Genomic DNA, 122,387 nt, shown 5'->3' with positions numbered 1-122,387 from the left:
TCCCTTTCGCCTCCTTCCCTTCCACTCACTCACTCACCCCCCCCCTCGTCTCGCTCGTGTTTTTCCTCCTCGACGACCAGAAGCCTCCCCACTCCCAACTCTTATTTTTCCCACATCCCTCCTCTTCCCTTCTACTTGGAAATGGAACCTCCCCTCCACCCTCAGCCACTACGTCTGTCCACACGCGCCCCCCGCCGCCCCCCCCTTTTTTCCCCCTCTCGTCACGGGGATAAAACGCGCAAGCCTCCCCTCCGCACCGGCCCAAGGTCGGCCCGCTCGCCACAGAGAGGCGGCGCGAGCTCCAAACTCTCTCTCTCACAACTCCTCGGATACACTCCGACGTCTGTTCCTTCCGGTCTCTCGAGCCAAGCCAGCTGAAACTTTTCGCCATTAGAAATATTACCCATCGCGGACGAGAACATTTCAGACTCCCCCCGGGGGATTTTTCTTTTGCAGCCGCACGCCTCGGAATAGCACCGGCGTGCGCAAATAGCCGCAGGCTGACGGCGAAGCCACGGAGACCGGGAAAATAAATAGCGTTGACGCGGACGTGGATGTTTTGCATACGGCGCAGCGGCGCTGGCACTTTTGTTTAATTGCGGCTGTGGCACTCGAAGGAAAACAACGGCGGGGGGGGGGGGTTAAAAAGGGAAAAAAAAATGGGACGCGGGTTATGTGGAAAATGCGGCATTTAGTACATTCAAAGGCTTCAAGGGAGATGCGGCGCGGCCACGCGCAGCTTGACACAAATGGTTATGCAGAAGGGAAACAAACAGCGAGGGGGAGAAAAAAAAGCTTTCTCCGCTGCATCTGGGGAAATCAGAAATAAGATCGAGTCCGTCATCGCAGAATGCCACACCGAGGCTTTCGAGCCTTATGATGCATTTGATTTGAGAAAAAGAAGGGAAAAAAGGGGGAGAAAAAAAACAAAAAACACCCATAGGCCAACACGTCTGTCTGGTGCAGCAGGTCGCAAACCGACCACATTATAATGTAAATTTTTTTCACTCCAGCTGCACTGGTGCACTTGGCGGAGGCATTTCTGGAGAGCAGAGACGAGAGCAACGCAGACTGGGAGCAAAGGTTCAAAATAATATTAACGAAATATTATTACTACGATAACATGATGAATGCGAAAGTATAATTTTAAAAAAAAAAGTAAACTCTCAGAGCACTCATGAGCATGAGATACTAATGCATCCAAGTGACAAATTAATCATTTTTGTGAGTAAAAGAAATAATTATTGAAGCAGAATTTAGGTAAAAATTTCATATGAATTTTTTTTTTTAAATAAATAATAACTATGAAAGTGTTTTAATCAATGAAAAACACAGATAAAACGATGCGCAAAAAATAACACAAGCTAACATAAGCATAAGCACAAAAAAATTGAACATTTAATGCGCACCCAGACCTAATCAGCCTCCTGTTGACCAAACGCAAAACATGCACGGAGGCAGCTGACATTTCTCAAATGTGTCATTAGTCGTCATCCATCGCTCACATCTCTGACCTGCAGCTCTCTGATGCAGCCTGTGATTCTTTTAAAACAGAGACTAAAGCCTTCGCTTTCCACTTTGCTTCAACTGAGATAAGATTTAACCTTTTGATTGGAGAAGCTTTTTGCAGCCTAACAAGCCTCGCCTGTTTAAAACAGCCTCCTGCTTTCTGCTTGTATCCACGTCTTTTCAACTTTCCACGAGAACCCGAACTGACTTTGTGGCTTTCCGCGTCTCCTCGTCAATTTGAATCGCGATGCGCACGCTGTTATGAATGCAAAAATGCTTCGGTTCAACATTGCTGCCCCACTACTGTCCTATTTAACCATGTGTCTTAGCAGAAACTGGACAGTACACGCAGAGGTAATATTTATAGAAGTATTTAAAACATGATAAACGCACAAAAAAAGAAGATGCAATGCGATAAATACCACAAAGAAATAACCGCTGCAGTGTTGGCACAGCTGGATACATCCACCGCAAACCGACCGCTGTGACAAGGTACAATAAAAAAGTGGGCGGAGAGAGAGAGAGAGAGAAAAAAAAATCTCTGGCATCATTTAATCGGTTCCTAGGGCCAATTTTCAACAAGAGGTGACAATAGGTGGCCAACAATCGCAATTCCCACTGGTTAAAAAAAAAAAAAAAAAGCACAACTGACCTATCAATCCATGTAGCCGTAGCGACTCAGCGTGCCCGTCTTTGTTCATTCACCACTGCATGGCTGCTGACATCTGACCCAACCACCACCACCACAGCAGCATCCAGAAAAATCCCCTCCAACACAACGCAAATCTGTCTAAGAGCCAATTTACGTACGCGAGGTTGAGGGGGCGCTGTCTATGTAACGGACGTAACAATGAGCGAGGGGAAGGTGAGGGCTGCCCTTTGTCCGCCTGTTTATAAAAGAAGAAAATAGACCGGGCCGGACCCACAAATTGACTCAAACGAGGCTTTAACGACTTGTAGCAACAACAATAACAACGTGTGTTTAGTTGTAGTTTTAGAGGGGACACACACACAAAGCACACAACCCAAAACACGGAGGTGGTGGTGGTGGACACTGGCAGCAGCCGGAAGAAGATACGGAAAAACACGTCGTCGTCGTCCCCCCGCTTCCGACATGTTGGGGCGACCTGCTCTCGTCCATCGGAGGGCCAAAGTGTGAAACTAACCGTGTCACAGCCACACGACATGTCGTCCCCCTCTTTTCTGTTATTAACAGAGGAGGAGAAGAGGTGGTGGTGGGATGACGAGGGAGGGGAAACTGGACGCATGTGACCCAAAGAAAGAGGAAATTTGGCGTGTGGGGTCCCACCTCCCCTCCCCACCTACCACCATCAAAACCCACTCGCCCCCCCCTTTTCTCCGTAACGACAAAAAAAAACAACATATCCTTCCGCTTCAAAACACCCGAATGGCACAAAGTAGTTATTTTTGTTTTTGTTTAAGGAAATGCGTGGTCGACGTCTGCTTACTTGGTGGACGAAAACATCCAGCGGAGGGTCTACGGGGCTTCCCTCGCTGCTGGTCATAGAGATAAATCCGAAGCCCATTCGGACGTTGAACCACTTGCAGTAGCCCGATCCCGACAGGACCTGGGGCCGAGTCCGCTCCTCCTGTTCGGCGGACCTGGCGGGGTCCTCGCCACCTTTAGACGGCCCTCCTTGGGAGGGAGAAACAGAAGGGGGTGGTGGAGGGAGAAAGGAATAAGTGAGGGAGGGGGCATGAGTGTAAAGTTAAGACATTTGTACGGAGTCGTTGGTTAGTGGTACTTTATAGTAGGGTGTGTGTGGGTGCGCAAAGCGACGAGAAGTAGTTCGGGGAAGCCGCCCCTTAACACTCATAACACGGGCTGTGTAAAGTTCAAGGCCGGTCGAAAATTTTCCCTATCGCAACCACAACAACAACTAGTACTACTACTGCTACTACTACTACTACTACTACAGCTACGGGCATCAACAAACAACACTCTGGAGAAAAGGTGGAGGGCGGGTGGTGGTGGGAAAGTTGCGGGTTGATTTGACTCGGTTGACAGATGTCCGCCTCCCGGCTCGAGCACCGCCCGGGCGGGCGGGCGGGCATGCTCAGTGTGGCTCAACTTGTGGAAGAAGGAGGAGAAAAAAAGGGGAGGGGGTCTCCCTCTTTTCTTTTTTTTTTTCTCTCGTTTTTTTCATCGAGCGTCTAAGCGCGGCTGAAAGAAGGAGTTTGTGGGGGTCCGCGTGCACGCGCGTGCGCAAGGCAAAGCAGGTGTAGCACGCAAAAAAAAAAAAAAAAAAAAAAAAACGACAAGGAACGCACAACACGCGTGAGGATCCGACCAACGCATCGCGACGAGAAAGCGGGAAGGAGAAAAACGTGGTGTGGGTTTTTCTCTCTCTCTCTATTTTTTTGCATGCGGGGGTCGCCTTGCGGTGCGGTGCGGTGCGGGTACGTTTGTTTGCGTTAATTGCTACGATTGAAACCTATCAAGACTGGGATTTCAACGATCGCGTTGCACCTTGCCCCCCACACCACCACCGCTACTACTGCCGACCATCCTCCCTCCTCCTCCTCCTCCTCGCTCCTTCCACTGAGAGGAAGAATGAAGAGGAGAAGAAGAAGAAGAAAACAGAGGTGTGTGGGGGAGAGAGAGAGAGTCCGGAGTGGTGGTGGTGAAGGAAGCAGTGGTTGAATAATGATAATAATTGCAGAATAACCTTCGGCCATGTTTCCCCGCGGACCCTCCTGTGCCCAAGTTGCGGTAGAGAAGCTTCCTCTCTGCGAAGGCGGGCTCTGCGGCCGTCACCATTAATCCCACATCCTCGATCCCGCCGCTCAGCAGCAGCAGCACCGCGGCTCGCACGGCACGGCGTGCTCTCCGCCCCGCGCCGCCTCGCTCATGTCCGTCTTTTCTTCTTCTTTTTCTTCTTCTCCTCGCTGCTGCCGCCGCTTCCCCTCTGTCTCTTCTCTTCTCGCTCCCTTTTCCTCACTCTCTCCACCGCCGCCGCCACCACCTCTGTACTGCCGCTCTCTCTCTCTCTCTCCCCCTCCCCCCTCCAACCCTCCCTCCTTCGCTCTCATTCGCTCCCGAGCTGGCTGTGCCCGTTCCCGTAGTGGGAACACGTGACTCCGTCAATTACATGCTCCCTTGCTGCTAATTTCCGCCCACCACCCTCCCTCTCTCCCGTTACTCTTGAGGAGTCGCACTCGCAACCCACAGTTACCGGGTACCGTGGATTAGAGCGGAGATATTTTTTTTTAAAGGACCCGTGCGTCACGTGACTGAGGTATCGGTTTGACGGCTCGAGGTGGAACCTTTCGTTGACGAACCCGCGGCTGAATCTGAACTTTCCACCAATCAAACAAGAAGGTTGAAGCTAATGTTGAATTGCTAAAGGTTGTAGACTTGTGTGGATAAATATAACCCTCTTCACCAATGAATTTGTTCGACTTTTATTGCACTCTCTTAATAATTACACTGAAAGGACTTGAGCTATTCAATTTATCTTTCATAGTTTACCCTTTCTCAGTAATAGAAAATGTATCGTGGCTGTTCCTGTCAAACACTAAACAAAATCTAAAACCCTGGTTTACCTTAAGTGGGAAGGTAAAATATATTACACAGCGAGTGAAGAAAGAGAGAGGACAGAAGGGTTTTATTATTATTATTTTAATTTTACAATTACCTTCATTTCCATGCCCTTAAATGCCTTTCACTATCATTTTTATCTTGCACTATTTTAAACTATCAAGGTTTTTGAAACAAAATTATTGTAAGACTATTGGAACTTTGGGCTCTGATATGATGTTTATTAATTTCTCGATGTATTTTTGCTTTTGCTGCTTGTCTTATTGTTTGTGTAAAGCAATTCTTGTATGAAAGGTGCCATATAAAAAAGTCTTTCTTATTTACTGACTTACTTACATACTTACTTACTTACTTACTTGATTGGTAAGATTTAGAAGATGTATCGATGTAAAAATAATTTTTTAAAGATTTTTTTTTGTGTGTGTGTGTGTGTCAAATTTAGCTTGTAACCAGAATTTCTATTTTTCATAAAGTGTGCAGATGGTTAGATTGCCTATAGGCCGCAACCTGCTCATGGGTTCAGTGGCAGAACAAGTGTGACATCAGGAAGCAAAGTATTAACATTCTTGCCAACATGATTTATTACAATCAAATCTTTCAAAGCTGCCCTTCAAAATAAAATAAAATAAACACATGTAAGCAGTGTGTCGCTTTCACGTTGTTGTGCAGCATATTTGTTTTAAATTTTCCTGATCTCTGCGACTGTATCATTAGCGGCTGGCTACACAAAGCCATTTATACTGTCGGATGAGATTAGACGGGATTCGATTAAACTTTAATGGCTCCTTTGTGGCTAATTGGTGTAGCCATAGTAGCGGGAAAGAGACAACACGGGAAACAAACAAAGAGACAAATAATAGCACAACAACAAAGTTCAGCATCATCAGGTGTGTGCTAGTTTTAGCCTTTTAGCCTAAGTCTTGATTTTATTCCTCCTCCCAATCAAACATTTGCATTTTCTTGTTTGTTTTGTTTCAGTAAGGCCTGAAATGTATGCAACAAAAATGTGTTTGTTTAAGTAAAAACATATGTTGGAGTCAGGCCTGAATATATTTATCATTTCATAGACGTGTCAGAAGAACAGGCAGCATGTTTTCCAATTAAAGAAGTCTTTGTAAAAGTGATGTGTGGAAACAAAAAAAATATTAAACTCCAACTATCATTAAACGTCTGTTTTATTAAAGTACAGACCAAGTTTAAACTAATCAGGGTCGAGTTTAGTTTTTTCTCAAACAACCTACAATTGAAAATCCAGCATGTTAGCAGTGTCATATTTTTTTTCTGTACACTGTGCAAAGGCACATGTTGTTTTTGAGCTCATGTTTCGAGCGTGTACGACCAGTTTGCTCCCAGCATCATAGTGGGCACCGGAGGAGAGCTGGCTGAACTCACAGCTTTGGAATGCGGCCGCAAAAAAGAAAGGCAGAAAAACAACCTGGGAAGTTGATGCGGTCCGTCAGCGTGATGTGCAGATGTCAGGGGGTGGACGAGAGCGACAGCCAGAAAAGTGCTTTGTTTTTAAGGGACAGAAAAAGACGCTAATAACACGGTAGCTCTGACGTTGGGGTGGGTTGGGCTGCTTTTTTGTCTTCTTGTTGCAAGATGGGGAGAAAAGACACAGGAAGAAAAAGTTTGAAGACCTTTTTGAATCTCCTCTCTGGATGAGTGAGCAAACAAAAGAAACATGTCCTTTTTCAGTTAAAAATTCAAAATAGAAAAAATCCAGACTTCAAATGATTATGTGAGCGATGACAACACGGTGGCTCTCATGTCATAGTGGCCTCAGTTTGAGCTAGTTTTCTCTCATCTTTATAGAGACAAACAATCTTAAAACAGCTTTAACAATCTTCAAAAATCTTAAACCATACTAAATCTTGTGAAATCTACTCTTTGTAATCGATAGAGGGGCGAAAAAATAAAAGGATTACACGATAACTGGTTAATGTACTTGATAATTAAAGTTACCCAACAGTTTGTTTCATCTATTCTTTAAAAAGTCATAAACACCAGCTTTACGATGGATTTAAATAATAAAAGGGACACTGTTGGGGAAAACCTGTAGAAAACATTTTTTCAACAGTGCAAAAAAAATAAAATAAAAAGTGTGTCATGGAGAAACACGTCAAAGCAGAAATAGGTTCTGAAAGGGGGGCAGACCAGCAGCCAGAAGCTTCAGCATCTCAGACAAACAATCCTTAAACGTCTTCAACAATCTTCAACAATCTTAAACCGCCTTTAACCTGGTCAAACATATACTTTGTAAAAGATAGATGGCCAAAAAAATTAAAGGATACCCCGATAACTGGTTAATATACTTATACTTATGTTAGTTAAAGTTCCCCTACAATTTGTTTTTGATGTATTTTTGTCTATGATAAGTGCTAAACACATTTGAATAAGGTAAGGAAACTGTTGGTGAAACCTTGCAGAAGAAAACATTTTTTCGAATGTTTCAACATTGCAAAAAAATAAAAAATAAAAAGTGTGTCATAGACAAACAAGTCAAAGCAGACATTGGTTCTGAACAGGGGGGCAGACCAGCAGTGAGAAGCTTCAGTATCTGAGACAAACAATCTTCAACAATCCTAGACCATCTTAAATCTGGTCAAATCTACTCTTTGTAAAAAGATAGATGGGCGAAAAAATAAAAGGATAACGCAATAACTGGTAAATATACTTGTTGGTTAAAGTTACCCTACAGTTTGTTTAAGTTATTTTGAAGTATTTCTGTCTTTAAAAAGTCATAAACACCTGCTTTAAAATGGAATTAAATAATGAGAAAAAAGACACTTTAGGTCAAACCTTGCAGAAGAAAACATTTTTTTAAAGTTTAAACAGTGCAAAAAGTAAAAATAAAATGAAAAGTGTGTCATAGAGAAACAAGTCAAAGCAGACGTTGAAAGGGGGGTGGGGAGGGTGGGGCAGACCAGCAGCCAGAAGCTCCTGTATCTGCTCTCGAACACACGGAACATTTCTCAAGGGGGTTATTCCCGGCTACAGGGGGAAAGGGGGGAAAAACACGTTGGAGGAATGAAACAACAAGCCCCATCTCCACCCACCGGGGCTAGAAGAGCCCACCCTCCGGAATTCATGAGCTTTGCCCCTACCCCCAAGCCGTGCATCCCAGCCCCCCACGCAGGCAGGCAACAAAAAAAAGAGAAGAAGAAGAAGAAGGAGGGGGGTGGCAGGGTTGAAAAAGAAGGCCGTGTTTTTGAGGATGCTTGTAGTGGAGGAGGTGGAGGAGGAGGAGGAGGAGGAAGGAGGCCTCCGCGGCGGCCGCAGAATTACCGTCGGGGTCACAGGGTTGGGTGGCGGTGTCAGATGTTGTATCCTGACAGGACCTTTCTGATTGGGACGGACCCTGGTGGAAACCAACGTTAGAGCGCGACACGTGAGAGCGGCGGCTCCGAGGGTCCAGCGTGCGTGGCTGCTCACAGGAGGCCAACGAGGAACGAGAATCAGAGATCAGCGGGGATTTTAAAGTTGGAGAGAGAGTTGAAGTCAGCCAAGTGGCCATGAAAGACTGGAATAAAATATTCAACACATGTTAGTGTGCGATCAAGCTGACTTGGTGTGCAGGATAAGAATCATTATTAGTTGTTAACGTTTGATTAAATGTGAACTTCTTTAGATTTTTTTTTTTTTTACCATAAACTCGCAGTAAATATCAATTGTTTTTGTCTCTTTTTTTTGCATTTTAAAATTCTTTCAAACTTTTAAAAACTTTTGTCCAATCTTTTCGCCCTTTGCATGTTCAGGAAAGCATGCCAGCAATAAATACTTATTTTTCAATGTTTGCAAAAAGTAAAAGTTGTGATCTTTCTTTCTTTCTTTCTTACTTTTATTCTTTCTTTCTTTCCTTCTTTCTTACTTTTGTTCTTTCTTTCCTTCCTTCTTTCTTACGTTCTTTATTTTATATTCACAAACTAAAAACAAATCTTAAAATTCAACTTTTGTTTGTCCTACATTTTTTGTAGTTTTGCTTTAATGTTTCCCTTTTCTTCTGTGTTTATAACTTTAGCCTATTATTTTAGCTTCTGCAATTAAAAAAAAAACTTCAGGAATCAGGAAATAATGAACATCTTGCATAAAGAGATACTTTACTTTAGCAATTTTTTTAAATACAAAGAAATAAGAAGAGCGTTTTCAAAGTTGCTTTATGACTTTGTTTGTCTTTCCTTTAAACTTTTGTTCACTCTTCAAATTTGCTAACAAATAATTTAAAAAAAACATTTTTTCCTGCAAAAATAACAACTTCCTACATTTTTTCTTTTTATTAACTGAAAAAATACACACTCTATAAAAAAAGTCAATTTTTTTTATTCTTTTGCTGCCGCAGTAAGATTGTGTTGTTTTCTGAAAAAGTCAAAGAAAACAAAAGCCAATTGTTTGATTGAAAAATGAGCAAACTTAAATATGAAAAAGAATACATTTATGATTTGCACAACTTCAAACTCGTGACTTTAAGGCTGTGATGTGATGAACATAGCAACATGATGGCACATTCCTGTGTGAAATTCAACTTTGTTTTGCCATATAAATTGTGGCATGTTACATGAAACAACTTAGAATTTTTAACTGCATATTTTAGCTTTGTGCTCCACTCTTTCTGTTTAAAAAGGTTTTGACAAGGCCAGAAAATGAAAAAATAATGATAGTCTTTTTCAACTCTGTTTTAGCCACTTTGCTCAATTGAGAAACCAACTGGCAAACTTTACGTTATACTAAAACCTTCAACACCAAAACATCTCAAAAGACAAGATGTTATTTCCTTTAAAAACATATTTCAGCTGGTAAGAGCCACTAGCATGAAGTTAACTCTTGCAGCATATTAGTGTCACTAAAGGGTTTGTTACAAAACTGGACTCTGATCATATATATTTTTTTTACTCCATAAATTGCCCACTCAAAAACACATTACAATAATCCTTTAAAGTTGACGGGCAGAGGAAGTGCATTCTTGAGCTGTTTGAATAGCAAACTTTTTCTGAGCAGACTTTGCACTCCCTCACCCCAGCTAACCTCACCCAACCCCCACACCTCAGCCCCGCACACTCCCGCAGGAAATTTGCCTTTACCCCGTCAATGCGGTTCAAAGGGTTCAGTGGGTTCGTCTCTCCTCTTTCCTCCCCTCTCTCTCTCTCTTTTTTAAGTCAAAGGGCCCCGAATATTTGTCGTTTGCTTCATGCATTCCAGACACCAGGAGCCTGCGATCTCCCCATCCTCTGGAGGGCGGTGCGAGCAGGGGGGCATCGCAGGCCATCCCGTGCACGCCACACTCTCTTCTTATCAAGGTGTGAACAACGGCAAAACAGCCAAAAACCTTTCAAACGCAAACGTCACGCATGTCTTCTTTGGTTATGAATCTCAATACATTTAAATCAAAAACGAAACTCGTCTTTTCGCGCCACTTTCTCCACACCCATGGAGATTATGAAGCACAGATTAAAAAAAAAAAAAAAAAAAAAAAAAGGAGGTTAGCAATTCATTTGTCTTCTCTTCCTCAAAGACTCGCAAATTTCGTTTGGCACTATTTTTAAAAAACGAAAAAAGGGCAACACAGCTCATTCGTTTACTTTTTTAAAATCTCAGCTAAAACATTCTCCCCCTCTGAAGCAAATCCCAAACTTTTCTACTTCCTTCTTGCAGCTTCTTACTTCACCATCTCGGGGGGAATGGCACGTTTAAAATGACGTTGAATAGCTGAATGGGTGTGATCGATATTTTCGAGACAACTTCAGTCAATGGCAATTTTCTTTTGCTATTTGTCCCCCTTCAACACTTTCCCTCCAAGCAAAAAAACAAACAAACAACAAAAACGCTTGGCCTTTTGGTACTTAGGATGGCGACGGCACCAGGTAGTCTTATAGTGAGTTTTACCTTCTCAAAAATGCCAGAAAATATCGACTCGAGAGCAACAACAGCCTCCTCCGACGTGTAAACAAGGACAAAATATCTGAATAAAATAGTCGGTGACGTCACAGGGAAGGAAGCCGCCGAAGAAGAAAAAGAAGTAGTAGTAGAAGAAGAAGCGGCTGAAAAATGCACTCGATAGATCAAAACATCGACTTTCACATCCGGAAATTCGGCGTTATTTGTGTCTTTTAATTTTCTCCCTCTTTCCCTCCCCCCTTTCGCTGAATTCGAGGTTTGAACATTTTAAACCATGACATGCAGACAAAACTCACCCCGAGAAAACACTTTCTTTAACGCTAAACCTACTCCGGGTCTCTGGTGTCGGTTCAGACCTTTGAAATGTCGTTTTTCCCGCACTTTCCTGTTCAAGTTACGTCCCTGAATGCACCCACAAGCCTAAAAAAAATATATCAAACCAAAAGTAAATGCGCTTGTAATTTATCTTTTTTTTTATATATACTTTTTTTCTTTCCACCTTCATTTCGGACAAAATAATGTGCTATAGTTAATGTAGCTGTAGTCCGTATACCTGCGCTCAGCTTTAAATGTATAACACAAATTGCGCCGATCCATCCGTCTGACGCCAGCACCGACCACGCACCGGTCATTTCAGGTCAGCTCCAGCAGGTCCTCAGCGTGGGGGAGAACCCCAGCGCCTCTTCACGGACGCTAAATTTGCGCGTAATTTTCAGCGATCACTCGCCAGAACTCACCAGTCGGAGAGGGAGAAGACATCCTTCCGTGCTGCTGCTGTTGGTGTTGGTTTTATGTTGTTTCTTTTAACCTCCAAAACTCCCAAAAGTGAGCGGCTCCGAGCCGGAGTCCTTCCTCCCTCCCTGCGCCGCTGTGTTGTGATGATGACAGAGAGTTTGAGTGGCGCAGCTCAAGTCCGCCGACGCTCCAGTTTGAGTTACATGACTTCAACCCTGGCGCGCGTGAAGACGAGTCACCCCCGGCTGGAATCAAAGAGATTTTTCCATGGATGAATATTTTATAGTGGCACTGTAACAGAAGCTGGCAGCATGGCGTGATGAGGGAGGGGGAGGCGGGCAGATTTCTTCAGTTTCTTTTTGAACTGGCGAGCCAACAGATTGCACTTAAAGGGAATGGAGGAGGAAAAGGAGGAGAAAGAATATCCGTGTGTGTGTGTGTGTGTGTGTGTGTGTGTGTGTGTGTGTGGGGGGGGGGGGGTCAGTCATTGTTTCTCCATTATTGCTGCTCAGGAGTTTTCAGGTTGCTCTTCAACATTTCATTTAATCTTTTTTCCTTTTTTTTTTTTTTTTTTTAGGGTAGAGAAGAAGAAGTTGGATCCTGCCAGAGTTCCTCTCTCTCTCTCCCCCACCCAACATTCCAGACAATAAGCCAATCCTCCACATGCCTTGGAGCTTCATCAATGGCTCTTCAAACCATGTGGCACCCACGGCCTCCCCCACCTCCTCTTCTCCCCGCGGCTGATAAAGATCCCTGGTGCTCACATCCCCCCACAGCCGGCGTTGTTTACAGCCACAAATCAACTCCCGCCACACGGTGGGCTCTCCATTTGACCACCTATAACTTTTTTTTTTTTTTACGAGCAGTGCTGCTTTGACTTGTGATTTTTATGTCGAAAAAAACAAAAAAACAAACATTTTCTAAGATCAATTCACTGGTAAGTTGGTTTCATTTCATTCAAAGTCTGAAACACCCCCCCTCCCAATTTTTTTCCTACCACTCAACACAAATGCGATGCTGCATTGCATTTTGAATGATATAGGTAGAACTTTATTTGAATTATGGATTCATTTGATGATTCATGTCATTAGATATTAATCTTTTGTTTTTCCACTTTCACAGGGTGATCATGGCCCGGCTGTGGTGTCAGAGGCCGGCGGTCTCGTCTGTGGACCCTTTGGATTTTAAAGTCCAACAACAGTTAAAGTAGCTCAGCGAGATGAACCCTAAAAAGTGATCCAACCTGGGTGGTGGTGTGGGGATGTTCATGACAGTTTGAACATGTGACCAGGAACTGTCACTTTGGTGCAGCCGGATGAAAAGGAAGATAAATATAGATACAGATAAATGTTCAAGTGAAAAATTAAACGAGTAGTTAAACACGTTATTGATAATAAATGCACTAAAAAAAAAAAAAAAAAACAATCAAAAACACATAAATATATATGACTGTTTTCATTATGAATGCAATTGATTTATTTAAAAGTCAATTATAAAAAAGGTTTACTGCTGTTCAATTATTTCCTGGTCCTCTTTAAACATTAGTAGTGTGGCTTTTACAATGCTTGTGGTAAAAGGCTTGCACTGAGCATTCTTTCTTGCTTCTTAAAATAATTAAACAATAAATCATTCTTGGAAAAATAAAATTAGGTTATGAGCCAATTTAAGTATTTAATCAATTCCGGTAAATGAGGAGAGAACCTAATGGAAAATTCTATAAAATCCCATTGGAATGTGATGATTCAATTTATCAGCGAGTCTACTCATCCTCAGTCCAGAAGGGGGCGGTAATGCGCCTTCAAGTTGTGTGCCAGCCGCCAATTAAAATAAAATCAAGGAGAAATAGGTCTGAAATAGCTTAATGACGTCATAGATCGATATTTTAACATAGGCCGTCCGCACAAACTTTCATTATGTGGCTGTTGAATTGTCAAAAAAATGTGGTTTTCCAGCCCATTTGGGTTTTTTTTTTCCCAGGATAACCACAACTTTCAGTATCTGGCAGTTATTGAACCTTGTGTGTTTGTGACCTGTAAAAAATAGTTAAGATATTTTCCTGTTGAATTGTCTTTGATTTAGTTGCTTCTTTCCCAATTGGTTTTATTTTAACACGCATTTAAAGAGGCATTCCGTGTGTTTGTTTTTCCACCACTAGAGGGCGCAGTTTGTCACAGCATGTAGGCCAAAACAAAGTGGCTTTGCAGAGTGTACACGTGAACGAGCTGGACATACTAACCTTAGCTGAAATGATGTCTGATATAACGCTAAACCTGGATGGTCAGCTTCTGTTTCTCGCTAATAATAATAATAATTAAAAAAAAAAAAGAAGCTTGCTGTGAACAGACAGAGAGGGTGTGTGATGTGACCTTCTACCGTAAATAACAATACACTTCCTCACCTGCAACTGTTGTTTACTTTGAGTCACAGTCCCTCTCGCTCCCAGGTCAAGTTAGCTAACTCTTCTTCTTCTCTTTACGTCGAGGGGGGGGGGGGGGGAATTAACCACCAACCTCCTACAAAACAGACGGGCTTCCATCGCAAGCGATCATAAACGACGACTCGACAAACCGGGTATAATATAGAGAAATGATGTTGTGTACTGGAGACATGACCCTAACCTAGTGTGCGTACAGACTTATTCGGAATGTCAGACCTAAATGAAAAATCGCACACAAGGAAATCTTGTCTTGTACCATTGTGCATAGAACAGATTCAGGTGAGACAGTTTAAATTGTTTATACAAAAAGGAAAAAAAAAAAAAAAAAACATCCTGGTGCATCAGGACTTTTGATTTCCACCCTCAGAGTGTCACTGAAGTATTTGTTCGAAATCTTAAACCATTAGCCCTTGTACAAGAAAATCGATGTACATACTCAATGTCACAATGTGTGCTCGAATAAGCAGTTGGGTAAAACACATTACATGCCGACAAACACAGTGCCGTACAAAATTACAGCAGTATAATAATAAAAGTACAGCGAGACTAAAAAATAGTTTGTTTTCTCCCCCCCGGAATTCCCCCCCATTTAGAAAACACCCTAATAAAACACACACTAAATAAAAAGCTACCAAAAATGGCGACATCCAAGTTCGTGAGTGTGAATTTTTTTTAGCTGCGTGGGCATTTTAAATTCTGTACACATTATTTTTTTTTCCCCCCATAAATAATAAAAAATAAATACAAAAACAGTACATAGCACTTCAATGCAAACACATTACTCTTTCACATTAAAATCTGTTTTAGCTCCCAGTTTGAAACTAAGATACAGCATATAGGCACAGTAATTGAATTTGTCCACCATGTCTTCCGCCTCCAATGCAGTCGAGGTCTGTGTGAAAATACACTCCCGTGCACCTTGTTTTGCACCGTGAGTGTTATAGGTGCCAAGAGCGGCCGAATGCTAACGATGTAGCCGCCAGCTACAAAAAGACGATCCAATTTGACTTGCCGTGTCTTTTCCCTTTCTTTCTCATCGCCAAACATCATTAAAGATTGTTTCCCGGATTTCAGTCACAAATGGTTCATACAAATACCTGACACGTCCAAACTGACTGGACACATAAATATATGTATATATTTTTTTTTGTAACCATAACTTTTTGCTCGGAATTGCGTTTCCCATCAATCTTATGAACTCAACGCACAATTCCAACGCCATTCAAAGTTTATCTTAATGAACTATGTACAGACCACAGACAAGAGAATCTTATTGAAAAATCATTTGAAAATGTTCAAACGTTGTTTCATAGATTTATCGTTTGAAAGAATTGGAGGTATTTCAATATTTGGGTTCAATAACCGTATCGAGTGAGTACTTCCGTAGTTTATTTTTCCAGCCTGACGGACTGATTGGGTTGGAGCTGATGAAGTTGAACTGACCGACATTCTTTATCCGAGGGACTTTTTTTTTCAGCCTACATCTCTTGTCACGCTGTGCTGGACTTTATACTTCCAATACGTTTTCCTCCATTCAATGGGTGCACCAAGTTACAGGAGGAGTTTGCTCACTGTTATTTTGTTGAGAGCAATCTGGCTTCCGTGCCGAGCCATTCGGCAACCATCAAGTCGAAGGGGCCAGAGATGATTGTAGCACACACTTTCATGTTTCAGGTACGGATTAACTTTGTCAATACCAAATACACAAAGCAGGTGTACTGGGCACCGGTAATGTCAGCCAAGCTCTCTTTTTTTCAGATATCTAAGTGAGCCCATTAAAAAACAAAAAAAACAAAAAACATTTCTGCAACAAAGATTCAAGCTAATCCTGTATAAGAAAAACACATTTTAGCCAAAAAGAAAGTATAAAAACCACTCGCAGCATGAAATGTAAACCTTTATATCTGACTTGGGCTTTTTTATGTTGTTTTTTTTTTTTTTTTTTACCCTACTGAGAACAATTGAATGAATAGGAAACTAAAAAAAAAAGAAAGAAAGACTGATGGCTAAATTCCCTTTAGCTGCTTTAGTTTGAACCTCTTGATCGACCAAATTCATTGATCAGGCCATGATAGTGGCGTTTCCTCGACTTCAGCCGGTTACTTTGAAACTTTGACGGCGCTCCATTTGTCGTATCGTATTTTGCCGCTCCAGCCTATTTCAAAGAAAAGTGAAATAAAAAACACACCAAAGACGAATTCAAGGTTTCGCTGTGAGAAGAAATGTGCTTGTTTAGACATCAAGGCAGATTTTCTTCTACAGAAAATGTTTTCCGAGTTGCTGCACGGTGCGTTCGGAAATTCAAAAACACTTTCATTTTGTTGTCAGCACACGGCACCTCTGCATAACAAATATTCGGGGGGGTCAAGACTTCTCAGCCCTCGCTGTCAGGTGATCGAGGGTCAATGTCAAGTTAGCACCATCATCGTAGCAAAAAGGCATTCGACTCGTGGATTCTCGTGACGGTTCCACTCGCTGCTGGAAGAAGACGACTCCGTGGTGTCATTTGGCTTTTTTTTTTTTTTTTTTTGTAGTAGTAGTAAACGTCCGCAGGCCAAACGGGGCCGTTCGGCTCCGCCCCCCTCACCCCGGGAGAAAAATAAATAAATAAAAGTCTGAGGACGGCGACGAAGGCCAAGGCGCTATTTCTTCAAACACTGGTACATCAGCGCGCGCGGCGTCAGCATGTAGCGCTCCGAGTTGAGCAGCTTGGTGAGGTACTGTGGCACCGGGTGGCGAGGAGCCATGTAGGAAACGCCGGGGCTGACGGCCATCACCTCGGCGATCTTCTGCTTCATCTCCCGGATCTCCCGGTCCTGCTTCATCACCTTATCTGAGGAGCACGGAGCCAACCCAAGGAGAACTCTCTTACGGAACATCCCAAAAACATCCACAAGTGGAAAGAGAAGTTGCTTTTGCCTACTTTTCAACAGTGTTTTTAAGAACATCTTCTGTCTAAAACCTTTTAAAACATTTTTTTTTTTTAATATTTAAAAGTCTAATATTGGCATCAATTGGCTTTATTTTATTCGTATACAGTATATTTCTATATATGTCATTGAATGTACTGTTTTCCTCTATACACTACTGTGAACCACAGATAGCCTACTCAGATTGCTTACTTGGATTTCCTCAAATGCCCTTGTTGCGGTGGTCTCCTGACAGGTGAAGTGAGTCACTAGCTGCGTTTCCATTACGGATTTTCGCAAAATGAAAGTGATATTTCTAAAAATTTTGACAAGGCACAATTGCGATTTGCAGGCGTTTCCATCAAATGGAATGTGAAGCGCATAAGCGTTTTGTGCAATTCTAGAGGTAATGGAAACGCAGCTAGTGAGATTAAAGGGCCAGTGTCTAAAACTTTATTTTGTTTTCCACTGATAGAATTTTTTCCATCTTCTCTTAGTACTGTATATGCAGCTGTAATTGTGCACATTACTCCACTGTAGGATAAATAAAGGCATTATATTCTATTTTAATCTATTCTATTCTATTCTATTTGTGATACATCGGCTATGGCAGTTGAACTGTGATGCACAGAGGCTAGCCCAGGCTTGGGCAAACTACGGCCCAGGGGCCATACGCGGCCTGTTAAGCTTTTGAAAACGGCCCACACGAAATTAAATTAATCGTAAGTGAGTCAAAAAAAAATCGCTGAATTTCATCCATTCAGTGTTTCAAGAGTCATTTCAGCAAAGAACCAAAGACCACGCGGCTCCAAAAGACACTGATTTTGTTATAACTTTGCTTTTGTTCATTTTCAATTGACATTGCAGTCACGTGACATGTTTTCTACCTATCCCTCATATTTACAGGCTCCTCCGTCAAATCTTAAAACTCACTGTGGCACACCAGTCGAAAAGCCTGCTGACCCCTGGGCTTAGCCGCTAGCCAGCAACGTGCGGCTAACGTCGGGTCTGACCGGTTTCGCTCCGGCACAAAGAAATAAAGTGAGTCCCGAGGAGCGAGAGTGAGCTACCTTGAGCGATCTCCAGCTGCCTGCGCGTGTCCCCCAGGGCGGAGAAGAGGTCCAGCTTGATGCGCGTCTCGGCGCTCAGGTTGCACTCCAGGTGCTGGGCCTTCTCCTGCATGGCGGACAGAGTGGACAGCAGCAGGTCCGTGTCCTTCTCCACGCAGCGGTACTTCCCCAGAGCCTTGCAGAGAGAGTCCGGAGAACATGCGGGATAACGTGAACAAATAATCGTGAGAAAAAAAAGAAAGAAAAGGAAAACGTCGACGTTGAGGAGGCGGGGAATAAAAAAGCGCAGTGGTTCCCCGAGCGTTTCTGCGTCGTCCGATTCTCTGTTTTCTTTATGTGTGGATGGACGCATTTGTGTTTGTTTGCTCGGGGAACCAATGCACCTCAAGAGTAAACAAAAAACAAAAACAAACAGTCACCACGCACTGATGATGAATCTGGCTGGCCACACGAAAAACACAGTGAAAAAATGTGCAACATTTTATGAAATTACTCCATTTACTTGTCTCTCTCTCTCCCCCCCCCTCCCCCTCTTAAAAGCGGCAGAGTGATTATGAAAAGACCTTAATGTGGCTTCAGCATGCTTGACGGAGAGTCTGCTATTAAAATAAACAGCACAGTACACAACAACATGCGCAGGCCAAAACATCAAAAAACAACACAAACAGCCGTTGCTGTATTACCAACACGACATCAGAGTGAATTATGTGAACTTGCAGGCCAACACTTTGACAAACACACCGGTGAAGCCATTCGAGAAGCTGTGTCACGAGGCGGCAAGAACTTAAAAATAAATTTAAAAAAATAAATAAAATGAAAAGGCGACATGATTTCTTACGCGGATAATTTTATTTTGTTCATGTGCTTGGACTGTTGAATATCTAATTTTAGATGTTTTGTTTTTTTGTTTTTTTTTCTATTGCTGTTCTTTAAAATATAAAAATATACAAATGCAAAGGTGTATACATAGGTTCAAAGATCGCTTTTACTGTTTGCACACAGATGTATGTGGATACCTCTGTTATTCATTCTTGTATGCACATCAATAAAAATATTAAACAGAAAAGGCGACATGAGCAAACTGAAGACACGGCACCACTGGAGACTCACAGCACACTGAGCAAAACAATCACAGGCTCATTCCCAAATAACGTGGAAGGGGTAAAAAAAAAAAAAAAAAAAAAACATCTTAAAAATAAATAAAAAAAATAATACCTCGACATCACCCTCTAGCTCTAGCACGCGACCCTCTTTCACTTGACACTCCAGCTGCAGCTGCTTGCACTCTGTCTCTAGCTCTTTAGCCCGTTTCCTCAACATTTGGGTTTCACAGTGTTCCTGCCTGCTGTGGGCGAGACGGGGAGACAGCGACTGTGAGAGGGAGGGAGGGGAGTCGCTGGAGGGGGTGAGACCACATGACACAGCAAAGGAAACACTTGAGCGCCCCGGCCCCTCACCTCCCCCCCGACGCCGATCATGTATCAGCGTGGTCCCGGCGTATGTAATTATGTTAATGTGACACAAGGCAAGTGCTGGTATTAAATCTGAAAGGGCATTTTATTTTGACTGTTCCAAAACAATTCTTGAAGACACACACATGATGTACAGACACTGCTGCTCAAGAACCAACACACACCGACGGTACTCTCTTGTGTATATATATATATATATATATATATATATATATATATATATATATATATATATATATTATTGTATATACAATATATAATAAGTATTTATGGGCAGTATGTTAAGGTCTTACCAATATACAAAGCACAAATCAAGCTAAATATCACACTGGACCTTTAAATGACTTCCTTCCTCAGCAAACAAGCTCCGCCAGAAATGTTGGAAGCAGATCCGCAGAACAGCCCCAATCCTGCTGAATCCCTCTCGGCAATCTAACAGAAGCTCTCAGGCAGTTTCAGACATGAGTCACCAGCTGAACAGCTCTCCGTTTCTGCCGGTCTGGTCAGAAGGAGAGCAATAAATATCTGCGTTGCTCTGAAACTGGCGCGATATCAAAAACGCTCAGTTGGCAGCGTGCCAGACTTCATGACGCTGCCCGAGGAAATCTTAGCGACCGGGGTGTGGGGGGGCACCTTCATGCATCCGGCTGCTGGGAGGTGAAGGGGATGGGGGGGGGGGATTTGATGGCGCTTACCTGGTCGTCAGGCTCCGAGCGGCGCTCGCCGCCTCCTCCAGTTTCTGGGCCTGAAGCTCGGCCAGGTGCTTCTCCACAGACAGTCTGGCCTCCGTCTCAGCTCTGGTCTTCTTCTCCAGCATGGCGCTGCTCTGCTTGTCCTTCTGCTTGGTTTTCGTCAGACAAAGAATCCTGAGGAGGAGCCATCAAACGCTCATCATAGGAAATGATTTAGGGAGGGAGACTTATCAAAACAATAAATAGATTCACGAGACAAAAAAATTGCAGGTTGGGTTGAAAAGGGATATTCGTTGTAACAGAGAGTGGAGCTCAGACCAAAATTCTTCACGAATCCATGAGACTCTGGATCAACCATTTAAATAGCACATTTAAAATGATCAATCATCTGATAAAATAACAAATAACAAAATGTAAATAATAATAATAACATTAGAAATTGTTGTATTGTAAATTTGGTGCCATCTGGCACAATAATTGTGTTTGGGATAAATAAAGTGCTATCTCATCGAATCAAATGAGCGCCTTTATAATTTGAATGGATAATATCAGCTGATGTATTTACTGAATTCAGTCAGTCTTATATTAAGCAAATTTGTATGTGTAGTTGTTGGCCAAAAACAACCGTTTAATCAGAAAATAAAAGACAAAGCGTTTGGTTGTAACGCTTTTGTTCCTAAGAGGTGGGTCACCAAAACACTCCATCCATCTGCTCCTGCTCCGGCCCCTCTGTCAAACCTCACGAGTCAAAAGGTTTGCCCACCACTGGGCCAGACGGTTCCGCTGAGGTGTTATTCCACAGGGGGGCGCCAAAGACGGGCTTTTCGGGAAACTCACTTGCTCTGGAGCAGCATGTTGGACTGCCTGAGCAGCGAGACCTCGGGCCTCAGGCTCCTCTCGCTGTTGGTCAGGTTGCAGACGTGGCTGCGCAGCTCCTGCTCGCTCTGCCGGCTGCCCTGCAGCTCGGCCTTCAGCCTCCTCAGCTCCTGCTCCAGCCTGCGTGGGGGCGACAGAGGGGGTAAGCGAAAAGAAATGGAATGAAACCTTGAGGCTGGAGGAGCCGAGCCGAGCCGAGCCGAGCCGAGCCGAGCCGAGCCGAGCCGAGCCGAGCCGCACCTGGTCTGCTCGGCGTGGTGGCTGTGAGCGGCCGCGGCGCTCCTGTCCGTCCCGTCCCAGCTGGGGCTGGGCGCCTTAGAGGCCGCTCTCTGCTTTTTCTCCGCCCTGCCTGCGGGGGGCGACGGAGTGTTCGTGCTGCCTCGGCGGGCCTTGGGCGAGGGGTTTTTGGCGGCCCGGGGGGCTTTGCTGGCCGGCTCATCTTGAGGTAGGTGTTCCGGAGCGGCAGGCGGCTCCGGTCGGCCCGTCGCGGCGCAGTGCGGCGAGTCTCTGGACTCGGCGGTTTTGGGCGGCGACGGCCGTCGGTTCGGCTCGGCCGCCTTAACTTCCTGCGGCCCCTTGTCCGCCACTTTCTCAACGGTGCGGATCTGGAGGCAGTCCACCATGTGGCCCTCGTCGTGAGCCACCAGAGAGCCGTTCTGGCACTGGTACTGAGTCGAGTCGGGCTTTATTTTCCACTTTGAACCTGCAGGAACAGACGGGGGAAAACTAGGTTAAGTCCTCTTATAGATTCTTTTGTCCTGGCTGGGCGATTTTGGACATTTAAAATAAAATCACAATTTTTTTTTTCTCTTAGATTTTTTTGGTAAAACTACAGAAGACAATGGAATAAATGATTTCAAATATTTTATTATTAAAGAAAAATAACAAACAAATTTCCCTATTGGTTATGAAGTGCAACGATACAGTACAAAGATCAATCCCTTGGGATTAATGAAGTGAGAATCTCACTCTCAACAAACGTCAAACATGAAAATGAAAAGGGTTCTTCATAAGCGGAGATGAAGTTCCCTTATTTGGGAATAAAGTGAAAACTTAAGAACCAAACACAAATGAATCCCCCTTTGGAGAAAGTGACAACCTGAGCTGTCTGTCATCATCATCACCTTGAACAATGACGAATGAATAAAGTGCAACACTTTCACACTTTGGCGCACAGCCCGGAAGCATGCGAGAGGAAAATCAATTTTAAGATTTTCTTTTAACATCGACTTGACCACTGTTGGCGAGTAATCTATTACTAAGTAATCCACTACTGTAATTAAACTACTTTTTAAATATTGGAGTAATGTAACATTACTCTGTGTGTGTGTGTGTGTGTGTGTGTGTGTGTGTTACTTTTTAAAGGTCTACTCCGTAATCAGTACTTGGATTACTTTTATGGAGTAATCCCAACAACACTGGTCTTGACTAATAAATCCGATTTCAATTTAAAATGGATCAATGGCACAGCCCTACCCGGATGTACTGCATAAAAATTAACTATGCAGGATGTGTGACTCATCCCTGTCCAGTAGGTACCAAAAAAAAGAGACTGGAAAAAAAAAAAAAAAAAAAACTTCAAATACGATAAAAAAAATACTTACAGCCGCTGCCATCTGAGCCGCTCTTGGGGTAAACCTGCAACACGGGAGGCAGCGAGTTCTGCAGCAGGTGCATGTGGAAGTCGTTGTCGTTCTGCACGGCTTTCTGGATGCGCAGCTTGAAGATGTTGGTGAAATAGCAGGTGGCATAGAAGCCCAGGTAGACCACCGGGTATCCGATGCTGGTGGGGGGGTACGAAGAAGGAGGAAAGAGTGTGAAAAGTCGCATACCTGTTGTGCAAATACAACTTTAATTGATTCCTGCTACAATTCAAATCTCAGAAATATTTTGGGCGTGGTAATTTGGTTCCCACTTTCACTGCGTACTTGGAGCGTCACCCAGTTGGGCGCGCTAAATTGACGGCGATTGATAATAACACACAGCGGGCTGGGGAAGGATTTTGTCCATAACTTTGAATTAGTTTCACGAGCCGCCGGGCAGCATCCAATTTTACGAATGAACAGTCGTATTAGTGCTTTTTTTAATTTGACTAATCTCTTATTGAAGTTTTGAAATTTGAAATTGTGAATTGTCAGAACAGCCAAAGATTTGTTTCTCTATCAATGCAGAGTATAAAAAAAAAAAAAAAAAAAAAAAAAAAAAATCCTAAATCTGCCCAGTGAGATATCAATTCTTGCCCATTTTAAATCGGGAAAGTGCCACAACTCTGTCGAGCCGTGCATGACATCAACACACCAGTGTGCGGCAAAGAGGTGAGACAGGTTGGCGTGAGAGGTCTTCAGGTCTTTGAGGCGAAGCGAAGCCTCCGTGTAGACCAGCAGAATCCACAGGGACGCCGTCGATATGCAGATGCCTTTCTCTGCTCGGACAAAGAGAGCGCAAAGCGTGAGGAAATCTTTGATCGTCGTCGCTTGACAACATTGCTGAACAGTCAACGCTGCAGCCACTCACCTGTGTGCCATATGTAGTTGAATAAGACGTAGGTGCTGGCCACAAAGAAAAGCCAGTGCAGGGGGACGAAAATCAAACAGAAGATGTCGAGGGTGAACGCAGCGCAGACGAAAACAACACAGATGACCTGCAGATACACAGAAGACTTGTGTTGTTATTACAAAACAACAAAACTACAAAAAAAAAAACACAAACGCATATTAATGCGGCGCTGCGTTCAATTCCCTCACCAGCCCGTGGCAGTGGAACGTGGTGTAGACGCTGCCAAAGAAGAGCCAGCACGGCCACAGATACTCCAGTCTGAATTCCAGGATGAAGTCGGCCAGCAGCACCAGCGTCCACATCATCATAAACTTCAGGACGGTGTACGCGCTGAGGGGGAGACAAAAGGATCAGCGAGACGGCTGCCAACGCCCGCGGCTTTATCGCTCTCGCGCAAACACAAGAAACAGTTTTTGTCTTGGCCGGCGCCGGTTCTTCAGTAGCGCTCTGAAGCCCTTCAAAAATAGACTTTTAAGCCAAAGCATCAAACACACACACACACTCACACACACATGTACGGGTGACGAAAATAACCACTGAAAAATAAAATAATAATAATTTAATTAAAAAACCCCAACAACAAATAAACACATTTGCGTGGTTGAATAATATAATTTGTTCATCTTAAACGGGCGGTCCGTCCTCTTGGGCAGAGGAGCAGCGGAACAATGACTGTTCCTCCGCTACATCTTGCTGGGCAGCTAGCAGCTAAACAGAGGTTGTGCGTTACCCCTTTGTTCTGCTCATCCATAGGCTGCCATCACATCAGTCCCTTCTTTGTTTGGTAACCATGGCAATATTTCATCTGGAGGAGAGCGAGCGAGCGAGCGAGGGAGGGAGGGAGGGAGGGATGGAGCGCCACAGCATCCTTTGCCTCCTGTGCACACTTGTGAATTTCCTCTCTTTATTTGGACAAAGGTCCTCAGAATTTGTCCCACTTTTTTGCTCAGAAACGCTACTAATCTTTTTTAAATAAAATAATATGAATGAAATCAAAAATTCAAGACGGCAAAAAGCATTAAAAAAAAAAAAAAAAAACGAGCTTTGCTCAAGTGTAGCTGCGCAGAAATTAAAACAACGTTGAAATACATCATGCTAATTATAGTATTGTATTTAAAACAACAAAATGAGGCCAACAACTAGCGACAAAAGCAATAAACAATCTCAATTAAGGAGGATAAGCAGATACTGGCAGTTCCCAATGTTTGAAGCACGTTTCAGCGTCTGCCTGGAAACACAACCTATATATTTTACGTATTACGTAAGACACCCCCCCCCCCCGCCCCATTCAACATTCAAGTCAACCAAACTTGATAAAAGTGGGGTTTTTAATGAGCGAATCTTTTCCCGTCTGGACTGTCTAGACACTCTGCCGTGACGCCGAAAAGCGGCAAATTGGCGTTTCACTCCTTTTTCCGCCGCGCGACTTCCAACACATTATTCCCGAGAAAAATAAAATAAAAGGAGGACACGTGCGAGTCTAACGCGGACGATATTAAAAAAAAAAAAAAAAAAAAACACGGAGAGCGGTGACACAGCAGACGTAACGCTGCGAGCAGCAGGCCGACGTCAACTTGCACCGCCGCGGATTTCTGCCTTTCTGTAAACAAACGGTGCGGCCGAAGTAGAACTCGCACGGTGAACCCGGCGCCTCCCGTCCGTCCCGGCGTTTCGGCCCAGCCGAAGACCCGCTGTTAAAAAAGAAAGACAGAAAGAAAGAAAGAAAGGAAAAAGGGCCGGGCAACGCTTCGGGAGGACGGCAGACAGGTGACGACGGCTACAATTTCACACAAAGACGGCCACCACAACAAAAGCAGCCTCCCCGTCAGGCTCCGCTCGCGCGCTAGTAAGCTACCTCTCGGACAGCCTCTCCGTGATTTTCAGCTTCTTCATCTTCCGCAGTCGGTTGGCGTCCACATAGCGTTTCTTCATTTTATGGCTGCCGCTTCTCCCCCCCACCCACCTTCTGTTATCCCCTGTGCACCGCGGCGGCGATGGGAGAAACAGCCCCGCGGAAAATACAGCAGACTCTCCCCCCCTCCCCGCCGCGTCTTGTGTAGAGAAGGATGCTCCAGCGCTGCTGCTCAACCTGTGATGATGATGATGATGTCTAGGAACAAATACAGGCGAGCCGCGCTACTGCGCATGCCCGGTGGATGCTGCGCCTACAAGTGTGAATCGCGGGAGGGAAGCAGCGCGCTGCGGACGGGAAACACCTGAACTATGTCGTTTGGGGAAACTGAACGACTATTTCACATGTAAATACATACATACATACATACATACATACATACATGTGGTAGGACTTGATTTTGAATTAATTAAGGTAATTTATCATATTTTAGTCAGATATCAATATTTGAGTTGGCGACAGAGGTGCGAAGTAACCAAGTACAAATACTTTGTCGATGTACTTAAGTAGATTTTTCAGGTATCTGAAAGCTTTCTTCGAGTGTCTCCTTTTTTTGGCGACTTTTTACTTTTGCTCCCTCCAGTTGTGCAAAAAATATCTGAACTGTTTACTTCTTGTGTTGGGAAAAAACATGTTGGTCACATTCGTGTTTAAAAGCCGTAGTCGGCTCCTCTGGCCGATTTTTGGTGAGAAATACTTTACATTATGGGGTTAAAACTGTCTTGAAATGCAAAATAGCAGAACTTTACACATGCAATTCAAACCGCGATTAATCGCAGTTAACTAGGAAGCTTCTGCGATTAATCGCGGTTTAAAAATTAATTGTTTGACAGCCCTCATATATATACATATATATATATATATATATATATATATATATATATATATATATATATATATATATATATACAGTATATATATATATAGATGTGTGTTTGTGTATTGTGTAAGAAATTATGTTTGCAGCCAAAGAAATACCATAAACAGACACATTGTTGTACCAACAAATGCGCTTAAAAAGAAAGTTTTCACATAGGCTCTATGTCAGGTATTTTGTGACATCACAGAGGGCCCATTTCCTAAACGGTGGCTTTTTGCATGTAGGTCCTATGCCTTACACCCTTTTTATTACTTCACTAGAGCGCTAGACTAGCATGCACATCATGTTCCTAACACCCTTTTTTATGATTTCTGGCATAGACTTCCTAGCGCGCTAGACACTCATTTCAGAGGACATTGGTGAAGTGGATTAGCGTAGTGACTGCTGAAAAGGTGTTGAAGGAGCTTGTGTGGCGGCTGACGGCTGTTTGTGTGCAATTCAATCTGACAGTTTGCGAGGCATTTGGCTGTCTTGAGGTGTCAAGTTTGCGCCTGGTTTGATAATCTATGAAGCAATGAGCATCCTTTGAGTGGGTGCGGTGGGAGTTCACTTACAGCATGATCTTGTAAAACATCTTGTTCTCGCCAACCTTTTGCAGAAGTTCAATATTGCCATATCTCTTTTATAAGGCAGCTGTGATGAAAACATAAATGATCTTTCAAGATTCACTTGAGAAGAGTTAACATAAGTAAAAATCCAGAGTAAAAAAAACAAACATGCAACTACTTGTCCAGTTATGTCTTGAGGTAAGTTATGTTATTTTAGTCCCAAATTTGGAAAGATGACAACACAGAATTCACGTGTGGCCAATTAAGTTTTACAGTGAAGTAAGAAAATGACTCTCAACAATTGGCAAATACTCTTGAGCACCATGTAAGACATTGGTGAATGTCGTAAAACACCTTGTTTTCATCAGCCTTTTGCAGAAGTTGAATTTCTCCGAGTCATTTTAAGGAAGCGGTGATGTAAATATAAATCAGCTGTGAGAGTTTGTTCCCACACGGTGAGACTGGAGAGCAGGAGCCCAACGCATTAAGGTAATGACGTCCTTTTGGTTAAATACCATATGTTAAAATTATTTAAGCAGCTCTTTTGAAAGGTAACATATTTTCATGTTCTTAAAGGAATGCATCTTAGCCTGTAGACCACTTGTGGGCAAACTTTTTGACTCGTAGGCAATAATAGGGGCCGGAGCGGGAGCAGATGGATGGAGTGTTTTGGTGACCCACCTCATAGTAGAAAGAAATATATCATGGGATATGTAAAAAAACAAACAAACAAAAAAACAAACAAAAAAACAAAAAAAAAAGTGCTTTGATGTCAATTATAAATGAACAAAAGCATAGCAACAAAATATGTGTCTTTGAAGCCTCACGATATTTAGCTCTTCGCTAGAATGACGCTGAAAAAATTGGATGAAATACAGAGCTTTTCTTACTTAATTTTCTCATTTAATTACTATTAATCTAATTTCTTAAAGTTCAGTGGGCCGCTCCGTAGTTTGCCCATGCCTCCTGTAAAGAGAACAGAAAATGGACTTTTAATCCCAATCTAGTGGGTCAATTGCCATAGTTTCGCAACCATGCTTGGCACCGCACAGATTACACAACCTTGCCCTTATCTGTATCGCACTGTAAACACAGGCCTGCAGGTGTCCAAACATTCTGAAGGATTTTTCACAGGTGCCACACGGTGTTATCTTACATTTTGTCACCCACACAAAATTCGGACGTCCTTGGTTAATTTTCCCCCTGTGTGGCTCTTCATATAAATATCTCACCCGCAGCCCTCAGCGGTTGACAAGTCCCAACCATACTCACCACAATGTTGCCATTGACCTTAATCGCCCTCGGCCTTGTGGCCGCTCTTCACATGCCTGGTGCCTTGGCAGAGGACGTGGCGCCCTACGCTGTATGTACAATTGTCTCTCTAAAAAACAAACAAAAAACAAAACATATACGTGAAAAAAAAGAAGTATTTTGGCTTTTTTTTCCCCCCCATGCTCGGTATTTTAACCAGATTTTATTTTTCTCAATCACTCGGTATTGGAATCTTCCTATGACTTGAAAACCCCCTCCACAGGATGGTGAGTAAAAAGATAATTACACATTTTTAATATATACATATATGTATATATACATATATGTATATATATATACATATATGTATATATATATATATATGTACATATATATATACCCCTATATATATATATATTTATATATATATATATATATATGTACATATATATATGTATATATATATACATACATATATATATATGTATATATATATATATATACACATACATATATATATACATATATGTATCTTTGGCTGCAGAACAGAATTTAATACTCTGTCTCTCACACTCACACATATACATATATTAAACTATAATAAAATAATTACATTGACAGAAATTGTTTTAATCACTTAAATACTTTTAAAACACAAAAGAAACCGAACAAGTGTTGGGAGAAAAAGTAAAAAGCCGTCAAAAAAAGAAAAAACTTAATACATATATACATATACGTCTATATATTTTTTTAATTTAATTTTTCTTCTGTCAGGGACCGTCCCGCTCTCTTCCTCCGAGCAAAGTGAGATCGTAAACAAGCACAACGCCCTGAGAAGAGGAGTGAAGCCCTCCGCCAGCAACATGTTGCAAATGGTAACTCTTCTCGACCGGTCCCGGCGGCGGTTTGTAAATGTGACATTGCACGTAACCCTCGGTGACGCGGGGGAGGGGGGGGGGGGGGGGAGAGAAAGGTTTAAACAGGTTGTGCTGACACTTCTCCCATCAGAGCTGGAACAGGGAGGCTGCAGCCAACGCTCAGCGGTGGGCCAACACCTGCTCCATGAAGCACAGCCATAGCAGCAACAGAGAGATCAGCAGTAGGTTGAAGGAAGACCCGCCGCTGTCCGCCGACTGTCCTGAAGTCACAAGTCATGTTTTCACGACATATGAACACTGGGGCTCGTGATGTTGGAATAAAAATGCTTTTGCCGGTCTTTTATCGCAGCAAACTAAAATAGTCAAAGTTTGCGTGCAAGAGCGTATGAGGTGATGGTGAATATGGAATTTGACCACAAAAAAAAGGTAGAGTGTGTAGAATTTGGCTTGATTTATTGTTTTTTTTTATATTGGTAAAAGCTTAACACACAAAGCACAGTAAAAGGAGAACTGTTGTCATATGATGCCAGCGGGATTCCTTAAAAATTTTACACACTAGACCTTTAATGCTCAGAAATCTATTACACTAGTGAATAATAAAAGAGAGGAACTTTTTCTCAAACAAAAAAAAGAAAATCAGATTTTGTTATGCTTTTATTTTCTTCACTTAAACAATCAGCTTAGGCCTGCCATTGATTAATTGCGTAGTTGTGTTTTCAAATTTAGGTTTGCATTGTGACAAAGTGGCCTTTTTTTTCTTTCTTCTTCTTCCTTTCCATCTCCTGCGTTTTGCAGCGAGTGGCTGCGGGGAGAACCTGTACATGTCCAGCTCCAAGATGAGCTGGAGCGCCGCCATCCAGGGGTGGTACGACGAGGTGAAGGACTGGCGCTACGGAGTGGGATCTGTCAACGGAGGCGTGGTGGGACACTTCACACAGGTGCGTCGCGGTCACCCGACTGACTGGCTGTTTAAAACGCGCGGCGTTCAAATGTGAAATCTGCAGAACGGTAAGGCCCCGCCCCGCAGCTCTCAATGTTTTGTTTCCTTCTTCTTGTTTTTCTCTCAGGTTGTGTGGTACAGGTCCAACCAGCTGGGCTGCGCTGTGGCCAACTGTCCCTCCTCCACTTACAAGTACTTCTACGTTTGCCATTACTGCCCTCCGTAAGTGAAATACTATTGCATGCGTGTAGTTGACATTTCTAGCAAAGTTGTCGATTATTTTTGAATGATGATTCAGTTGAAGTTTTTTTTCGCCATATAAAAACTAAAAACACATTTTTTTCAATTTAAATTTTTCTCAATTTTAGATTAGATGTACAAGCTATTACAAGTTGATATGACCAAGTAATATACTTATTGCACATACTTGGATATATTTTTTTCATAATATATTATATTATGGTGGAAATTCGTTTTTGGACACCTCAGTTGTGACTTAAGATTCAGTCTTAAGTAACCAAATGCAGTTAATTTTTGTGCCGTCACACACATTTACCCACACGGTGCACAAGCGCTGTTCAGCCCCGAATCTCGGAACTGGATGTTGCAGCAAGATGACGTCCCTTGCAAAAAGCACAAGTAAAAAACAAAGAATTTAGTTGTCTTATTTTGTCTTATTAACAACAAACAACAAAAGAATGTCCATTTGTGTGTGTGCCTCTGATGCAGACAAACCTTTTGGAGCAAAAAAAAAAAAAAAAAAAAAGAAGCGTATCTGGGAAACATTTAATGACAATAATTGGGACTGAGTAAAATTTAAAAGTTAAAAAAAAAAAAAGAGTAAAATTAAAAGAGTGTCCAAAAACGTCCCCCCCCTCCTACTGTATGATATATTTTTGCTCACAATTTTTTATTATCTTTAATACACTGTATGACATGTTGCACAACATTACAGCGGGAACTACCAGTACACCCACCCATACAAGTCAGGAACCACTTGCGGAGACTGCAGCAAAGCCTGCAACAACAAGCTGTGTAGTGAGTGTTAACAATCACTCTGAAAAGGAAGTGTGCAGAACATTTGCTTTCCTTGTTTATGTGCCTACTTACTGATGTTAACATTGATTCCCCCCCCCCCCCACCCCCACCCCCACCCCCACCTCTGCAGCCAACCCCTGCCCCTACATAGACCAGTACAGCAACTGTCAGGAATTGAAGCAGCAGTGGGGCTGCGGCAACAGCAACGTTGCCTCCTCGTGTCCCGCGTCCTGCAAGTGCACCAATGAGATCTCTTGAACGCTTGGGCGTCCACGCGTCACGTAAAGCAACCTTGAATAAATAAATTCAGCATCGAAGCTTGCGTGTCTCTGATTTTTTTTTTTCCTCTTCTCCTAAACAGGAGACGTCAGATTCTTAATCAGAGGTCCATTTTTACTTTATTTTTTTACCCAGACCTCTAAACAGAGTTTAGCAGCAACCTAGAATACATTGAAATAAAACTTGATTCACTTTCTGTGGCCAAAATATGCTGCTAATTGAAGTAACCACAGCCAGAATGTGGACTTTGTCACCAACTACAATATGATTTTTACTGCATCGTATATGAATAATGTATTAAAGTGGGTGCTTCATGACTACTGGCTGAAGAGCCACAGTAATTGTAAATTATGATCAGGCCAATTTGACTTCACTTTCGATTGGAAGAGAAAAAAAACACATATGCACGTATTTGGGGAAAAATAAAAAAAAATATCGAGTGTTTGCATTTCCAGAAAGAAAGGAGCTTTTACGGAGGATATCACGGCCTTACCAAGTTCTACAGATGAGCAGAACATGGTGAGTGGGTGGTTTTGCGATTTTTAACAAAGTAGAATGATCCAAACGCTTCACTCCAGGTGAGGAGAAGATGAGCAACATGCCCAAAGCAAAAGCGGAGAGTCCACACATCAAATGAATCTCCCAGAGGAAAAGGCTTAATCACTTCCCTTATGCAACATTCCAGTTAGCCCCCTTCTGCAGGGATGAATGTCACACACGTTGCTATAAAATCACACACCGTGGCCATAATATGTTTCAATATAACCGTCCAGTCAAATTTGACATATTTCCCCACCTGTTTTGTTTTTTTTTACCCTATGCACTGAACAGACACGTGCGCTTTCCCATATGACCAAGGTCGAGTTGGCCGTCTGTCCCACCGTGTGAGCCGTCGTGTTTTTTTCCTGAAAAATTGAGTGTTGCAACGGGAGCGCTGACAGAGATCGACTGATGGCTGTAGAGGAGGCCATATGACAGTTGAAAGACAAATCTTAACATTTCGGAGGGAGGGTCTGTGTGTTCTGAAAACACTCGTTTTCTGAACACTTCAAGTCACCCTGAGTTACAATCTACTTTGAAAACATTGTCTTAGAGTTAAACACGGCTGCTGAATAGATCCCAATTAGCCTGACAATGTTTATAGGAAATGAGCCGCTTATGGTTTAGAGTTTAAACCATTAAATTCAATCTAGTTTTAGATATCAAACATAAGAGGCCTCCAAAGAAATGACAATGAGAATGACGTTTGTGTTAATGGTATATACGCCATTGCTCAGAGGTGTCAGAATGTGGGCAGAAGTGTTGCATGATTTCCAATAAGATTAAAAAAAAAGATGACTGTGCGAGGAATCCGTGGGTGCCCCAACATTGTACCTGTGCTAATAGTGAACCTGAAGTCTACAGTGTTCAACCTGACAATAATCCTACGTCTATTTTTGATCAGATGATTTTTTTTTTTTTTTTTACCACATCTTCCTATAGTTTCAGAACACTGAGTTTTGCCATGCAAAACACAATGTAGGTGATGAAGTGGTGAAAGAAGATTTCGATGTTGGTTTCTCAACAGTGTCTGGGTTTCACTGTTGTTTCTAAACTTTCCCATAACCACATTGTTGTTGTTGTTTTTTTTAAAAGAGCCAATAAATTAACTAAACGTTTGTGAGAGTCCAACAAATTGTTTCAGCAGTTTACTGTACCAGAGGCCCAGAGTGCAATTTGGCCCATTGTCCCCCGACTTAAAAACCCTTTTAGAAAATATTTGCCCTGTTAGAGGTGAAATGTCCCTTTAAATCAATATTTGAAATGTCTTTGTTCCCACTCACTCCTGTAGCTTTAAAAGCGTTGTACCTTCTCACAGACATCTAGCTGAGTCTCACTGAGCACACGATTTGCTTAAGCAAAGTTTCAATGTGGTCAACGCGTCAACGCTCCATTGTTGTTGTTGCAGCCCTTATTACTTGTCAAGTAATATACAAAACAAACTTTAGCTGAGCGCTAAAGCAAGTTTAGAATGGACTGTTTAAAACCAGGTCAAAATTTATTTTTCTTTCTTACAGAGAGTTTCAGGCCAAACACATGATGGATATCTCCTCAGTCCTTCTCTGTTGGACACAAAATAATGATATAAAATGGAAAATAAAGTAGTAATGAAAAGGGAAAGAGAAATAAAAATCGATTTAGTCGGGATTGTCGTACGGTTTAGAGTTTACACTCGATACTTGATAGATCATGTGACGTTTTCCTTATTCAAGCAACTTGTTGTGTTGTATTCTTGCCGCTAGATGGCAGTGTTTTCATTTAATCCAGTTGAAACGTTTGCATTTTCTCATTTTCATATGGGAGAACCTTTTAGCATTTTGCCTGTTGTTTGAGTTTGAGTCGAGAAAAACCCTCACTCACAAACTAGAAAAGAAAAAGAAACATTTGTCTGCCAAATCATTCAGACCTCATCGACTCCAGACCGATAAATATTTCCAGATTGCTGTTGCCCTCCAGAAGGCGCCAGAGGGCTGTGAATATTAACATTCCCAGAGTGCTTAAAATATATATTTTTTTATTTGTTACCCATCTGTCATTTACTGGTAATGCAGGCTTATGTCTGAATGTGCACCACGTATTGGAAACATAGAGTTTCCAATTTTGTTGTTCTCACCTTAACCACACTCCACACTGGAGGAACCACACTCCAACGTGGGTTTCTATAGAAGCACACTTAATGAGTCTTCCCATAAATCTATACATATACTCTGCCAGCAAACAGAAATTGCTCAGACAAACTAAAAATCCTTTGCTCAAAAATATGTTAATGGTCTGGCGTAAAGTTCTAGCTTATCCGGAGGAAACAACTAGCCTGTCGCAATGATGGTTCCCAACCCGGTAGAGCGGACCCAGGGTTTAAAATGTGGGCAACCCAGGGTGTAGCTAAGGTAGCTGACCTGTACAGTGAACATTCGGTTCCGATGTCATTCGAGAAACTCAAATCAACACATGGAATTTCCACCGAACACCCCCCCGCCCCCCCCCCACCCCCCAAATATATACAACTCAAAAGTTTCATCCTTTCCAAGCAAAATAATAATGTAACACCACCTCCCCTATCCACTCTAGAAGATCTTACATTGAAGCTGTTACATTCCAGGGGGCAGGTCTCAATATTGTGTGATCTGTTTGTAAGCGTGTCTGAAGAGTCGTCACAACGCTCACTCCCAAGCACGGAGGACAGACGTGCAAGTGGATTTAACGGATGAGGAATGGTCAAAAGCATGTTCTGTAACTCAGAGTATATCTAGAAATAAAAACCTCCAAAACCGTTACAATACGACGGCATGTACCCTGGTAGAAAGTATTTAACACCTGCTACGTTGCATCACTTTAACCCCAACATTCCTGACGATCCTAACGTTTGTCACAATGTTGGCGTGCGCCTTGCTACGTTGTATTTCAATACACAATAATGTAAACGTTAAAAAGCGATGACTCGTCAAAAAAAATGTCTCCCTGTGCCGCTCGACTACTAAGCGCGACGTTCTAATCCTCTGAAGCAACTCATTAAAGAGCCTTGTGCGGATCTACAAAGAGTTTCATTTTAATTTGTTAAAAAAAAAAAAAAAAAATTTGCATCTCGCAAACATATCCGAGTTTGCCCCGAGAAAACAGAGTCGATTCCCTACGTACAAATGCCGCCAGACAGTTTGGCCTGTGGTGTCATTTCATTCAAATAGGTGTTGGGTTCTGTTTAGCGAGATGTTAGAGGCAGCAGCCCACGGCGCAGTCGCGCTGGAACTGACACCATCTCCTCCAGGAAACAGCTGGGGACACGCAAACAGTTCTAGGGCAGAATTTTGCTTATTATTTATTAAATAGAATAACAAAGAAAAGACAGAAGACCCAAAGAGCAAGTTGTAGTTGCAGTCCGGATGATGCGGTTTTCCTGAGTCTCTGAGCTCTTGTGATATTACGTACACGACTACAACACGAGAAGGATGCCGATCTTTGATCATCAAAAAAAAAAAAAAAAAAAAAAAACATCCGACAGACTGTATAGCACCGGGTCACGCACTTCCCTGTGTGCAACCACACTGAAGCTTAACGGTATTTCCCGGTGTCTCAACTTAATGAGTGTTAGCGTAGGCGAGAATCTTTGCGTAGGAAACAATGCTCGGTGATGAGAGCAGTCGACAAAATGACTTGGGGAGGAAATGCCTGTCTCCTTCACATGGGGAGCGTTTGAAAACACGCGGTATGTGCGTGCAGTGTAAATGATGAGATGGATGACGGCGCTGGAAGACCATCCCTAAAGCCATGCCTAAAGACCTGGTGGTCACTATGGACATGTGCAAATACATGTGTACAAATGCTCCTTTAAATAACAAAACGTTTACATTTAAACGTTTCCAAAATACCCCCCGGGGTTGTGCAGTCGTCCAACAGGTGACTTGTTTTTTGCCTTAGTTCCACTATATATAGCAGCAGGGTTTTGGCCTTCGACATGAAAACGTGGACGAGAATCCCCCCAGCATGAACCTTCTGAGCCTCCTGTGCATCTTCAGCATCATTGCTGCGGTGCTGGTGCCCGGCACCTCCGCCTTTTTCTTCGTAAGTGACAAGATACGTCTTCTTTTCTTGGTTACTCGAAAGGATATTTGAATTGAATTGATGGAAAATGTACGAAGCTTGTGCAGCGGGGGGGGGGGGGGGGGGGGGGGGGGGAATTTAAGAGGGGGGCACGCAGTGGTCATTTCTTCCGTCTCAAACGAGCTACTTAAAAAAAGAAAAAAGCTGCTAAAGTGGCGCACGTGCCGCCACACGAAATCTTGATGTTTCAATAACTCGTCATGTGACCTTTTTTTTGTAACGCGCTTGTCTTGGTGTCAATGATGTCCTATTGTGAACAGCACGACGATGAGAACTACTTCATAGGCAATCTCTAATTGTATCAGAATATTTAGTGGTGGTTCATGGATCTGTACTTGTTGTTTTTTTTTTTTGCTCTTAATCGCCTTTTCAGAGAGCAGAATCTTATCCAACAACTAATGAACTTTATAAAGTTGGACATGTGCACTCAAGCTAAGAGAGGGTTAAATTAATTTCGTCTGAAGTTCATTTTTGGTCAGTTTTGAAATTTCATCCAAAGGTCAAACATCCCTAATTTTGTGAGTTGTTATTATGCAACACATACTTTCGTTTTTTTCACTTAACCACTTCAAAAGCATTTGTTCATATATGATTGTAAGACATTTCATTTTCTATTGTCTCTCCTTCTCTTCCAGTCCAGCATTAAGCGTAAGTATTTGCATTTATTATCCCTTGAAATAAGATTTGGTGAAGTTTTGCGTTGGCATTTTTTTGTTATCGTTTTCTTTTTCTTTTCTTTTCTTTTTTAAAGGAAAATGATGGTAATTAACAATTAAAAAAATGTTCCTTATTTAGGGCTTCTTGGAATTGGATCCTCCTCCTCCTCTGAAGAGGTTCAAAAGAATAACAACAACAAGCCGGGTATGTGTTAAAATGGTTGGTTGCTTTGATATTGAAGGCGTCGCATGCTGGCACGCTCATGCTAACTCTGCTAAACGCTGGGCTTTGGTCTATAGCTCGCAGGTGTTATTAGCATATTTAATAATAATGTTTTTTCCCGTTCGAAGATGACTGGTAAAATGCTGTTCTTGTCAATTGTGTGGCTTCACTGCAGCTGGTGGCGCTGCTCAACGCCTCACTGCCGAGCAGAAGGAGATTGTGGACAAGCACAATGAGTACAGGAGAAGCGTGAAACCCCCTGCAAGCAACATGCTTGAAATGGTAACGTCGAAAGACAACCATCTTCAAAGTGTCACGTGTCTTGGTGCGCTGTTCTCTGCAGAGGTCTTACTTACACTGGGCTTGTTTTTCTCAATGTTGCACCACAGAAATGGAACAGCCAGGCTGCAGTCAAGGCTCAGAAATGGGCCAGCCATTGCAGCAAGAAGCCCGCCCACAGCCCCCAATCCAGCAGAACGATCGGCAGTATGTTCACTCTAGCCAACTTTTGAAGTCAAAATGCCCCCCCCCCCCCCAAAAAAAAACAACAACCCATAAGTCTAAAGTTGTATCAGAGCTGTTTTATTTCATTTGAAGGGAAAAAATGTTTATCTCTATTCACCGAAACAGGATTTTTTTTGTTTCGTTAGTCAGTGACGCAAGGACTCTTAAAGCATTGAATGATCTAGAGTTATCATTTTAGCTATCCCTTTAATACGAGATAGTAGTTTACAGTATGAGGTTCTCAAAATAGGTAAAACTAGGTTTTATCACGCTTGCAAATATGTGGAACACAGAATGAAGAATCAACTTTACCAGGAAGCTAAAAACAGGAAGTGGTAAAAAAAAAAAAAAAAGATGGCTAAATATGCTGTTATTTTTTTAAATGAATCAATCAATCCAATATGACTACAATAAAACACAACCCTGCAAATATGTATCAAAGAACAAAGAATTTACTTTTAGGAATTCACCATTTCAAATACAACGTTCTGGCCCTTTTTGCGATGCGTTGTTTGTTCCGTCTGTGACTTTGCAGCCACCCCATGTGGAGAGAATATATACTACGGCAGCAGCAAGGTCCCCTGGAGCTTTGCTATCATGCGCTGGTACAACGAGGTGAAGGACTATAGCTACGACTTGAGGCGATCCTTCAACAACAAAGTGGTTGGACACTACACGCAGGTAGACTCCCGCCACGCCCGTGGTGGTGGTCTCAAACTAAATTGAAGTGTACAGCAACTGGGGGGAAATAAGATGGAATGAGCTCCTGATCCTGTTTTATCGTCCTCAGGTTGTTTGGCACAATTCAAACGAGATTGGCTGTGGAATGGCCCACTGCCCCAAGTCTAAATACAAATACCACTACGTGTGCCAGTACTGCCCAGCGTGAGTACACGACCCCTCTAGAGTTAAGCTACCATAGTATGTGCAGCCATAGTACGTCGACTGCCCTTTAGGAATTCACATAAGGCGAGTTACTGCGAGCTTTGCACCTGCTGCTGGGATTGGCATATGCTGCAATAGTGGTGGTTTCAGCCCAAACTGGCTGGCAATAACTAACTGTATATTGCAGCAATTGAATAATGAAAGTGGAATCATCATTTGAAAGGCTCCAGCCAATTCCATTCTTCTCCAATGTCCACGGGTTGTTTCGAGTCTCACATGCGGACTGTTTCATTGCAGTGGCAACTACAGAATGATGCCGCCCTACAAGAAAGGAAAACCCTGCGGCGACTGCCCCAACGCCTGCAACAAGGGACTGTGCAGTAAGTGCAAAGCCTTGGGTTGAACGAAACGCACGATGCAGGAGGCCGCCGTGTTCAAGTCTGTCTAACTTAACTCTGACTTAAATCATTCTCAGCATTTTCCTGAAAAATGAAAGGAGACTTGAGATACGTCTAGAATGAATCGTGGCACATGGATACATTTGCATGATCTAGTATTAACATTACAGCAGTGATTAAAACTATAATAATTAATATAACAATAACAGCAGACGAGACTTACGTGCCATGCTGTTGTTTTCTTTTTTTCCCCCCAGTTTTTCTTTAGCCTTGATTTGTCATTCGGATTAAAATGCATTTGTCAATATTTTTTTTCTATTCACCATCTCCTCCTGCAGCCAAGATCTGAGCCAGCGTTGATGCTTGCTCCAACTGTCCAGGCCGGGGCAGCGATGGGAAAAATGTCCTCAAAACCCGTCTAGACTCTGTGCAAACAGTTTCAATAAATATCTTCGAGCAATCAAGCGCGTTTCTCTGCGGTTATTATTTTTCGAGTTGTATTTCTGGACTCTGTGCAAACAGTTTAGACAAAAAATATTCGACAATCGAGCTTGTTTTGTCTGCGGTTATTACTTCAATTTTTTTTGTTGTTGTTGTTGGGGCGGTTATGACTCCAAGCGATATTTCGGTGCCACAATATGTAATTATTGCATTTTTATTGCCCTTCCGATTGGACGTGATTTCTTAACTCTTTACGTGCAAAGCTGGGACGAACGGCCATTCAGCCAGTGAAATCGCCCTGCCAAGAAGCGCCATTAGTTTTAAATGCGTGAACAGCAAGGTCATGTTTCTGTCATGTCACCCACATGACTTAAGAACCGCCACTCCATATCGCTTCAAAAATTTGTTTCGGCATGCTTGATGCGAGTGTGCCTTGAAGGCCAGTGGGATGGTTGCGCCTCGTGGCGAAGATGGCGTCACGAAGGGCATCCACCGTCTGGAACTGATGTCCATTATTTTTTTGTAAATTTCCCTTGCCATCCATCCCCAAATGTTCTCCATTGGATTCAGATCAGGGGAACAAACAGGATGGTCCAAAAGTGTGGCAGAGCTATTCTCCTAGAAGAAGTCCTTTGTCGGGTGGGCACTGCGAACTGCAGCATTGTCCTGCTGAAAAACCCAATCATCAGCACACAGACGAGGGCCCTCGGCCATGAGGGGCGTTTGATGCCACTGCACAACCCGAAGCTCCCCAACAACCCGAAGCACCCCGGATCATGATGGTGCCTTCCCCCCCTCCACTGCGCCGCTTAGAGAACATCTCAGGTGGCATCTCCTTGTCATGCCAGTAACGTTGGAAGCCATCAGGACCATCAAGGTTACATTCTTTCTCACCAGAGGATAAAACTTTCTTCCATCTTTGAATGTCCCATGTTTGGTGCTCCATTGCAAAGTCCAAACGGGCAATTTAGTGGTGTCGAAGGAGACGTGGCCTTTGAAGATGTTTTTTTTTTTGGTTTTTGAAGCCCTTCCCTCGCAGATGCCGTCTGATGGTTACTGGGCTGCAGTCAGCACCAGCTTCACTTTTTTTGTTCCATAACCCTCAGGATCTTTTAAAGAATTCAAAATGACTGCGTCTTACTCCGTCCAACATCAGTAGTGATGGCACGTTGTGAGATGCTTTGCTGATGCAGCTCAACAATCCCACCGCGTTCTAGACGGTGAGCTTTTTCGCCTTTGACATCAGGAGATCTTGACAGAGTCATTACTTGACAGAAAATGACAAGGAATCCAAAATCTTTGCACATATTTGGGCTTTTAAAGGCTGTGGTCCTTAACTTTTGATCAGCTGATGAACAGCCTATTTCAGTTAAATTGTTGTTTTCAACAAATTGCCTGCTCAAGTTTTTTTTTTCTGTTGCTCTCATTTCTTCTTTTTGCATTTTGAAGCTCTACTTAGAACCTTCTTTAGATCCAATAGTGAAAATTGCAAATTCTTGCAATATCTTTAACTGGTCTTAAGACTTTGATCAGGAGTGTACTGCCCAAGCCAACTCCACATTCGTAGACGCTCCCTCCCCCTTGTGGCCTGAATGAGTAGCTACTCTCGCAGAGTCACCAAACTTGGCGACGAAGGAAAGGAAAAATATTTGCATCTGTGTTTAGTTAATTCTTTGTTAATACCAAATCGGAAAAATCCGCCAAACCCGCTTATCTTTAAATGGTACATCTGTAAGCAAATGCATTTGTGGGATTAAGCAGAAGAGCGGCGAGAAGAGAAGGCGATATAGCTGCTTGCTGGTTTCCTACGTTGGGGTCGTCAATTCATATCAAGAAGCAAATATTGAACATCCGCATTTTAGTTTTTTAGTTGTTGTTTTTTTTAGGGCAGGACAGACAACGTCGTTTACTTGAAAGAAACACAAGCGTGTTACATGCAAATAAGTTGTAAATCGCTGAAGAATTGGGATTAATGCTTGGCGTGACAGGGTTGTAAGTTGCATCATTTTAATATAACAGCTTGTAAATAAACAAAGGCGGGTCAGTCTGAGGCGTGAAGTCTCCTGACTCAATGAGTCCACGAACGGCCGGTCTCCCATCTGAATTTGCTTCCAAAGCCAGAGCAAAGATCTGGCAACAAAGACACGTCACCTGATTGTCAGCAACGAGATGAGACGACGTTGGTTTAAATGTCAATATTTCAACCTTTTGTATGACATAAAGGCCGTATTTGCTTTTGATTAATCCATAGTGGGTGGCAAGTGAGGGAGCCCTTTTTTCCACACGTACGTCGCCTGAGCGGCAGACACAGGAGGACTTCCTGTTTGATCTGCGATGTCGAAGAGAAAACGGGGCGACAAGCTGCGCGCCTACATCGGAGCCACAAACATTCTTCAGTCCAAACCGTCGAGTTCTCGTCTTTTATTTTCACGCCCTGCCTTGTGCAAACAGGATTCGGACCAGTGTTGACCAAAAGAACAGCACATGACCGGCACTCACATAACCTGCTCTCGTCAGGTGCCACCCCTCAGCGGTACAGACTCAGTGCTCCAGACCGGCTCCGTAGCTCTATAATCTCTATTCAACAACATATGACTCAACAATGAGTAAGAGCAAGAGCTGGAACTGGGAAACCGATCTCCAAATGAGCATTTCTGATGCTTGATTGAGGGGGGAAAAGAGCATTGGAAGCTCTTCCAGTTGTGCCAGACTTTCCATTTTACAAGTTCAAGTACTCTTTAGTCTGTACTAAAGCAGAGACAAACTCTTCAGAACTTCATCAGCTTCTAGCAGATGCTCACAGAGTGCCACAGGAGTTCTGGACACATTTGAAAGGTCCAGTGTGTAAACTGTGTAAGGAAGCCCAACTGACAGCGTGCTTCAAGATGGCAGCTAACTCGGAGCAAGAGCCTTGCTCTATGTATAGGAACCGTTTTAGGGGTAGGACACCAAATTACTTTATCGTACTGCGAGTATACACTTCTATTAATGTATTTATGGGCAGTAGGTTAAGCTTTCACCAATATAAGAAGTATAATTTCAAGCCAAATTTTACACACTTGACCTTTAAGTTGTCTAACTCTAGGCAAACATTTAAATCTACTTCCGACACTCCAGGTACACCCGGTAGTCCTTCGATACAGATAGCTATACAGATACGAGTACCTCCTGAGGAACTACATCTATATGCTGGACAATGTAAATACCTTTTTTGCCCTTGATTGCACAGAGAAAAATTCAATTACTTTTTGGATGTATTATTAACTGGAACTGTAATTTAAGAAAATCTGAAGTGCAAAAAACAGAAGAGCACAAGCCTGCGTTCTGTTCCAGACTGAGACGAAGTCTTCAATTTCATTTCTTTTGTTTTCATGAAGTCACTTGGCTTTTGTGTGTCCAGTGCGATCAAGCCGTGGCCCAGTTCGATCAGGGCAAGAGAATAAAGGCCGACGAAATCCCAATAAGGATTTGGGTTTATGGAGGGATGAGTTCCCCAACCTATTTACCAACCGATCAATAATTAGGCAACAAAAGCAAACTCAGGATTTAGTTGGGTTTTCTGTATCACTAGTGTGCCATTAAATAAAATACTTATTTACTTTATTACTTATATTTACTTATGCCACACAAAGGGTGAAAACAAGGTACCACGGATCATGGGGGCGTGTGTATAAAAACGCAGAATGGCTCTAGGAAGTGTTTGCTGCAAATATTTGCATGCGCAAACGTTTCATCTTTATTCATGACAGCCCTGAGGGTGTGTGATTATTTGTCACGTCTAGACTGCTGTCTCTATAAAAAAGGAACCCCCTTGAAGCTCAGACATCACCTGTTCTCGGTTTCAGCAAATCACTGTGTCAACCATGAGTTTGATATGCATCTTCGGCGTCGCTTTCGCTCTCCTGATCTCAGCACATGTGAGTACAAATCGAAGGACTTGAGCAGCTTTTATTTTCTTCAAAAAATATTGAAATTGTGAGTGCTAAAAAAATCAAATTAATCGTTTTTCATTGCTGTTGGTTTGCCGCTCTCTCTCTCTCTCTTTCATTCCTCAACACACAACGCAGGGTGAGTGTTTTCTTCACATTGCAGAACTCAAATAGACTTAAACTCATGATTTTTTTTGCACGGTTTCAAGCCCGATCTATTGCACTAGTAGGCAAGCATCTGCAGTCAAAAAGTCGCCAACGTCTTTCCCCCGTTTTGGCTCGTGTGCACACAGGCGCCTGTGCGGTCACCGATGCGGAGAAGACTGAGATTGTGAACAAGCACAATGAGCTGCGGAGAGGAGTTAACCCTCCTGCGAAAAACATGCTGGAAATGGTGAGCGACGTTTAACGCCGAAAGGCACCCAAGACTCGCCGAATGATTTCAAAATGACGCGGAATCGATTTCCCTTGCTCTGTGATGTGCATTGTACCTCCATGAAAAATTCATTTTTGAAGGTTTTTTTTTTCTCTCCTTTTTTTTCCCCTTTCGCACAACTGTCCGGTTGAACTGCATGTATGTGCTGGTGTGCTGACGCTGGTTTGTTTCTCTGCTGTCCACAGCGCTGGAACGACGAGGCCGCAGCCAATGCTCAAAGTTGGGCTGACGGATGCTCGCTCAAGCACAGCCACTCCGCCCAGAGAAGAATCAGCAGTAGGATTATCACAATACCTCTGAGTGATTAGAGATACTGATGCAGAAATAGAGATAAGAAAATACAAGGAGATGAGCTAAAGTAGCATGGCACAACCTCTTTTAATCAATTTTTTTTAACTAACTGAACTTTACTGCTGCCGTTCATTTATAACAACAAAAGCAGAGGTGACAATGTCTTAATGGTATTTATTTGTAATTTTTTTTGTTTTACATGGGGCAAAGACTTTAGAACCGGAAGACTTTAGAGTCTCAATTTAGTGTCTGCATCCTTCGTCGGCTGGGTCCTCTGTCGGAAAGCGGGTCCTTCGGAGGACCCGCCCAACAGAGGGCGAACCCAAACCCGCCTCCTGGTAACCAAAAGGGACGGCCTAGCCTTCAGCGTATTTCCTGGTTGCGTCACTGCCGTTCCCGCCTGCTGGCCAACCTCAGAAGTGACGTTTTTGTAGCATCGAGCTAACCATTGGTCCGGCATCCAACCACGACGTTGGATTTTCAAATAAGTAAAAACCCTACGGTAAAAACTTATTTTATGTGAAATTTCAATACTTAAATTTATATCTCGTGTCTTCGCCAGGAGATGCTGCTATTTCAGCTGAAGGTGCACGCAAAGCATCCTGAGATACAGGAGTCGGCGAAGGATAGTCGCGGCCCATCCCTTTTTGTGGATTGGGACAGGCCTTCGCACTGTGCTTTGACTTAACTGGCCTTCAAATGCGTGCTTCGAAGGACACAGACCCTGAATTGAGAGACAGCCTCAGCCAAACTTCATTTGATCAAGGGTTTTTTGTTTTTTTTTTAAATCTAAAACAGTTTTCTCTCATCGTGTCTAATTGCAGCCAGTGGCTGTGGTGAAAACCTGTACATGGCCAGTGGTAAGAATAGCTGGAGCAGCGCCATCCAGATGTGGTACGACGAGGTGAAAGACTTCAAATATGGAGTGGGATCCTTCAATGGAGGAGTGGTGGGACACTATACGCAGGTACAACCCGTCCCAAACTCTGCAGCACTGGAGTCTCTTCGGCTTCTTCGAGAGACTGACTGTACGGAGACCGCTAGCAAAGGTCTCGATGAATTGAGCGCCTGGTCATTTCACGACTCAATCCGCAGGTTGTCTGGTACAAGTCGTTCCAAGTCGGCTGTGCTATGGCCTACTGTCCCGATGCTAAATACAAGTACTTCTACGTCTGCCAGTACTGCCCGCCGTAAGTGTTGCACACACACCTACTTATTTAGACATAGATAGGATTAGGTGTTTTGCTTCATGATTTTTTTTTTTTTTTTTCTTGGTAACCCTGTGCTTTGCGAACCACTGCAGAGGAAACTACGGATTGAAAAAGCCATACACCAGTGGAGACACTTGCAGCGACTGCCCCAATGACTGCAACGACAAACTGTGCAGTAAGTGACGCCGCTTCATTTCACAATTTTGCTGGCGGTGAATAATACTGTCAGGGCTGACAGGAAGTCAGATAATAAACATAACTGCAGGACTGTCTTTGGAGGTGCTTTTCAATTAAATGCATCTATTGATTTATTTTTCCTTCAATTTTTCTTTTCCTGCAGCCAATCCGTGTCCCTATAATGATATGTACAGTAACTGTCCTCAGCTGACGGAGAAGGGCTGCACTGACTGGAGCAGGCCAATATGTCCCGCCAGCTGCAAGTGCCTCACCGAGATTAAGTAAATGCCTGGTCAAATGTGTCAAGTTGGGGCATCTCAATGTTCTCATGGGGTCGGACACAGTCACTTAGAATAAATACTCAGCATTCAAGCTCTTGTGTCTCTTGGTTGTTATTCCAAGCTGTTTGAACAGCTCAGTCATGGTAAACAGAAATCAGAGAGGAAGCGGTGACGACACAGCGTTCAATGGCCTCCTTGAAAAAGCACTGGTTGCAGAGTAAGTTAAAACATTCAGCATTGATCCACGACTGCTGATCTTACTGAAGTTGCTTTTGAGAGCATTGCAGGCAAACTGATTTGGAAAACATTTCAAGTCGCCACGTCAGTCACAGCAGAGCACAAATCAGTGGGCCGGACCAAAAAACTGAACCTGAGAGACTGTTGTACATCACATAAAGCCTACCAAAGTTCCTTCTTCTCAGAAAAATAGACAAATGAACAGAAGTTAAATATACTTTGAAACCGAATCCAAAGCACAATTAAAAACGTGTGTTCTTAAACTCAACCGAAAACCATTTTTGCAATACTACTGCCGAGTCCTCTCACGCTGAAGCAGAGCCTGCTCCACACAGTCAGATAATTAAAACACGGTAAAAATCCACCATCATCAGATGATTGAGGCGGTTAATAAGTCACCTTTTTTATTACGACATACAGTACAACCTGGCTATGCTATGGCCTGAAAAATCCCCTGGGATTTTGGCAACCGCATCCGGTTTGAAATAAGATTTGAAAAAAAGTTTTTGTTCAAGTCTAAAATGAAAGTACATCAGTTTAACTCTTATGTTTCATAAATGAAATCTCTAAATTTTGATGAAATGCTGCACGACATGCGAACTGTTCTGTCGTTCATCAAACAGCCGAGAGCAAAAAAGGAAATTTACTCAAATTTTTTTTATTCGATTTATTTCGAACATGTGCTACATACAAAAATACAAACAAGAAGAAAAAACACAAAAGAAAGAAAACAGACAAACAAAGACAACAAGCAGTTGAAACAAAAGTAGCCCAACATGCTCGAAAAGGAACAGGAAGAGGCAATAGCTTATCTAGTCCTAGCCCTTCGCACTCATCCATCAGTTACATTTATACTAGCAAACATTATGACAAAGTGCCAACATGGAGAAAAAACTAACTAAATAAAAATACACCAATAAGTCACCACAGTCACCGTCAAGTAAATAGATAACCGTAAACAATTGTGACAACCTTAGTGTTTGTCACACCCTTCTTCTTCCCTATACCTTGTAAATACCATGTGCTTGTACTGCTGTTTGAACTTGCTCATGCTTGAACATTGTCTCAGCTCCCTCGACAGCCTGTTCCACAGTTTCACTCCGCACATAGACAAACAGAAAGTTTTTAACGTTGTGCGAGCGTAGAGACGTTTTAAATTCAGTCCCCCCCCCCGCCCTCAGATTATATCTCCCTTCTCTTTGAAAAAACAGTTTTTGAATATTTCCTGGAAGTAAGTTGTTTGTTGCTCCATATATAATTTGTGCTGTTCGAAAATGAACCAGATCAATGAGTTTTAATGTGTTTGATGTTAAGAATAGAGGATTTGTGTGCGCTCTGTAACCAGTGTTATGAATGATCCTTCAGTATTGCCCCAAATCTCTGCACAGTAATTTAAATACGGTAATATCAGAGAATTGTAAAGATTGCGGAGTGAATTGTGGTCCAGAAAGTGTTTTGCCTTACTTAGTACTGATATGCTCCGTGACAGTTTACTTTGTACACGTTTTATGTGAGGTTTCCATGATAGTTTTTCATCAACAATTGCACCAAGAAATTTAATTTCATGAACCCTCATGATGTCAACCCCATAAACCTTTATTGGTGCTTGGACGTTTGTCTTATAATTCCCAAATAACATACATTTAGTTTTGTTTAAATTTAGTGATAAGAGTTAGATGATTTACACATTTCTGCAGTGATCACCCCCAAAAGCTTCTGCAAATCCCCGCCTGAACAAAAAATATTAGTGTCGTCTGCAAATAAAACAAAGTTTAAAGCCTTACAGACTTTACAGATGTCATTTATATTCAGAATGAACAGCTTTGGGCCCAATACTGACCCCTGGGGGACGCCACAAACAATATCCAAACATGAAGATGAACAGTCTCACAACTTCACAAATTGTCTCCTGTCTGTTAAATAACTCTCCATCCAGTGCAATACTGTCCCCCTTATCCCATACCGTTCCAGTTTATTGATGAATATGTCGTGATTGATTGTATCGAAGGCTTTCTCGAGGTCGATGAATATTCCAATTGCCTACTGTTTATGTTCTATTGCGTTAGTGATTTCCTCAATTGATTCCATTAATGCCAGTGCTGTTGAACTCTGTGATCTGAATCCGTATTGACTGTCAGAAAGTAATTTATGTTTATCTATGAATTTGTTTAACCTGTTGATGAATATTTTCTCTACAATTTTTGAGAATTGTGGAAATACGGAAACAACCCTGTAATTTGTGGTGTCCATCCCCAGTTTTATACAGCGGCACAACTTTTGCTATTTTCATTTTGTTTGGAAATTTACCGGTTTGGAACGATAGGTTACAGACAGATATAGGTTAATGGTTTTGAAATCGCCTCAATGACCCATTTCACAATTTCCATATCAATATTATTAAAATCAGTAGACGTTTTCTGCTTGCATTTATTTACAAAATGAATTATTTCTTTTTCTTCCACTGCTGTGAGGAACATTGAGCTTGGATTTCTAAGGTTATCATTCCCATCCTGAGAAGACAATGGATTACAATGGAATTTTTCTGCCAGGCTTGGTCCGACGCTTACAAAAAAAACAGATTAAAACTATCAACTATATCGTTCATATTATCCTTTTTAATGTAATTTTCTGTAAAATACTGAGGGTAACCCTGTCTAGAGCTGTTTTTAATAATATTATTTAGTATATCCCATGTTCCTTTGATACCGTTTTTGTTATTATTTAATATTTCATTATAGTATTCCTTTCTGCTAGTCCTTATAATATTAGTTAACTTATTCTTATACATTTTATATTTATTCTCTGCTTGCTGCATAACACTATCAAAGAGGAAGAATAACATACTTGACGGCTTGGATTTGGCTGCCATAAGGAGGAAAAACATTATTTTGGTTTATATTTTCCACAATTTAACTTTATTTAATAATCAATTTATTCTGACGTTGTTATAGTCAGAGCTTTTATTTTTATCTGCAGTAAATCTCAATGGCTAATGTTTCAAGGTGGTAAAGACGAAAAATGGCAGCACTCCAAATAGGGTAACATGCACTTGTTATGGTTTGGTTTGCGATGAAGCATCTGGAATCTTGTAAGCAGTGGCAGCTGCTAAAGTAGATGGCGCTCTGATCCCTCCCGCTAGTTTCAGTGACAGTTTTGTCCGCGTCACTCCTGTCGCCAACCGGCTCCATGGCCAGTGAAAGAATGCAACTGGTGTGTGTTGAAGGTGACAGATGGAATGTTTACTCAGCTCCTGACAAAGGGCCCGTATCCTTTCCAAAGGTTGTTTCCTTAGATGGACCTCGTGCAAGAAACGTACATTCTTGTACAGTCTGTTGTCCAAATTAAGAGCGATCCCCAGCCAGGTCACTTTGAAGATGCAGCCTCAAGGGGGCTCTCTTTGAGTGTCCTCCTAGCGATGGTCCCACGAAGTGTGGATTAATGCAAACTGGCAACATGCAAATAACTTGGCTTGGTGGCGCCACCTCCAGGGACCCGTCCAAAGGATTTGCACTTTCTCGGCTTGTTTCTTCGGCTTGGTTTCTCCAGAGTTTCCACTTTCAGAGCTGTTTGTTTTCGTGAAAACAATCCGCTAGAGCTTCCAACAGCAGATTTCCTATTGCGGAGCTGTCACACAGGCTGCTATTGTGTTGAAATTAGCCCCTGGTCATATGATAACAAACTTCTTTTTGCACAAAATAAACACTCAGGCTGTATTCCTGCCTTCCTGTCAGCGTGCCAATAGGATAGGCAAGGGAAAACTAAGGCTTGGGGGCCATGAGCAGCCCGTTAAGCTTTTTAATCCGGTCCGCCGAACTTGAAGAAATTATATTCATAGTAAGCAAGTTAAAAAATAGCTGTATTTCATCTGTTTGTTCAGTGTTTTAAGAGTCATTTCAATAAAGAGCTTAATACCGTGGGGCTTCAAAGACATATTTTGTTTGAACTTTGCTTCTGTTCATTCAACTGACAATAAACCACATGTTTTCTACACATCCCATGATATATTTTCTTCTCCTATGAGGTGGGCAACCAAAACACCATCCATCTGCTGCTGTTCCTTCGGCACCCTCCGTTGAATTTTAGAACCCTTTTAAAAGTTTGCCCACCCCTGCAATAGGACCTCCCCCTCTTCACACCGCCGCCCGTAGGGAGTCAAGTCCAACATGTGGGCAGCGTCTTTCCTCCGGACCCTGACTGGAGGACGCCGACAACGAGCGCGGCACCTGAAGAGCGCAGGCGGGCTGAGGGGAGTTTCGAAGCAGTGTTATTCCCAGAGCAGAGGGGAGATAAGAGGATGACTTCTTTCCTCCGGCAGTTGGCGGAGCGAGATAGCAGAGGTCCTCCTCCGGCTTGGCCCGGCTCGATAAGCCTGGCCGTGCCATCCTGTGGGGGCTTATCACGTCCACCAGCGAGCCTCAGCAGTTGGTCCCAGGGCCAGAAAATGTTTATGAACGTGGCGTCAGTTTGTCTTCCCGGGCCATCAGACTTTGTGAGATGGGGACGAAAATACTGGCATGTTTGGCGCTGTTTACGCCCGCTAATAGTGAAAGAACGATCTGGGGTGGGGGTTTGTTTTGTTTTTTCACCACAGAAGCGTCAGGTTTTAACAAAAGGCTTTAAACAGCTAATTATGGTGATTTCTGAGGATTTGTTGTTTTTTTTGGTAATGAATTAAAACGTTGCTCCTATAGTGTCGAGGAGGAGCGATTTAGAATTGACAGCTGATAAAATATGGGGAGAAAGGAAAGTGATTTGACTGAATTAAAAGGATAATTAAACTATTTTTTTTTCTTGTTAGAGGACAGTTTTGAGAATGTATTTGTATTTTATTTTGTTCACCCTTTCAGGTCACGTTGTCTGAGTAAACACTGCTGGTAAGAATTTGAACTTTTTGTTTAATAAACAGCTAGGATTAAAACGCTTCTAATTTGGTCCAACTGCGGCGGTTGCTTTCATGCTTTAATTTTTTACATTTTTTTTAAAAATTTAGTTCTATTTAACATGTTCAATAAATAAAAAAAACAAAACAAAACACAGCAGAGTACTTTAATGGGCCGGAAGAGGCTGAGAGATCAGTTGCATCAGTCTGTCCAGACTGTGGACAGTTCATTTAGTCTGAGCTATTATCTCCAAACATCACAACGCTGCTGGATTAGAACCAGGATACGAAAGAAGCAGGAGAAGAAAAAAAGGACACCCTCAAACTCAACAAAGACGAGCTGGACAAAGTGTGTTTGAATAAGACTCGTTTATCAACAGTGAAACTGGATTACACCGACTCCGCTAGCCTTCGCTAAACAACATGACCAATGTCGCTAATCTCACGACAAAGCATTTTAAATCCAAACAAAAATGTGCATGGTGACACAGCACATTTCCCCCGCAAACCTGATGGATGATGCGCATTGAGTGACACAAAAGCCTTGACCTTTTGTCAAGATCATTTTCATTCTTATCGGACGCCTTCTAACTGTTTCAGTAATGATTAGGAGACTAGACTGTGGCAGCTCTTATTTTGGAGGAGGACAGGAGGAGGTGTTTCAGTAGAGTTTTCATTTGAGAGAAACACAAGACAATGACACTGGAGGCTTTGGAAAGTGAGTGAGAAAGGACTTTGCTTGACTCCCACCTGGTTGGCAAGAGCTTAGTTCAATGACATGCTAATCACTATAGATGAGTGGTGGCACAGGTGCCAAATGACTAATGGTGCCCAAAGTCGAAAAAGCTGTAACTTCCTGTCTGAGCTGGCAGCAAAACAACTCGATTGGTTGACTTTAATTAGCAGCCTAAAGGTGTTGTAGGAGCGACGCCTAGTGCTTTGCTTCTTCTTTTGTTTGACCCTAAATTACCTGGCTGACGCGCCCGCTAGTGTTGCTATATATTGCTCCGGGAAAAACGATCCTTACACCTCTCGTATGATGATGAAAGAAGGGCTTTCCACATTTATTCCAGTTCCAATTTCCCGAGCAGACAAAACAAAAAGTTTGCGGTAGAGCGGTCAAAAAACGTTTGCTCTTCTGGGTCAAAAACACCTGACGACAACAGTGACATGGCTACCTTTATACCCCTAAACCACAAACAATACCGGAACACAGCGACACCCACAGCATAAAGAGTGTAACAACAACTGTCTCACTGGCTCAGATAAAAAAAAAAAAAAACATTTTGGCTGCTACAGGTATACCCAAGTTCATCTTCCAAATGTTACCTTCCCTTCACGCTGTAATGTAACTAATAAAGAACACTGATTCAAATCTTAAATCGGTCAAGTAGTTAGAATTGGGTTTGGAAATTTTCAGGAAATGCGATGAAAAAAAGAGGAGAAAAACGAGGTGATTTAGTTCCAAGTTGAACCACGAGCTGTAGATATATATTTTTTTTATAACTTTTACCATCTAACACGCTAGGCCCATAAATTTCCCGCTAGTGGTTGTAAATCCTGGAGGTTCTCACTGGTAGATCTTCCACCATCAGTGATGTTGCCCTCGTCAAAACTCCTCCTCTGTCTTATCTTACAGCAATAAAGTTGAAGCGTGAACTTTCGGAGGCCATCACCTGTGGGAACGTGCGCGGGAGAAACGTCCAGGCCTCCGTCTAATGAAAGAAAAGCCGGCGCAGTTGCGCAGCTTCCTTCCTCTGATTGAATGCTCGGGGATGCCGGGCGCTACGAGAACCAGCTCGGCCTTTTAAGCTGTCATCAGAAAAGCAGGACCATCCCAGGAACGGCCTCCTCACAATAGATCTTCTCATCACAAGCCAGAGCGCTGACAGATCACTCATTGATAAAAGTCCGGCAGGAAGGAGGGACTGGAGTCGTGGCAAAACACTTGATTTTCTAATAAGGCGACCACGTACTTCCTCTATATTGTCCTGAGAGGCTCCTCATAACCTGGGCTACGTGGCTTTTGTGCGACTCCCCCCCCCCCGCGCTGTCAGCGAGACACTGCATTTGTTTTATAAGCGCACGTGCTGAGTTCAAGCGGTGGGCAACGGCCCGAACACTGGGCATTAAATAAAGCAGACCCCCACGTCACGTCAGCCACTAGCGGGCGGACCGCTGCTCTTCCGCGAAGGATCGGTCCTCTAGGCAAAATGTTCTTTCTTTGCGGCCTCCAGAAAATGAACAACAGAGACAGAAAAGGGGAGAGACTGAGACACTGGTCCCCAGCCAGCGCAGGAGGAAATGTCTGAAGTGGGCGTATCTGGTAAGCACAATGAGTGTCGAGGTGTTTATTCACAGACAACGAGGAAGCGTGGAGATCAGATTCTTGGCCGAGCAACAAGTGCTCGTTCACGTTCAGCTGATTTCCGTGGTTTCCGAACACCTCGCGGAGCAGAGTGGAGCGGAGCAGGCCCGTATCAAGCAGGACGTTTCCTCCGAGCCGGAAGGGGGATGTAGTTGTTGGCTCTTTCTGATTCAGTTAATGAGGAACTGCTGCAGAGGGTCGCGGCCTTCAACACACTACCGTTCAGACAAGTCACACGGAGGAATGAAAATAGGTTCAGTGCACGCTGGCCGATTGGGAACTTCCCAAAATCAACCTCAACCTGGACAGGTGCCCAATCGGACGGGAGCATGGCATTAGTCCGACCTCCCATTAGTCCGACAAATTGGCCATTGGTCCGACCTCCAACTATTGTTAGGGTTACGGTTACGGTTAGCGTTAGGGAGAGATCGGACCAATGGGCAATTTGTGTAATTTTGACGCACCAACCGCCGCAGTGCAGCACTGGCATCAACTCCCAATCTCCTGCAGAAATCGCTGCCGAGCCCGTTCGCTCCGTGAGCAACAACAAAACGAGAATGAAATTTCTACACACAGTCCCACCAACATTCTAAAATTTGTCCGACCGAGTCTCCGTGTCCACAAAATTTGTATTTGTAGGTTTTACACAGTTTAACGTCAGGCTCGTCTTCCTTACGTAAGGAACGCGCACCCTTTTAAAACAATTTCTTTAAATAAATGTCTGCAAGTGCAAATGATGTCTGGGAAAAAAATCATGAAGGGAGGCCTCGCGTCATGGTAAATACGGCCTGGGAAAGTATCATTTTCTCCAGAGCTCCGTCACCTTCTGCCTCTTGGGCTCAGGAGTAAATAGCTCCCACAAGTGTTTTCATTTCTTTCTCTCAAAAAAAAACAAAGGAAAAACTACTTCTCACTGCTGCTATAACCTCTTTTACACTAGAGACCCTCTACTCTTCCCCCCCCCCCATCTGCCCTTCTCGCAAAATATGCGAGCCATTAGCTGGTGTCAGGCAGATTTGGGCAGAGAAGCCCCATCAGCTTCACTCAGGAACGGCTCTGTCGTGCGAGGGTCAGTTAACTCTGTGGGGGGGGGGGGGGGGGGGGGTTTCATGTGCTTCAGCGGCAGCCAATGTATCCCTGATACGAGAGCCGTGTGACGTGAGAGCAGAGTCTCTGGGCATTCCGTTCATGCCGAGGGAGGTCACGGCTCAGATGCACCACACGATGAAAATGGCTAACTCTGCCGCCTCACGTGCCAACGTTAGCTAAATTGCAGCAGACGCTAAGACATCATGTTTGAATCTGTGGTGTCTTAGCAAAGTAAAGAAGAGCAAAAAAAAAAAACAGTACTTGCCAAAAAAATGGTCATTTTCAACAGGAAAGGAAGACGTTATATAACGTCAGACATCATCGGACGCTTCAGTGGCCGCGTGCATAGCTTCAACACGCGAGGCAGCCGCATCGCCGAAACGTCAAGCTTCACTCCTTATCGCGCAGCCTTGAAAAGCTCCCGCATCAACTGTTTCCATCTGGTCCCAATATTGCAGAACCAGAGCCCTCCTTTGTTCATGTTGCATCCAAACTTGCTGCCAAAACAGCACTTTTATTCCGACTCGCGTGTCTCTTCAATTAAAAGGAGAGTAAATCACAAGACGCAAAGTCTTTCTACCTGCTTCTGTACCGTGCACCAATTAGAGATTTTGTTACAAATTTGTGTGAAGAAATCTGATTGGCTTGCTTTGATTTTAATTTTCTGTGGGTTTTTTTTTTTTTTTACAAGATGGAAATATCAGATTTTTTTGGGGTGTGGGGGGTGTGCATCTGGTACAAATATGTTTGTTTTTATGCTGTGAATGATAACCCCATCAATCACAGCATAAAACAAAACTTATTTATACCAGATGCACACCTCCTCCCCCCCCCAAAAAAAACAAACCTGATGGATTAATTTCACATCAACATCTGTTTAAAAAATATTTCATTGAGGGCTGACAAATGTAATAGTTCAAAAAAACCTTTATAAACATAAAACAGTGCTTTAATATGCCTCAATAATAGCAAAAAAAAACAAAAAAAAAACAAAAAACAGATTTTGCAAATAGGAAATCAATTTGTCTCACTGCGACCTTGTCTGCAAATCTAAACCCGCGCTGCACAAACACAAACAGAAGCACGCTCCCTCTGCAAACCCCCGCCGCCGCTGTCACGGCATGCTGTTTACACAAGCCAAACACCGCCTGCAGCATTTAGATAAGCCGTTTGAATCCATAGCGCTTTCCCACCGCCGGCTTGAGACGTTCGAACCCGTCGCAAGGAGAAAACTTTATTTCAAAAAACCGAGAGAGAGACAGAGAGAGAAACACAGCTGGGTCCTCAGCTGGGTCCTCGTCCACCGGTCATTAATCATGTTACATGTACACACACGCACACACACACACACACACACACGCACACACAGGGCTCCTCCCTGTTGAGTGCTCCGCTCTGCTGTTCGCGTGACAAGTCCCGCTCACATCCAACCCCTCCCCCGCCCCTCTCTCCCTGTCTGCTCCGCTTCTCCGGCACTCCTCCAATCACCGACCTCCCCGCATCCTGTGCGTTGAGGCTCGGCTGCCAGTGCGGCGTTTTCAACCGTCCCTCTATTTTTGTTTTCCCCCCGTTCCTTGCGCAGGGGGGGCGGGTCGGACAGTCCGATCATTCAGCCCCTTTTTCTTTTCTTTTTTCTTTTTATAAAGATGAGCGAGATAACGCTGCAGGTTGATTGCCACGATGGAGCCGCATGAGGAAAAGGGTGCGGACGGGGGGCCCTCAATTAGGGGCGGCATTTAAAGGAGCATTCCGCCAGATAAAGCAATTACTCCAGGCGCTGCAGGGTGGCTCCGCTGGTTACACACGGCGACGGCGTACTGAGGGCGAAGCCGTCGCCAAAAGGGCTTCGACGGACACGACGCGTTGTGAAGGCTGAGCAGAAAGTGCGAGGATAAGGCAAAATAAAAGTCTTTAACGTTTAAAAGCTTAGAGGGAAAACTCGAATATTACTATCCGACTAATGGGGGAAAAAAAAAAAAAAAAGTTAAGTCTGATTGTTTTCAATTGCACCATCTGCACCGACCAAATCACGGTTGCCGTGCCTTCCAACGCAACCGGCTGCGCCCTGGGAGCGCGACATGCCAGCGTAATGGTTGTAATTGAAGGAAACTAGAAAGTAAAGAAACCATTTATCTGAGCCTGTGAGCAAATAGGAAGTGTCCCAGGACGCCGCGGTGTGACCAGAAGGAGCCCCGGCCACGGTCAGAGGCCGCATGATGCGGTTGTCAAACAGAAGGCACCGGTTAAATGTCTTTAGCGGGGTTTTAATGAGAGCGTAAGAGATGCGAATCGTGTCGGACTCGCTCTGCGGATCGGAACATTTTCGAGCGTGGTCTCACGATGCAACGCCGCATCGTGGACACTTTAACGCCTGACAGAATGAGTACAAAATACATTAAAAAACAACAACTCCTCTGCGGATCGCCAGAAAACAGGCAGATTTAGCCCTCTGTTAACAGACTCCTGTTAAAACTGGTGCTTCCACATGTTCGGGGGAACAAAAAAAAAAAAGCTAGCGCAAGGCATTCTACCCCGCTGGAGGGGTTGTCACTGACAGGGGCCTCTTTGTGATGTCACAGAGGGGTTTTTTTTTTTTTTTCAGTGCTGTCTTTTAGGAAAGAGGTGCAAGCAGAAGAAATCACGGATTACCTTTTTTACATTTCTGAGAAGCTCATAAATGGGTTTTATACACATGTTTTTGGACTGTTACGCTGCTGAAGTGAATATTTTGCATATTATGGGACCTTTAAACCATTTCCCCTATGACTTGCAATTATCACTTCCTACTATTTCTTTTGGAATGATGGCAAAAAAATGAATTCCAAGACAACCGGTAAACCCCGGTCCCTCCAACACCCCATTTAAAAACAACAAAGCCGCTTTCGAGGGGCCGGTTACTGTACATTTCTGCCGCGAGACGCCGGCGCGGCAGTTTCTGCGGGATCACGTTCTGCACATGTGGTTTCGTTCCCGAGGCATTCGCACTGTACTCACGCTCTCCTGTCCGCACTCTGACCTGACGGATGTCGGCTGTGGGTTGTGGGGGCTGGTAACGCGATACAAGCGGGGGGGGGGTTCTCTCCGCGCACCTGTTAAACATTCAGACGCTGTCAGACCGCCTTCAAACGGCGCTGGCGGCCAGATTAGCATCGGCGAGCCTTTCAAGTGCGTCGGCGCCGGCCGAGGAGTGATTGTGTTTGACGGGCCGGCCGGCAGGCGGGGCTAGTTTTTATATTTCATTTTCCTTCCTTTTATTCTCACAGTCCTCTCCGTCTCACCTGGACTTTGCCAGACGCGGGACGGCCCCACGACCCTTCATGTGACGTAAAACCGTGTAGGGATTCCATGGAAGTGGCCTCTCACTTAAATAGCATAGGGGGCGGCTGCAACATAAACACGACGAGAGGCTTGTGATTGTTCTTGATTACTAGCATCCAACATGCTGATTACCGGCCTGCGCACGCTTCCCTCCAGGCGGCCTTATCAGGGTGTGCAACTGTTCCCCTCAGCCGCCGCCACAGGAAACGAGGAGTGGGGGGGTGTAGGGTGCGCACCCGGGTGTGGTGGGAGTGCGCTGGATGGACATGGAGAGTGTTAATGGGCTATCATCGCAGCGGGTGACGGTTCACGCTCGTGCCACCGCCGGCCGCCGCACATTGGTCAAAAAACTTTGAACTGGAGCACGAAGACCTCGATGCCAACTTTGAAAAAACATAGAAAAACACACTGGCACTCCGCCGTGACGCAGGTTGGCACGATTATCACCGTGCGGCAGAGGCAGGTCTCAAGATAAATATTGACCTTGAGCGAGCCAGCTTCCTAGAAAAATAGCGGCGGAAGGGAGAGGAGGGCAGAGCCGCGCGACACAATCAGGGGTTCACCTGCAAAGATCGCAAGCGTTCGCCGATGTTCTCGGTGTGAAAATCAAAAATGTTGCCTTTTTAGGACACAACTGATTATTTTTTTATACAGGTGCGACCAATCCCTTCAATGATAAAACCCAAGCTGCTATCTTAAATTAGCTTGAAGGGTTAGGGTTACCCGCTGACGGTCTGAGGGAGATCACGACTTTCATCCTCCCGCTGGATCGACTAAATTTACTGTCGCCTAAAACAAGCAAACGTGGAAACATTAACTCCAACAAAGTGGACTGGAGATGGTGAAACTATGTGGGAACTCTCGGTTACAAAAAAAAACTAAACATAAGGACACCTGTGCTGCAAATGGCCCATAAATAAATCCCGTCTGCTCCCCCGCCCCCGCCGAGAGCTGCCTCAGCCGTTTGAGTAATGATAAAGATGTGAGCCGTATTTACGACACTGTCCACCGTACAGTTGAGGGCCTGTAAGGGGACAGCGACTTTGTTCCCAAACAAAGTCATCCCACTGTTGTTAAATGTCATGCGACGAAGCAGCATACTGGGTCAAGCTAATTATTGGTATTATTAGCTTAAGTGTACCTAAGCGTACTTCCTGCTTTTTATTACTTTGTGTAGTCCGTGCATCATGTAAACGTTATGTACAATAATCTTAACTGACTGAACAATAATGTCCGACCCAGTGGCCAAAACTATCACTGTTCTACCCGTGCATGCTTGAAAAAACACACACAAAAAAAACACACAAAAAATTTTTGGTCAACGTCCAAGACAACGTTAGCAACCACAGATATGTGTGAGATTCTCAGATTCTCAAATGGAGTAATTTTAGTATTACATAACTGTGTATGGGCAGACAAATAATGGGCCAATAGTACTTGGTTGGGTTATGGAGAGTCCTAAGATTTGAAACGCACTTTAATTTTACTTGCGCTAATGATTTTGACCTCATGAGCACGGCTTCATTTTCCAGGGAGCAAAAATAAATAAATACATATAAAATATTTGGAATATAATATTAAACATATGTCTCATTTTAAAGGTGGTCTGCTCAATACCTGCTCAATGGGGCTCCTGGTGGGACAAACGTCAGAATATGAATGCAGGAAATAAATTCACCCCCACAAATTTCAAAGCAACCTCCTTTCGAGGCGAGGTCAACACTCCCTGGAGCACCTTTCTCCAATTTCACTTATCAAGCCCCCATAAATCCAAACAGACTATCAAAGATGACCGGTTCATCCCAAACCCACGCAAGGGCTCGCACGCATGCACGGGGGGGCAGGGGAAGATATATGCGATGTTGCGAGGCTAATCCACCCCGCTGAGCCGATTCACGGCCGTGATTAATGAGCGGGTGGGGGGGGGGGGGGACCCTGCTTCGTGTCCGTCTCGGCGGCAGGCCTCTGTTTCCAATCAGCCACATGCGTGTCTCCGTACGAAGGAATGCTCCGTACGAAGGAATGTGGCGGCTGACCCCCCCCCCCCGCCCCCCCACAAATCGCGAGCGCGCCCCCGGAGAGGCGCGTTTACACAGCGTCCCAACGGGCAGAGCGCTACAGGTAGTGAGAAGAGAGGAGTCCTGATTAGGGGGCGCTGGTCTTCGTTATTGGGAAGATGACAGCTTTTGGGGCGGTCGCGGAACGATGCGAGGAGCCTGCTGACCTTTGCCCACGAGAAGCAGCTCCAACAACACACGCAGGAATGTTGCCCCGCGCTATCGGCTAAAGGGCGGTGCCACACCCGCGCTGCGGCCTGGCGGCGAACTACCAGAATGGATGTGGTGAGGCGACCCCACAAAACAACCCATGTGATTCAAGGATTCCAAGATTTTTATTGGCAGTGAAATGTTGGTGTGGCAGAACCTGACGTGATTGTGCAGACAAGAAACATGTGGCAAGTTGAATATAAGGTTTACAAAAATAAAAAGTTTACAGTACAGGTACAGATACAGGTGTTCGAAGTTATGCAATACTATACAACCTAATTTGTTGCAACCAATGGAATGCAAAGTATAACACTATACCATTTAGTATATAATAATACTATCAACTGCAATAGTAATAATAGTAGTAGTATTAATAATAATAATAATGCAATACTAACAGTGCAATAGTGCGGTTTAATGTAAAAACAAACTATAATGAAATAAGTTAAGTCATTTTTGAAATGTTATATACAATAAAATGTAATGTATAATATAAAATTATAAAAATAACAAACATGTGCTGCACAAAGTCAGTGCCATGGGCTACCATGAAAGAGATATGCAGCAAACCCCAAGTCCTCGTCTGTCACCAAACTGCATTCCTTCCGTCCTTCACACCCGCTCAGTTGCATCGACATCACAGGCGGACACCGAGCGTCAGAAAAATGCCCAGCTTGGCTCATTCCCGTTGCGTAACGGCAAGTGTGGGGATGAGGAGACAGGAGACGGGGCGCTCCGAGGGTAGTTGGTAGCTTGTTTATTTTCCACAAAACCGGCGCTTCACGGTGGGGTCGTGAGTGAGCGGAGATAAATGGGCTATAATGGCTTTCCTGGAATGCGGCGCGGTTCACAGGGAGGCCAGATCAAAAAGGGATCTGCTGGGCCGATAAAGGAATTAGCTCCGCGGCGTTGCTGTTTTATGTCCGTTAGCACGGTTGAGATTTTCGAGATTTCTACACACGTTCGTTTCCAGCAAAAAAAAAAAAATTATATCAGGCTTGTTTTTCGGCGGCCGTGGCAGCGACTCTCCACTGGCAGTGAGGAAAAAAAAAGCTACATTCAAAGTACGTATATGGTAAGGAAGAAGGGTTAGCGGCCCTCAGGGGACAGGAGCACGCAACTACCCCAGCAGAGTGCAGCGCGGGAACACAAAACCCAGAGGCCACCTGCCCCAGCGACATCCCCACCAGCCAGGCCCAGGAGGAAGCGGCAGGTGAACAGACAGGAAGCAGCACTCAGCAAGACCCCCCTGGAGAGACCAGCCGCGCTCTCTTTTCCAACGGCCGCCTTTCGTAGTCGCTAATAACGGTCGGACTGGCGCAGCTGCATTTGCAACTATTTTTGTGTTTGCGAAATCAGATAAATCATTAAATAAGCAAACTAATCATGTTTTTTTTTTTTATACGTTTTAATTGACTAAAGTGGAGGTCGTAGAAAAAAACAACAGCACACTTGAGTTGGTTGTGTCAGTATCAGATTGGCGGTGATAATGAGCGTAACAGGAATCCCTATCGATTAGACACAAACTGTCACAAAGAAGACTTAAAATGTAAAACTTAAGATGGGTTATTTTGCATCCCCACTGCCTTCATTCCCATTTTTTTTCATTTCCGTTCAATTACAATCATCATCCTTTTATCGGATATTTCTCCTTTTCTGGTTTCATGTGCTAGGTGCCACTTTGTTGAAATGTTGTTGGGTTTTTTTTCAGAATAAAAACCGCGACTCTGAGCACTGCGGCGATGCGGTTTGAGGGTTTGAGCACCAACTGAAACGTCCTGCGTGGAGAAACAAATCCGCAACTGTGAGAAGTCGCAGCCGTAAACGGTGGAACCAACAGCCATATAATAGTGGACTGAAGGTTGATGGTTAACATTACGTACATATTTCTCATGGCTACAGATCTGTTACGGTAATAGAAAATAATCGGCTGAGCCCAAAATGTCCCGGACGCCACTTTGTTTTGCCGTTGCAAAAAAAGAAGAAGAAGAAGAAAAAAAAAAAAAAACTGTACAAAGAGAGGGCGAGTCGCTCCGATACGCTGCATCTGTTTTCCGTTCTGGCTGAGCGTCTGCGGCAAAGTTCACCGCGAGTACTCCCGATTGCTGTTTAATATCAGCCAGATAGAGAGAGGGAGCCCCGCCCCCCTCCGGGCGCTTGGGCGTAAAACAGCGTGATTGAATAATGAGTCAGCGCGAGACTCGCTGCAGCGGCGCTGTAAACTTTGATATCTGTCAACATTTGGAAGTAATTTCCCAAAGGCTCTGGGAAAAAAGAAAAGAACGGGCCGTCGAGCGCGCAGCTCCAAGACAAACAGAGATGTGTAGCTGGCAGTGATTAACTACTCGGCTCATTCATAAAGCTCTTGGCCCGTAATGCAGGACCTCTGGCCCCCGGGGGTAATTTCGGAGGGAGGCCCTCGGATCGTCTCCAACGTTGGTGCCGTCGGTGAGAGCGGCCGGCCGGGGGCCAATTGCGGGGCCAGGCCAATGGGAAATGTGTGGCAGTTGGTGGTGAAGGGTTTGAAGGACTTGAACCTATGAAGTAACATGATCAGGGATGCACAGGATGTCTGTCGGGGCGGGGGGTTGTCTACTGTGTATGGTAATGGATGAGTAAATGAGATGTTGTGCGTATTCAAATGTTAATGTTGTTCTTTTTTTTGAGCAGGGAACTAATTACTCTTCACAAAGTCCCTGTTTTCTATCCATTTTGATTAGATCTTTAATTTTAATCCCACACAACAGTAGAGCAGGCTTACATCATTAATCATGCAAGCGTGATTAAATGCATTTTATGGGCCCTTTCAATCCACAACAACACAATTTGAAGTGGATCCAAAGATCATTATTGAAATTCATTATTCCAATCGAACTTAAGTCAACGATACATTTTTGTGTCCCTCTACAATTCCAAGGGAATTCAAGTTGTTTCAAGTAAAACGATTCCTTTGAAAGTTCAGATCCTGCTTTCTGTTTCTTCTTCTCACAGCCAATCACCTGCCACCATCCAACCGTCTCCTCTCATACCAACTAACTTCACGTCCTCTTTCAATTCGTCCATAAATCTCCTCAATTGCTCCCATCTCAGGCCTCCTGCCTGCACGTTCCAACTTCGGCATCCTTCTGCCATCAGAGGTTTTTCAATGTGAAGCCTGGCTGAGGTCAGTTTCATCCCGATGTGGTGCGGATCTCACCATGCTTGAAGTGTAAATACAGCAACACTTGGTTAAGTAAACGCAATCACAAGGACTTAATAGCCATCAAGTGTAGTTGTATGCAAATACAATGGCATTTTAATGTTTTGTGGTGACTAAAACTTTATGGTGATTTCAGTAAAATGCAAAAATGTCCATGTTAAGCCTCTCTTTAATCTAGAATCAGAACCTTTCCTTCTGAGTCCTCACATCGCTTTTGCGGCTCCGTGGAGACACAGCGGAGGGGCAATCACTTTTGCCAATAAATAAGCCAGTAAACTCCGAAACTAGCGCCCGCCAGCGCGCGGCAGGGTGCGCGCAGCGGTGTGACAGCTGCCTCAGGCATGTCTTTGTAGTGTTTCCATGTCTGCATGGGTCCCCCTCCGCTCACAGGCCCCAAGATATGCAGGTCAGGTCAGCTGGACTGGCTCAGGAGTGTAAACACTCACGACACGGTGACAGTTTATGGACTGGTGGCTTAACCAGTTAGCGGTTTCACCAAAACGTTTGTCCCTCGAGATTAAAATACGATCAATTTTTGGATTTTCGAAATCGGATTTTGTCCGACGGAGCATTTGGCAACGTGGCGTTTTGTTGTCGGGGGCAAAACAAGTGCAAAGCAGCTGGGTGTCGGGGTGAAAGCCGAGATCTGAGAAAGAGGAAGAGTGTTCAGCCGAGTGGCTGAAAGAGGAACCGCAAAAGTTTGTAATTGTTTGAGGAGCAGCTGCATTTGTGTGAGTTTGCGTGTGGAGGTGCTTTCTTTTTTGTCCGGCTAATGCGAGACATTAAAAGTATTTTGGTGGACTCCACTTGTGTGACAATAAACACGAGCTGACAGTGAGTAATGAGTGGGAAGGAGGGCTCATTAAGTATTTCTCCCCACGTCCGCTCACTGTCTAAAAGTCATTATGTTTGTGTTTTGCTTCTCCCCCTCTAACCCCCCCCCCCCCCAACCCTCTCCGAAGCCCGGAGAGGAAACCCATCCCCGTGAGTAGATGAACAGAAGAGGGCGGCGGCCTGCTGGGGGGTTGGGGTGGAGGGCGGGTGTTCCTACCCAGACCCCCGTCCTCCGGCCTGCCATTGGTCGCCGGCAAACAGGCCTCACTTTAAAACCAGGCATCGCCCTCGTCCCTCCCTCCACAAGGCGCAAGGCTTGAAAAAAAAAAAAAAAAACGATAGAAGACGAGCAGAAAAGGGGGCAGACGGGGCAGAGAGAGTGTGCGCGTCAGAGGAGCGAGAGATAAGCCAACGCTGGTCGCGGGATGCCTGCCTACGCCACCAACATGAGGTTCAAGTTCCCCATCTTGGCCTTGACCCTGGAGATTATCACCATCATCCTGTTCGCCCTGTTCGTCGTCTATGACGACGGGAAGCCACACGGGCACGACGACGCTCACTCCAATGGCACCCACGACGAGGAAAAAGGACCCCTGGCTTTGTACCCCAGTAAGTCTGTGTGTGTCGGGTGGGGTGGGGTGGTGAACCCTTTAAAGTTCGGCCTCAAGGTCAAAGTTTGCTGCCTGTAATTGACGGCGCCTTTGCTGAACGGTCTCCATGAAGTGAATTTAAATGGGTGGAATTTATTGATGCCCACAAGAATGACTCTTTTACATCGTTAAACTAGAAATCCCCCCCACATAATAATGTTGATTCTGGAACTCTAAAACACAGCTTCAACTGGTGGAAGCGCGTTTATTGGAAAAATGTGACAGCTGTTCCCGACACCTTATCAAATTAGCCGACAAAGAGATACATCTGCGTTTTACAGCGAGTCTGCTGAGTGCAATTAAGTGGAGTCGCCAGGCCACAGAGTCTATTTATAAACTTCTGCAGCCGACGGAGAAGCTCTCGCAGAGAGAGAGGGAGAGGGAGAGAAGCATCCGAGGAGGTCTCGTGACTTGGGTTAGCTCCTCGCGCACGTGATTGACGCGGGGGGGGGGCCCCGGCGGATGCAAAGCGTAAGCGAGTAAATGCTATTTGAGCTCGGTTCGGGGTTTCAAAAGCACACTTTCAAACCGGCTCCGACCGCAGCGCCGAGCGCCAACTGAGCGGTTGCGGCGGTTGAAGCGTTTCTTCTGCCGCGTGAAACTTATCTGTGCAAAAAAAAAAAAAAAGAAAAGACCCGCCGCCGCTGCTGCTGCTGCTGCTGGGTGAGGCAGGTTTGGCCCATAAAGATTAGCTCACTCGGTCAAGACATAGTCGGGGATCCTTGACTTCAGACAGGCTTAAGATACCAAGACCCTAAAATAGTCGCCTTATGGATTTCAGTCATTTTTCTTTTTTTTTTTTACCCCAAAATGAACCAGTCACTGTATATTGCCAGATTTTAAAAGGCAGGATAGGATTCTGAGGGATTCCGAACCTTCAACTGGCATCAAGCCATTTTAAAAATAAATACATTTATATAATCTATTTGTACATATATCTGTAATAATAAGACCCTCAAAGGTCCCGTATAGCGCAAAATTCAGTCTGCCAAGGTATTTTAATAGAATATCAACCATCCTGTCAGTGAACTTTTACTCCTTAACTTGAGAAATTTTCTCTTGATGACACAAAGGTCGGTGATACCACTACCTAGTTAGCGACGAACGACAACTGGAGCATGGGATGAAAAATGAGTAGAATTGAAAACATCAAGGACAGAAAATATTCTGCTTTTGCATTTGTTGAAGTAAAAAAAAGAAAAGAAGAAAAAAAAAAAAAAGCGATCACTCAGATACCCTTCCCTTTCCCTGCACCCCTCCCCCGCCCCAAAAGTGGAATTATTCCAGCACTTCACAGAGAGGTCCCACGAGGATTCCCTGTCTAGTCTTGGCTCAGCCAGTTCTTTCAAGTGTTATCCAACGTCTGGGCGTGGCGTCACGCTCCGTGGCCACATTCCAACGTAACATCTGGAAGCTACTAGCTAGCAAGAGGCTCGTACTTTTATGGATAGAAAGCCTTCATAGCAAAGGTGTGAATGATGGGAGGGATGAAAGTGTCACGACACCCGCGAGTCTGCAGGGAGCCGGTTTGTTTCGGTGCGTGAAAACTACGACCTCTAGTGGCGGAATGAAGTTGCACGCATTCGCTTGTTTGCTCACGAGGTTGTTCCTTTGCAACTAAAACGACACTTTTCAAACGTCAAACAAGCGACTCGTGCCCGGGGAACGGAGCGGCTCAATCACAGGCCGAGGAAATGAAGCACATTGTTTTTCACTCAACTCCCTCTTGATGTGATTTCCACACGAGCGCCTTATCAGGCTCAGTGGCTATTTCCTGTCGCGATGATGACTCTCGAGGCGAGCGCCAAGTTCTTCGCGAGTTCACGACTGGACCTGCTCTATTATAACCTTTACGGCATTTTATCTCAGTGAGAAGCCGCGCTACGATCCAGGTGCAAAAACATCATCCGAGAGTGATAATTCGCTCGAGAAATACGATTTGAACCCTGACCTTTTGACGATCAAACCCCACAATTTCACACTGAATGGCTCGTAATTGAGTCCTTAATAGGCTTTGGGCAGAATTTAATCAACATCATATGCTCTCCGTGGAAAGAGCGAAAGGTCACAAACTTCAAGGAAAGAGCAGATTCATTTCACGGATTTCTATAGAATGTGTAGGATGTGACCATAAAAAAGCCTCACGACATTTCCAGCATTTTATCTGATTCACTTTTATGGCCCGAAGCCCGACGTCAGAGCCCCGCTGACACAAAGCAGAGGCCTGTTTCACAATCAGGACGAACTGACCCCACCTCTTCTTCCTCCAGTGTTCCAGGATGTTCATGTCATGATCTTCATTGGCTTCGGGTTCCTCATGACCTTCCTCAAGCGCTACGGTTTCAGCAGCGTGGGCGTCAACCTGCTCCTGGCCGCCTTCGGGCTGCAGTGGGGCCTCCTCATGCAGGGCCTGTGGCACCTGCAGGACGGCAAGATCAAAATCAACATCTTCAAGTAGGATGCAGCTGCTCCTTGGATGGGGTGGGGTTGTGCCTTCTCAGCATCTCATATTTTATTTATTTTTTATTATTCGCTCCTACAGGATTATCAACGCAGACTTCAGCACAGCGACAGTGCTGATCTCCTTCGGTGCGGTGCTGGGTAAAACCAGCCCGGTGCAGCTCCTCATCATGACCGTGCTGGAGATCACCATCTTCTCCATCAATGAGCACTTGGTGGCTAATGTTCTCGAGGTCAGTAGAACACAAATCAACTTTTTTTTCTTTTTTTTTTCGTTTATACCAATTTTCTGACAGATGTTACGTAAAAAAAACAATGTGGTGTGACTTTGCTGGCCACGTTGTGACAGGCCAACGACGTGGGCGCCTCCATGATCATCCACGCTTACGGAGCCTACTTCGGTCTGGCGGTGGCTCGAGTGCTCTACCGCCCGGGTTTGAGGAACGGCCACGAGAAGGAAGGATCCGTCTATCACTCTGACCTGTTTGCCATGATTGGTAGGTTAGCCAGTTACACCCTTGGCCGTCAATACAAATTGTGGTGTTTAGTGCCACCTGATGGCAAAGACGGGAGTTGCTGATTTGTGTTTCTTCGATCATAGCTGAGCAATAGCAGCACAAACAGTAGAGTTATTGAGTTGTTTGAGGAAAATGTGTCTTCAGGCAAAAGGCAGTTCCTTGAATATGCTATATTATGTACGTACACATATGTATAAGTATCATTTATTGTTATTTTATTGCTACACTGAGGTATATTTGCCCCAAATGCTCTATTGTCCTCATTTTAACACCAGCCAATGTCCCAGTTCTATTGTAAGATGAGGTAAAATGAAGGCTTATTCTTGTAATCAGTGAGAAATCATAGTGTGAGTATGAACAAGTATCTCTACTTAGGTACAATAAAACAGTCCTGAAACAACCCTGTTAGCTAAAACAGGCACTTACAGGCAATAAGGGGAACATTAAAGTTCAGCTGATTGTTCTCCTGTTTTAGAAACACACAAGAATTGATTATGGTGTTTTTTCCAAGTATGATAGTAATAGTATTTTGATAGCATTTATTAACATTACTGACATTACAAAATGAAAGCGAACCATCTATGGGAACATATTATGGATTTCTATGAATCAGCTCGATCTGAACCAAACATTAAGTTATTTTTATTGAATAGTACAATAAAATGAAATCTTCACTAGTTCCGTTCTTTCTCGTGCCTTGAACTGCCCTGCTCTTGTACATTTGTAAAGTACGCCACCTAGTGGACAACGATACATTTGCAACTTGCGGAGTAATTGAGCCAGTGCGACCTCATCTGCGACCTGCATCAGAGTGTCCGATTCGCTACGTCGATATATACATCACACATCTAACCCTCTGCCAGGTGGTCATTAATCTCCTTGTGTCTGATTTCTACAGGAACCGTCTTCCTGTGGATGTTCTGGCCCAGTTTCAACTCGGCCATCGCCACGACCAGCGCGCTGCAGCTCACCGCCGTCATCAACACCTACCTCTCCCTGGCCGCCTGCGCGCTCTCCGCCTACGCCGTCTCCAGCTTAGTGGAGCACAAAGGAAAACTGGACATGGTCGGATAAACTACACCCAGTGGGGCCCACGACCGTTCAAAACGTGAGGAAACCACACCATTAATAAGCCTTTTCGACTCCCACAGGTTCACATTCAGAACGCTACCTTGGCTGGAGGAGTCGCAGTGGGAACATGCGCTGACATGAACATCGGGCCGTACGGGGCCATGCTGATTGGATTGGTGGCTGGCACCATCTCCACCCTGGGCTTCAAGTACCTCACTGTGAGTTCTAAGTCGGAGCAGACCTGGAAAGTGTAAAAAGGAAACAAAATGTGGTATTTTTTTTTCAATTGAAAACAAAAAAGTAATGACAAAATGAAGCACATTTTAATGTGAAAAAATTCGTTTTTTTGCATCATTCTTTAACTGTTAACAAACTCAGGTGATAGAAAGAATTTTGCTGCATATCTCATGTCTTAAAAAAACACCCACTTCATTCATCTTTTTCCTGCAGCCCATCCTGGCATCCAACCTGGGCATTCAGGACACCTGTGGAGTCCACAATCTGCACGGCATGCCCGGCATCCTGGGCGGCTTGGCTGGCATCGTGGCTGTGGCTCTGGGGAAAAAGGAGGGGTAAGAGCCACGATCTAAACACACATCTTACAGGTGCAAATGTAAATATGTGCATGCCATACGTACTACAATTTCCCTCTTGTCCTCTTTAGCGGTAGTGCTGCCATGCAAGCCGCCGCCTTGGCTTCGTCCCTTGGCTTCGCATTGGCCGGTGGTGCATTAACAGGTGGGTGGAGACGAAAAGGGGAAAAATATAGAGTACATTGTTATTTTTTTGTTTCCAGATAAAGGAAATGTTTCGGTTAGCAGAAAAAAATAAAAATATTCAATGATAAATTTCCCTTTTGCAGGTCTAATAATGAAGCTGCCATGCTGGGGACAACCTCCAGACCAGAACTGCTTTGATGACTCTCTTTATTGGGAGGTAAAAATCCAGTATCAAAAGCCCTACAAGATCATGACAGGAGACGTCTAGAATACATTGGCTGAGCATTAACAGTACATTTATGTCTTGTGCAGGCTTTTCCCACTAATTAGTCATCTGGATTCTGTCTTTTTCAGGTTCCTGAAGAGGAGGACGAAACTGAGGAGAGCTTAGCTCATGCCGATCACTCGAAGAACAAGGCTGAAGTCTAGACATGCATGCATCAACAACAAAGTGACAAAGTAACAGACCAAACGACTATTAAATGGGAAGAGTCAGCGCAGATGACCAAGATCAACTGGTTGACATTTCATCATGTTCTTTCAAATAACAACAAATAGCGCATTTTACATGCCACAAGAATGTTTAAACACACAGGTTGATCAACCCATTTAGGAAGACAGAATTACAAATCATTTTCAGGGATTTTGAAACTTACATTTTAATACTGACGTGTGAGCTCAGCATATCAGAGGTGTGCTGCAGCCGACTTCATCCATAGCTTTACTGCTGAATCACATCTACTTCCATTACTTTTTTATCTCTTATCTTGTTGTTTTTTTTACATTATGATAACTATAAGAGCATGTTTTGTTATTAATATAGCAAGGGCTTTTGTCCTGCCCTCTTTTATACTAACACACACAAATGTTGTCAGGTCGAAGACAACCCTTCACAATGTGTCACCGGAGCCCTCTTGGTCTTTCTGCTGGATAAAATCAGCTGTGAGGCTCTGAAACGGGCAGGGATGGTCACATTATATATATATTTCTTTTTTTTCTCTTTTTTTTTTGCCGTGCCCTGTTCCAAGCTGTTTTTGTTTTCTCAGAAGGCAGCTGTACAATATAACGAACGCAATGAGGATTGAGTAGCAGTTAGGTTTTTGTGCATAGATCTTAACATTTAAAGAGTTTGACAACAGTTTAAATGATAGCCCTGCAGCATTGTAGACAAAGCAAGTGGTACTGAGATTTTATTTTTATTCTTTTTTGGAAAAGTGAGAAAATTTTGGAATTCATATGAGGCAAATGTGTGAACAATGTACTCTCCTTTGTTGGTGATACAGGGTCAGAGGTCATACAGCGGGTGCAACATTGAAGTATACCATAGAACAGCAGGGCTGAATTAAACTGACTACACAAAATAGTGTTAATCTGGTATCTTGATGTAATCAAGAATACTTAAACACCACATTTTTTTATTTTTATACAATGGGCATGTTTGTATAATATACTAGCTTAATAAATCTGTTTTTCTACAATACCAGCGTTTATATTGTCTTTTACATTTCAAAGTGTGGCTAATAAAGTATTAACCCGATCAATGACGCATGCAGGGACGGAGGCGAGAGCTGACGACCGCACAATGTATTCCGAGCTGTCGTTCAGAAAAGAAAATACAGTTGCCTCTTCACATACGTCAAACGATTTAGTGTAGTTAACTATCGCATGTCTGGCACGTGGTCTAAACCGATTAATACCCAGGAAGTGGATCACTGTGACTGACAAGCTAACAAACTTCAATGATATGTTAGCTCGTGACTTAACTCGACGTGACTTTCGTCGACATATTTAACAGCAAAGCATCAAACTTGGAGAGTAGATACAGAGGAACATACCTTATACCTTACTGCTGTTACAGCAATTCACTCTCAACTCTCAACCGGCGAAAAATATGTGGGGCCTTCCAGACTTATTGGCCCTACGCCACTTTCGAAGGACTGGCTGTCAAATGACTACTTTTTAAGAAATAATTTCTTTACAGATAAAAAAGGTGACTATAGTGTAGAATTAAAAGTTACGACTTATGAATTGAATACTGGTAAAACATGAAAATTAGAATGAATAAATCCCTGCCGCGTTACGAGGTTAATGTAATGCTATCATTCGGCAGTAGGGGGGGGGGGGTCGTACTCGTGGTTTATGTTTTTCCTCACATTTACCTCGACCGAAAGAGGTTTCCATCGTCTTCATCGTCGGTGATGCGTAAACAGTTGTGCATTTCCGTGGTTTCCATCTATAATGCCACAAACTGCTGTGAGAGTGGTTAAATTGTTGTTGTCTTACGATTTTCATCGTGAATGAGGCTCTTCCTCTTCTACGCCCACCGACGTAACATGGCGGCCGTACCAACGCATATTACTGATGGATGGCAGCAGTGATGCATCATGGGATACAAGATGTCTCCTAAGAACATTAGCTAACGCGCGTTTACGAAGGAAAACAGAGCAAATAATCATAGGTTGTAAACATTTCTGTAGTTTTTTCGGCCTTTATGTAAGGTTGACTTAATAAAGGCACCGGACAGCATTGCCATGGTAAGTTGTAAAGCCCTTTAAATGATTGCTATTGGTGGCAGTCTCAACTACTCGCGTTAGCTTCGTCAGGCAACCCTGTAAATATGCAAGTGAAGTAAAAGAGCCTGTGCTAAAATGAAGGAAAGTTAATTTATTAAGCAAAATGGTTTTCCTTCAGTAATGTAATTTCTACTTTACCGTTACGTTTTGCGTATCGGAAGCCAGCTCCCCTGTACAACAACGCCCCAGGCGCGCTTTATTATTATTAAATATTTCTGTGTTTCTGGTGGTCGACCAAGATCGAGTTCCAAACGATTACGTTTTCCACATGGGAAACCAGCTCGCTTTTGCAACAAGGGTTCAGATTATTGCATGTTTTTCTATGTCTCTAGTCGTCGACCAAGACTGAGTCCCGAGTGTCCAGCTCAAGAACAGATGAGAGGAGGAGGTCTACAAGTAGAGGTATGTCAGCAAGTTTTTAAGATACCTTGTGTTCATGTTTTGCTCTCAGAAAGAACAGTCTTGCCTTTGGTTAAGTCTCTGAAGAATTATGTCTTCCCCTCCTCCCCCAGGACGAGAAAAAAGAAAGAGGAAACGTAGCCGCAATAGATCGTCATCATCCTCATCGTCCTCAAGTTCATCGTCTTCCTCGTCATCTTCATCGTCTTCGTCCTCTTCTTCATCAGCTTCATCACATTCTTCCAGCAGCAGTCGGTCGAGTAGTTCTAGCAGCAACGGTGAGTGTGCGTGTTAAATATACATCAGTAAATACGTTATTATTTATTCTATTTTATTTTTAAGTTTCTTCATAATAAAAGTTGTTTTGTTTTTTTGTTCAGATTCCCACAGTAAATCCAGAAAGCAGTCGAAGAAGAGAAAAAAGGAGAAACACCATAAAAAGGTAACTGTGCTTTTAATCTCATTATGTAATGATTCCACGTTTGTTCGGTAATTTCAAATTTGTCATCAAAAACACATCCACCTTGCAGAAAGGAAAGAAAGAGAAGCGGCATAAACGTAAGAAAAACAAGAAAGCCAAAGGAGGAGAGGACAACTCAGGACCTGTACAGATATCCAAGGTAACTGCTCCTGTCGTTGTACGAGGACAAAAATGCATTTCTTTATATTATACATTTAAACTCAAACCAGTTCATTTCTTCTTTTTTAGTATCTGAAGGACCGGGAAAAGGGCAAGTACAGCATGATTTCGGGGAAAAAGATAAAGATGAAAGTGAAGAAGTCAAAGAAAGACAAACAGGTGAGCCACGAAATCTGCCCTCGCATTTTCCAACTGGCTTGCGCAGTTTCTTACGCTTCGCTTTCATTTTCACAGCGGGATAAAAACCGTGCCGAACTGCTTGAGTTCCTCAACTCCACCCTGTGACGACGGCGTGGACTGCTGGGTTTCTGCTCCAGCCGGGACACATCAGCGGAGCAGCGGGGAACAAAAGTGGAGGAGTTTGCAGTCGACTTCTGAGAAGCTCAGAGTCAGACGGGGTGAAGGAGCCACGTTTGAGGAGTGGTCACCCTCTCCACCACTACACAGACTGCCAAGCTCTTCAGTTTAGTCTTATATCTTTGCTCTGTGGGGTGTGTTCGATGTCGAGCAGTGTCGTCCTTAATTTTATGCGTCAAACAAGATCAAAAGAGTTCAAACTGTAAACTATACAGTAACGTTCCGATCGCAGCTTAGATTGTGTGCATGTTTGCACCTCTGACATGGTTCAAATCAGCTGATCAAGAGAGGTTGGGTCCCTCTGTGCCACTCCCACAGCACCTTATTAAGGCCAGCTAAGGCATTATACAAACTTTGTAGGGATCTTGACCTTTTTATTTCTTTTCAAGGTGTAAATTATTTTCTGTTTACCTGCTGGCTGTGACAACATAGTGTCAGTTGTAGTACAATTATGGTTGCCCACGCTTTTATTACTGTTATTTTTTTTTTCTCCCAAACAATTGATCCTCAGAAGTCGATGATAAATGTCCTGATGGGCAACAAAGTGTAGTTTGTCAGATAATGTCACAGGTGCATTATATGTTTATTTTATTTCAATTTTTTTTTTTTTTTTTTTTTTTTTACTCCTGCATTTTGTGATAACTCAAAATGCATGATGCCGTTTAACAATGATACAATAACTGTTAGTGATTCTTAGTCTGTCCGCCTCAGTCCGATCGACGTAATGATAATTTGCTGTGCACATTTGTTTGGCAAAGAAGAAGATGGAAATACTGTTGTGAAGTTTTTACATAAAAACGATTTGCCCTCAGTGGTTTTGGAAGCTGTTTTTTTTTTTTTTTTCTGCCTTGGAAACGACTGGAAGGTTTGTTTCCTGGTCTTGAATGAAATGTGTCGACTGCATGACCTTGAGGAACCTACTGCTGGTCGACTTGAGTCAGTGAAAAGTTGTCTGGCGACAAAAACGCTTAAGTAGCATCTGGCCATTCCAAATTCCAGCAACTGTGCTCGTATCTTCTAAACCAGACTTGGTTTCCAAGTCCTCCCTTCAGCAGCAGCTTCTATCTGACGAAGGAAGCCGATTGGTTTAGAAATCCCCTGAAACGTTTAGGTTGACTTAACATGGAAGAGCTAGTGTGGAAATCTGAGCGACCCGTGTAATGTTAACAGTTGCCTGTACCTTGTTATGCTCTGACATAAGGCTACAGTCTGTGCTGCATTAACCTCTGAACATGTAATGTATCACAGCAAGAGGCCGTAATGTCTCAGAAAAAAGAGGAAGAAAAAGCCGTCAAATATTAAGGAAACTCCACGTCTTTTCTTTTTTGGAGAGTGACACACACAGAGGATCCTGGATGCAGAAGAGTCAGTGTCTGCGAAGGCCCTGCATCAGACAATCTGACTGCTGTTGCTCCCTTTGTACCTAAAGTCGGGCATGCTCCACACCCGCTGCGCCCTCTCCTCCCCCTCCCTCCCCCTCTCCACGTCCTCCGACACCGTCTTCAGGTCGCTCAGGCCCGTCCCGTTGGACGCCACCGCGGCGGCGGCCGCGGCGGCCGAGGTCAGGCCCATCGAGCTCCCGAACGGGTTGATCTTGATGCGTGACCTGAAGTTCATGAGAGACATGGCGCGTTTGTTGTTCCACTGGCGGGCCAGTCGCTCGGCTTCCTGCTCCTCCTTCAGCTGGTCCAGGGCCTCCAGCAGGACGGAGCGGAACAGGCCCGCCACCTCGTGCACCTCGGGCTCGTTGGCCTGCACGGCCTCCCTGAACCTGCGGGGGAAACAGAAGCCCATGAGAGCCAAAGCGGTGACTGTTGAACAGCAGAGAGCAGTCAGGTTCTCTCAAGCCTCGTGTGTGTAATATTTGGAGATTTTTAAGACGAAATAGCGACATCAAGTGGTCACATTTTAGATTGCGGTGTCTTTCACTCTCCCTCCGTCTCCCGAGCTTGCCAGTGAACTACGGTGGTCTGCGCACCCAAACCTAGATACCTCATTCACCTTCTTCTTCGTTGGTTTATTTGAGGATGCAAGCGTCTTCCCTAATTACAAAACGCGCTGTCAGGAGGGCTGGATTGTCCACACCGGGGTTCCTTAGAAATATGGTGGTGCAAGATGGCAGCTAACTATAAACTGTCCTATGAATAGGAAAAACAAATTATTTTTATTGTACTGTGAGTAGACACTTTTATTTATGTGTTTATGAGCAGTATGAGCAGTAGGTTAAGCTTGTATATAAAATATAAGAATCATAAATTAAGCCAAATTTTACATAATATAATAAGCCTAAACAAATGCAAATGTCCAACAACAAAAAAAAAAATCACACGTCCCTGACAGGTTGCGGAAGCCTTTAAATACACATCTGTCGCGGGAAACGTGCAACAAGTAAGTAAGTGCTTCTCCTTAACTAATGATTGGCCTCAATCCTCCTACCAAGACAGACTTATGCAAAGTAGCCAAACTTTGGAACCAGATAAATGGCATGATTTTCACGTCTTTGGAAGCATTTTCACATGTTTTTTGATGCTACTACAATCTATAAGTACAACTCAAAAGAAAAACAGGTTCACAAGGGCCTTTACAAATATTTGCACATAATAACTGTTCGGTAGAATTTTTTTTTTTTTGTTAAATTAGGCAATGTTTATTTAATACATATCGCTGTAGATGTATATGTATAAGTCAGATGGCTTGAAGTTCATTTCCAAAATATGTATGTATTTTGGATCAAATGAAAACATTGCAGTAGGTTGTTTGCAATGGACATTAATGTCAGGAATTCTAAACTGCATGATAATGCTACAGAAATTTTTACCTTTTTCCAGTATTATTCGTTTTGTTTTTATTTGTTACAAGAGGACTGTGGCGTGTATATTGTTATCAAATGCATGAGAGGTCACGGGAGGTAAGGCTGTTAAGTCCTCTGTGTCGCCCACTAATCATGCTGATTCAAACAGAAGGGTCAATCTTCCCATCAAGTGCACGTGGACGTTTTATAACCTCCTCCTGCCGACAACTGGATTCAGCCTCCGTATGTCTGCTGTCGAGGGACGGCAGGCTCAAATCCTGGCACCGTCAGCTGACACTGAGGTGATTGGCACCCGACCCAAGACACGGACAGCTTCAAACACAGTCTCCAGAGCTACGGTGACACGAGTTTCAACCCTGCCACCCTGCACGCTGCTGTCCATATAGTCAAGGGTATTGTTCGATGTCTGTGTGTTGGGCAGCTACAACTGAAAAAAAAAAACCCTCAGAAATCACTGCAGCATATATAGAAACGTGACTGGGATCACTGACCTGCACCAGGCCATTAAAGGTCCTGAATTAGAAATAAAAACAATTTCATAGAAACATATTTAAAAAGCTCAACATTTCTACAATGTTCACAATGTTTGTTTCATTTTAATATTGTTTCTTTAAAGAGCTGATGAATACTCAAACGGAAAGGGTTCACTTCGCTAAGTTTACATATACTTAGGTATGTTTACACATGCTTAGAGATGTTAATACATTTTTTTTTTTTACAGCAGTAGCGAAGTAGACCAAGAGTAAAATATGACTTTTCTGTAGCCCTGGGGCTTAATGGTGTAGAAACTAAGGGAGGAGAGGGCGTACTCCCACTTCACAGCTCATCATCCACAGCTAATTAAAACCAGGCAAACCATTAACCACGTTTGGTCCCTTTTGGCCTACGTGTGACTGCATATTTATCACCTTGTGACTCCCTACCATTAACACCACGGCAGTCAAGACACCTGAGGCCCCGAGCAGATGTGCCGAAGAGCTCAGAGCGTCTCTGCTGCGGATTAAAGGGGCAGGGACCAAAGATTTACCGAGTCAAGCGCAGCGCGACACCTGATTGGTGGCCTGGAGCGGACTAGCGCTCGCCTCTGCCAAAAATTGAGACTAAAGCGTTTGTTAGCCGAGTGTCTTGAGTTCGCCTTGGCCGCAAAATGGAGGACAATTGAGTCAACTTGAATTGAGATTTAAATTTGTTTTTTTTTTTGTTTTTTTAGAACAAAGAATAAAACTGCGATAAATTATATCTGCCGATATTCTGTCAAAATGTTTTAAATTCATTGTCCTTTGCTAACTTGATTAGCATCAGATGGTGATCAAATTAATTGCATGCAATGTAAGAAAAGCAATTACAGTTAAACATTGTCAAAACAATGGGTTTTCAATAAAGAACAAATTCATGTGACTATTAGCATGATGATGCTAGCTCGTAAGCTGCCAAAAGGTATTTACCTTTCAAAGGCATTAAGCAGGCTAGCATTCAATTCATGAAATTCAGTTAAATGAAATTTAAAACAGAGGAAGACATTTTTAATTTTGAGAGCAAATTCCCTTTAAATTGGTGGTTTTAGTTACAATCATTTAGCCGTTAGCCATTAGCCGTTAGCCTTCAGCGCGCTTACTTGAGAATGACCGTGCCGCAGCAGGGGGGCGGCACCTTGGAGCACAAGTCCTCCAGGCCCAGCTTCTCGCAGGTGCTGATGGCGTAGGAGGAGCGGGGCGGGTTGGCCAGCCAGCTGTAGTCCACGCCGGTCTTGAGGCGGCGATACTCGTTCTCCCGCTCCCTCTGCTGCCTCTCCGCCTCCTTCAGCTGCCAGCTCAGCTCCAGCATCAGCGTGTCGGTCACCACGTCGGCCGGATCCCGCTTGGGGCTGCGGTAGTACGGCTCGTTCCAGGCGAACCAGGAGGCCATGGCTGCTTCCTGAGGACAGAGATGATTGTCACTGGGGATGTTTGCTCAGATTTTTGGAAGAGTGGAATTCTGTTTAGTCAAACCAAATGAAGGTTTAGACTTCAGGGATTTTATGTATGCAGCTCATTAAGTCCAATATTTATCAGTAATCTGTATTACATACTATCTGACGGTGAGAAGTTATCAAATTATTTTCAAAATATTACCAAAATCCCCCCAAAATCTAATTCCTAAAATGTAATTTTAGGATTAGATTAATCTAATGTTTCTTGACAAAGAATTTCCCTTTTAACGTTTGTATGCCTACGTCCTCAATCCATTGTCTTCTTTGTTTTATTTTCTCTCACAAAATAACTAGCAGAAAGGAAGGAGAGAACAATGTGGACATCTGGATCTGATTTTTTTTCTTACGCCCCTGCAAATCTGGTTCCACTGTCCTGCAGGTGCGTTGTGCTCAGCAACAGATGCTGGATTCAGTCCAATCGTCAGTCTTTTGGCCGCGTTTGAGATGAAAGGACACAAGAGGCTTTTATGCACCGCTGACTAGAGATTAAAAAAAATAAAAAAAATCTCTCCCTGATTTACTTCCAGGTCCTAATTCACATCTAAATAACATGAAGATGAGCAGAATACTGATGGAAGATCCAAAGATTAGATGCCTTTGGCTTTTAGTCTTTTGGTTTGAGTATCGCACTGATTGAGATTGTGATTGATGATCTCTAATAGGGCAATTTTACAGGACTCAAACAACAGAACAATGAATACTTTCACCAATTAGCATTTTGTCAATATTTTAGATGATTTATTTTTTTAAATCTAATTTAATTTTCATTTTTAGGGACTCTAGAGTCATTTTTGGATGGCAAACTGGTTTAGCCTTTTAAGACACAACATGATGTATGATGATATATTAGACAAGCAATTATTAGATAGGGAAAAATAATATGCAGTCACTGGCAGATTTGCTCAAAAATCTTTTTTTTTATGTTCCGACTGCAATCTGCAATCTACTCCTCTATTCCTCCTCCACCCATTCGCTCGCTTTTGATCTGGTTCTCGGCTATTCATGAAGCCGAGGTTGTCCTTCACACCGCAGCTATGCAGGCGTCACACCAGCTGCTCTCATCCGTCACCGACGGCGGAGGCAGCGGGAAAGCTGTTAGATTCGCCGTTCGTCCTGCAGTACCGGACACCACTAAATAAAATCCCACGGGTTTCAAACAGCGGAACCTGTGACTTTGCAGCCACAAGCAACAATGCCTCTTCTTCTTCTTCTTCTTCTTCTTCTTCTTCTTCACTAAACTTCACTAAACAACGACATTTTTGCTGGAATTTGGTCCCGAGGCGGATTTTTGCCAGCGTGATGTTGCACTCAAGGCTGAGAATCCACCGTCAGGCCGTTGTCGGTTGAAGGTCAGCTTGTCGCCAACACAGAAAACAAAAACCCAGAGTGGGATTAGTCAGAGCACCCTGACTCTCCCGCTGCAACGCTCAAAATGGAGCATAATGCTGCCAGCCAAGTTGCCGCTCCACGTTACGCAAGGCACTCAGGAAGAACCACAATTAAAAATGAAGCCTTTGCCTGATGAAAAAGCTTCAATTAAAATGGGAATGAAGACATTGTTTAAAAAAAAAAAGAGCGACATTACATAACAGTACTATTGCAGTTTGGTGGTAATGTGTTTCATTAACGTGTCCTAATTTCACTTCAATTCAGAAAGCGATTTCAAAAAGGGCGCTTTGATTGCGGCTTTCAATATTCCATTTTCAAATTCAATGAGTCTTTCCATTTCTGCTCAACGCAGCTGTCGGATTTGTAATTTGAACACTGCTGCAGGACGGTGTCGTTGAACATTTCCAGGGTCTCGGTGAGCTGTTTAGTCCAGTGACAGCGCATCAGAACTGATCACTTTTTCAGCTTTCAGCTCCCCGAGTCGGTGGACATCAACGACGAATTCCAGCTACATCAGATCCACCATCTGAGAAGCAAATGACAAAACACCGCTCAACCCAAAGCACCAGCGCGCAGGTGTTTTTGGACACTCGATTAGTGAACGAGCACCACGGACTGAATCACGTTCCGGGTGAGTCGTCGGTGAGCCAGTTTTCCCGCTGTGCCATCTGGGCATCAAGGAGGATCAGAGGTAAAGTTTGCTAGTAGCACTAGCATCCACTGCGCCGCGCTCATTTACTCACTACATATATTGCATATGGTCAGCACCTTCTTATTTGCTCGTATGGCTGCACCTCATAGGCCTGCTGACATCCAATCAGAAGGCTTCTTTATTGCAACGAGGCATGGTATGGTGTTCAAAAGTGCATGGATTTGCAATCTGCCCTTTAGATGTTGAATTTAAAACAGTTTTTTAAATTTCTGTTTTAAAAATAAGTAATTTCATAATGCGGTAATGAATTGCAAAACTATGCATTTGTTTCCAGTTTTGAATTTGAACTTTATATTTTGATTTATTCGTTATTAGTGCCATTGAAAAGCAATTTCAACTTGAGGTTTTAATTTCCCACATCAATGTTTTCTATATATCTACCAATGTGTATTTTACTACATGACTGGGGAAAAAAAACACTTCTCAATTCCAATGAAGGACAGAAAAACACCCGACCTTGACCCCACGCGAACATCATCTAATAAAAAAAAAAAAGGTCACATCACCTCTTACAAGAATCAACCCCTCTCTTACCTTTTCTTCTTCGTCTTCTTCTTCTTCGTCTTCTTCTTCTTCTTCTTCTTCTTCTTCTTCTTCTTCTTCTTCCTCCTCCTCTTCTACTTTGTCCTGTCCCAAAGTTCCTCTCGACTCCAGTGGAAACCAAAAATCACAGGGAGCAGAAGCAGGAAGGCGCGGACAAACTGGGTGTCTGCATGCTGAGAGTCGACTGTGTGTTTTTAAAAAATATATATATATATATATATATATGAAAAACAAGACTCCAGATTCTCGCTGTCTCTCAGCTCCCTCAGCTCCTATTTCCAGCTCTGCCACATCTCACCTCCCAACCAACTCTGCCCGGGAGCGACGCTGGCTGCTGGCTGGCTGGCTGGCTGGCTGGCTGGCTGACTGACTGACTGGCCTGCCCCCTACTTGTTGCGGGAGAGCAAAGCGTCGGATCACAGCTGCTGATGAAGCGCTTATGTTGCTCCGCAGCCATTGGCCGTTGCCATAGCTGCGACGCTCCTAAGCCTATTTGTCCACAATCAGCTCCATCAGCTGAAAGGCAGCTCAAGAGCGACGGAGAGGCCGATAAGGAGGACGCGGTGCGGTGGAGAGGCGACGGGGGTGATGGTGGTGGCGGCGGGGAGTTACGGATCAAAGAAGAGGGGATTTATTTTTTTTTTATTTTTTTTTTTTTTGGGGGGGGGGGGTGTAACATCTCAACCGGTGCAGGTTCTAATAAATGTCAGAAGGCGGCCGGTCACGCATGAATTACGGTGGGGACTGCCGGGAAGATGCTAATTGCACCGGGGGGTGGGGGGTGCGGTGAGGGACGAACCCTTTCGCCGAGGGCTAAAGGGTTCAGACTGAAGAGCGCAGCCTCCGCGCATCGGAGGTGGAAAAATCGGAGGCTCTCGTTCAGCCGGCCTCGTGCGTGGGCGCGAGCGGATGACCTCAGACGCTTCCCTCCACGGCACTCCTCCTCCTCCTCCTCCACCTCCTCCTCCTCCGCCTCCTCCTCCTCCTCCGTGATGCGCTCGCCGAGCGAAGAAGCCCGCTGAACTCTTGTCAAGTCAGAGCCAAAAAAAAACCCACCCCCATCCAGCAGCAAAAAAAAACCAACAAATCACCGCTATGTGAAGTCTTGAGAGCTCCAGTTCATCTTTTATTTAAAAAGAAACAACAACAACAACAAAAAGAGGTGGGTGGCTGAAGTGTTTGGAACCTGCCCACGCATCCGAGCTATATTGTTATTCACAACGTCCACTGGGCTTTTTTTTTTTTCTTTCACCTCTGACCCGCAGCAGCGGCAGACGCTGCTTGTGTGATATGGACGGGGAAACAAGGCAGAGCAGATGCGCAACACAGTTTGTCCTGATCTAATCAACGCGTCAGTTCCCATAAATGTTCCATGAAACATGCATCATGGATAATCTGTGTTGTTCCATATTGTACAGAAATATATCGCATTTGCATCTTGGCTAAGGAGGATTACATAAAGGAAGAGGGATACGATGAAAAATTTGTATCGTGCTTTATATATTTTTTTCTTCATATTTTTGATCATTACATCATATAATCTATTGACTAACTATTAGCATTGGTAATTTGAACGTAATTCCTTAAATAATGCGAATGAACTTTAACCAAATTCATCTAATAAAACAAAAGCATTGTATTGTTAACGCATTGTATTTACAATCATTTTTCCTGACTCATCTCGAATGTCAACATGCAGGACATGCTGGTATTGGATGGCAGTGCTGGCGAGTAATCTATTACTAAGTAATCCACCGCTGTAATTAAACTACTTTTTGAGCATAGGAGTTATGTAAAGGTGGCAACACTGGAAGTTATATCATAATTACTTCATCAAGCAATGATTCCATTACTTTTCCAAAAAAAAGAGCAAACATTCAAGTAATTAGTAATTGATTACTTATGTAACAAAGTAGTTAAAGAACAAATTAGATTACTTTTTGAATGAGTAATCAGTAGTTGGATTACTTTTTATGGCGTAATCCCAACAGCACTGTTGGGCCGGGTTCAGACGGGGCCTCAATCCCAGCATTTACTCTCCTACCGCTGGGACAGAATCATCGTTACTCCCCGGGGCCACAGTGTCTCCCTCAGGTCTGGAGGTGACAGATGGACCTGTAAATCTCTTTCCTTTTAATCCAAACAGACGACACGTGATAATCCGACCAAAAGTGATTCCTTCCATCAACCCCAAGCGAACGCCGGCGCACCTGTGTGTTGTGACGCAGGAGAGCGGGCAGCAGCTCTCACATCCGCCCCTTCTATCACCTAATGTGTTTGCCACCTCCGCCTCAGCTCTGGCAAACAGATTACAACACGATCTGCTTATTCACCGACCATAGATGTCCTGATGGGTGTTTTGCTACTCTCAGCTTCACCCGTCACTGTTTGGCAACGATGAAACTGGTAGTCAGTGTTGAAAACGGAGGTTGAACGTTAGTCATAATGACTAAAATGCACTGATTCTTTTCTCTCTCTTTTTTTTTTTTTTTACATTTGTCCGTAAGATATTCATCTGAGTGAATCTGTCACAGGACCGACTTTTAAATTTGCTGAACTTCATCGTCAGCAGACAAATGCTACTAACAGCAATAAAACTGGAAGATGACAAGTATCTTGAGGCAAAAGATGGAGGCCAGGAATCAGTCTTTCGTTGTGACTGTTTTTTTTTGTTTGTTTGTTTTTATTTTGAATGTAAACAGAATGATCTTTACTTCTGTCTGCACATATCTGCTTGATCATTGCTGATGTGTTTTCAAGCAAGGTGCTCTTGCCATTTTTTTAATTTTCTTTTATTTTACACCGATGCCTGACTTTAGAAAAGCTCTAATACACTTCCAAAATAAGTATTTTTACAGCCTGATTTGAAATTAAAACACCTTGGTGTGACTTGTAATACCAATGACAGAAGAAAACCGACCCATCTGATTTATAAATAATAAACAAATAGCCATAGTAATAATTAATAATAATCAACAATACATAAGGGTGTTGCTTGTAATACACTGTCTCACCACTAGATGTCAGTAAATTGTACACACTGGGCTTTTAATCAACAGGCTGTGCCTTGACTCTGCTGTGCCAGCTAATGCCTTCAATGCCACTCATTTCCCCCCCCCAAAAAAAAATCCAAAAGTTTTTCTTCACCTTATAAACAAAACCACTTTTTTTCTTCTGTTCTTAGATATTTTGTAGAGACAATGTGTGTTTTTTTTTCAGACATAATGAAAATACAAGCAAAATGATAATAAAGAGACAATAAAACAAGACACTGTACCACACTATAACATTAGACTTTCATTTCCGCACTGGAGACAGACAGTGAACGCATCCCGTCAGCTCTCAAAAAACACCACTAGATGGCGGATTCTGACCGTCTCTCGCTGCCACTTGCGATTCACGCTGCACAATCACGACCTTCCATATAGCTTGCCCAGTTTGTTGACTCAACCCATCACCACCTCATATTCCTTTCATGATGTTTTGGGTGGAGGTGAGTTTTGTTTCCGGGGAGCTCGTAACTGACATTAGTGACACTGAATACCTGAGAAATTGGATCCCAGAGAGAGTTAGAGCGGCACACCTCCTGAACAAATAATCCGCAGAGCAGAACAAATTCCTCAGTTCACTCAACTGGGCTGTCACAACAGGAGAGAGCAGAGGGGGAGCCAGGAGAAAACCCCAGTAGAAAGGTGGCAGGAGAAATAAATCCTGTGAATCAGACACACATTTCACTCCACATTAACTTTAAGTGCTTGTCCAGGAAGGACACAGAACACCAGCGTGGGGTTTTTCCCGGCAACCGAAACGGACTCTGCTGAATGTGAGCTCTGTCTCAACACCAGACTGGTTCCTCATCCTGGCCTTGTTGCACTCCGCACCAAAGCCAGCTGAGAGAAAGTGTCACATGCCAAGCCCAAGACCAAGAGCATGCGGCGCACTTAGTAATAAATATGTTTTGCAATACTTAGAGGCTCTGTCCGCCCGTTTGGATCTCACTTCTGCTATTGACTCGCTTTCTCTTACAAAGCAATTAAGTCAAGGATTTTGAGATTTTCATCTTTAAACGCCTTTTTCATGGCATCCTGTCCTGGTATGGTAGCAGTTCTGCTGCAGACAGAAAGGCACTGCAAAGGACTATAAAAACTGCCCAGAACATCATTAATCAACAGCTACCTACCTTGGACACCCTCTACAACTCCAGTTGCTTGCATAAAACACACCACATTCTCAAAGACTTGTTTCATCCTGCCAACCATCTATTTGAACTGTTACCCTCCGGAAAACGTCACAGGTCCATCAGAACACGCACCACGAGATTCATGAACAGTTTCTATCCCAAAGCCATTACCATACTCAACTCTGATCTGAAGACACTGAAGACACATCACTGACGGCTGCACCACACAACAATATCTCATCCAATACTGCAATTTATCACCCTGTACCTGCACTTTGGCACCTTTTGCACCTTAGAAATGGAATACAAGAGGATGTTCTCTATGTATTGTTGTGTATTTTAGTGTCTTTTAATGAATTTTATTTATTACGCTGCCTTGTTTTATGATCCAGTATGTCAGTGCACTGAATTCCGTTGTATTTTATACAATGACAATACATTTCTAATCTAATCTAATCTACTCTAAATGTCAGGACGACCTTAACAGCAAAGTCTAAGTGACATGACTTAAACTCTCCAGAATGAGATAATGCACGTGCTGAAAATAAAATTGGACCTTTATGTTGTCAGCAAGGGGCACTGATATAATACACTTGTGATGAGTAAAGTCCTAAACTCTCACATTGCAACAAATCTCCTTAAAGAAAAACATCTGCATGACTGGTAAATCATGCAGAAACGAAGTATGTGCTAAAACACAGTTCTCTGTGATGTCACAAAGGGACATTGATGCATCGCTAACACTTGCAACCTAAAAAAAAAAACAACAACAAAAAGTTTTGAAAGGAAGCTAAAGTCAACTTTTTTTTTTGCGAGAGGCTGCAAACAGAGGGCTAAATATAACCCTCTGATCTATGGAGTTAGCATCTACCATGGAGTCCATAGTCCATAGGCTACATTCAAGCTTAGAAAACAAATAGAATATTTGGCACTTTCAAACAAATAATATCGGTTGATTTAGGCTGATTTAGAGACAATTAGTGAAAAGGAGGAGGGGTGTTGGAGGACTCTGGCACTTGCTCTCTTTCCACCCCGTCACACTTCTGAGAAGCGTGGCTGACTATTTGACTTCGCTCTCAGATTTGAAGGCCTATAAAAAGTGGAGCTGTTGCGTGCGAACATCTTGTGTTTTTATTGTTTCGACTCTGGAACTCTGGCGCGGGACAAGTGTTGTTCAGTCATTGTTCAGTCCTTTGCCGTGTCACTGAGTTCCTCCGTGCTTCAAACTGTGTTGTTAGCGCTTCTTTCGATGTTCAAAGCGTCACAGCCAATTTTACGTCAGTTGACACGAGGTCCAGGTTACGATTGATTATTGACTGAAAAGTTCAGTATGAACAAGTTTTCCATGTTAACCGCTTCATTTTAAAAGGAAAGCTTTCAATCCATCACTCTGGTGAAGCCGGTGTGTGTAAGAGAGACCTTAAATGGGCCTTTATGACTTAGGCGATGTAACTTCACTGTAATGAAACTATGGATTGTCACCTTTTGGAATCCCATTATGTAACCACCCCTCCCCCGCCGGAGCAGTATAACATCAGGCATCAGGAATTAGAATCACCTCGTGCCTCTCCGGGATGACTATAGGGAAGGAAGTTCATGGCGGATCACATGAGAGCAGGCTGGAGGGGGTGGTGGGTGGCGGAGTGTGTGGGGGGGGGGCAGCGGGGGATCCTCAACTTTGCTGACTTCTCCTTTTTTCATTGGCCTTTGTCCAGCATCTCTTTTCAGTAGAAACAGGCCTCTGTGGACTGTGGACTAAGGTCAATCCAGCCCGGGAGCAGCGCACTCTAGCAACTCATTGTGATCGGAGCTGTAGAGCGAGCAAGCGAGCGAGCGATTGAGTGAATGAGTGAGCAAGAAATTCATGTTTTCTGAGGCTTTGCAGTTCAGGCTTTTGGTTAATCAAACAAAAACAGAAAATCCAGTTCCTTCAATTTGTATAAGATTCGCGGCTCTGACTCCCAGAACGAAAAAATGACAGCGTAACAAATCTGTTGTTCCTCAAGGAAAAAATCTTTCCAGCTCTTTTATAATAGGTTGTTATGAAAAATGCATGTCCTTTAAGCTCAGCTGAATCCGACCCATGCACTCAGATTCAGTTGCCCAATGTCAGTCTCCACAAGTCCAATCCCCTCAACCCCTCGCCACATAACAGCAAAACAGAAAAAGAAAAGTGCGGTTTTGACTCTCAGCTAATCTCATGACACTGTCGACCCTTTGCTCCGACTGCATTGACCTGAGCCTAAGCTTGAGTTTGAGTTTGAGTCGAGGGTTGACCCGAGGCAACTGGGCTGGTTTTTGCTGCCTTGTGTGTGTGTTGTTTCACTTCTCAGTCCAGTTGTTTGAAATGAATTTCCAAGTGCTGCGGGACGAATGATGGTAGAAGGCCCGGGTTATGGCATAGATAGATAGATGGATAGATAGATAGATAGATAGATAGATAGATAGATAGATAGATAGATGCACACAAATGCACTTAAATAATATTTAAAATAGCAGCCAATTAAAATCTTTGAGGAAAACATGTTGTTTTCTGTTTTACCGCAGTGAGTCAGGATTTCAAACGGCCATCGCAGTCAGCTCGAGTGGGGCTGGACACCCTGAGGCTTGATTTTGTGCCATATTGGTGAGCCAGATGGCTTCTGCAACTGCAACGGCCGAGGCGTTTTCTTCACGGCGGAAGAGGAACTGACTTTCTTCGCAGGACAAGGTTTTTAGTCTGGGATCTTGCTTCAGCATTGGCTGACTGATAAGCACTGAGTGCTGGGGGAGTCGCAGTGTTTTTGGATGACAATGCAAACATTCCCAGCCAGTCGCCATGGCAGGAGTGAGTCAGCGTTTGCGGGGTCTTGTCGATTCAAAGCGCTTTCGGCGCTGAGAACGGCTTGTGGGCTTGTTGACATAAACATACGTTGTAAAAAAAAAAAAAAATACAAAAGATAATAGATATTGGTTCTGGTCTCAGCTTAAAAAACGCTTCACTTTAATTGCAGCTGAGGCTGACAGATTTTCAGATTTGCTCTGAAAAACAAAACAAAAATGTGTGTATATATACACACACGCACATATACATATGCAGTATATACATATAGACATATATAGATACACACACAAATATATATATCTGGATATGTATGTGCACATTTCTAATAACATCAGTTACAACAGTTGTAAAAAATATATTATCCATACATATATACAGTATATACATATATACATGTATGTGCATACACAAACATATAAACATAAACACATATACATATATGTTATATCCAGGGCATTTGCAGAATTTGAATTTGCAGCCAAGAGAATTATTATCATTGTTAGCAATTATTAATATTACATTAGTGATGGATTTGTGTAATATGGAACCTGTAAGTACCACAGCAAGACGACAGAAAAACAAACATTCCAGCTGTGTTGTTTGCTTTGCGTTTGCCTGCCACCACAAACATTTTATTTGTTTATTTATTACCTATGTTTTTGGTTAAAACGTAACACAATACTGGTCTCCAGTTCCTGTGCCGTTAGCAGTTCCTCCTACACGGTTAAATAGAGTTTTACTAGCAAACAACTCTCAGCAGTTCTTCTGTCGCGTGACACAAGAACATGTTCGGCCCTAACCGGAGATGCTAAGGCTAAGGTACTGTTTCCAGTGTTGAAAGTTCTATAACAAATAGAAGTCGTACAGCTGTTCTCGCTGAGTTTCCAGATTGTTAGTAATACGCCGACAGCTTTATTTTGGAACGAGACGAGAGATGCTTTCAAACGGCAGGCGGTGGTAGCCAACGCCTCGACTGTTTTCGGCGAAAACACAGCGGAAGGCGCTGCTACCGCTCCTTGCCGGACACTGTGCGATAGCGCCGCTGCTAATGTAAACTCGCGAACAAATGCGAACTTGCTGAACCGATACGTGGACTGTATAACTCGCCCTGCTCTGCACCCTCTCGTGAGGATTTTTAGGACTCGGCACACCAACACCAACACCTGCGGAGGAGTCGCCAAAAGTCCCCACATTTTGTACTCAAGTAAAAGGTACTTAAATGTGCCTAAGTAAAAAGTAAACATGTTTTTTTTTGTTTTTTTTGCTATTAATGAAACAATATGTTAGCTGATAATGTAGCGAAAGGAATTAAATCAAACACCTTTAATATGTATATATATATATATATATATATATATATATATATATATATATATATATATATATATATACGTATATATATATATATATATATATATATATATATATATATATATATATATATATATATATACGTATATATATATATATATATATATATATATATATATATATATATATATATATATATACATATATATATACATATATATATATATATATACATATATATATATATATATATATACATATATATATATATACATACATATATATATATATATATATATATATATATATATATATGTATATACACACACACAGAGAATATAAATAACTGATGTTGATTTCGACGTGTATATTTTTCTCTACACTAATAATAATCCCCCTCTAAGACATTGTCCACTTTTGTATTGAACTACACGACAGCGTGGTTCAAATAGTTCCACCTCAAGCTACAGCAAGTGCAACAATAAACTTTTAATAGAATTTGCATCGTTAAAAGACTTTTACAGGCACTTTTTCCAATTTAAGAAGTGGAACACACAGATATTTGCGTGTAAATGTGGGGAGTAAAAGCACAAAGTCACCAGAAAAAGAAATACTCAAGTAAAGCACAGGCACCTGAAAAATATATTTAAGTACAGTAAGAAAGTATTTGTACTTTGTCACCGGAGATAACTAGTAAGACGAGGCCTCACCAGTTCACTTTCAGTCAAATTCAGTTATCTCGCCTGATCTGGGAGCACGAAATCGGGGAGAGAACCATGAAATCGTTGTTGCCTGCACACCACGGCTGGATGGGAAAAAAACACCCCTGTTATCAAGTGATATGATACGATAACATATCATATAACAAGATAACACGTCATATCATATGGCATCAGATTATGTATGTGTGGATGAGGAGGCGGGAGATGTACATGAACAATGTTGTGCTGCTCGGTGGGAGGAAGGGCGCATCCAGCACTGAGGCTGCTGTTTTCAGAGGATTCCTCTCAACAGTGTACACTGTGTGTGTATGTGTGTGCGTGGGTGGGTGTGGGGAGGAAGATGCAGTGTGCAGCAGCAGCAGCAGCAGCAACAGCAGAAGCAGCATTTGACAGGGTGTTTGTTTCCAAAGATAAATGCGAACCATTAAATGCGCGAGCGGGAGGATTGGGGGAGGACAAGAGGGGAGGCAGAGGGAGAGGCGAACACACGACAGAGAATTAACAGCTATATACTGTGAGAGAATCACTTCCTGTCGCTGGTGGCCGTCTTACGATGAACTGACAAGTGTGTCTTTTTTAGGTTGCGTCGTGTTTACCCGATGAGTCACTTTTGTCCGCTTTTCTATGCAGATGTCTTGTTGATTCCGGAGGAAAGGTCAGAGTTGAGGCTCCCACACTTTTAGCTCGGTTGGCTCACCTTCGAACTCGACTCATCACCCGCGACTCCGATAATTTGGTGTCACTGACCATAATCTCCATCCTGCATTGATATGAAGTCCTTCACTGCCAAGCAAATGAGTGCGTATGCATCGTACTGCTTCACGCTCGCCCCGTGATTCTTTTGATGTTCTTCCACAAGCAGACCTTTCCTAATTAGTACTTTACTTATTACACTATTAAGATTAGGTATTCAAAAAGGTCAAATAATCAGTTACCAAATGAGGCAGCTTTACTTCTACGTATCTATTTCAGGAAAAGGTTTAGAATAAGAGCATTTTATGCAACGTTAAAACTGTCATCACTTGGTGCAAAGTACCTTTAACGTGCAACTTGCAGCTTTAACATTTGTGTCACAAAAAAAGTTGCAAATTTAGCATAAAAGACAGAAAAAAAAAAAGAAAGTGGGGACGGTCCTCACAGCAATCTATAAAGCCACAAATTTAACGGCCTCGATAATATTTAACCGTCCTCCGTCTCTGTGTAACGAGGTCCTCCGCTGATAGCGCTGCCGATACAGGCCCGCGCCGTTTATCTCGACTGTATGCAGATTGTGTAACAACGCAAGGGAAAGGAGAGCGCGTGAGTCGTGTGCTCATCCCCTCCGACTTCACTCTTTTTTTTTTTTCTTTTCTTTTTTTATCATCAGCGGCGAAGTGATTACTGCAATCAGTCAACTCCACGACCAAAGTCTGGGGCGCGCGAGCGAGTGAAACATTAAACTGGAGGCTTTCAGCTCGACTCCTTCGCGCGCACGGCAGGGAAAAGTGTTTCTGACGGTCTTCGGAGATGCAGATGGAACGAGGACATTAGCTGAGCAGGAGTTCACACAAGTCTCATTGTGTTGTGTACGCTGCTTTATGACGTGAAAAGCAAAAACAGCAATTATGTGACATTAACTGACCCCGGAGCTCAGTTAATCTCTTAATAAATGTGTGAATGTGTGAATTCCCCACTTACACATATACCATTCGAAGCAATCAGATAACAGCTCTGCTGTTATATCATTCAGTTATGGAGAACTGCTGTTTGGGTCAATCATAATAAGAAAAGAACAATGATCAAGTAGCTGATTAATTAATTAACAAGTCCATCATCGAACCCCACCGGTCATCACAATTTAATTTGAAATGTAATTATTGTCTGCCGAGTTTGATAATGCAAAACACACCCAGGGCGCTTTAGGTTACGTATCACGTTGAAGTTTTGCTGCTAATGTGTTCTTAATGTTTTATTGCGAGCTAAATTTTCATGTGACTATGATAGTGTACGATCATCATCTTAACATGATAACGGTGGCTTATTGCTACTTCCATAACGGTTAAATGACTATTACATGTGAGGTACAAATGAGGATGCCTTTCATCCAATCATCATCATCGTCATCATCATCATCGCCACCAGAGAACTGGTTAACATTCCAGCCCTTCTAATCTCTCTAAGACGCTCAGGTCCTTTGTGGGAGCTGCCATGTGGTGAGATTAAAGGTCCCTGAGCAGACTGTGGGAGAGGACAATCCAGCGGAGAGGAAAAGAAAGAAGTAATCGTTGATTTTCACTTCTCACTTTCAGAGCATTTCGTTCGAATTGAGCGTCACACGGGGCTGTGTGATTTTGTAATCACGGTGGCAGACTGCAAGTGTTGGGAAAGGTATCAAACAAGAAAAAGTATTTTTCAAAAAAACAACATTGTGTAAGGATATCCCCACAATCATGTGACACATACAATTGAAATGCAGTACACAGCCATTTTAGGGCATCAACAAAAAAAACATGTTTTTTCCATTAACACGTCAAAATTCTCTCCAGAGACACTTGTTGAGCCCAGTTGGACTTCCAGTGTTCCACCGTCATAAGAGAAATTTTGAAAATGTCCAGCGGGACAAATGATTGGACAAACATATTGGCAAGAGTCCAATAAACAATTTGGGAAGGATCAGAGTTATTTATGTGCAAACAGGTTGAGTGAAACACACCAGAATTATGCATTTGGAATATTTAGCGATGCGATTTTGTCAAAAACTACTCAATTACAAACCCAAAAGATTCAAGTTAGATGAAAACAAGTGTACAAGAAACCCCTCTCACATCTCAAACTTCACATGACTGTTAATCAAACTGTCAACCAACCCGGTTGGCTGCTGCGGCTGCCTTGCCAAGGACAGAAAAATCTATCCGAAACAAGAGGAGGCAACAGGACAATTTACGGCTGCTTTTTCTTCAGACATTTTTACCCAGCCGACCCGGTTTCCCAGCTGCTGTGAGCAGCCGAAGGCGTTGCGGAGGGCGCTGCTAAATCTTGCTGAGAAAAAAGGATGCAGCCGAGCTGCACTCACATCCTCTGGTCACGTTATGGGACCATTGGCCCATCGACTCATGGCGCTTTTCCGTTACACAGTCGTTGCACCGCTCGACCTTGACTCAACAGTTTCAGTTTGATTCAGCTTGCTTGGAACCCCTGGCCGAGTAGGTACTACAAATGGTATCTGGTAACTGGGACTACCACCTCATGGAAAACCTTTCAAACCAACCAGAGCCGGCAAGGTGCGAGGAGAAGCTCCATTGGCCTCCAAATGTGTGGAGCTGTAATTTCAAGTTGCTAAGCTGAACCTACAAACATGCAAAAGTGTGTACGCATTTTGTTTAAAGAGGTAGGAGAGTGCTCTTAAGTTTAGAAAACACTGGGAAGAAATTAAGAGGAACCAGAGGTAGACAACCTCTGGTTCCTCTTGACAGTCTGTTGTCTCAGCTTTTCAAGAGAAAGGCTGAGACAACAGAGCAGCAAACGCGTCCTATTTTCTTACATGCTAAATGAAAAGCTGTTGGAGGGTAAAATTGCCGTACGTGTGTGTGTGTGTGTGTGTGTGCAAACGTACCTGCGTCTGTACAAGATCCACGGAACAACAGCAAGTGGATATTTTAGGATTTAGCGTTCCCAGCCACCTCCTTGTGCATCAAGAGGCTCTGAAGGTTAAGCCTACAGGTGCCAGGTTGAATCTATTTGGTAGCTGAGTGACCTCTGACTCCTTCAACTGAACCATACGCCCTGCCCACCCATTTGATCATACTGGAGACAAAGCTGGCAGGACAGATGGCCTCCAAAAAAAAAAAACCCACAGACACACAAAGGGCACAAAGCAGGAGACCTCGCCGCACCAAAATCAAGATCAGACTTTTATCTATTTATGCGTCTCTAATGAAGACAGTGTTTGCGTTCACACAAAACAACTTTACAATGAACATGTTTTATCAGTTTGGTTGTAAGAATGCTGGATTACCACTCTATCATCATCCATCTTGCTTTAGCGGGCCTGTTTTGCCACTTTCAGGGCTTCTGTTTGTGTGTGCTCTGTCTGTATCTTGAGTCAGTGGCTGTTCCAAAACATTGAAACAACACAGGAATGTAGCAACAACGGGAACACGGTTTGACTTTTTTCACCAGCACTCTAAAACTAAAGTGCAGCGCAAGGTGTGACAAGTCAGATGCTTTTACGTTCAGCAAATGGTTGTAGTTTATTCTATGATTCCAGCATTACACGTCATTCTTTTTTTGCATATTCCGTCAAGCAAACAACAGTATGACTATTTAGTAATAAGTTCACTGTTATCACTAATACGAATAACACAAAATGGTAGTGTTTAAATTGGTCCGTTAAGTGTATCCTAGTTGCGGGAAGCGATAGTGAGAATGTAAGCGTTATGATCCGCTAAAACCATGAGCCACTGATTCAAATGGAGAACACTCTGGGAAAAGGGTCAATACAGCATGATGGGAGCACAAAATGGAGGGAGGAGAGAGGTTCATCACATGAATCTTAGACGTCAGCAATGGATGCGGACATACCCGCCGGCATTGCTTCCACACACTGCCTTGTGTTCTGCTTGTCCGCGGAGCCGCAGCACAGCTTGGGGGCGCACTCAGTCCGGCACGACAGCTCGCAGAGGGAGTCGCGCAACTCGGAGCTGAAGGTGACGAACTCGGGCTGCACGGTGGTGGCGTGGATGCCCTCGTCGTGGAAGAAGTCCTTGATGCGCTTGGCCACGTCCATGTAGGCGGCGGGGTCGTGGCACTTGATGTGCGCCGTGGCGATGATGCGACTGCCCGCCAGCTGCCAGATGTGCAGCTCGTGGATGGCCAGCACGCCCTCCAGCGCCAGCAGCCGCTCGTTGAGCCGGTGCACGTTGACCTGCTTGGGCACCGTCTGCAGCAGGATGAGCGCCGACTCCTTGAGCAGCGGGTAGGTGGTGTAGAGCAGGATGCACACCATGATGATGCAGAGGGTGGGGTCCAGGTAGAGGACCCAGCAGGGGCCGGCGAAGGTCATCGGGGACACGGAAGGATGCTCGGAATTTTCAAATACCGCGTGATTGGCATGCCATTGGCCTGTGGTGTGGTCACCGACGCAGGGGTTGACGCACATCTCGCCTGGCTTGCAGGGCGACCACACGAAGGTGAAGATGAGCGTGCTGATCACCACGATGACGGAGCCCAGGGCGTCGCCCAGCACGTGGAGGAAGACGCCGCGCATGTTGAGCTGCGACGAAGAGTCGTGGTTGAATTCTTCAAACTCGAAGTGGGCGTTTCTGCTCATCTGCATTTCTGTGCCGTTTCTGCTTCTTCTTTCTGAGACGGAAAATGGTGGAGTCAGCCTTTTATGAGTACTGTATAATTAAAAAGTGCATACATAGGGAATAGTTCCTAACCTGCCAACCTCGGTCACTTTCACTGTTTAAAAGGCGGAGGGTTGTCAACTCCATAATTTTACTGCCATGTTTGGCCCATTGACTGTACAATAAGACGGACAGAGGTCCATTGATTGCGCAAGTACCAAAAACCTGTACTCAATCATTACCGCCAAAGGTGGTTGCAAAAACATCACGTATTCACAAACCCATGGGTCAAATCACAATGACGCCATCAATCTTTACATAGTCAGTGGTTTGGTCGAATCTCAAAGGTGTGGTGGAAGGGCAAGATTCTGGCTAGCTAAAAGAAGATGAATAAAGGTTGACGTCCCAATGATCGTCACATTCCGAAGGATGTGAAATTTGTCCTCCGAGGGAGCGGTGAGCAGCATTGGGACACTCGGAAATCATTGGGTGATCATACACCCCTAAGTCCAATCCCATATAGCAGGGGTCCCCAAACTACGGCCCGGGGGCCACATCCGGCCCGCTGCGTGTCTCTGTCCGGCCCGCGTGAAGGCAATCATAATCTCTCCCCCGCTCCACGTTACTTTGCCGACACGTTAGCTTAGCACAACAGCGATAGCGCACTCCCCCACTCCCGTTCCCCTGCTCAACAAAGACGTTAGCGCTATTTCCAACCAGCACCCCCCCCCCCGTCAACGAAAAATAAATGCCGGGACGTTAGCGCTATATTTCCTATTTCCAACCAGTTACTAGAGATGGCTCCAACACAAAACCTCACCATTTCGAAGCCACGAATTGCTGCTTCCCGCCCTGGAAGTGGAATCTGCAATGTCCTCCAGCATGTCCAGTTCAAGCCTCTTCTGCCTTGTCCTCGCGGAGTGTCTCTCCTGTTCATGGGTGTGGCTGTGGAATAGGAGCAGTCCCACCAGGTTGACCAGGAGCCCCGCCACGCCGACCACCACCACCACCTGCGGCTTTTTGATCTCGTGGGGCTCGGTGAAGCGCTCCACCGCCTCCAGGACGATGGTGAAGCAGAGCGCCGTGAGGAAGACGGCGTTGACCAGCGCGCCCATCACTTCCGCTCGGACCCAGCCGAAGGTGTTCTTGTTGGTCGACTGGGTTTTCTCGGCGAACCGCACGGCCACCAGGGCCACCACCAGCGCGGTCACGTCCGACAGCATGTGGAAGGAGTCGGACAGCATGGACAGGGATGAGGTCATCCGGCTGACCACCACTTCCACGATGAAAAAGCCGAAAGTCAGCGAGAGCATGCATAGCAGCCGGGCGTGATTGGCCTCGAAAGCCATTTCCTTGTCCTCGTGGTGACCAAGTCAAAGCTTTTAATTGAATGATCAATGCTTTAATGTGTATTTTAACAAACTCGCTGATACTTTGGCACACTGGCTTCGCTCAAAAAACTAATTTCATTCTGCTTAAATGTATGTTTTTAAAAAAAATGATCTTCAAAGCCAGTTTTTTCATCCCATTTTGAAATCATTAAGGAAAAACATAAAAGCCAATTAAACAGTCTTCAAAGGAAATGTTTTTCTATTATGTTATGACATCTATTTCTAACTCATAAGTTTTCATTTCTAATAATCTAGTATTCTGTATCTAGTTATTTTTCTTTTTTTTTCTTTTCTGCGTTCTTCTACCCTCAAAACTACAGAAAGTACAGAATATTCTAATCTGACCTAGTTTTTGTTCATTGTTCAACATGACCAGAGGCGGTGCTTGCGTCTCATGTTTGTTTTGTGTCATACCTTTCACACTTTTAAAAGATTGAAAGTGAAATGGGCTCCAACTCCACCAGGGGCTGAAGTGATTCTCTGAGCCGCATGAAAACTATTTCCTGTTATGCTCTTAACCACAGAGAAGGCAAGAAAGAAAGAAGAGGGGGCTTGAAGAAAGGCTTGCTTTGAAAGTGTTGAAATATGATTTGTGCACAAAGGTGAATTAATGAGAATAGATTACTGTTTATAACTCCACCAAGAGTGGAAAGGGGACTTGGCCAGAGTTTTAGTGACTAACTTCTTGACTGCTGTAATGGTGTTTGAATCCAAGTTTAGTGAGCAAATGAACACCGGTAGTGGTGTCTTTGAAGGCTCTTGTGGTAACTTTTGGACACAGTTGAGTGGAGAATATACCAAACACACCAAAAAACAAAAACAAATACCAAAACAGTCCTGGTGAATTTTGGCTAAAATCGTAATCCAAAGTGTTAACATTTTAGTCATGTACCTTTGTTGTACTTTTATTTCTGGAGGCTCTAAAACCTTTCAGGCGCTGTCAGGAATTTGGACACATGCCTACAGTTTGTTGATGAAACATCGGCAAACACACAAACGTTTGGTGTGAAATGAGGCGTGACGGGAAGATTAATTGCCTCGAAGTGAATTCCCAGGAATGGTGAAAAGCTTGTCCGGGCTGCTTAGTTTGGCCTGGGCAGCCTTGTGTTTATCCACAAAATCACCCTCTAAACCTATCAAAAGGATAGACAAACAAACAGAAAGAAAAACATACCAGAAAAGAAGGGAGTGGAGAGTCATTGAAAAAAAAAAAAAAAAAGTAGTTATGCTGTTTGGTAAAGCGCTGGAAAGGTCAGAAAGGAAACGCTCAACACCAAACCCAAGGACCGGTCTGACGAGCAGGAGTCCTCAGGCTCCCTTTATGGGCCAGCCAGAACGATTGACTCCAGCTGGGTGAACCAGTCACCGATTGCAGATAAGTAGTGTGTGGAGCCGACCGTCCACCTCATCTCTGATCCCAACAACCGGTTGCGGACACACTAGGGGATTTTCACATCTTAACCAATGTTAAAAAAAAAAAAAAAAGAACTAACTATAAATCATCGAAAAACACAAACACTACTCCACACTTCGCTTGCTCTCATTGGCTGCGTCCGTCGGAGGCGGGCAGCTGTGAGACGGAACCGAAAATCTGGATCCACCATCAGTTCCTCCTCTCGCCCAACCAGGACCGTCGCTGAAGTGAGTGTATTAGTCTATTAATCGATCAGTGCCTGAATCCCCTCTCACCCAAAAGTCTTGCAATCACTCCCTGACCCCCATCCTCGCGCCCCCCCCACCCCCAACAAAAAACATCCCCCAACCCTCCCTAACTAAACCTTATGGCCGGCTCATCCGCTTGATAATCCCAGAGACAAAGCCCAACGAGACAGATGGCCTTGTACAACCAAGCACACGCAGTTCCCAGGACAGGAGTTCCTCAACTGTTTAAACCCATTCAATGACTTGTTGCACGTAATGTATCTAAGAAATCCGTTGCCGAAATGTTTCCTTTAACTCATTCCAGAGGGAAACTCAGGTCATGAGTCATGAATGATTAAAAAAAAAAAAAAAAAAAAACTAAATGAAAAACAACTGCATTTGTGTTCACTCTGTTTGTATCTTGTGTCAGTGAGAAATGGCTGCTCCAAAACACTGAGGCGACGCAGGAATGTAGCTACAGTGATACTTTGTTTTTGTTTTCCCCAGCACTGTAACACTAAAGTGTTTAGCTGCCAGTTTATTCTATGATTCTAGCGGTGCACTTTTTGCTGATTCAAATTCTCTGTGAAAACACTTTTAACCGCTTTTAAATGAGACCAGTGTCAGTTACTGATGCGGTTAACATGAAATGCTAGCATACATATCGGGGTCCGTCAAGTGAACACTAGCAGAGAGAATGTGTGCATTACGCCGCGCCCAGACCACCATCCATTAATTCAAAGGGAGAAACCTCTCGGAAAAGGGTCACTGTAACATGATGGTGGGGCGGGGGTCAAAGAATGGGAGAGAGGTGGGAGTTGGGGGCGGGGGGGCAGGGAATCACATGAATCTTAGACGTCAGCAATGGATGCACGCGGACCCGCCGCCGGCATTGTGTCCGCACAATGAGGACAACGCGAAAAGGTTTGAACAACAGCGCCGGCCCACACAAAAGAGGAAACGAACGCAGGGCTCCATCTCATTCTGCCTACATCAAAAGGTACAGTCTCTGCAGAGGAGGGTGGGTGGGTTGAGGGGCAGGGGGCGGCAGCAAGCGCTGAGGAATGCTGGGTAGAGTCCCATGCCTGCCCGCCCGCTGCCGTCGCAATCCCCCCCGGGGGTCTGCTTACATAAGTCCCGTCAAGCCTGCAGCTGCTCCATCAGGCAGCCAGCGGCCGACACCAGACTTCCCTCTGAGCGGCTGCACTGCACTCTGCTGCTGCCGCTTCTGTTTTGTTGTTTTTAACCCGGCGAGACGAGGGAAAATTATGGGCTCGGCTGATTGCAGCGTGCCATATCCGCTAAACACTCGCCCCGGTCTGTGGTTTGTTACGGTTATTACGGCTCACACACACACTGAGGTTTACCGAGGTGAGCCGCGGAAAAAGGCAATGGGCCAAAAGTGAGCCAAAAGTGAGCCAAAAGTGAGCCAAAAGCAGACGCACCCCGTCTCCCAGCAGGTGGCCCGTTCGAGTTTGTCCAGTGGTTCTCAACAGTTTTTTTCTTTCATCATGAAGTCGCCACCCAAATCTATGCCGCAAAACTAAAAACACAAGCCCACTTTCTATGGTGTCTGGTAAATAAGTGATTTAAATTCTTGAATTGAGTTTAAAATCTCCTTTTTTTTTTAAAAAGAGAGAGTAAGAGAGAGAGAGAGAGAGAGAGAGAGAGAGAGAGAGAGAGAGAGAGAGAGAGAGAAAGGAAACGGCCTACGAAGCTGCAACACAATTTTGGGTCCCGATCCACCAGTTGAGAAACACAGACTTAGCAGAATTGAGAACGGCGATTTAAGTACATAATCAAAGCGGTTAAAATGCATTACAAAGTCTTGAAAGCGACAGAAACCAGATGAGGTGGACCATGAAGCAGTTCCTGGATTAGAACCAGCGTGGCACTGGTTCAAACAACACTCAACACAAACAAGTACCAATAGAGACGAAAAACATCACTGCGCTTTTATTAGTCATTGTTTCCTTCCAAGCCCACATCTAATCTGGTACTAATTTGACAGTGCTGCTAGTTGCTGGTCGGCGACTCTGGAACTTTTAAATAGAACGAGCAAACATGTTGAGTCTGAATAGAGCATCGGTGGCTGATTTAAGTCATAGTAAATTAAGCTCAAATAAAATATATTTAAAAATGAAACAATGCGAAGTAAAAGTGGCTCAAGATTCCTTAAGAATTCTGTTAAGAATCTAAATCTGATGTTCATTTAGCCACATATGAAATGTGTCCTACGTGACTAAATGCGCCTACTTATTTATGACGAGAATCAAACAGGAACAATAAAGTGGAGGAGAAGTTTGGTTTCATCAACTGTACAAAACAGCCATTCTTTTATTTTTTTTTAACAACACATTGAACAGGAACCGTATATATATATATATATTTATATATACTATATCAAAAACACATCAGTTGACATGTCATATCTAAAAATTAAAAAAAAAAAAAAAAAAAAAGAGAGAGAGAAAACAACAAGTTTTCAATTTGCACTGATCTCAAGTCTTGAAGGACACAGAATAAGTGAGCGGACATTACAAATGAAAGGAACGCGCGTCCGTTGTACAATTCCCAGCATACAGTTGCATATCGCATACACATTAAATAGGGAGTGGAAACTTGAGAAAAAAAAAAAAAAACACAAAAAAAAAAATCACAATACAAAAAAAAAACCCACCACTTCCAGTCCGTTTGACATCTGTGACGTTGAGTGAAAACGAGTCCAAAAACATTGTAAAGGCCACCGTTATGGACTTTAACTCGGCAAGAGAACCAGCGAGGTGGTTGGGGGTGGGGGTGGGGGGGTGGGGGGTGGTAGAGCTGGTCCACCACTTGTTCCCTAAACACAGCTCTTCAGAGTTTATACTGGCGAGAGGAGGAGCGGCGGCTGGAGCTCCAAAGTTTGGTCATGCAGACAAGAGGAGAACGTCTGAAAAGATAGGAATCCCCCCCACCCCCCTCTCCCTCGGGCGGAGGAGGGGTTGAGGGGTTGGGTGGTGGTGGTGGAGGGGGGTGGGGGGTTCGGGACGAGGCGCCAGACACATTCACTGAGAATTTTTTCACTACCTTGGCTGCGGCCAGGATATTTCTCGGCACAATAGCGCCTCATTAGTCTCGCTGGCGTTTCGGTACGCCAGTCTCCTCGCAACCGCCCCCCCCCCCCCAACCACCACCACCACCACCACCACCCCACCCCCCACCCCCGGAAACCCTCTGACGACCGACCCTTTAACTGCCGACGGCCGGTTCCGGCGCGCTCTCTGTCGGCACCTTTCAGTGCTCCGCCGCAGCGGGTCGCCGAGAACGTGAGGGCGGAGGCGAGGTGGGAATCATAATACTTCACATTTGAAACGTTCGAAAACGCCGACTGCAGCGTTGACGGCCTGCTGAGCAAAATGGAAAATTTAAAAAAAAAAAAAAAAAGGACCTAAACGAATCCAAAAAACAAAACAAAAAACAACAGCGTCTACAGAGAGAAAGAGAGAATCACTAATAACTTAAAATAGTCGGCCCGAACAATATTTGTCTATGGGGGCCAGAAGGTGAGAAAATACATCTGCTAGGCAGAAGAAGAAGAAAAAGAAGAAGAAGAAGAAGAAGAAGAGCAGACTCTTTGCAGACAGGTCCATAGGCTACAAACCAATAACCTAAAAAATGCGTGCTGTGGTGTGTGCGTGTGTGCGTGTGCGTGTGCGTGTGCGTGTGCGCGTGTGTTGAGGGGGAGGAGAGAGAACACATCTTAGATCCCTTGGTTTCCTGCAGCGAGAGGCTTTGGCACAGGCGCGCCACGGGGTGAGATCGTGCGTCACGATCACCAGGGGCGTGCACGAGGAACGCTCAACGCGGGCCGTCAACCCCCCCCCCCCTCGCCCGACTATCAGGGGGGTCGGGGGGGGAGAGAGGGGGAAGGGAGTTGTTGCCACGTGCAGGTGGAGGGAGGAGAGTGAAAGAAAAGGTGTGTGTGTGGAAGGGGGGGGGGGGGAGGTTGCCAAAAGAAAATCGTTTGCTATGTCACAGTAGTGGAGCAGACCAGTGTGCGAAATACAAAGGGGGTTCGGGGGGGGGGCTCAAAAAGCTAACAAAACAAAATACGTCATCGGTCCCAAACTGAATGAGGTTCGTTGTGTCTTCATAAGGTACATATTATTATTATTATTATTAGCGGTTTTCTTTTATAACAGACACATGGCCATCTTTGAGACGTTACCGTTCTTCCGCCAGTGGCCACTCGAGGTACTGCAGCAAAGAAAACGCTCCCCAGGATCGTTCTGATTGGCCAAAGACATCGCGGGAGTAACAGAGGCACGGTGGGAAGTGACACTACTTTTTCGGGAGCAACTTCGCTGAAATCAATGGGCCGCCATCTTGGACTCTGGGGGTTTGGTCTGTTAGCAAAGAGAAGCACTAATAATAATAATAACAATAATAATAATAATAATGATGATGATGACAATGGTATCATCAAAATGTCTTTAAGATCCTGTCTAATATCCGTCCATCCAGGTGTGCTGGAGCCTCTACGAGCTGTCGCGGGGCGAAGGCAGGGTGACATCCTGGACATAAGAGATACAAGCAACCATTCACACCTGCGGCCAATTTACAGCTCCCAATTTACAATGACATGCTTGTTTTTGGACTGTGGGAGGAAGAGGAGGAGAGGGGAGAAGCCGCGCAGACACAGGGAGCAGACTCCACAAAGAGAGGCCCCGGGCCGAGAATCCAACCCTCCTCCTTCTTGCTGTGAGGCGGCGGCGCTAACCACCGCGCCACCGGTCCTGTGCATAAGAATCAGGGACCCCCGCGACCCCCCCCCCCCACCCCCCACCCCCTGGAGTATTGACAGGTATTTCGCACACTGGATCAGACAGATAACAGCGAGCGTGACAGTGAGCTGAGCCCCCCCCCCCCCCCCGGTAACCCGCCCCCCCACCCCCCGAGCTCCCCCGGGTTCCTCTCGGGCTCACAGGGACGACTCCACCTCCCTGGCGATGGGCAGGGTGGCCCCCGTCTGGACGCTGAGCGCCTGGTCGGAGGTCTCGCTGATCACGTCCAGCACCGCGGTGGTGGCGGCGGCGGAGGAGGAGTAGGAGTCGGAGTCTCCGGCGGCGGCAGCCCTCCGCTCGGGGCCGGCGGCGGCGGAGCCCGGCTTGTCCGCGGAGCCGCAGCACAGCTTGGGGGCGCACTGAGTCCGGCACGACAGCTCGCAGAGGGAGTCGCGCGACTCGGAGCTGACGGTGACGAACTCGGGCTGCACGGTGGTGGCGTGGATGCCCTCGTCGTGGAAGAAGTCCTTGATGCGCTTGGCCACGTCCATGTAGGCGGCGGGGTCGTGGCACTTGATGTGCGCCGTGGCGATGATGCGGCTGCCCGCCAGCTGCCACACGTGCAGCTCGTGGATGGCCAGCACGCCCTCCAGCGCCAGCAGCCGCTCGTTGAGCCGGTGCACGTTGACCTGCTTGGGCACCGTCTGCAGCAGGATGAGCGCCGACTCCTTGAGCAGCGGGTAGGTGGTGTAGAGCAGGATGCACACCATGATGATGCAGAGGGTGGGGTCCAGGTAGAGGACCCAGCAGGGGCCGGCGAAAGAGACGGGGGGGGCCGAGGGGCCGCCCGAGAGGTCCACCAGCGTGTGGTTGACGTGCTGGTGGTCGCCGGCGTGGTCGTTGACGCAGGGGTTGACGCACATCTCGCCGGGCTGGCACGGCGTCCACACGAAGGTGAAGATGAGCGCGTTGATCACCACGATGACGGAGCCCAGGGCGTCGCCCAGCACGTGGAGGAAGACGCCGCGCATGTTGAGCTGCGACGTGGAGTCGCGCTCGTGGTCCAGCTCGTCCAGGTGGGCGCCGCCATTCATCTGCACCTCGGCGCCGTCCTTGCAGGTGATTTCTGTGAATGGGGGGAAGAGAGGGGGAGGGGGGCGGGGCAACAGCAATCGTCAGTGGTGTTTGGGGGGAGTGCTTCGGCCCGTTGAGAGATAAACACATTGAAGAGAGCAGGAAGTGAGACTGAGAATTGAAAGTTTACTGTTGGCGACAACGTCGGTGGGGACAATATCAGCTGAGGAAGTATTTGGTTAGATTTCTTCATGGAGGTTTGGGGAGGGGGGGGTCAAAGCACAACAATAGAAGAGAATGACTTTATTGATCCACAACAGGGAAATGTTGCCTAACTACAGCAGCAATATAGCGCAAAGAGACGGAAAAATATATGAATTCAAAAGTGATAAAAAATGAAATAGAATATTTAGAGAGTGACAAAACAGTTGGACATCTACATCTTGCTGACATATAAGTACATGCTAAGACCCAGACTGAGATGTTTTCAAGTCAAACTGACTTGAACCAATCCATGTCAGCTGATCTGATCCGATACTCGTGTATTGGTAAAATATCATTCATTCATTCATTCATTTTCTAGACCCGCTTCTTCCTGAGATCAGGGTCGCAGGCGTCTGCTGGAGCCTCTCCCAGCTGTCTTAGGGCGAAGGCGGGGTTGTTAAAATATTAGCAGCGGCTAATTAAACCTGCACTGTGTGCCTACACTAAGGCTAAACAAAGATAAAAGAAAATTTAAATAATAAAAAAATGAATTTCCTTTTCATCTAGGCCACTGAATGACACCTGAGGCCAGAACACTCGCAAGACACACAACTCTGACACCGAAAAACAAAAACCTGTCAAGTGATTATGTGTGTACAAAGTAGGCCACACTTATCTGAGTGGCTAGATTAGAATAAGCGAGGTCAAGAAGCATCACTGTCAACACGAATAGAGATACGCGGCAGAGAATACGTCAAAAGACCTACTTTATAACAGCGATGTTGGTAAGAAAAGGGTCCATAGATAAAAAAAGTGAGAAAGACCCTTTGAACAACAACTGCCATCACCTCTGCTCCGATGTTGATTTGCAAACCAACAACCGAGTCCGGCAGATACGAGGAAATAAAAAGCAGACGCAGATGGTCAAATAGAAAGATATCGGCCCACCGTGTCACTGTCAGCCCGGTCTGCGGCGGCCCTGGCCGCTGAATGGATGCAAAGTCGTGTTCCGTTCCGACAGTCGTGGGGCCTGCCCTACTTACTTCTGAAATGTTCAAGAAAACCTCTGCCAAAATAAATGACTTGCAGTGACTTTTGTTGTAAATGGTAAAAATTATTTTATTCTTTACACCTGGGACAATCGACGCGATCAACCGGGGGCGACGCCAGGGTAAAAGAAGTCGGGGCGGCCTGTTTTTGTGTACACTTACACGGTTGACCCGACAACAAGACACACGTGAGTATCAAATAGCAGGATATCAATACAGCATTAACCAATGCGTCACAAACACCAGGAGGAAATCTGATAAAGCCAACCCGTTTGTCGAGTCGGTGCTTGTTCACGTCGCTGAATAAAAAAAAAACAAAAAAAAAACCTTAGAAGCAACTGACACAATAACCCACTTCTTGGGATACCATCAATAATTAAACCGCCTTTGCCTTAGCATCTCGGCGCTGTTATCTCGATGGGCTGCAGTCACTTTGGCCAAGATGTCATCACCCTGGTGCCACATGTACGTCTCTTTTATAATCTGGACGGCTGCCAGCAGGAAGATACCCCCTGTTTTGTCGTGATATAACACTGGACACACAGCCACGCTGATATTTCACGGAAAAGACAGAAACGAAGGAGTCACATTTGGGTCTCCAGGGGCGGAGCTACGTGGTGGCCATGAAGGGGGGTGGGGTAGACAAAACGGCTACAGCATTTCAAGTCATATCTTTGATGAGTGAGGTTCAGTATCTTTTGTTTTTAACGTGTGTTTCTGACTTGATGATTGGCCTGGATTTTGTCCTTGGCACTCAAAGAAGAACTTTCATGTAAGCCTGACTCTTGAGCAGTAGGGACATGGTGATATAATAGGGTTATTAATGATGATAGTAGCATAGTCCAATAGTCCAATTATGAAAAATCAAAAACGTTTAATAAATACAAACCAAACGGTCATGTAGATATTTCAGGTATCTACTTACCGCCGACCCCCCATGTAAGCCCCCCCACCAAAAAAAAAAAAAAAAAAAATCTAATCTCTGTCTCCGCCACTGCGAGCTTTTTTCTCTTACCGTTTTTCTGCCGGGCATCGCCGGGGCTGCTGTGACTGGCCACCAGGGTGCTGGTCTCCGCTCCCGAGGAGCCGTCCCCGCACTTCTTCCCCAGCTTCCCCCTCTGCTTCTTCTTCCCGTGCGAGTGGCCGCCGTGCGAGTGTCCGTGGCCGGCGTGTCCGTGGAACAGGCACAGACCCAGCAGGTTGACCAGGAGCCCCGCGGCGCCGACCCCGACCACCACATGCGGGGTTTCGATCTCGTGAGGCTCGGTGAAGCGCTCCACCGCCTCCAGGACGATGGTGAAGCAGAGCGCCGTGAGGAAGACGGCGTTGACCAGCGCGCCCATCACTTCCGCTCGGACCCAGCCGAAGGTGTTCTTGTTGGTCGACTGGGTTTTCTCGGCGAACCGCACGGCCACCAGGGCCACCACCAGAGCGATCACGTCCGACAGCATGTGGAAGGAGTCGGACAGCATGGACAGGGATGAGGTCATCCGGCTGACTACCACTTCCACGATGAAAAAGCCGAAAGTCAGCGAGAGCATGCATAGCAGCCGGACGCGGTTCGCTTCGCAGGCCATTTCCTCGTCGACGTTTAAGCGAAGAAGAATGAAATAAACAATTATTGACGATAACAATTGTCCGAACGAATTGAGTCGGACGTCAGTAGGCTCGCTGATTGAATCTAACTAAGCAGCTACACATTAAGCTAGCTGGCTCCCTGAGACAATACGAGCAGCGCTATCAGCGGTTCTGGATATTCCTTTCACCGGCGTGGAAAGCATCACTCTGATCCAGTCAGGAAAACCCCGCCGAGCTAAAATAGTCAAGTGGGCGACTTTAAAAGCACAGAATCCCAGCCGTGACGATGGGTTGGGGGGGTAAGATATTCCAGCTCTCTTGCCGACGACCTCAGCTTTGCAGACGGCTGAAACTTTGCACCCGAGCCGGTAAACTTTCCACACGGAACAGGGTGCCCTCGACCACGCCCCCGACGAGATCCTATTGGTGGAGATAGCGCAACAAGACAGCTGATTGGGTACGATTCGCAAGTCTCGTCTTTGGGGGCGTCGAAGAGCCAGACAACAGTGGTTGCTACACACGCTACCGTGTCACACGACGAGCTCTCGCGATGATGCGTCATCGTAGTATCTAGTGCTACACATGAGTAATGACAATGGCTTTCATTTTGCGCAATTATTTTGAGAGTTATTTGAAATTGAGGAATTGGCCGTGTGCAAAGAAGCATTTCATGAAATGCGTGCAAATTCCGACACGCTTCAAAGGACAATTTAAGTACTGGGACAGAAGCAGGACATATTTCTCATTTCTTAAAATAGGTTGTCTCTGCGTTATTCGTTGATAAAAAAAAATAAATAAAAAAATAAAAAAATAAAATTCTGACCCACAATAACGTTTGCGTTGCTTTGTAATGAATGAGACCTGACAATGTAAGCCTCTCCAGCTTGGCAGGTAATTGTGGAAGATGCATCCATGACAACTGGTATCTCTTGTCAATGCCTCTATCCTGATGCTAATCAAGGCCAAACAATATTTAGACGAGGAGGGGGTTTCCTTGCCTCCTCAAAGCCCCATCCGTTTCCAGCCTTTTTTTTTTTAAAGGAGACTGAGGACCCCTGGTGGAGGCGTCGATTAAACGTTCAAAAATACAGCTTTGCAGACGTCGCCTTGGAAAAACTCGCCGATGAAACGACACACAACATTGGTTTTATTCACAGTGCCGTGTGCAAATCACTTTTATTTTTGACACTTTACATTCTACCTCAGCGCTTGATTGTTTTATACTCCACACGGCGTCAACATCTTTGCTAGTAACAGCCATCCAGTGATCTGCTTGCTCCTTTGCGAGCACGATTAACAAATAATTATATAAATATTTTTTTTTACAAACACACACACACACTCACAGATGCCCACTTTTTCACACTTACGCCCAGTCAACCAGTGATCAGCGGATGCCGAGTAACTGCCTGCTCTTTAACTGACCGCCCCTCTCCACCTTTCTCAGAGTTTGTGTGCGCTGAATGGCCTCTTGTAGCCTCTGTAAGATCATTTCATGGGGCGTCGCAGTCTGACCATCCTGTTGCCGTTCTCTGCTTCCGTTCTCAAAGTGGACTTTCTTCTTGCCCGGGGAGATGTTCTCGTCTGCGGTCAAACAGTAAAAAAAAAAAGAAGAAAAAAGTCAGCTAACAGAGTCCGCGTAGGGTCTTTGTTAGTTATTTGTTTAATGTCAGCAGGCTTGTTTGAATCTTTATTGGTGTACAAAAATGGTATTTACAAGATATTTTAAAAGCAGCAAATAAATTAGATAAACATTGACATTACAATACAAACGGAGGCACAAAAACACCACAGAGGCAACCCGAGCTCAGTCGATTTCTCGGTTCAGTAGGTTCAGGGGTTTCCGGCCGTTTCCCATACCTATGTCTCGGCCGTGGACCACAGCGAAATCCTTCTGCTGCTGGAAACGTTTGTAGCTCTTCAGTAAGGACTCGGCTCTGTAACGGAACACAGCCAGTCAGCTTTTTGCCAGTTTTTAACCACACATGGGCTTGTAATGCCACAACAACACAATTTTACCTCACAAGCTTCTCATTTGACAGACGCTCTCGTATACAAAGCTCCTGTTCCCTTTCTGTGTGAGAAGGGAAATCAACCAGAGGTGTAATCAATTAGTTTTAATCAATAAATACAAAATAATAAATATTCAAATGCGCAACTTTCAGAGTCTCTGCATTAGCGGCTGCTACTTAATTTAATGTTCAGTAATTAAGAACTGGCCCACATCATGCTCTCATGCAAGAAAGAACGGGAGGTTTTGCACGGTATCTATATACTGTGTGGAAAAATACTGATGTCCAATCTAGAGTTCGAAACATACATCATTTTCTGCAAAGGCTTTTAAGGGCATGCAGCCGAGAAAAAGGCAAGAATGAGAGCCTCACGTTCGAGCCTCTCCTCGCGCTCCTTGAGGGCCTTTTCCCGGTCCCTCAGCGCCTGCTCCTTGAGTCTGAGCTCTCCCTCAGCGCTCGGCGTCCGCTCGGCTGGCTTGCGGAAGTCGCAGTCCGAGTCTGCGGACCGCCTCCGATCGTGCTCCAGCGCCTTCCTCTGCTCCTCTGCCACGGCGTCAGCCAGCAGGCTACTCTGGAGGATGGCCTCCACAGAGGGCCTCAAATAGTCCTGGAAACATAAATACAAAACTCAGGCACCATACCCAACATAAACAAAAAAGATCTGTGTGTGATATGTCAGTGATCTGAAGTTTCTAAAAAAAATATATATATATATATTTTTTTTACCTTTACGTTGAGCATTTTGCTGAGCAAGTTGTTGAGTTCCTCAGAGTACCGGTACGGGATTCTTCTGTACTTCCCCGCTCTGATCTTCTCCGTTAGTTCTTTTTGGTTGTAAGCGGTAAACGGTGGGCTGAGCAAGACAGTCGCAGCGAATGTGTTAAACTCTTCAGTTTGAACCCGAACATATCAGCTCAAGTAAGTGGAAAAGTGGGGGAAACTTACTACAGTGCACAAAGTTCGTAAAGCAAGCACCCCAGGGACCAAATATCCGACTTCTCGTTGTAGGACAGCCGGTTTATTTGCTCCTTAAACGCAACGGAAAACAGTCGTACAGTTTTACAAATGACCAGAGTCGAAGCCAAAACACTCACGGCGATCGGCGTCATCTCAACGCTCACCGGAGACATGTAGTACGGCGTTCCCACAAACGTCTTGGCAAAGCTGGTATCGTGGTTGAGGATCCTGGCGAGGCCAAAGTCTCCGAGCTTCACGTTCTGCTTGATGTTGAGGAAGATGTTTGCTGGCTTCAGGTCCCGGTGCAGCACCGTGGCTCTGCCGTCGCTGCGCCTGTGGCACTCCTTCAGGGCCAACATCAGCTGCGCCATCACCCTTATTATGAACTGCTCCTCCAAATACCGCCTGGCACATTTAAGAAAAACAAACAAAAAAAAAACACATTACAATAAGTCAGGCATTGCCAAAATAAGTACAAAATAAAATCAAAGGACTGACTTTTCCTTGATGCAGCGTGCGATGAGGCTGGACAAGTCTCCGCCCTCGCAGTGCTCCATGATGATGTACAGCTTGGTGTTGGTCCGGTCGATGATTCGGTCATAGTAGCGCACAATGTTTGGATGCCTGAGCTCCCGCAGCAGGTTCACCTCTGACACCAGCATCTGCTTTTCGCCCTCTGACATTGTGCCATAGTCCAGTTCTTTCCACACAAGAATCTAAAAAGATTAAAACAAACAAAAAAAAATACACACATATATATATATATAAAAATATACACAAATATAGACACATATATATATGTATATATATATACTTTTTTTTTTTTTTACTATAAAGTTATGCAGCCGGGTGAAGCAAACGAGCAGCAAGAGGTCTCGAATCATCAAGACTGACTTAACAATTTCTAGCTAAGTAAAAATACAGTACATAAAGTATTTCAGAAACACGTTAAGTGGTTGTTTTGGCTTCGTCTTTCTGTTTAATGTTTTCATCTCATTAACTTGCCCTGCGTTTTGCTACTGTAATAAATATAAAAGTCGGTTCCGCTTTAGTTGTTTGGATTAACCTGCAACCTTCTGGGGTTTGCGCACTACCCACAAGCCTTTGTTTTGGTAGCTAACGGCGTTCACCTTTTGGTCAAGTTGATGGACGCGCGAGTTGAACGCCGAACGCTCAGAAAACACAACCGTAAATGTACACCGTCTCGCTAAATGACGGCTTGGGTTCCAGTGGCGGAGCCCGAACACGGAACTCACCTTTCCATCAGACTTTCGCCTCACTTTCTGACACTTTCCGTAGGAACCTGAACCTATTGTGTACAACACATCGTAGTCCTCCACACGGGACGGCATCCTCGTAACCTTGTAACCAGCGTTGAGCTCGTTGAGCCGACTCGACGCTGGCCGTGAACGCCGCACCGGTTGAAGCTTAAACAACAATAATTCTCTTAATCCTACGCTCGAGTTGACGATTTGGTTGTGAAACTCTTATCGCTCTTCTACTCGTGTTCTCTAAAAACAGGAAGCGCGTATTCCGAGTTTAAATTGGTGCCCAATTACTCGCTCGCAATTGGCTCAGTCCGTCCATGTGCTGGAGCTTGATTGGTCGCTGAGAAAATGCAAACGGCGAGGTTGCTCGGCACCGGAAAACCGCCACAGCAGCGCGGGCATTTGTATTGTATAGCGCCTAATGGCCACACGATGGAGCCAAAACGCACATCTAAGATAAGTGCGAGGGTTGGCGCACGATGAAAATTCGCGTTAACGTGTGAAAGATTCGGCTGGTAAGTCCTGATCACTCTGACATAACGACTAAAAGTGGGTTGAAAGCGGTCCGTTAATGTTGCTTTGAATCATTAATGAACAGCTTTTCAAAGTCTTACTGGAATGTAATTTGTGACCGAACAGAATTGCAGCGACACTGCAGAATAGAATAAATTACGATAAAGCTTTATTGTCATTACAGTTGGCTTCCATCACACTGAAATGTCCTCTCAGATTTATCGCCTTCCTTCATTGCTGTTCAAAGTATCACATAATCCTTTAGGTTTAGGGATTTTGTTTACTTAATATTGCAATATCTTCTATAAATAAATAAAAAAAAATATTAAAAGAAACTTGATTCTTTATTTATAATGGTTAACGCCATTAAGTGCATTGGAATGATGCACTGTACCATGTTGACCATTCTACATAAGTTTTTTTTTTTTTTTTTGTAAAGTGCAGCTTCCTTAGCATATTTATTCGTTTAGAACTGGGCAGTCAGTGGTAAAATAATAATAATAATAATAATAATAATAATAATAATAATAATAATAATAATAATAAATTTAAAAAAAAAAGCTCTCCAGGGCAGTTAACTTCTCAGCATCACGCTTAACTTTTTGTTAGCATGCCTTTCATGTATACACTCGGCATTTCTCCACAAATCATGAAACAAATAACCAAATAAATAGCATAACAGAAAGGTATCCTTCCAAAAAAGGTTGTTGTTTTTTTTTTTAAATTGCACTCAAAGAGTGAGACCTGGGATCCCTGCCTGAGATGGATGCAGCCAGTCACATTCACTCCATCAGGTCAAGACCAGCCACGTTGTAATGATCCTTCCAGTCCTCTCAGCTGCCGGCACCGCATCAACTGACACCAGTCACACTACCGAGGGAGTGAGTCAGTCAGCCTCTGTAAAGGTCACTCCTACAAAGAACTGGAGGAGTTTGGACATTGGCCAGGAACGGGGCAGAGCGGAAAACTCACAGCTGAAAACAAACAGAGACAGTCGGGTGCCTGAGGCCTCCGTGACGCCGGTGAGCCCCGTTAAAGGCCAGAAGAGGGAGCAGTAGGTGGAGAGGACACGACATCCCATAGTAGCCCGCTCCCCTTTCCTGGGGTGACCGCATGCCACTTCATGCTGACCCCTCAGTTACCTAATTTGCTGGAATTTTCACCATCAAAGAGAGAGGCATCTACCATATCTACTACAATGGATTCAAGGATTCAGGGAACTTCACCGTCAAAGCAGTTCACATTTACACGCAGGTGGTACGAAAGAAGGACTCAGGTTCCGGTTTAGGTGTAAATAAATACAAATGTTAAAAACAATAAAAAATGCTAAAAATGCAAGGTAAAAAAGGTAAGTATTCAACAGTATGTATAAAATTAACAGCATACATAAAAATCTATACTGACAATATTTATAATACTTGCGTAGCAAGTTGCAGTCAAAATTGTGGGTAAGAGTTGTTGGAACCTTTGACCACAGTAGTTGTGGTCCGTCTTAAGTGTAGTTGCAGCTTGGAAGAATGTCTGACAGCTGACCATTTAATTGCAGGACCAAACGCATTTCCACCTGCGGCCACTGGGAGGCAGCATTTCGACAACAGGAAAATACTGTAAATTCAAGTTGATTGAATGTATCCTCCACGTGGTAAAGAGCCTGCAGAGGGGATTTGTACCTACAAAGTAACTGGATACACTTGAAAGTCCAGTTTCCAGGTACTCCACAAGTAACGATTTACCACAAGGAGCAAAAGTAGCAATTTGTCTACTGTGTACTGCAGTTTTTCACCAAACTCTCAACAAGGTGCTTGCATTTGCTTCTTGGATTTTCTTCCTCTTCTGCACCTATTAAGGGCAGCTTGCAGACGCCGCATCCCATTTTGAACTTAACCAGACAGAAAGGGATAGTAAGCAGACGATCAACCACAAACCAATCAAAAACACTTTGTTGGATGAGCGACATTTTACAATTGAAATCTTAGCAATCCTGGGGCGGGGCGAGTGATATAACAACGGTGGACATATAATGTCAATATACGCTGTGTGGATGCAGCAGGGAGGCGCTACGACGCCTGAGGCTATGCTGTGACATTCAGGCCTGGCCCCTGCTGCCACCTGCTGGCTCGGGGCCTCTGCACAGCATCACGAGGGGGGTGGGCCATCAAAGTGTCACGCTGGGTGCCACCAGTGAGAGGTGGTAGCTGCGAAATTGCCCAACGTAGGCGGCTGAGGGAAAACATACAGAGAACATATGAGTTCTTCTGGAGAATGATTTGCCTTTATTACAATTATTATTATTGTAGAAGTAACCTTAGAAGAAAATGCTGAGCCGCACATATAGGTCGACTCCTTTATGCGGTTCGGTTTAGTATCTGTACGCCTCAATATGCAACAGCTGGCTCCCGACCGTCGGCCCTCTGGTGCATCGGTGGCGCTTCGTGCATATTTAATCCCATTTTCCAGCACACTTCCCTCCATTTTTAACCTCAGCTACTGTCAGGCAGCCTGCAGCATGTGGCCCTCCCGTGTACCCCGTCCGTCTGGCACGCCACGTCGGCCTTGGCCTTTCTGCAGTGGCTACCAAGACGAAAGTAGAGCGATAAGCAAAGGGGCAGGCTTTGAATCCCTTCCAAGAAGATTCACGGTCACAGCTAATACCTGTCAGACGAGGCTATTAAAAGTTCAGTGAAAGCGGACGTCGCATGAGGACAGGAGTCTTGATTGGAGTCAAGCAAGATGGCGGATTTGTGGAGTAAAAGGTTCCACGTCCACCCCCATTTTACGGTCTTCGTTTTGTTTGGATGATACGGTGGGCGCAGTTGTCAGAACCGTCACCTCACAGCAAGAGGGTTGTGGGTTCGACGTCTGCGAGGGTTCCCTCCAGGTTCTCCGGCTTCCTCCCACAGCCCAAAAACATGCATGTGAGATGAATTGGAAACTCTACATTGACTGTAGGCGTGCGTGAGAGAGCAAATGATTGTCACTGTGGCCCTGCAATGAACTGGCGACTTGTCCAGGGTGTCACCCTGCTTTCGCCCTATGACTATGGGACTATGGGATGGGCTCCAGCAGACCCCTATAAACCTGAGCGCAGGAACAAGCAGGTTTGGAAAGTGGATGGCTGTTTCGGATTATCTTCATAAGATTGAAGAAATTGGCCAGACACAAAGACTTGTAAAGAACTCAAGAGTTTCACGTCTCCTCCTTCCTTCTGGAACCATACAGGCGATGGGCCTATTCCGTTCCTTTGATCAAAACAGAAAGACATGTATACCGAGGATCCCAGGCCTGTATAAGGGCGAAATACTTGCAGTGTCCACAAGTTGCCTAGCAACAGCTCTCTTTGGCACAACCTGTCGTTCCCCTGCCTCCACACGGGAAACATCTCAGGGATGCCTGGACGTTTTGACACAAAAGTCTGAAAATGAAACATCCACTCGGATTGAAGGAGAGAAGTAGAATTTGGTCAGTTTGCTAAGTCGTTTTTTTTGTTCTTTTGTTCTTCCATAAAGTCGGAGGGACGTACTGCCAACATTTTTCGACTTGATCAAACCAATGCCAGGGTGAGATCCGAGTGTGGGAGTTGCAACAGGTACAGGTGCGTGAGCGAACCGTCTTCACTTACCCACACACCAGTTGGAAGAGAGCGCGTGCGAAAGCTGTTGGATTTAATGCAAAGCTTTTTTTTCCCGGGGAACGTCGCTTTCTCTTACGCTTTTGTTTTCTGCACGGCACAGAACCGCTGCAGATTATTTACGCTAGTTTGACCTCAGCCCAGGCTGTATTTTATGGACAAACTGATAAGGACGACAACACGAGGAAGTGTTTCAGCTGTATGACTTAAAACTGTTGAGAAGTTTCACCCGACCAAAAAACCAAAAAAACAACTGCATTTAAAATAGCAAAAAAGAGATAAAGATGAGCTATGCTCATAAGCTTAGCATCACATCCGACAGTTGTGACACCGACACCTTTTCCAAAACATGTTTTTATTTTTACCCTTTATATATTCTTAAAGGTCTTTTGCATCAGATGCTTGGGGGGGGGGGGTGAATTTATAATAATTAAAAAAGAGAGACTGCGCCGACACCATGTGGATCTTTATGAGGTTTTATTCCAGCACAAGTTGTGTTGTAAAATGGCTGTGTCGCTAGGAATTAAAAGGAGAAATACAAAATGGAAAAAAATTACAGACAGTTCTAGGATAATTTGTTTAAATCCCTATAGTGTTTAATTCCTAAAAGCACATCGAGGAAAACAGTTTTTCCCTGCCTTCTTTGGAAACATGATCAAAAAGGAAGAAAAAAAAAAGGTAAAAGGTAAAAAAAAAAGAAAAAAAAAGGGGGGCGGGTTTCCAAGCTGCTCTCACGATGGAGGTGTGGGTGGGGGAGGGGGAGTCTGAAAGATGAACCACATTTACAGCCACGTTTAAGGATGTCTGCCTACCCAGTCAGGTAGCCCTTTTTTTTGTTGCATTTCACAGAGTTTCTACTAACAGCGACACAAAAGGAGGCCGAGTCTAAAAAAAATAATAATAATGATAAAAAAAAAATTGCACATCTGATGAGAAAATATCGCTGCGCCTCTTTGAAAATCTTTTAACTGACCTCGCAGCGCGGCGTCAGAACAGCTGCGTCGATGCGTCCCGGTCGAAATTTCTCTCCAAACCACCACAAAAGAAAGTTCGTCGGGGGTCGGGGGTCGGGGGTCGGGAACTGTGAACCCGCCTTGACGTCAGGTAAGGCTCGATTAGTCAAGGTGTTCCCACAACAGCGACGATACCTTCGAAACGTACAAATGGCTCAAACGAGGGCGAACGCGGAACCGACAAAGGGCTCAAAATGTCCTGGAGAAACACAAGGAAATTCCAAATTAGGAATTAAAATCGAAATGGGATTTAAAAAAAAAACAAAAGAACAAAAAAAATCAAACAAAAAAACAAACAAAACAGCATTGCTTTCGAGCGTGTATTTAAACAAATTTCTTCATGGAATCGACAGGGAACAAAGATAAAAAAACACTTCTGTCGTTGGTGAGGATAATTAATGAGAGAAAACCTTTTCCTCAGCTTGCGTATGTACAGGGTCTCGACGGCGGAACACGAGGACGTCGACACTTCCATCAGAATTTCAAAAAAATCAAAGAGCAACATCGGCAGGGATCGCACCATCCGGACTGATTGAAATGAGAGGAAGTGGGAAGAGGCGGCCCGACCACTCGCACTCACTCGGGCAGGCAACGCTGTAGAGTAGATGGACCACTGTGACGCCTCGACAGCCTTTTTTATTTCACAACGCTGGACAGTCAATGTAGTTTTTTTTATTAAAAAAAAAAAGATAAAAGAATAACCCAGATCCGGTCTGTGCCCCCTCCTCGCCCTGACGGCGCTAAAGCATATGGCTTAAGTGTTAGCGAGCCTGATGGGAGTCTGGTCTTGGTCCCCCTCCGGAGACTGACGGCCGTCTACCGAAAGCGCGTGAAGGTGCACAGTGCTTCTGTCTGGGGACGATGGAGGATCGTCGGTGAGGCCGTTTTCGGTTGGACCAACTTTTTAAGAAGAGGAGGGGTGCACGAGACGTTTCGCTGCTGAAAATCAACGTCTTTTGATTTTTTTTTTGTCAGCTCGTAACCTGTAGCATGTGGACAGCTGTGAACAAACTGGATTGGGATTGGGCGAGATCACTGAAATGAAGGTTTTTCTCGCTTTCGTTAAAAGCCCAGCTTTTACTTCTCTCGTTCGCCCCTGGCGCAAACCAGGCCTTTGTGACGTCACAAAGGGGCGGCAGTACCTCTCCCACCCACAAGAGGGCGACCTTTTAAACTTCAGGGGGGCTAAAGAGGCTCTTTTTCAAGGTGTCTCTTTAGGACGACTAACCTCGCGAGGTTAGCTACAATGAAAGTAAAAAAAAAAATTAAAAAAATCAGGACAAGGTGAAAACACGGGACCTTGGAAACAAATCGTGTATCCCGACTTCGGGAAGGTTGTGTGAAGGACACAAGACAATGGGAGGTTCTCACATGTCTGGCTATGAATGTGCGTTCATATTCACCTTTGAGAGTTTGGGGGGGGGGGGTTGATGAAGGAGGAACTTGCTGAATAAACTCTCGATTCCTGCTCCGTGTCACAACTTCACTTTTTTTTTTCTTCCGTGTGGTGTTTTTTTTTGTTTTGTTTGTTTTTTTGGAATTTTGTTTTGTTTTTTTTTTCTAAAAGGAACTCCTTTAGTCGTCCATCCTTTAAAAGGTAGAAACTATCTTCATCCGGCACTGCGTCATAGCCACGATTTCTGTTTTTCGTTCCAGGCTCTCGGCAGAGTAAACACAGTCACACCCACGGTAAAAATCAGTCAGCGAGCTCCGTACGACGGCTTGGACAGACGGGCAGAGACGGGCTTTAAAAAAAAAAAAAAAAAAAAAAAAAGATAAAAAGTCAACGTAAAGACTTGGGGGGGCGACGCAATGGCCGTGAGATGGCGAGAGAAGAAGTCAGCGAAGTCAAACGAAAGGAAACCAAAAGGAGAAACACTGACGGCTACGACTCAGGAGCACTTTTTCCTGGGACAGAGGAGGAGTCGCCGGGGGCAGTTTGGATCCTTAGTGCAACGAAGGCTTCGGGGGTCGGCCGGCTGCTCGGCCCTCAGCGGCTCACACAGCCGCGCGTCTCCGGGAGGGAGCGAGGCTGAGAGGGCTTCATCAGCTCTCGCCGGAGGAGGAGGAGAAGGAGAACGAGGGCAGACGTGACACTTCTAGGCGTGCAATCACTCTCTCACACACACACACACGCACACACACACACACACACACACACACACACACACACACACACACACGCGCGCGCACGTCCTTCAGTCCAAACTTTTAGACTCTGTAAAACTGCCGCGGCTGAAGCCCCGGGCGGGGGAGGGGTTTCTCAAGAGAGGCGGAGAGAGAGTCCAGCTCCAGAGCGCCCCCCGGAGGAGTCCTGAGCCTCGCGTCGGTGGTCAGGTCGGTCGCTTTCAGGGGAGCGTCGAGCATCTCAATGTGTGTGAGAAGATGTGTAAACTTTTTTTTTTTGGAAGTGGGGGAGGGGAGGGGTATTTTGCGAGGCCTTCAAAGAGAGCGTGTATTTTTTTTTTGGGGGGGGGGTGTGCAAGTCTACTACGTGACCAGTTTCTCGCTTCCTATGGGTCATTTTGGAATCCGTGTGTGTGTGTGTGTGTGTGTTCCAGTGGATTTTTTTGTTTTTCCTCGTCTCTTCCCGTCGAGTCTCTCCGGCCGCTCGCGAGAACGTACATTCATCCATCGTTTGGGGGAGCCGCAGCGTGCGGCTCCAGGCTCGCGCACCAGGGGGGGCCGAATCCCCGAGGCTTTGTCCGAGTCCGAGTCCAGTCGTACGGGTGGTGGTGGTGGTTGTTGTTTTTTTTGTTTTTTTTTCTGTCTTCCTTCCTCTTTTTTAATAATAATTTACTCGTCGTCGTCGTTTTTTTTTCTCATTCCCCCCCACCTGCGGGCGGCGCGCTCAGAACACGCAGCAGTAGAGGTACTGGAGGACGCTGTACCACATCAGGCCCGAGGCGAACGCCAGCGACTGGACGGCGCACAGCCACACGGGGTCGAGGGTCATCTGTCGGGGGGCGGCCTCCTTCTGTCCGGCTTCGGGCGGGAACGACCCTGTGGGAACAAAAAAAACCCCCATGGAAATCGTAGTTTTAACTCTCCCTCCTGGAGCTGAGGAGCTAATGACTCAGTGCACAACAGGTGTTTCATGCCCGCAGTATAATTATGCATTCAAATCTGTGCTTACTTTGATAGGAACGTTAAGGTTTGCTCTACTTTCATTCGAATGATTTTAAATGAGGGCTTGGCGGGCAGTGTTACGGAAGCATATTGCTGCCATACTAAGAAAAAAACCCTAAACAAAACAAAAAACAGAAAAAGACCTCAGTATCACGTTATTACGTGATAGCGCAAGGCTCAGAATCACGAAATTTCGTGAAAGTTTCACATTTTTACGTGGTCATTTTCACGTTATTACAGGAAACTGATGTTATTTCGTGTTTGTGAAAGGCTCAGAGTAGCGTAATTACGTGAAGTACGTTTTAACAAAAAAAAAAAATCACGTTATTTCCCGGTAACAAATCAAATCCAAACGAAATGAGACAAGGAAAGTCACTGGCACGTGCGCCGCTGAGCTCATGCGAAGATTTCTTCCGAGTTCCTGGAGTAGCCAAAGACCATCTTCTTCCAGTACAGCTCAATCGAATCGTGCGAAACTAGCTGCGCTGCCTTGCTTATGCCTCGTTTAATTTAGTTTCGATTTGTTATCATGAAATGAGCCTTTCACAAAACACTGTGAAAAATATCACGTAAAGATGTGAAACTTTCACAAAAAGTTTTTTGTATTTTTCAGTTGAAGATATTTCAGCAATACGCTTCTGTACGTAAAAACGTAAAAAAAACAAAACATAACACAGTGAGAGTGAGAAACTTTGAGACTGACCCGTCTTGTAGAAATGGGCCAGCAGTGCTTCCTTCTCCTCGAACCTCTTGTACAGCCAGTCGGTCAGCGCCTCGGCCTCTAAGGGCACCTTCTTTATGGGGTACATCCTGAAGGAAAGTGACGGGGAGAAGGAATAAAGGTAAAGCACGAGCAAAGCAAAAAGAGCAAACGCTCAGCGCAACTTGTCTACGTTGATGTGGCAGCCGCTGTCCAAGCTCAGAGTCAAGGGAACGACAGGATGTGTGGTTCCACAAATGGTTCGGCTACAAGTGAGTGCAGTGTACTGGGGTTACGATAAGGCATTGGGTTTCATGACTGGCTACAGTGAAGAAGCCTTAGAGATTTATAGAAAACAGTAGTTAGAATAGAATAGAATAGCATTGAACGGCTTTATTAATCCCACATTGGGGAAATTTGCAAGAGTTTTGCAGAGTTAGCCCTCTGTTTATGGTCTCCTGTCAAAGCGGATGATCACTTTTCACATTTGAAGGGGGGAAAAAAAAAGGCGCAAGGGTGGAACAAACATCTGGCTGGGGGGAGGTGTCACCAACCTGGGAGGGGCATAAATGTGTACCAGTTCCTCTTTGTGACATCACAAAGAGGTGATTTACACTTGGGTCGAGGTCACTGAGGGCAAGAGACGCATTGATTGGACAGTGAAGTAAAGAGCGCATTATACTTAACAAAAAAAATTTTTTTGTCAATTTATTAAAATGCCCAATTGGCTGATATGAAAATTTGCAAATTCTCACTATTGAAAAAGTCAACACAAAAGTATGTCACTGTGTTTATTATTGTTCAACATCACCTGGCTAACATTTAGCATTCACCCTCAGCTACCTACTAGTTCCTCAATGACCGAGTCTTTCTCAAACCAAGCAAAATCAAAACAAAAAAAACCTGCACCGTTTTAAAGAAACACGGTGTATGTGAAGAACTTCACTGGTGTAAAAGAATATCCAGGTTTCTGGCCAGGAGGGGTCAGTGTTCAGCCGCAACTCCCACACAGCTCAGCGGTGGTCACCTTCAAACAGAGGTTACCGTCCCCTCCCCGGAGGAGGGACGGTAACCTCTGTTCTCGCCCCGACGGTCCAGAGCGAGCGCCGCCCACCGTGGGAGGACCACCTCCGGTAACGGCTTCCGTAAAGAGGCGATACGGGCCCATCATAAAAGCCATCCATATAGATTAAAGGGGCGACGTGAAGTCTAGCGCTACCGTTTAGACGACGCCTTCTGCTTCTATTGGTCGTAGCGCACGGAGCGCCAGGTTCAGCAGCCAACATTTCAAATGGAACGACGGAAGATTCCGGAAAATGTCCTCTACATATTGCCGTCTTGAAAAATACCAACTCTCTTACAGTGCAGAGCGGAATTTGAAGGCAGCGTTTCTCAACTGTTGAGTTCCAACCCAAAAGCTCCCCAAACCCACAGAGACTCCCAACAGTTGCAAAGCACTGTTTTAAGGCATATTCGGAAGGAACGTACAATAATCGGTCAATGATCTTTGCGATCTTCAGATGACCTGAAAATGAAAGTAGAGATTTTGCGTTGGTCGCAGTTTCTCGATTCTGGAGACGGCACCTGTCCTGCGAAACTCAGTCCACTCTGATGACTTTATATAATAAAGCCTCCACCGCCGGGGAAGACTTTCAGCGCAGACTCTGGCTCGGAAATAAAAACGTGGAGTTTGGAGTGCGCGGACGGAATGGGGAAAACGGCTCGGCCGGGGCCTCTTCAACGAGGGATAGCCGCCGGTGACTCAACGCCCTCCTCCGTTCGGGGTTCGTGCAGTTGGAGTGCATCTACGCACTCCATTCCGATCATTATCCCCGCAGCCGGCTGCGTGGGACGTCGCTCTGCGGCAGGAGCCCCGAGAAAAGTCCGCCGGTGGGGTTTCGGAAACAAGGTGAGACTTTTAAGACGGAAACGGCGAAAAGGCCGCTTCAAACGGTAACCGCGCATCAAAGTACTGTCGTTTTGGATTTGTTTTGCTACTGTGCAGAAAAATAAACTGGAACCTTAAGGACTGAATATATTTTTTTCAGACCCCCCCCCCCCCCCCCCCGAACAAGCACACCTGCGCCACGGCGGAGCCAAAACAGCTCCAGCAACTTGATAGTGTGATCAGAGACTCAATCTAGACGCCCCGCCAAGCTTCTCCCGGCGGGTGTCAGGTGTCCTGGACGCCGGCGAATTAATCACCACTGGCGGACCTGCTTGGCTTTTGGTTACACATGCAGCGGCGGCTCCGGTGGCGCCGGCGCAGTGATTAAATAGGGCTAAATGAATGATGAAATGCGCGATGCAGGTGTTGAGCACCTGGCCTGGTGGTGGGTGTATGCAAATGTTGCCCAAAACTGCAGCAGGTGGCAACCGGAGGAGGATCACTGAAATGCAGAGGTGGTAAGAAACACAAGTACAAATGCTCTGTTGCAGTACTTGAGTTGATTTTTCAGGTATCTGTACTTTACTTAAATATTTCTTTGTAGTTTTAGTATTTTTCTGAGGACTTTTTACTTCTACTCCCTACATTTGTACAAACATTTCTGTACTTTCTACTTCTTACATTGGAAAAAGACGCCCGTTACTTT

At 44.5% G+C, this 122,387-nt stretch overlaps 10 protein-coding genes and 1 long non-coding RNA gene across 15 annotated transcripts in view; 6 read left to right on the top strand and 5 right to left on the bottom strand.

Moving 5' to 3' along the window:
* The first annotated feature begins 11,943 nt into the window (after positions 1 to 11,943).
* Positions 11,944 to 13,098, top strand: LOC142896243 (uncharacterized). Its single transcript, XR_012928316.1, has 3 exons — positions 11,944 to 12,129; positions 12,281 to 12,635; positions 12,821 to 13,098. It is a non-coding gene; the product is annotated as an uncharacterized LOC142896243 (long non-coding RNA).
* A 3,573-nt stretch (positions 13,099 to 16,671) lies between these two features.
* LOC142896045 (macoilin-like) lies at positions 16,672 to 66,730 on the bottom strand. 4 transcript variants are annotated; one of them, XM_076037502.1, is made up of 11 exons: positions 66,595 to 66,730; positions 23,899 to 24,040; positions 23,669 to 23,795; positions 23,453 to 23,576; positions 22,759 to 22,937; positions 21,395 to 21,857; positions 21,116 to 21,274; positions 20,282 to 20,452; positions 19,330 to 19,459; positions 18,115 to 18,289; positions 16,672 to 16,968 (listed from the first exon to the last, which is right to left on the bottom strand). In XM_076037502.1, exons 2-11 carry the CDS (start codon positions 24,016 to 24,018, stop codon positions 16,778 to 16,780), a joined length of 1,839 nt encoding a protein of 612 aa, XP_075893617.1. In that variant the 5' UTR covers positions 24,019 to 24,040; positions 66,595 to 66,730; the 3' UTR covers positions 16,672 to 16,777. The 4 variants fall into 4 exon arrangements, with proteins under 4 accessions (XP_075893617.1, XP_075893618.1, XP_075893620.1 ...); XM_076037503.1 differs by lacking the exon at positions 66,595 to 66,730 and adding an exon at positions 57,071 to 57,222; XM_076037505.1 differs by lacking the exon at positions 66,595 to 66,730 and adding an exon at positions 25,566 to 25,769 and having other exon boundaries at positions 19,330 to 19,456.
* LOC142896166 (serotriflin-like) lies at positions 28,289 to 31,474 on the top strand. The gene is made up of 7 exons (XM_076037687.1): positions 28,289 to 28,417; positions 29,076 to 29,176; positions 29,310 to 29,400; positions 29,975 to 30,117; positions 30,247 to 30,341; positions 31,075 to 31,157; positions 31,288 to 31,474. Exons 1-7 carry the CDS (start codon positions 28,327 to 28,329, stop codon positions 31,413 to 31,415), a joined length of 732 nt encoding a protein of 243 aa, XP_075893802.1. The 5' UTR covers positions 28,289 to 28,326; the 3' UTR covers positions 31,416 to 31,474.
* Positions 36,792 to 39,201, top strand: LOC142896219 (serotriflin-like). Its single transcript, XM_076037762.1, has 7 exons — positions 36,792 to 36,932; positions 37,126 to 37,232; positions 37,340 to 37,436; positions 37,990 to 38,135; positions 38,245 to 38,339; positions 38,637 to 38,719; positions 39,076 to 39,201. The coding sequence occupies exons 2-7, from the start codon at positions 37,221 to 37,223 to the stop codon at positions 39,084 to 39,086; spliced, it is 444 nt and encodes a 147-aa protein (XP_075893877.1). The 5' UTR covers positions 36,792 to 36,932; positions 37,126 to 37,220; the 3' UTR covers positions 39,087 to 39,201.
* On the top strand, positions 43,373 to 45,598 carry LOC142896218 (cysteine-rich venom protein tigrin-like). Its single transcript, XM_076037761.1, has 6 exons — positions 43,373 to 43,501; positions 43,729 to 43,819; positions 44,659 to 44,801; positions 44,930 to 45,024; positions 45,138 to 45,220; positions 45,386 to 45,598. Exons 1-6 carry the CDS (start codon positions 43,490 to 43,492, stop codon positions 45,505 to 45,507), a joined length of 546 nt encoding a protein of 181 aa, XP_075893876.1. The 5' UTR covers positions 43,373 to 43,489; the 3' UTR covers positions 45,508 to 45,598.
* On the top strand, positions 63,988 to 70,592 carry rhag (Rh associated glycoprotein). Its single transcript, XM_076037506.1, has 10 exons — positions 63,988 to 64,303; positions 66,615 to 66,798; positions 66,887 to 67,037; positions 67,154 to 67,301; positions 68,221 to 68,387; positions 68,474 to 68,611; positions 68,844 to 68,965; positions 69,058 to 69,131; positions 69,256 to 69,329; positions 69,467 to 70,592. Exons 1-10 carry the CDS (start codon positions 64,120 to 64,122, stop codon positions 69,539 to 69,541), a joined length of 1,317 nt encoding a protein of 438 aa, XP_075893621.1. The 5' UTR covers positions 63,988 to 64,119; the 3' UTR covers positions 69,542 to 70,592.
* A 624-nt stretch (positions 70,593 to 71,216) lies between these two features.
* Positions 71,217 to 73,892, top strand: LOC142896142 (uncharacterized). 2 transcript variants are annotated; one of them, XM_076037637.1, is made up of 7 exons: positions 71,217 to 71,646; positions 72,018 to 72,087; positions 72,198 to 72,368; positions 72,465 to 72,526; positions 72,615 to 72,704; positions 72,794 to 72,883; positions 72,959 to 73,892. In XM_076037637.1, exons 1-7 carry the CDS (start codon positions 71,644 to 71,646, stop codon positions 73,007 to 73,009), a joined length of 537 nt encoding a protein of 178 aa, XP_075893752.1. In that variant the 5' UTR covers positions 71,217 to 71,643; the 3' UTR covers positions 73,010 to 73,892. The 2 variants fall into 2 exon arrangements, with proteins under 2 accessions (XP_075893752.1, XP_075893753.1); XM_076037638.1 differs by having other exon boundaries at positions 71,256 to 71,646; positions 72,198 to 72,362.
* rd3 (retinal degeneration 3, GUCY2D regulator) lies at positions 73,657 to 77,812 on the bottom strand. Its single transcript, XM_076037636.1, has 2 exons — positions 77,509 to 77,812; positions 73,657 to 74,852 (listed from the first exon to the last, which is right to left on the bottom strand). The coding sequence occupies exons 1-2, from the start codon at positions 77,796 to 77,798 to the stop codon at positions 74,471 to 74,473; spliced, it is 672 nt and encodes a 223-aa protein (XP_075893751.1). The 5' UTR covers positions 77,799 to 77,812; the 3' UTR covers positions 73,657 to 74,470.
* Positions 77,813 to 93,773: 15,961 nt separating this feature from the next.
* slc30a1a (solute carrier family 30 member 1a) lies at positions 93,774 to 107,273 on the bottom strand. The gene is made up of 4 exons (XM_076037475.1): positions 106,011 to 107,273; positions 102,870 to 103,794; positions 95,691 to 96,238; positions 93,774 to 94,883 (listed from the first exon to the last, which is right to left on the bottom strand). Exons 1-4 carry the CDS (start codon positions 106,570 to 106,572, stop codon positions 94,075 to 94,077), a joined length of 2,844 nt encoding a protein of 947 aa, XP_075893590.1. The 5' UTR covers positions 106,573 to 107,273; the 3' UTR covers positions 93,774 to 94,074.
* A 459-nt stretch (positions 107,274 to 107,732) lies between these two features.
* nek2 (NIMA-related kinase 2) lies at positions 107,733 to 111,345 on the bottom strand. Its single transcript, XM_076037703.1, has 9 exons — positions 110,799 to 111,345; positions 110,041 to 110,258; positions 109,707 to 109,947; positions 109,531 to 109,613; positions 109,312 to 109,438; positions 108,958 to 109,192; positions 108,593 to 108,647; positions 108,434 to 108,510; positions 107,733 to 108,157 (listed from the first exon to the last, which is right to left on the bottom strand). The coding sequence occupies exons 1-9, from the start codon at positions 110,892 to 110,894 to the stop codon at positions 107,961 to 107,963; spliced, it is 1,329 nt and encodes a 442-aa protein (XP_075893818.1). The 5' UTR covers positions 110,895 to 111,345; the 3' UTR covers positions 107,733 to 107,960.
* Positions 111,346 to 115,411: 4,066 nt separating this feature from the next.
* The window catches only part of lpgat1 (lysophosphatidylglycerol acyltransferase 1), a 37,761-nt gene continuing 30,785 nt past the window's right edge, over positions 115,412 to 122,387 (bottom strand). Inside the window, exons 7-8 of the mRNA XM_076037556.1 lie at positions 119,797 to 119,903; positions 115,412 to 118,967 (exon numbers count right to left, since the gene is read on the bottom strand). Of these exons, the coding sequence (XP_075893671.1) occupies positions 118,816 to 118,967; positions 119,797 to 119,903 (259 nt within the window). The 3' untranslated portion in view covers positions 115,412 to 118,815. The remainder of the gene's footprint in view (positions 118,968 to 119,796; positions 119,904 to 122,387) is intronic.

The sequence above is a fragment of the Nelusetta ayraudi genome, unplaced genomic scaffold, assembly GCF_046127955.1.
Source record: "Nelusetta ayraudi isolate G7.1 ecotype Tasmania unplaced genomic scaffold, CSIRO-AGI_Nayr_v1 ptg000052l, whole genome shotgun sequence".
In the NCBI taxonomy this organism is placed as follows: Eukaryota; Metazoa; Chordata; class Actinopteri; order Tetraodontiformes; family Monacanthidae; genus Nelusetta; species Nelusetta ayraudi.
The sequence above is the reverse complement of the archived record's forward strand: the minus strand, read 5'-3'. Positions and strand labels throughout refer to the sequence as shown.

Coding starts and splice junctions, on each gene's coding strand:
- LOC142896045 (XM_076037504.1), bottom strand. CDS start 25,642: ATGAAGAAACGCTATGTGGACGCCAACCGACTGCGGAAGATGAAGAAG. Junction 21,275..21,394: donor CACCACGCCGAGCAGACCAG/GTGCGGCTCGGC, acceptor GCCCCCACGCAG/GCTGGAGCAGGAGCTGAGGA. Junction 18,290..19,329: donor AGCTAGAGGGTGATGTCGAG/GTATTATTTTTT, acceptor TCTCTCTGCAAG/GCTCTGGGGAAGTACCGCTG.
- LOC142896166 (XM_076037687.1), top strand. CDS start 28,327: ATGTTGCCATTGACCTTAATCGCCCTCGGCCTTGTGGCCGCTCTTCAC. Junction 29,177..29,309: donor CCAGCAACATGTTGCAAATG/GTAACTCTTCTC, acceptor TTCTCCCATCAG/AGCTGGAACAGGGAGGCTGC. Junction 31,158..31,287: donor CTGCAACAACAAGCTGTGTA/GTGAGTGTTAAC, acceptor CCACCTCTGCAG/CCAACCCCTGCCCCTACATA.
- LOC142896219 (XM_076037762.1), top strand. Junction 37,437..37,989: donor ATCCAGCAGAACGATCGGCA/GTATGTTCACTC, acceptor GTGACTTTGCAG/CCACCCCATGTGGAGAGAAT. Junction 38,340..38,636: donor GTGTGCCAGTACTGCCCAGC/GTGAGTACACGA, acceptor GTTTCATTGCAG/TGGCAACTACAGAATGATGC.
- LOC142896218 (XM_076037761.1), top strand. Junction 43,820..44,658: donor CGCCCAGAGAAGAATCAGCA/GTAGGATTATCA, acceptor GTCTAATTGCAG/CCAGTGGCTGTGGTGAAAAC. Junction 45,221..45,385: donor CTGCAACGACAAACTGTGCA/GTAAGTGACGCC, acceptor CTTTTCCTGCAG/CCAATCCGTGTCCCTATAAT.
- rhag (XM_076037506.1), top strand. CDS start 64,120: ATGCCTGCCTACGCCACCAACATGAGGTTCAAGTTCCCCATCTTGGCC. Junction 64,304..66,614: donor ACCCCTGGCTTTGTACCCCA/GTAAGTCTGTGT, acceptor TTCTTCCTCCAG/TGTTCCAGGATGTTCATGTC. Junction 67,038..67,153: donor TGGTGGCTAATGTTCTCGAG/GTCAGTAGAACA, acceptor ACGTTGTGACAG/GCCAACGACGTGGGCGCCTC.
- LOC142896142 (XM_076037637.1), top strand. Junction 72,088..72,197: donor GAGGAGGTCTACAAGTAGAG/GTATGTCAGCAA, acceptor CTCCTCCCCCAG/GACGAGAAAAAAGAAAGAGG. Junction 72,884..72,958: donor AGTCAAAGAAAGACAAACAG/GTGAGCCACGAA, acceptor TCATTTTCACAG/CGGGATAAAAACCGTGCCGA.
- rd3 (XM_076037636.1), bottom strand. CDS start 77,798: ATGGCCTCCTGGTTCGCCTGGAACGAGCCGTACTACCGCAGCCCCAAG. Junction 74,853..77,508: donor TGCGGCACGGTCATTCTCAA/GTAAGCGCGCTG, acceptor TTTCCCCCGCAG/GTTCAGGGAGGCCGTGCAGG.
- slc30a1a (XM_076037475.1), bottom strand. CDS start 106,572: ATGGCCTGCGAAGCGAACCGCGTCCGGCTGCTATGCATGCTCTCGCTG. Junction 96,239..102,869: donor AGGGAGGTGGAGTCGTCCCT/GTGAGCCCGAGA, acceptor GCTTTGACTTGG/TCACCACGAGGACAAGGAAA. Junction 94,884..95,690: donor CAATTCGTGGCTTCGAAATG/GTGAGGTTTTGT, acceptor TTTCCGTCTCAG/AAAGAAGAAGCAGAAACGGC.
- nek2 (XM_076037703.1), bottom strand. CDS start 110,894: ATGCCGTCCCGTGTGGAGGACTACGATGTGTTGTACACAATAGGTTCA. Junction 110,259..110,798: donor GGCGAAAGTCTGATGGAAAG/GTGAGTTCCGTG, acceptor TAATCTTTTTAG/ATTCTTGTGTGGAAAGAACT. Junction 108,511..108,592: donor TCAAATGAGAAGCTTGTGAG/GTAAAATTGTGT, acceptor GTTCCGTTACAG/AGCCGAGTCCTTACTGAAGA.